Source organism: Salmo salar, chromosome 01, assembly GCF_965601325.2.
Source record: "Salmo salar chromosome 01, fSalSal1, whole genome shotgun sequence".
Classification (NCBI taxonomy): domain Eukaryota; kingdom Metazoa; phylum Chordata; class Actinopteri; order Salmoniformes; family Salmonidae; genus Salmo; species Salmo salar.
Genome location: NC_138291.1, coordinates 175,542,620 through 175,645,841, shown reverse-complemented (window position 1 = coordinate 175,645,841; position 103,222 = coordinate 175,542,620). Strand labels below are relative to the sequence as shown.

Genomic DNA, 103,222 nt, shown 5'->3' with positions numbered 1-103,222 from the left:
TTTGCTCATAAGTGTGGGGAGGTGTGTCCCTTTCTGTCTAATGAGATTTTTTCTGGACAATATTTCTGTCCATTTAAGGGGACCCCTTTTGGCCCAAGAGCACCCCTAAGCAAAACAATACTATTTTTAACCCTGGAAATCAGCTGACTAACATACAACTAACTATACAACCCTACCTTGAAATTAGAACATTCCATTTACATATACAGTAAATGAATAATTATGAATAAATTATTGCATTCTGAAGCAAACAAATATATCCCGTTTGAGAACTTGTTTTCTCACAGCAACCAGCCTAACTTGCATTTTGTCAAAAAGAGTTTATTGATTTCGGTCATATGGCCACAACTATAACAAAGTAAAGCATTGAAGACCATGTTGGCTCTGTCCCCAGTATCTTGGTCAAATCAAATAATCAAACCACATTTTATTAGTCACATGCTCTGAATACAGCAGGTGTAGACCGTACAGTGAAATGTTTACTTACGAGCCCCTAACCAACAATGCAGTACAAATAAGAATAAGAAATAAAAGTAACAAGTAATTAAAGAGCAGCAGTAAAATAACAATAGTGAGACTATTTACAGGAGGTACTGGTACAGTGTCAATGTGTGGGGGCACCGGTTAGTTGAGGTAATTTAGGTAATATGTACATGTAGGTAGAGTTATTAAAGTGACTAGACGATAACAACAGAGTAGCAGCGGTGTAAAAGAGGTGGGGGGGCAATGCAAATAGTCTGGGTAGCCATTTGACTAGATGTTCAGGAGTCTTATGGCTTGATGGGAGAAGCTGTTTAGAAGCCTCTTGGACCTAGACTTGGCACTCCGTTACCGCTTGCCGTGCGGTAGCAGAGAGAACAGTCTATGACTAGGGTGGCTGGAGTCTTTGAAAATGTTTTGGGCCTTCCACTGACACCGCCTGGTATAGAGGTCCTGGATGGCAGGAAGCTTTGCCCAGTGATGTACTGGGCCGTACACACTACTCTCTGTAGTGCCTTATGGTCGGAGGCCGAGCAGTTGCCATACCAGGCAGTGATGCAACCAGTCAGGATGCTCTCGATGGTGCAGCTGTAGAACCTTTTGAGGATCTGAGGACCCATCTGAGGACCCATGCCAAATCTTTTCAGTCTCCTCAATTACCATTTATAAGATAATGCCTGGGATGCAAGTCTACAGACACCTAATAATAACAATATTACTATCTCATTAAATCTGGGAAAGTAATCCAACCTCATCACAACAAAAACTACTATACAGTCGGCATGTCTACATTCCTTCACTGTTTGACTGGGGTACTACTGAAATACTTGTTTAAAGACTCCAGTCTCAGTCATTTCAATTATTGAAATACCACATCATTTTCATGAATAGCCTAGCTTAATCAGATTAATACAACTGTCTTTCTTAATCCATTATAAATATAAAACTAAGCCATAGGAGAACAATGGTGTCATGCACAGTCATGTTTTCTAATAGCCAAACTGCTTAATTTCATGGAATGTCATTCCTTGAGCACTGCATACAGGAACAAGGGCAGTTATCATCAGTGGCGGTTCTAGACCATTTCAACTGGGGGGGGCCAAGCTGGGGCCAGTTGTACTGTTAGAGGGGCCAGTTACATTAGACGTTATTGTTGTCATATTGTTTTTCTTCACTGCGTTGCAGGGATTAGCAGGCAAAAGACCATGTTCATAATCATTGAACAATTTATTTGCATTTTCTGTCTAATAACGGATGTAAAAAAAGAAAGATAGCAAAAATTAGTTATGTAAAAATGATTTCATAGTCCACATTTAGGGGGGCCACAATGGGGTCCAAAATTGTTGTCACAGGGGCACTGGCCCCCCTGGCCCCTCCTCAGAACCGCTAGTGATTACCATGTAAAGAGATACAGCACACTGCAGTGTTTACATTTTGTTGGTGGTTTCACTCTTTGATGGACAACCTGAGACCAATGCATCTTGAGTGCAGGTAACAATTCAAGTTGCTTTGTTTTTGTCCTATCTAATGCATGTTTGGGCAAAAATGCATTCGTGCCATAGCTCAGAATTTCACTGTAGTGTTATTACGGCCTCGAAGAAGATACACAGGTCAAAGTGATGGATTTCGATGGAGAGTTTTTTGTTTGTTTGTTTAAACAATTCTGGAGAGAGCATTACTGCATGGCTGTAGCGAGCAGAGGGAATCCTAGTCTGCGGCTTGTCACGTGGTCAACCCCACGTCACGCTCGGTTCAAAGTTGAAAGTCAAAACAACACTGCAGCACTACAGTATGGCGGTTCTTGTGGGTTGCCGAGTCCTTCTGCAAGCTATTCGACCCCAAACGGGTACCATCGAGGGAGTGCGCAGATTGCAGGAGCATACGAAGTCTTTGCACAATGTCCTCAACAACAAACTACAGTACATTCGTCCGACAAGCAATGGAGCGACCCGTCATTACAGCTCCGATATTAAGGATGACTTGAGCATTAGATATCTGGACGGAGAAGATTCAGGTAGCTAGCCATTGCCATTAGTGTATAAAACAATCCCAAATCGTGTTGTTGGTGTAAGACGACTTTGTTTCAGGAAGTGTTTGCCAAATCAAAACGCTATAACAACTCAACGCGACACACTTGAGTTGCCTGCAGATAAAAGCTGCTCTGTTAGCGTAGCGGCTATCTGTCTCTCAACGTCATAACTTTGTCAAAAACAATAGTGACTAATCCTTGAAAGAGAAACATTGTTTCTAAAAAAATATATATGTTACAATGTCCTATGCTAATTACCAAACGTTGAAAGAAAACTTCTAGAACGAATCCTATTTCACTAGTGTAGACTGCAACATGAATGGTTTGGTGAAACCACTAATCACATCACTGGGGCCAAGCTTCCTGACATCTAGGATCTATATACCAGGCGGTGTTAGAGGAAGGCCCCAAAAAATTGTCAAAGACTCCAGTTACCCGAGTCTTAGACTGTTCTCTCTGCTACCGGAGCGCCAAGTCTAGGACCGAAAGGCTCCTTAATAGTTTCTACCCCCAAGCCATAAAACAGCTGAACAAATAATCAAATGGCTATCCGCCTTTGTTTTTACACTGCTGTTACAAGCTGTTTGTTATCTCTGCAAAGTCACTTTACAAATGACCTCGACTAACTTGTACATTGACTCGGTACCGGTACCCCCTGTATATAGCCTCGTTATTGTTATGTCATTTTCTTGTTACTTTTTTATTTAATTTAATTATTTAACTTTAGTTTTTTTCTTGAACTGCATTGTTGCTTAAGGGCTTGTAAGTAAGCATTTCATGGTAAGGTCTACACCTGTTGTACATGACCTATTGCCTACATAGCGGATTTGAATGACTGACACATAACACGAAAGAAAGCTTAAATTGCCAATATTTTCTTTATTTTAGTATTTTTTGGGGGGGACTACTTTGGTTAAACGATCCCCAACTGATCCAATTGTAAAACTAGATAAATCATCTCCAAAAATATTTGTCACATTTTCTCTAGCTATGTCAGAGATAACTATCCAGAAGTCAAGTAAGTAGAAAAATCTTTAACTTTTTCAATGGAAACTGCGCACAACATCCATGTTCAAAGTGACTGCAAGGTGTTTGTCAGTGTCAATTACCTGACTCTTTGCAAAATCTCACCAATTCCCAACCTTGTGATCTTGTCCTAAGGGTGTCCCATATCAATATAAATGATGATGAGTTTGCTATTATCCCTTCAATCCCCAGTCCAGGACTTCCCAGTTAATGTCAAAAGTATTTTGCTCAATTCCTCGCCTGCTTCTCAAAATGTCAGAGAGTACTGCTTCCCTCTGACGTTTTCCATGAACCCCCTTCACCTTTTTTTCCGCTGCTGCTACTCGCTGTTTATTATCTATGCATAGTCACTTTACCCCCTACCTACATGTAAATATTACCTCAATTACTTAAACTATCCTGTACCCTGCACATTGACTCGGTACCGGTATATATATATATTTTTTTTTTTCATTATTATTTATTTAACCTTTAACTAGGCAAGTCAGTTAAGAACAAATTCTTATTTACAATGACGGCCTAGGAACAGTGGATTAACTGCCTTGTTCAGGGGCAGAACGACAGATTTTTACCTTGTCAGCTCGGGGATGATTCAATCCAGCAACCTTTCGGTTACTGGCCCAACACTCTAACGACTAGGCTATAGCCTCGTTATTGTTATTTTGTGTTCTTTAGTTTGTTTTTCTTAAAACTACATTGTTAAGGGCACATTTCACTGTAAGGTCTACCTACACCTGTTGTATTTGGCGCATGTGACATAACACTTGATTTGTTTTGATTGAAGAGGCAAGGAAAATCCTGGAGGAATCTAGAAAAACACTTTTGAAATTCACCCATGGCCATTGGCCTCTGTCTAGAGACATGGAACCAAGAATACATTCCCACGAGCCTCTGTGGGCACAGTGCCATAGTGTTATTGATAGTATTCAGTATGATCACAGACGTAGTAAGTAATGGTGATGTCTCATTATTCCATAGGAAACATTTACACAATAAGGGATCATATTGATTTACGGCGCACCAGATTATATCATTTCCATGTTATATCATAGGACTATGGGTGTACTATATTAAATCATAGTGCTATGGTACTGTACTATATTATATCAGTAATATGGTACTGTACTATATTAAATCATAGTGCTATGGTACTGTACTATATTATATCAGTAATATGATACTGTACTATATTCAATCACAGTGCAATGGTACTGTACTATATTCAATCATAGTGCTATGGTACTGTACTATATTATATCATAGTGCTATGGTACTATACTATATCATGCTACTATACTATATCATAGTACTATGGTACTGTACTATATTATATAGTACTATATTATATCGTAGTACTATGGTACTGTACTATAGTATAGTACTGTACTATATTATAGTATTATGGTACTCTGTCTGCTATTCATGGTCCCCTCTCTGTCTGCTATTCATGGTCCCCTCTCCGTCTGCTATTCATGGTCCCCTCTCTGTCTGCTATTCATGGTCCCCCTCTCTGTCTGCTATTCATGGTCCCCACTCTGTCTGCTATTCATGGTCCCCACTCTGTCTGCTATTCATGGTCCCCTCTCTGTCTGCTATTCATGGTCCCCTCTCTGTCTGCTATTCATGGTCCCCTCTCTGTCTGCTATTCATGGTCCCCTCTCTGTCTGCTATTCATGGTCCCCTCTCTGTCTGCTATTCATGGTCCCCTCTCTGTCTGCTATTCATGGTCCCCTCTCTGTCTGCTATTCATGGTCCCCTCTCTGTCTGCTATTCATGGTCCCCTCTCTGTCTGCTATTCATGGTCCCCTCTCTGTCTGCTATTCATGGTCCCCCTCTCTGTCTGCTATTCATGGTCCCCTCTCTGTCTGCTATTCATGGTCCCCCTCTCTGTCTGCTATTCATGGTCCTCTCTCTGTCTGCTATTCATGGTCCCCTCTCTGTCTGCTATTCATGGTCCCCCTCTCTGTCTGCTATTCATGGTCCCCTCTCTGTCTGCTATTCATGGTCCCCCACTCTGTCTGCTATTCATGGTCCCCACTCTGTCTGCTATTCATGGTCCCCACTCTGTCTGCTATTCATGGTCCCCCTCTCTGTCTGCTATTCATGGTCCCCACTCTGTCTGCTATTCATGGTCCCCTCTCTGTCTGCTATTCATGGTCCCCTCTCTGTCTGCTATTCATGGTCCCCTCTCTGTCTGCTATTCATGGTCCCCACTCTGTCTGCTATTCATGGTCCCCTCTCCGTCTGCTATTCATGGTCCCCCTCTCTGTCTGCTATTCATGGTCCCCTCTCTGTCTGCTATTCATGGTCCCCCTCTCTGTCTGCTATTCATGGTCCCCTCTCTGTCTGCTATTCATGGTCCCCTCTCTGTCTGCTATTCATGGTCCCCACTCTGTCTGCTATTCATGGTCCCCTCTCCGTCTGCTATTCATGGTCCCCACTCTGTCTGCTATTCATGGTCCCCACTCTGTCTGCTATTCATGGTCCCCTCTCTGTCTGCTATTCATGGTCCCCTCTCTGTCTGCTATTCATGGTCCCCTCTCCGTCTGCTATTCATGGTCCCCTCTCTGTCTGCTATTCATGGTCCCCTCTCTGTCTGCTATTCATGGTCCCCCTCTCTGTCTGCTATTCATGGTCCCCTCTCTGTCTGCTATTCATGGTCCCCCTCTCTGTCTGCTATTCATGGTCCTCTCTATGTCTGCTATTCATGGTCCCCTCTCTGTCTGCTATTCATGGTCCCCCTCTCTGTCTGCTATTCATGGTCCCCTCTCTGTCTGCTATTCATGGTCCCCTCTCTGTCTGCTATTCATGGTCCCCTCTCTGTCTGCTATTCATGGTCCCCTCTCTGTCTGCTATTCATGGTCCCCTCTCTGTCTGCTATTCATGGTCCCCACTCTGTCTGCTATTCATGGTCCCCTCTCTGTCTGCTATTCATGGTCCCCCTCTCTGTCTGCTATTCATGGTCCCCTCTCTGTCTGCTATTCATGGTCCCCTCTCTGTCTGCTATTCATGGTCCCCTCTCTGTCTGCTATTCAATGGTCCCCACTCTGTCTGCTATTCATGGTCCCCTCTCCGTCTGCTATTCATGGTCCCCTCTCTGTCTGCTATTCATGGTCCCCTCTCTGTCTGCTATTCATGGTCCCCTCTCTGTCTGCTATTCATGGTCCCCTCTCTGTCTGCTATTCATGGTCCCCTCTCTGTCTGCTATTCATGGTCCCCTCTCTGTCTGCTATTCATGGTCCCCTCTCTGTCTGCTATTCATGGTCCCCTCTCTGTCTGCTATTCATGGTCCCCTCTCCGTCTGCTATTCATGGTCCCCTCTCTGTCTGCTATTCATGGTCCCCTCTCCGTCTGCTATTCATGGTCCCCCTCTCCGTCTGCTATTCATGGTCCCCTCTCTGTCTGCTATTCATGGTCCCCCTCTCTGTCTGCTATTCATGGTCCCCACTCTGTCTGCTATTCATGGTCCCCACTCTGTCTGCTATTCATGGTCCTCTCTCTGTCTGCTATTCATGGTCCCCTCTCTGTCTGCTATTCATGGTCCCCACTCTGTCTGCTATTCATGGTCCCCTCTCTGTCTGCTATTCATGGTCCCCTCTCTGTCTGCTATTCATGGTCCCCTCTCTGTCTGCTATTCATGGTCCCCTCTCCGTCTGCTATTCATGGTCCCCTCTCCGTCTGCTATTCATGGTCCCCTCTCTGTCTGCTATTCATGGTCCCCCTCTCTGTCTGCTATTCATGGTCCCCCACTCTGTCTGCTATTCATGGTCCCCTCTCTGTCTGCTATTCATGGTCCCCTCTCTGTCTGCTATTCATGGTCCCCTCTCTGTCTGCTATTCATGGTCCCCCTCTCTGTCTGCTATTCATGGTCCCCTCTCCGTCTGCTATTCATGGTCCCCTCTCCGTCTGCTATTCATGGTCCCCTCTCCGTCTGCTATTCATGGTCCCCTCTCCGTCTGCTATTCATGGTCCCCCTCTCTGTCTGCTATTCATGGTCCCCTCTCTGTCTGCTATTCATGGTCCCCTCTCCGTCTGCTATTCATGGTCCCCCTCTCTGTCTGCTATTCATGGTCCCCACTCTGTCTGCTATTCATGGTCCTCTCTCTGTCTGCTATTCATGGTCCCCTCTCTGTCTGCTATTCATGGTCCCCTCTCTGTCTGCTATTCATGGTCCCCTCTCTGTCTGCTATTCATGGTCCCCTCTCTGTCTGCTATTCATGGTCCCCCTCTCTGTCTGCTATTCATGGTCCCCCTCTCTGTCTGCTATTCATGGTCCCCTCTCTGTCTGCTATTCATGGTCCCCTCTCTGTCTGCTATTCATGGTCCCCTCTCTGTCTGCTATTCATGGTCCCCTCTCTGTCTGCTATTCATGGTCCCCACTCTGTCTGCTATTCATGGTCCCCCTCTCTGTCTGCTATTCATGGTCCCCACTCTGTCTGCTATTCATGGTCCCCACTCTGTCTGCTATTCATGGTCCCCACTCTGTCTGCTATTCATGGTCCCCCTCTCTGTCTGCTATTCATGGTCCCCTCTCCGTAGTTCTAACATGTTATATGTCTTTTAGGGATTGTCGTCTTTGGGATCAATCGACCAAAGCAAAAAAATGCCATCAGCAAAAACCTTGTCATTCAGGTAGGTATGAACATCCGTGAGGTAGCCTACATTAAGAATGGATGTTATTAGCACCCATTTTGATTGTGTTCTCTGTTAGATGACTGAGGCTGTGGAGAGTGTAAAAAAGAACAGCAAAGTGCGGACTGTCATCATTTGTAGCATGGTGCCTGGGATATTCTGTGCAGGTACACAACAACTTTATATTTTGGGTGACAATGGGGTCGGACAGTTTGAACTATACCCATGATGCATTTACTGTGTAAGTGATAGTCTAAAAAAATTAAAAATAATCTATGGGTATGTCGTTAATTTAAAGACTGACATTTATTAGTGTACATTTGAATATTTCCTGCATGTATTTTTATAACTCGCGGGGGTGTGGAATCAGTTACCTCTAGCCATAATCTGTATACATTTTTGTTGCTTTTATGCTGTCTGTAACTCCTCACCAATTTATGTAACCGATGTTGTAGCGTAGATGCTGGCGGGAAAAGCTGGGGGGGGGGGGGGGGGGGGGGGAGGAGAAGGAGCACATTTTCATTCTATTACAAGATTTATTGGATGACATTGACATGTTGTTTTCTCTGTACAGGTGCGGACCTTAAAGAGAGGGCCAAAATGCACCAAAGTGAAGTTGGACCCTTTGTGTCCAAGGCAAGGGCACTAATCTCAGAACTTGGTGAGGGAATTGTTGACGACTTATTTAATAGGGCCGGAACGGTACCAGTATCGCAATATTTTTCTCCCAATACAAAAGAAATGAAAACATGAAGCAGACCAAACTCTTTGCTACTTTAAACAGACATATTTTTTGTATTATAGAAATTAGATTTCCACAGGGGCGTGGACATCGACTCTAAGGGGTTAAAAACCTGCTGTATGTAGTAAAATATTGTGTGCTATAGCTTGGAAAATCAGTAAATGTGACTCTGGATGACAACATCATGATGTTTTTCTTCTTGCAACATTAGGGACGTTTTCCTAAAGAAGTTAAATCCGCTTCGTGTTTTGTTTCCTTTTCACGATACTAACTAGTATTGTGACGGCCCTAGTATTTCACACAAATTAGTCTGGACATTATGTCCCAAATTGTTTCATGTTCACCCCATTGTCACCCATTTCATCATCCTCAAATCCTTTCGAGTCATTGATGATCATTTTTTCTTGCTCATTTCCTGTGGTTATAAATTCATGCCAGGTGGACTGGAATGAGATGACTCATTCCATTCCATTTTTAGAGTCTTGTTATTCACTAGGCTAGGGGTGTTCAACTCTTACCCCACGAGGTCCCGAGCCTGCTGGTTTTCTCCTCTACCTGATAATTAATTGCACCCACCTGGTGTCCCAGGTCTAAATCAGTCCCTGATTAGAAGGGAACAATGAAAACAAAAACTGTGGAACTGGCTTGGAGGTCCAGAGTTTAGTTTGAGGGCAGCTAGGCTATATGGGATAAACACTGAGCTGTCACACTGCACCTACAGTGCATTCGGAAAGTACTCAGACCCCTTGACTTTTCCCACATTTTCCCTTTTAAAATTGATTAAATTGTTTTTTTCCCCTCATCAACCTACACACTATACCCTTTAATGACAAAGCAGAACAGGCTTTTAAATAACAAAATGGAAATATTACATTTACATAAATATTCAGACGTAAGTATTCTTTACTCAGTACTTTGTTGAAGCACCTTTGGCAGAAATTATAGCCTTGAGTCTTCTTGGGTATGACGCTACAAGCTTGGCACACCTGTATTTGGGGAGATTCTCCCATTCTTCTCTGCAGAACCCGATGGTCACCTCCCTGACCAAGGCCCTTCTTCCCCAATTGCTCAGTTTGGCCAATCAGCCAGCTCTAGGAAGAGTCTTGGTGCTTCCAAACTTCTTCCATTGAAGAATGATGGAGGACACTGTTCTTGGGGACCTTCAATTGTGCAGAAATTTGTTGTGACAGAATCCTGTCTCAGAGCTCTACAGACAATTCCTTTGACCTCATGGCTTGGTTTTTATTCTGACATGCACTGTCAACTGTGGGACCTTATATAGACTGGTATGTGCCTTTCCAAATCATGTCCAATCAATTGAATTTACCACAGGTGGACTCCAAGTTGTAGAAACATCTCAAGGATGATCAATGGAAACAGGATGCACCTGAGCTCAATTTTGAGTCTCATAGCAAAGGGTCTGAATACTTATGTAAATAAGGTATTTCTGTTTTTTATTTCTTATACCTGTTTTTCTTTGTCATTATGGGGTATTGTGTGTAGATTTGATGAGGGGAAAAAAACTATTTAAATACATTTTAGAATAAGGCTGTAACGTAACAATATGTGGAAAAAGTTAAAGTGTCTGAATACTTTCCCGAATGCGCTGTATGTATTTACACATTGGTTTACACAAGGTTCAGTGCTTCAGGGAGATGTGTTCATATTGCCTGTACACATTTTACACTGTTGTGATTGAGGGCTAAGGACTCATTGCTAATTCGTAAAGTGGTTTATACATATTTCATTTTGTTATTGTTTTATGTTGTGGATGTGTGTGAGACATGACTGTCTTCAGAGAGATGATCGATGACATGTCTTCTTATCTTCTTTGTGTCTACTGGAGGAAAAATGTTTTCCATCATACTCCATTTTGACAAATATCCCGCGTTTCTGTGTAGGTAATCTGCCCATGCCAACGATCGCAGCTATCGATGGAGCCGCCCTTGGTGGTGGTCTGGAGATGGCTCTGTCCTGTGACATCAGAATTGCCTGTAAGTAACCCATTGTGCTAAAATGGGTGTGCCGGTGCTTGTATGTAAAACAGGTACATATAGGTAGCAGGTAGCCTAGCGGTTAAGAGTTTTGGGCCAGTAACCGAAAGGCCACTGGTTCGAATCCCAGAGCCGACTAGGTGAATAATCTGTCAATGTGCCCTTGAGCAAGGCTCTTAAACCCTAATTGCTCCTGCAAGTCGCTCTGGATAAGAGAGTCTGCTAAATGACTAATATATAGCGGTGTAGCATAGACATTACAGTACACACAGCTAGAATTTCTCTAGAGCCTCCAAAGATTCATACTAGTAAAACAAAGTGTTGACACAGTGTCTTTGTGCTGGGTCGATTATGAGACATGATAACATTCCTGTTCAACAGAGTTAATGTACATGTTGTTTTCAAATACTGTACTTCTCTAGTTGACAAATGATCACGAGCAAATATAAGCGAGTGTACATGCCCCCACATGCCCTGATGGATGAATGAATAGACTGTACAGAACAGATTTAGTAGAATTTACCTGACCTATATTTAGTTTCCCCACATTGAGAGATTAGACTATGGCAGTTGGTTGATTCATTCACTGATGAAATTAGTATAATTTGATTTAGCGTTATGATATTTGTAAGATGAATGCCAATCTAAAAACATCACTGTATTTGATCAAATTGTTGTTGAATGTACATGTTGTTGTCCTCGTCAAGCATGACAAGTCCCTTCTATTGAGATGCACACGGCTTCCATTTGCTGGAGCGAATCAACACTCCATCTTTAAAATTACCAAGGAACAGATGTCAGTGTGTGCAATGTTTTTCCTCAGCATCAGAATTAAATCTGTTCCTCGTTTCTAGCACGTCACTCCCCTTCCCCGTACGAGAGAGCTGCGATATTCCGTATGCTTTCACACATGTTCTCTGATGAGTTTATTAGCATCTATTTTAAGCATCAGATTGGATGGGGGGGGGTGTTCACAAATGAAAGTGGCTTTAAAGTTTCATGGCATCATAGCACCACAGATGGATGTGATCATGCATGCCAGACTTGAGTGACTGAAGAGTCCTCTCTGAATGAATCAACTGTCGACAGCCATAGAGGTTGTCATTGTTTTTAGTGAGGGATGAAACTAAAGTATTTTGTGAGGGCTGACTCAGTAGCTGTGTGGTTCTTGGTGCCTGGGTGGGTGCATAAAACATTTACAACCTAGAATGTATAAGTCCCTCCTTTATTTACATTAAAGATACCTGCAGCAGTTCTGTGGCCTGTAAGCCAAAAGGTAAACACAAAAATAAGGGTGCAACAACGGTATGGCAGATATGTTTTTAGACATTGCCGTCTGTTACCGATATCAATATATTGTGCATCCCTACTCATGCCACATATTACACCGTATGTAGGGATGGAGAGCAACTTACACAGTCTCTCTTGTTTCCCTTGTTTTTGCAACAAACAACTAGACTTACAGTCTTCCATATTTCCCTTGTTTTTAAACGACACCTGCAATGGTAAGAAAGCATACCCAAACACACTTCAGCCCAGCTTGAAACAAAAAGGGGAATCAGGTGCTCGACTCAGGGACTACGCTAAATATTCTTTACCCCAGGACACTTCAACTGGTGAAATAAAGAAAAAAGAGCACTTTGTTTCTGCATTATTCATCCAATATTTATTGTCAGGACATGAACAGGCTTACCTTCCTGCAATGGATTCACTGTATAAGTTACTGACTTTCCTAAACTGGGTGGTTCGAGCCCTGAATGCTGATTGGCAGACAGCCATGGTATATCAGACCATATACCACTGGTATGACAAAACATTTATTTTTACTGCTCTAATTATGTTAGTAACGAGTTTATAATAGCAATAAGGCACCTCAGGGGCTTGTGGTATATGGCCAATATACCACGCGTTGCGTAGCGCCGAAGAACAGCTCTTAGCCGTGGTATATTGGCCATATACCACACTCCCTCAGGCCTTATTGCTTAAGTATAAGTCACTCTAAATATACATATTCAAGCCAAGGAATGTGTGATTTGTTAGTTTGCCCTGAGCCGATGCCGGAATTCCCTTTCTATTGTAAGGAAATGGATCAAAGATGTTTGTCTAGAACTGATTGATTCCAGATATTCTAACTCTGTCACATTTCCCTTTTTTTTGTAGCTAACAATGCAAAGCTCGGCCTGACTGAAACCAAACTCGCCATCATTCCAGGAGCAGGTAAGGTTTCATTTCCTAGAGTGCTGTTGTGCCTTTGTGTGCTAAGACTACAATTCGTGAAATTGACAATCAAACCAAAAAATGCTTGCCTTTCAAATTTGACCACAAGCGATATGGTGAATGTACAACCTCTTTCTAAATTACACTGTTTTGTATTCCTAAGAAATGTCAATCTCAAGTGCATGTTGTTGTTTGAAATAAATTACGGCATTTGTCCAGGTGTGGCGACATTCTCTCTCTTGGCTGTTAACACGTCCTATGTCGATGGGCCACATGGCTTTTTCTTTCCCAGAATCCCCGAGAGTTCTTTATTTAGTATCCCTGGTGTACCAACTCTCAAATGTTGGCCAGATATGACTGTTGACTGGGTCAATTTGGATAAAATGGTGCACCGCATGAAAATGTACACAAAGATACAGTGAGGGGAAAAAAGTATTTGATCCCCTGCTGATTTTGTACGTTTGCCCACTGACAAAGAAATGATCAGTCTATAAATTTAATGGTAGGTTTATTTGAACAGTGAGAGACAGAATAACAACAAAAAAATCCAGAAAAACGCATGTCAAAAATGTTATAAAATGTTTTGCATTTTAATGAGGGAAATAAGTATTTGACCCCTCTGCAAAACATGACTTAGTACTTGGTGGCAAAACCCTTGTTGGCAATCACAGAGGTCAGACGTTTCTTGTAGTTGGCCACCAGGTTTGCACACATCTCAGGAGGGATTTTGTCCCACTCCTCTTTGCAGATCTTTTCCAAGTCATTAAGGTTTCGAGGCTGACGTTTAGCAACTCGAACCTTCAGCTCCCTCCACAGATTTTCTATGGGATGAAGGTCTGGAGACTGGCTAGGCCACTCCAGGACCTTAATGTGCTTCTTCTTGAGCCACTCCTTTGTTGCCTTGGCCTTGTGTTTTGGGTCATTGTCATGCTGGAATACCCATCCACGACCCATTTTCAATGCCCTGGCTGGGGAAGGAGGTTCTCACCCAAGATTTGACGGTACATGGCCCCGTCCATCGTCCCTTTGATGCAGTGAAGTTGTCCTGTCCCCTTAGCAGAAAAACACCCCCAAAGCATAATGTTTCCACCTCCATGTTTGACGGTGGGGACGGTGTTCTTGGGGTCATAGGCAGCATTCCTCCTCCTCCAAACACGGCAAGTTGAGTTGATGCCAAAGAGCTCCATTTTGGTCTCATCTGACCACAACACTTTCACCCAGTTGTCCTCTGAATCATTCAGATGTTCATTGGCAAACTTCAGACGGGCATGTATATGTGCTTTCTTGAGCAGGGGGACCTTGCGGGCGCTGCAGGATTTCAGTCCTTCACAGCGTAGTGTGTTACCAATTGTTTTCTTGGTGACTATGGTCCCAGCTGCCTTGAGATCATTGACAAGATCCTCCCGTGTAGTTCTGGGCTGATTCCTCACCGTTCTCCTGATCATTGCAACTCCACGAGGTGAGATCTTGCATGGAGCCCCAGGCCGAGGGAGATTGACAGTTCTTTTGTGTTTCTTCCATTTGCAAATAATTGCACCAACTGTTGTCACCTTCTCACCAAGCTGCTTGGCGATGGTCTTGTAGCCCATTCCAGCCTTGTGTAGGTCTACAATCTTGTCCCTGACATCCTTGGAGAGCTCTTTGGTCTTGGCCATGGTGGAGAGTTTGGAATCGGATTGATTGCTTCTGTGGACAGGTGTCTTTTATACAGGTAACAAGCTGAGATTAGGAGCACTCCCTTTAAGAGTGTGCTCCTAATCTCAGCTCGTTACCTGTATAAAAGACACCTGGGAGCCAGAAATCTTTCTGATTGAGAGGGGGTCAAATACTTATTTCCCTCATTAATGCAAACCAATTTATAACATTTTTGACATGCGTTTTTCTGGATTTTTTTGTTGTTATTCTGTATCTCACTGTTCAAATAAACCTACCATTAAAATGAGAGACTGATCATTTCTTTGTCAGTGGGCAAACGTACAAAATCAGCAGGGGATCAAATACTTTTTCCCCCTCACTGTATATTTTGGTTGCGGAATTGTTTAATGTGGCATGAAAAACAGAGCTTATGACAGTGTCTGTGTCTCTGTCTAACCTAAAAGAAAAGCTGCTCCGATATGTAAGCAAGGGAGAGAGATTTGTGTCCTAGAAATGTATGTGGTAAATGCCTGTTTGTTTCCTGTCTTTTATCATCAATTGTAACAAGGAAGGAACACACTTTGCATTTGTTCGCCTACAAATGTACACAACTCTGAACTGCTCTGGGTCAGCCTTTTATTAGGAGTAGCTTACACTGACTCATTCTAGCGCATATTCCTCAACAGTTTTTATTGCACATACAGTATGCTACCTAGACTCTTTGGACATCACTTAACCAATATAATTGTGGCATATTTGCAACATGAATTGATGAGTAGTTCTAAGGGAGGTCACAGTAGGGAACTAGGTCAGTCCATGTCTGATTGAGCTACGCTGGTGTTGAACCCCCTCCAAGGATTGTTTAATAAAACCAGCTTACATCTCCCCAGTCTAAGAGTAGAGAAGCATCAACATAGGTCTTGCGTCTGTTTATAGCTATTAGCTGCACAGCCACCCAAAGGGGAATGGAGAGAATTTTGAAGATGTGTAGACTGCTAAACCTGTCGACCATAACGAAACTTAGTTTACTATGGTAGACTGCATCTAACGGCTTTAAGGAAGTGACGGCTGCGTTCATATAGATGATGTCGCCATAGTCTAGGACCAGTAGGAAAGTCGACTGAATGATCCGCGTTCTACTATTAAGAGGCTTGACCTGTTTCTATCTTTCTTGTTTCTATAGAAGAAGTCCCTTTTTATTTTCAGATTAATACTTAACTCATCAATGTGTTTTTTAAAAGGCAACTTGTTGTCTATCCAGATACCCCCACCAATGTACCACCAATGACATTTCTCTCACTCAAATGTATGGAGCATCATGTTGGGCCTATCTGTCACAGAGATATACATATGTCTGTCTGCTGTCTGTTTGGATCTGACCTGTTTTCTACATTACATAGAGCATGTCAGTCATTTCTGAGGCACCACCAGCCCATTGCTGTACGATTCATCAGGGTTGATGTCAGAGCTTTGTCTGTCTCTGTTCAGTCTCATCCAGGGATTCAGGTGCCCTTTGTCTTCGTCTCTTGCAAGGCCTAAGGGATTTAGCTCTTGACATTTCGCTGGCTGCCTCTCTGAAATCAATTTCTCTCTGCTGATCTCTCCTCACACTTTATTTTTGTGGGATATTTGACAGCCACAGTTGTCACACGTTTCATAATTTTTTAAGTCAAATTTGACTATTGAGGATTGACCTAATGATCTGGCAATGGCCTAAAATGTATCATTGACGTTTTAGTAGTGATTTGTGTTCATTACAGTATCAATCGTGTCCACGGAAAAGCTCTTGCAGCACCAAAAGTTTCCCAAAATATCAGATTTGATGTAGATGGATTCAAACCCAAATGAACTTTAGGATGACAGCTGGTGATTGCATCACATGCAACTCATTGTTGCACTATTTACTTAAATCTCGTATAAATAAACTCTGCCTTCTCGCTGGGCATCGTTTAAAACTTTACATATCACTTCCCCTTAAAAAAAGGTTTTTGGGGGGATTTTTTTGTTGTGGGGGGGGTATAAAAGGTCCTCTAAATTAAGAGCAACAAAGAGCTCTTGAGGTTCTCCAGTATCCACAGATCCCTGACCACCACAGCTGAGAAACTGAAGGAAGTCAGTCCAAGCGTGTGTCCCAATAATATCTCCTTTCTCCTGAAGTGTGTACTTGCATTGGATTGGTGTAGCCATAGGCTAGTGGGAGTTTCCACCATATTTCTTACACCTGTCATTTCCTTTCAATTCAGCAAAGGGAACGGAACAAGTGCACACTTATGGAGGAAGGAGAGATAATTGGGACATTATTCAACACTATCCTCCCCTCCCACTCCATCAGGCTGAAGGAGCTTCTAGAGCCCTGTAAAAGCAGTCATTTTATTATTCACCCCAAACATTCTCACAAATGTAGTTTTTTCCATGTTGTTTTTCCAGGTTTCAGTTTTCAAAATGTTCAGGTTTTTGCATTCAAAATCACACTTTTTGAAATAGAAGAACAACAAAAATGTATGTTTTAAGTCCACAACATTGATTAACCCACATCAGTAGACCACTTTTTAGCTCTGGGAAAAATCTAAGAAATGTTGATTTTTTTTAAAAACATTTTAGTAATTTAGCAGACGCTCTTATGCATACATCCAGAGTGATTTACAATTAGTGCATTCATTTTAAGATTTCTAGGTGAGACAACAACACATCACAATCGTATCAAGTACATTTTCTCTGAATTTTGGGTGTAGTTACCTCTTTAATGCAAGTGCATACCATCCAGAGAGCATTGCTTTGGTGATGTTTCTTTAGTGCTCATGGGATTGCAGAGTTTGCAAAACAAATGGCCACTGGAATGATGCCAATAATCATAATTTAATTCTGCCAGGTAAGGCATAGGCTACTTTGTAGTTAACATTTAATTGAAAAGTTTTTTGGGAAAGCCTTTCCATCTACCAGCAGACAGTTATTGTTATCATTATTGCTAATGGCTACACAAAGTGTAGACTAGACATACCTGCGCCACACAACACACACAGACGGGAATTCCTGTGGCCTTTAAGAAAGTTGCAGGAAAATACAAATCACTGATGCAATTTTGTTAATGTTTTATGATTAACTTGGACAAATTAAATAATTGTCTAAGAAGTTCAATACATTTAGTTGAGTTCCTACTAAGTTCAATACATTTAGTTGATATCATACTAAGTTCAACACTTTTTTGAAAATTGTTGAATTCCATTTTAATGTCTGGAATCTGTGATTCTGTCTGCGTTTTCCACAACATAGATTTTATACAGGCCCAAAGCTTCACTACAACAGCTGAATAAACCTGTGGCCAAGCAGCGGATCAGAGAAGACTGCCTGTCTTCTAATGAGGTCTCACTAATGCACCCAAATGCCTTTTTTAAAATCTCTATTGAAATTTGAGAGTGAGATAAAGCATTCTTATCTAGGCCTCTATAATTTGGAGAGAGAGAGAGAGAGAGAGAGAGAGAGACTTTCTTTCCTCTGCCTATTGCTCTCCACCTGGTTGAAAATAGGTCACCAGATCCTTGGCACCCGTCCAAGTCTTTGGAGATTTATTCACCGCTGCCGCCACACTCCCTGGAAATGTGGGGGTGGGGAGAGATCAGCAGGATACATTTTTTGTCTGGCTGGCGTGCCATCCTGTACCCTCAAACACATTTACTCTCTGACCTGTTATTAAGCGGCATCTATCTGAAGGGCTGTTGCAGTTACCCATGGAAATGTCTGGCCACTCGCCCTCCAACCTGTCCATCTGTGTGTGCGCTGTCTGTCTTTCTGTCTCTCTCTTTGTGTGTGAGCTGTCCGTCCATCTTTCTGTCTGTGTGTTGTGTGAGGGTTTCCATGAGGAAAATGTGGGGGAAGATTTTAATTTACTGGCCGTTTGAGAAATGTACCGGTGCGTAACCCATTAGCATTCATCTTAACATACCATGCAACTCCTGTAATGAAACATCCAATAAAACATCATTTTCAAACGTTTGCCAAAATGCAGTTTTGCGAGAAAACACTGCACCTGATGTGAACGGTATATAATAGAGATGAAAATCTCCCTCAGAAACGTAGGAAGAGGGTGAATCTAAAGATGTAACAACTAGGACGGGTTGCTAAAATGACTAGGATTGGTTAGGGGAGTGTTTGGCGGGGGGGCGGGGGGGCTTTACTTGGCTCATCACGCTCTAGCGACTCGTTATGGCGGGCCGGGCGCCTGCAGGCTGACTTGGGTCTTCAGTTGAACCATGTTTCCTCCGACACATTGGTGCGGCTAGCTTCTGGGTTAAGCGGGCAGGTGTTAAGAAGCGCGGTTTGGCGGGTCATGTTTCGGATGACGCATGACTCGACCTTCGCCTCCCGAGCCCATTGGGGAGTTGCAGCGATGAGACGAGATTGTTATTGGATTGCAATTGTATATCACGAAATTGGGGAGAAAAATAAGGTAAAATTAATAATAAACTATCAAATATATATTTTTAAACATATAGATTCAAGATGTGGAGAGGTCTGTCCATAATAAAGAGATACTCTGCTTTTTTGACACCACATTAAAAGCAAGTTCTGCAGGCTCCAGGTTTGCGTTATCTTGATTATTGTCCAGTCGTGTGGTCGAGTGCTGCAAGGAAATAACTAGTTAAGCTGCAGCTGGCCCAGAACAGAGCGGCACGTCTTGCTCTACATTGTAATCTGAGGGCTAATATAAATACTATGCATGCCAGTCTCTCTTGGCTAAGAGTTGAGGAGAGACTGACTGCATCACTTTCTTTTTATAAGAAACATTGTGTTGAAAAATCTAAATTGATGCATAGTCAACTTACACACAGCTCTGACACACACTTACTCCAACAGACATGCCACCATGGGTCTTTTCACAGTCCTCAAATCCAGAAAAATTCAAGAAAGTGTACAGTGCTGGAGAGGAAGGCAGACGTTTTACGTGTCCCCTACCCAATTGTATTTTTTTTTGTTCGTTTATTTGCAACTTATTTTTTTACTTATTTTGTACATAATGTTGCCACTACCGTCTGTTATGACCGAAAATAACTTCTAGACATCAGGACTGCGATTACTCACCTCGGACTAGCAGAATCCTTTTTTTCCTTTCACGAGTCTGACGAGCCTGACGCGAAGGATACGCTGCTTTCTTGGGAACAGGCCCAGATCCCCATGATTTGCGTGAAGAGGCGGAGAAAAAGGGGCCGAAGGGTGGGCTGCCTTCTGAGAATTTGTAGGCGAACAAATAAACCCCCACTTCCTTCCATTCTGCTAGCAAACGTGCAATCTTTGGAGAATAAAATCGCTGACCTACGCGGAAGATTAAACTACCAATGGGACATTCAAAACTGTAATATCTTATGCTTCACGGAGTCGTGGCTGAACGACGACACTATCAACATACAGCTGGCTGGCTATACGCTGTACCGGCAGGATAGAACAGCGGCGTCTGGTAAGACAAGGGGCGGTGGACTATGTATTTTTGTAAATAACATCTGGTGCACGATATCTAAGGAAGTCTCGAGCTATTGCTTGCCTGAGGTAGAGTATCTCATGATAAGCTATAGACCACACTATCTACCTAGAGAGTTTTCATCTGTATTTTTCATAGCTGTTTACATACCACCACAGTCAGAGGCTGGCACTATGACAGCATTGAATGAGCTGTATTCCGCCATAAGCAAACAAGAAAACGCTCACCCAGAGGCGTCGCTGCTAGTACCCGGGGACTTTAATGCAGGGAAACTTAAATCCGTTTTACCAAATTTCTATCAGCATGTTAAATGTGCATCCAGAGGGAAAAAAACTCTACTCCACACATAGTGAAGCATACAAAGCTCTCCCTCGCCCTCCATTTGGCAAATCTTGCCATAATTCTAGCCGCCTGATTCCTGCTTACAAGCAAAAATGAAAGCAGGAAGTACCAGTGACTAGATCAATAAAAAGTGGTCAGATGAAGCAGATGCAAAACTACAAAACTGTTTAGCCAACACAGACTGGAATATGTTCCTGGGATTCCTCCGATGGAATTGAGGAGTACACCACGTAAGTCATTGGCTTCATCAATGAGTTTACATACACCTTAGCCAAATACATTTAAACTCAGTTTTTCACAATTCCTGACATTTAATCCTAGTAAAAATACCCTGTCTTTGGTCAGTTAGGATCACCACTTTATTTTAAGAATGTGAAATGTCAGAATAATAGTAGAGAGAATGATTTATTTCAGCTTTTATTTCTTTCATCACATTCCCAGTGTGTCAGAAGTTTACATACACTCAATTAGTATTTGGTAGCATTGCCTTTAAATTGTTTATCTTGGGTCAAACGTTTTGGGTAGCCTTCCACAAGCTTCCCACAATAAGTTGGGGGAATTTTGGCCCGTTCCTCCTGACAGAGCTGGTGTAACTGAGTCAGGTTTGTAGGCCTCCTTGCTCGCACACGCTTTTTCAGTTCTGCCCACATATTTTCTATTGGATTGAGGTCAGGGCTTTGTGATGGCCACTCCAATACCTTGACTTTGTTGTCCTTAAGCCATTTTGCCACAACTTTGGAAGTATGCTTGGGGTCATTGTCCATTTGGAAGACCCATTTGCGACCAAGCTTTAACTTCCTGACTGATGTCTTGAGATGTTGCTTCAATATATCCACATAATTTTCCTTCCTCATGACATTCATCTATTTTGTGAAGTGCACCAGTCCCTCCTGCAGCAAAGCACCCCCACAATATGATGCTGCCACCCCCGTGCTTCATGGTTGGGATGGTGTTCTTCGGCTTGCAAGCCTCCCCCCTTTTTCCTCCAAACATAACAATGGCCAAACAGTTCATTATGGCCAAACAATTCTATTTTTGTTTCGTCAGACCAAAGGGCATTTCTCCAAAAAGTATGATCTTTGTCTCCATGTGCAGTTGCAAACCGTAGTCTGGCTTTTTTATGGCGGTTTTGGAGCAGTGGCTTCTTCTTTGCTGAGCGGCCTTTCAGGTTATGTCAATATAGGACTCGTTTGACTGTGGATATAGATACTTTTGTATCTGTTTCCTCCAACTTTTCGCACCAAAGTACGTTCATCTCTAGGAGACATAACGTGTCTCCTTCCTGAGCGGTATGACGGCTGCGTGGTCCCACAGTGTTTATACTTGCGTACTATTGTTTGTACAGATGAACGTGGTATCTTCAGGCGTTTGGAAATTGCTCCCAAGAATGAACCATAAATGTGGAGGTCTACAATTTATTTTCTGAGGTCTTGGCTGATTTCTTTTGATTTTCCCATGATGTCAAGCAAAGAGGCACTGAGTTTGAAGGTAGGCCTTTAAATTAATCCACAGGTACACCTCCAATTGACTCAAATGATGTCAATTAGCCTATCAGCAGCTTCTAAAGCCATGACATCATTTTATTGAATTTTCCAAGCTCTTTAAAGGCACAGTCAACTTAGTGTATGTAAACTTCTGATCCACTTGAATTGTGATACAGTGAATTATTAGTGAAATAATCTGTCTGTAAACAATTGTTGTAAAAATGACTTGTGTCATGCACAAAGTAGACTTGCCAAAACTATAGTTTGTTAACAAGAAATTTGAGGAGTGGTTGAAAAACGAGTTTTAATGACTCCAACATAACCAACTGGCCAACTGGCAAGTGTCTTCATGACATTTTCAACCTCTCCCTGTCCGAGTCTGTAATAACAACATATTTTAAGCAGACCACCATAGTGTCTGTGCCCAAGAACACTAATGTATCCTAACAGATCCACAGATGATGCAATCTCTATTGCACTCCACACTGCCCTTTCCCACCTGGATAAAAGGAACACCTATGTGAGAATGCTATTCATTAACTACAGCTCAGCGTTCAACACCATAGTGCCCTCAAAACTCGTCAATAAGCTAAGGACCCTGGGACTAAACACCTCCCTCTGCAACTGGATCCTGGAATTCCTGACAGGCCGCCCCCAGGTGGTAAGGGTAGGTAACAACACATCTGCCACACTGATCCTCAACACGGGGGCCCCTCAGGGGTTCGTGCTCAGTCCCCTCATGTACTCCCTGTTCACTCATTACTACACGGCCAGGCACGACTCCAACACCATCATTAAATTTGCCAATGACACAACACAAGCCTGATCACCGACAACGACGAGACAGCCTATAGGGAGGAGGTCAGAGACCTGGCCATGTGGTGCCAGGACAACAACCTCTCCCTCAACGTGATCAAGTCAAAGGAGATGATTGTGGACCACAGGAAAAAGAGGACCAAGCACGCCCCCATTCTCATTGATGGGGCTGCAGTGGAGCAGGTTGAGAGCTTCAAGTTCCTTGGTGTCCACATCACCAACAAACTAGCATGGTCCAAGCACACCAAGGCAGTCGTGAAGATGGCACGACAAAACCTATTTCCCTTCAGGAGACTGAAAAGATTTGGCATGGGTCCTCAGATCCTCAAAAGGTTCTACAGCTGCACCATTGAGAGCATCCTGACTGGTTGCATCACTGCCTGGTACGGCAACTGCTCGGCCTCCGACCGCAAGGCACTACAGAGGGTAGTGCGTGCGTCCCAGTACATCACTGGGGCCAAGCTTCCTGCCATCTAGGATCTCTATACCAGGCGGTGTCAGAGGAAGGCCCAAAAAATTGTCAGACTCCAGCCACTCTAGTCATAGACTGTTCTCCCTGCTACCGCACGGCAAGCGGTACCGGACCGCCAATTCTAGGTCCAAGAGTCTTCTAAACAGCTTTTATCCCCATGCCATAAGACTCCTGAACATCTAATGGCAACCCAGACGATTTGCATTGCCCCCCCCCTTTTTCCCCGCTGCTACTCTCTGTTGTTATCATCTATGCATAGTCACTTTAATAACTCTACCTACATGTACATATTACCTCAACTAACCGGTGCCCCCGCACATTGACTCTACTGGTACCCCCTTGGTATATAGTCTCGCTATTGTTATTTTAATGCTGCTCTTAATTACTTGTTACTTTTATTTCTTATTCTTATCCATATTTTTGAAACTGCATTGTTGGTTAGGGGCTCGTAAGTAAGCATTTCACTGTAAGGTCTACTACACCTGTTCTATTCGGTGCATCTGACATAACATTTGATTTGATTTGAGTGTTACAGTACATAGAGTCATTATTCCATGGAACGCCCTTCCATCTAATATTGCTCAATGAACACAAACCTGTTTTAAAAAAACAGATAAAGCAACACCTCACGACACATCGCCTCTCCCCTATTTGACCTAGATAGTGTGTGTATGTATTGATATGTAGGCTACATGTGCCATTTTTAAATTGATTTAATTCTGTCCTTGAGCTGTTTTTTTTTAAAAATTAATGTTCTGTATTATGTCATGTTTTGTGTGGACCCCAGAAAGAGTAGCTGCTGCTTTCACAACAGCTAGTGGGGATCCTAAAAAAATACCAAAATAGTAAATGTACCGTAAATCCCCGTCATTTGGTTACATTCATTTCTGTTAATGCATTGTATTACTAATTAGACCTACAGTTATTTACCTTTCTCATTCTTGTTTGCAGAGTTCACTTTTTATTTATTTTTTATTTCATTTAACCTTAACCTTTAATGATTTCACAAAATATAGGAGATTTTAAATTGAACCTTTATTTAACTAGGCAAGTCAGTTAAGAACAAATTCTTATTTACAAAATGGCCTACCAAAAGGCAAAATGCCTCCTGCGTGGATAGGGGCTTCGATTTAAAAAATAAATTAAATCAAAATATGGGACAAAACGCACATCACGACAAGAGAGACAACACAACAGAGACCTAAAACCAGACCCACTTGTGGGAAACAAGTATTTATTTTTTATTACCATAATTTATGACTTTTTTTTATTGTATTTTGTTTGGAGTCCTTCATCAAATCAAATGTTATGTCACATGCACCGAATACAACAGGTGTAGTAGACCTTACAGTGAAATGCTTACTTACAAGCCCCTAACCAACAATGCAGTTTCAATTTTTTGGGGGATAAGAATAAGAGGTAAAAGTACCAAGCAAATTAAAGAGCAGCAGTAAATCAACGAGACTATATACAGGGGGGGTACCGATACAGAGTCAATGTGTGGGGGCACCGGTTAGTTGAGGTAGTATGTGCATGTAGGTAGAGTTAATTAAAGTGACTATGCATAGATGACAACAGAGAGTAGCAGTGGTGTAAAGAGGGTGGTGGGGGGCAATGCAAATAGTCTGGGTAGCCATTTGACTAGATGTTCAGGAGTCTTATGGCTTGTGTGCAATGATCATGGGTCTGGTTTCTCTGTTGAAGTTGAGGGTGTGTGCATGTATAGAAATAGCCTACATGACCTGCTGCTCATAAATGTAAGGAAGTGTCCATTGGGGGGGATGTCGGATTTCTGATTGTCTTAACTCACCTCGTCCACCACTAATAAGCTGTGCTTCTCAGTCATTTTATTTCTTCACCTCACACAGTAAGTCAACAAAGTGTATATATATATATATATATATATATTTATTTTTTTACATCTGTTGCGAGTTCCTCACAATAGTCCTATTTGAAAAATCTTTTCAACAATCTCCCCCTCGATTATCAACAAGCCTCATGTGAAAGAGCAAAATATGATCATCTGATGATTCCATATATCCAGTAGAAACATCTTAAAATACCTTTTCCCTTGCGCAAAAATAGCTGTCTGCCCCAAGCTCACTGGCAAGGATAACTCTGGAATAGACTAGTTTATACAATATTGCAAGTTCGCTAGAGACGGCTTTTGGCTGATTGATTTGATACAAGCTTCACTAGCAGTAGCTCAAGTCAAGACAGATAGAAGGGCAGACAGACAGGCTGTAGAGAGATTCATGTGATTGAATGAACCTGAATTTTAATCAGTATATTTTCTACTGTTTTTATTTGTCGGATTGATGTATTTTTACTTGGTTGGCAATGGAAGTTATAGGTCAACGGCTGCATTGGCCATCTCTGAGTTCCATGTGCTCATTTAGGCTATTTAGCCGCCAATGATCACGGTGTATCGCTGTGTCCATATGGCAGAGGCCAATGATCACGGTGTATCGCTGTGTCCATATGGCAGAGGCCAATGATCACGGTGAATCACTGTGTCCATATGGCAGAGGCCAATGATCACGGTGAATCACTGTGTCCATATGGCAGAGGCCAATGATCACGGTGTATCGCTGTGTCCATATGGCAGAGGCCAATGATCACGGTGTATCGCTGTGTCCATATGGCAGAGGCCAATGATCACGGTGTATCGCTGTGTCCATATGGCAGAGGCCAATGATCACGGTGAATCACTGTGTCCATATGGCAGAGGCCAATGATCACGGTGAATCACTGTGTCCATATGGCAGAGGCCAATGATCACGGTGAATCACTGTGTCCATATGGCAGAGGCCAATGATCACGGTGTATCACTGTGTCCATATGGTAGAGGCCAATGATCACGGTGTATCGCTGTGTCCATATGGCAGAGGCCAATGATCACGGTGAATCACTGTGTCCATATGGCAGAGGCCAATGATCACGGTGTATCACTGTGTCCATATGGTAGAGGCCAATGATCACGGTGTATCGCTGTGTCCATATGGCAGAGGCCAATGATCACGGTGAATCACTGTGTCCATATGCTGGTGCTCTCGAATTAGTTGAGTTTTTACTTTTATATTTGTATCGTTTTCATTAAGATTTGTACAGTATGATTAACCACGTGATTTTGAGAAACAAAAACATTATTATTGAAATGACACTGTTCCACGTGTGCATATGAAAATCATAACTGGCACGCAAATTGCTAGAAATGGTAGCTAGAATACATTATATGCTTCTCCAAACTTCAAATTCTCGCGCCTCCTATGAAGGAAGTTTTTATAAAAGAATTGCCTCCTTGTTTCTATGGTTGGATTTTCAAACAAAGTAAGACCTGAAGTAAAACATTCAGGTTTCAAACAAGTAAGTATGTTTTCAAAATGCATACTCCCTCCAGCTCGCATTGTAAAGTGGTGGGTGATGTGCTGATAGCCTGCCTACCTTTGTTTTATCTCCCAGTCAATTTGGCCTGCAACAATTTATTATTTATCAGTTTTTCAGATTTTTTGTTGTTGACAAAAGCCGGCGATTACCGGCTAACGGAAACCCTGGTGTGGGAGTGTGGGTGTGTGGGTGTGTGGGAGTGTGGGAGTGTGGGAGTGTGGGTGTGCGCTGTCTTTAAATAGTCATTAAGGATGTAACCATATTTTGTGATTTCATTTTTATCCCAGTCCGAGTATAGCTCCAGTCCGAGTGTAGCTCCAGTCCGAGTGTAGCTCCAGTCCGAGTGTAGCTCCAGTCCGAGTGTAGCTCTAGTTCGAGTGTAGCTCCAGTCCGAGTGTAGCTCTAGTTCGAGTGTAGTCACTTCCTCACTAAGGAAATGGTGCACACTTGAATGCGAGATGAGTTAGAGCTATTTTCATTGCTCTGTCAGTTTTGTGTGTTTTACTATAAAAATAATGTGTTGTAGTCTCTATTTATAATTAGCTGATGGATCTCAAGTCAAGCGGACTGTGAAGCTTAATTCCAGAAGAAGATATACACTGACACACAGATCTAGATTAGGAAATGAGAAAACACCGGCCCAGAGGCCACCACCAGTTAGAACCGCCAGTTAGAACCGCCAGTTAGAACCGCCAGTTAGAACCACCAGTTAGAACCACCAGTTAGAACCACCAGTTAGAACCGCCAGTTAGAACCGCCAGTTAGAACCGCCAGTTAGAACCACCAGTTAGAACCACCTGTTAGATAGCTAACTTTTGAATCCATTAGACTTTTGACTCCGTTGGCACCCAGCAAGCACATTCACTGCCGTCTTCTGAGGGCTTTGTATGTCTTAAAAACAAACAGACCTTTGACTGATGCAGCTCTCTCTTTCCTCAGCGAATGACGGAAGCCAAAAATCAACAGGCTAGGCCAGTGGTCACCAACCTTTTCTGAGTCAAGATCACTTTCTCAGTCAAAAAGCAAGCTGAGATCTACAGCTCTGATTTTTTTTAAACATGTAACATTAACCTAATAAAAATTATGTTTATGCAGTGGGCCTAGTACATTATCACAGCATAGTGGCTACATGCCTGGCCTGCCAATATTTTTCTTCTCAGGCGATATTATATTTTAAAACACTAGCTTTGATAACAAAATACATCAGTTGGTGTAGCACTTGTGAGGTACAGCTGAGCATTCATTGAAATAATTTGCAAATAATTATCTTTTCTATTTTACTGGACTGATGGTACCTGCATCTGATAGTCATGGTGCTTTCAAGACAACTGGGAATTCGGACAAAACAAGGTCAAATCATGACGTCAGTGATCTTCTGGTCAGAAAGTCAGAGCTCTAGAAAGATACCCAAGTTTCCGACTTGGAATTCCGAGTTGGATGACCATTCAAAACTATTTTTCCCAGTCAGATCTTTTTTTAAATTTTCTTCCAGTTCCAAGTTGTCTCGAATGCACTGAAGTCGGAAGTCAGAGATTTCCGAGTTCCCCGTTGTTTTGAACACGGCATTTGTCTCAGCGGAGGGAGGAAGCGAGCAGCAGAGGGTCTGCATCGCACGGTCATCGCACGGTCCCTGCTCTCTCCTTTCTTTCCTCCGGTGAGACTGACCAGAGAGAGGGGACACGGTCTTCCACGTGATGGCGAAACTCACCGCATCTGCCTCATGCACAAATTCATGTTGTTCCTATGACCAGAGAAAGTGAAATATTCCTCATTATTAAAATAGACACGATGAGCTGCTACACTTGGCTACTCATTTGTTACGGAGAAGTTTTGTAATAGTGTTGAAATAAAACAGTGCTGAATACAAACTTAGACATGAATTCACTTGTAAAAACAGCAGCTCTTTGCTGTATTCTTTGACAGTATCTCTCTCTGGTCAAGGTTTTAAGTTATGAATCTCACGTTTTAAAATTTTATTTGACCTTTATTTAACTAGGTAAGTCAGTTAAGAACAAATTGTTATTTTCAATGACGGCCTAGGAACAGTGGGTTAACTGCCTTGTTCAGGGGCAGAACGACAGATTTTTACCTTGTCAGCTCAGGGATTCGATCTTGCAACTTTTCGGTTACTAGTCCAACGCTCTAACCACTAGGCTACCTGCCGCCCACGTAGCCTAGTATCAAACTTTGCTGTGGCCGTGGAAACTGTATGCACAGTGATTTGAGCTATCTGATTGGCCAGAGCAGTACCACAGATCTCCCGGTCCACCCGGTAGGCGGAGTATGTCTCAATCAAGTGCACCTACCGCCAACATGAACACAAAAAAAGCAGTGCAAACCTTTATCGTTGGCTTTTCTACTGAAATGTTTGATCGCGATCGATTGGTTGGTGACCACTGGGCTATGTGCTTCTATTGAAAGAAAATACAGGTAGGCTATAACCCCATCTTCTCTAAAAATGTGCTCACGAAACAATAGTTACACATCAGTAGATCTGCATATCCCCACAAAACTAATTGTGATCAGACGGTTGGTATACGCAGATGCAGCTCACGTAAAACGTGAAGAAATATAATTCAGGATTGACAGTGATGATGGCACCTGAAGAAATGGCACTACACCACTGGTCCCTCCACGTTTTGGCCTGTTGGCTTCCATTTAGTTCCTATTGAAAACACCCCAGTCCTCTGAACTGTTGTTGTTTACAATAACCAAGGCTTGTCATTATCTCTCTATGCGATCCTAATGGGAATAGTGTTTCACTTAGTGCCTGACTGTTGTTCCCTATGTGAGGAGACACCCATTGTAGTATAACAAATGTGATATTTTACTATTAACAGCTACCGGTAACTACCAACATAAAGTGTCTTAATAGGGTGTTAGGCCACCACGAGCCAGAACTGCTTCTATGCGTCTTTACATAGATTCTACAAGTGTCTGGAACTCTATGGGAGGGATGTGACATCATTCTTCCACGAGAAATTCCATCATTTGGTGTTTTGGTGGTGGTGGTGGACAACTGTCTCAGGCGCCGCTCCAGAATCTGACATAAGTGTTCAAATGGGTTGAGATCTGGTGTCTGAGACATACATCCACACACACATACACACCCTTTAAACCCCCTATGGTCCTTGGAGACCCCTCTTTCAAAGTCTCAGATCTCTTCTAGCCGTGGTAGCCAAAATAATGGGCAAGTGGGCGTTTTTATACATGACCCTAAGCATGATGGGACGTTAATTGCTTAAATAAATCAGGAACAACACCTGTGTAGAAGCACCTGCTTTCAATATACTTTGTATCCTGCATTTACTCAAGTGTTTCCTTTATCTTGGCAGTACCTGTATATAAGCGTTCTAACACCTGTATTGCCAGAACATAGAACAAGAGTGGTTCTTTCACACGCTAACCTGTTTGGAAAGTAAGTGGTTAACCCATGAACTGAATTACTGTTGTATACAATGAAATAACAGCTAGAATGTCAAACCTCGCTATGTAGGCCATTGCTAGTGTAGAGAGTATTCCAAGCCGTTAATGCACTTCACTTTCAGTCATTTGCTAATCCGCTCACTCAGTTGTTATGAATGGGATATAATCAAAATAATGTTTTTCTCCAACTATAAACACGAAACAAAACCTTAAAAGGTCATGTGCATGCCATTCTCCCTCTGCCCGTCCAAAGTTCCCTCCGCTGAAACTCTTAGCTCCCTGGCAAACCCTTTGGCAGCCGACTGAGGCATTTTCAGTGATTCAGCATTCAACACCAAGGCCAGAGAGGGGTCTGTTCAGAGACAGTGTTTTCACACCCAGACCTGACCTATCAGGTGACAGCGTGTCTTAGAGGTTGATGATTGACGAATGCCTTGACATATGAGGTGCAGGCAGGAAGGGGTCAGGGAGCTCCAGACATCCCAGGGGGATCTTAAAGGTGATGTGTTATCCAAGCTCATGTGGATTACGCTGGGGTTAAAAGTCGAGGGCTTTCCAAGCTGTTTTGATTGAATAACGCTCCGGGAACAATATAGAAGCTGTATTCTTTCCACATTGTTGTATTGGAAATTTGTATTGTTGTAGTTTATAATGCCCCCATTTAAAGTATATTCCCCATGTATTTTTTTGTATTTGAGGGAATTTATAAGGAAGAAAGGGGTTTTAATACATTAAGCGCAACTGAGCACTCCATGGGTCTGTCTGTATATTGAAAGAATTTCACATATTGCTTGTTTTCTTTGTTGGAAATGGTTTATACTTTACTTTATTTTTAACGACGTCGATAATATAGATAAGATAATAAACGAGTAAAGGCTACCGCACTGGGAGCTGTTGTTATGGGGGGTTAACTGCCTTGCTACCACACTGGGAGCTGTTGTTATGGGGGGTTAACTGCCTTGCTACCAGACTGGGAGCTGTTGTTATGGGGGGTTAACTGCCTTGCTACCACACTGGGAGCTGTTGTTATGGGGGGTTAACTGCCTTGCTACCAGACTGGGAGCTGTTGTTATGGGGGGTTAACTGCCTTGCTACCAGACTGGGAGCTGTTGTTATGGGGGGTTAACTGCCTTGCTACCACACTGGGAGCTGTTGTTATGGGGGGTTAACTGCCTTGCTACCACACTGGGAGCTGTTGTTATGGGGGGTTAACTGCCTTGCTACCACACTGGGAGCTGTTGTTATGGGGGGTTAACTGCCTTGCTACCACACTGGGAGCTGTTGTTATGGGGGGTTAACTGCCTTGCTACCACACTGGGAGTTGTTGTTATGGGGGGTTAACAGCCTTGCTACCACACTGGGAGCTGTTGTTATGGGGGGTTAACTGCCTTGCTACCACACTGGGAGCTGTTGTTATGGGGGGTTAACTGCCTTGCTACCACACTGGGAGCTGTTGTTATGGGGGGTTAACTGCCTTGCTACCACACTGGGAGCTGTTGTTATGGGGGGTTAACTGCCTTGCTACCAGACTGGGAGTTGTTGTTATGGGGGGTTAACTGCCTTGCTACCACACTGGGAGCTGTTGTTATGGGGGTTAACTGCCTTGCTACCACACTGGGAGCTGTTGTTATGGGGGGTTAACTGCCTTGCTACCACACTGGGAGCTGTTGTTATGGGGGGTTAACTGCCTTGCTACCACACTGGGAGCTGTTGTTACGGGGGGTTAACTGCCTTGTTACCACACTGGGAGCTGTTGTTACGGGGGGTTAACTGCCTTGCTACCACACTGGGAGCTGTTGTTATGGGGGGTTAACAGCCTTACTACCACACTGGGAGCTGTTGTTATGGGGGGTTAACTGCCTTGCTACCACACTGGGAGCTGTTGTTATGGGGGGTTAACTGCCTTGTTACCACACTGGGAGCTGTTGTTATGGGGGGTTAACTGCCTTTCTACCACACTGGGAGCTGTTGTTATGGGGGGTTAACTGCCTTGCTACCAGACTGGGAGCTGTTGTTATGGGGGGTTAACTGCCTTGCTATCAGACTGGGAGCTGTTGTTATGGGGGGTTAACTGCCTTGCTACCACACTGGGAGCTGTTGTTATGGGGGGTTAACTGCCTTGCTATCAGACTGGGAGCTGTTGTTATGGGGGGTTAACAGCCTTGCTACCACACTGGGAGCTGTTGTTATGGGGGGTTAACTGCCTTGCTACCACACTGGGAGCTGTTGTTATGGGGGGTTAACTGCCTTGCTACCACACTGGGAGCTGTTGTTATGGGGGGTTAACTGCCTTGCTACCAGACTGGGAGCTGTTGTTATGGGGGGTTAACTGCCTTGCTATCAGACTGGGAGCTGTTGTTATGGGGGGTTAACTGCCTTGCTACCACACTGGGAGCTGTTGTTATGGGGGGTTAACTGCCTTGCTACCAGACTGGGAGCTGTTGTTATGGGGGGTTAACTGCCTTGCTACCACACTGGGAGCTGTTGTTATGGGGGGTTAACTGCCTTGCTACCGCACTGGGAGCTGTTGTTATGGGGGGTTAACTGCCTTGCTACCACACTGGGAGCTGTTGTTATGGGGGGTTAACTGCCTTGCTACCACACTGGGAGCTGTTGTTATGGGGGGTTAACTGCCTTGCTACCACACTGGGAGCTGTTGTTATGGGGGGTTAACTGCCTTGCTACCACACTGGGAGCTGTTGTTATGGGGGGTTAACTGCCTTGCTACCACACTGGGAGCTGTTGTTATGGGGGGTTAACTGCCTTGTTACCACACTGGGAGCTGTTGTTATGGGGGGTTAACTGCCTTGCTACCACACTGGGAGCTGTTGTTATGGGGGGTTAACTGCCTTGTTACCACACTGGGAGCTGTTGTTATGGGGGGTTAACTGCCTTGCTCAAGGGCAGAACGACCGATTTTTCACCTTGTTATGTTGAGGATTCAAATGGGCAACCTTTCGGTTATTGGCCCAACGCCCTAACCAGTAGGCCACCTGCCGACGTTGATAATATAGACGTTGATAATATAGACGTTGATAATATAGACCTTGATAATATAGACCTTGATAATATAGACGTTGATAATATAGACGTTGATAATATAGACGTTGATAATATAGACCTTGATAATATAGACCTTGATAATATAGACCTTGATAATATAGACCTTGATAATATAGACCTTGATAATATAGACCTTGATAATATAGATGTTGTTAATAAGACGTTGATAATATAGACATTGATAATGAGATAATAAAGACTTTGAGAATAAGACGATGTTAATATAGACGTTGTTAATATAGACGTTGTTAATATAGACGATGTTAATAAGACGATGTTAATATAGACATTGTTAATATAGACGATGTTAATATAGACGATGTTAATATAGACGTTGTTAATATAGACGTTGTTAATAAGACGATGTTAATATAGACGTTGTTAATATAGACGATGTTAATAAGACGATGTTAATATAGACGTTGTTAATAAGACGTTGTTAATATAGACATTGTTAATAAGACGTTGTTAATATAGCCTTTGTTAATATAGACGATGTTAATATAGACGATGTTAATATAGACGTTGTTAATAAGACGATGTTAATATAGACGTTGTTAATATAGACGTTGTTAATAAGACGTTGTTAATATAGACATTGTTAATAAGACGTTGTTAATATAGCCTTTGTTAATATAGACGATGTTAATATAGACGATGTTAATATAGACGTTGTTAATAAGACGATGTTAATATAGACGTTGTTAATATAGACGATGTTAATTAGACGATGTTAATTAGACGTTGTTAATTAGACGTTGTTAATATAGACGTTGTTAATAAGACGTTGTTAATATAGACGTTGTTAATATAGACGTTGTTAATATAGACGATGTTAATATAGACGATGTTAATATAGACGATGTTAATATAGACGATGTTAATATAGACGTTGTTAATATAGACGATGTTAATATAGACGATGTTAATATAGACGTTGTTAATATAGACGTTGTTAATATAGACGATGTTAATATAGACGATGTTAATATAGACGTTGTTAATATAGACGTTGTTAATATAGACGTTAATAAGACGATGTTAATATAGACGATGTTAATATAGACGTTGTTAATAAGACGATGTTAATATAGACGATGTTAACCTGTTGAGGACAGACGTTCCGCTAGGGGAACCCCGTTCCGCCAGCGGAACCCCTAGCCAACAGCCAATGGCATCGCACGGCGCGAAATACAAAACCAACTAAAATACCACAATTCAATTTTCTCAAACAATCAACTATTTTACACCATTTTAAAGATAAAGACTCTCGTTAATCTAACCACATTGTCCGATTTCAAAAAGGCTTTACAGCGAAAGCAAAACATTAGATTATGTTAGGAGAGTACATAGACACAATTAATCACACAGCCATTTTCCAAGCAAGCATATATGTCACATAAACCAAAACCACAGCTAAATGCAGCACTAACCTTTGATGATCTTCATCAGATGACACTCCTAGGACATTATGTTATACAATACATGCATGTTTTGTTCAATGAAGTTCATATTTATATCAAAAAACAGCTTTTTACATTAGCATGTGATGTTCAGAACTAGCATACCCACCGAAAACTTCCGGTGAATTTACTAAATGACTCATGATAAACGTTAACAAAATACATAACAATTATTTTAAGAATTATAGATACAGAACTCCTTTATGCAATCGATATGTCCGATTTTAAAATAGCTTTTCGGCGAAAGCACATTTTGCAATATTCTGAGTACATAGCTCGGCCATCACAGGCTAGCTATTTAGACATCCGCCAACTTCGGGGTCACCTAAATTCAGAATTACTATAAGAAAAATTTGATTACCTTTGCTGTTCTTCATCAGAATGCACTCCCAGGACTTCTACTTCAACAACAAATGTTGTTTTGGTTCCAAATAATCCATAGTTATATCCAAATACCTCCGTTTTGTTCATGCGTTCAGGTCACTATCCGAAGGGTAACGCGCGAGCGCATTTCGTGACAAAAAATGTCTAAATATTCCATTACCGTACTTAGAAGCATGTCAAACGCTGTTTAAAATCAAAATTTTTCTCGTAAAATAGTGATAATATTCCAACCGGGCGACGTTGTATTCATTCAAAGACTGAAAGAAAAACATGGCGAGTTCTCGTGACCGCTCATCTCCAGTCTCACTGTCCCCAGGCTGACCACTTACAAACTCTGCTGCTGTACTTTTCCCAGAGACAGCAGACACCCCATTCCACTTTCTGGCGGCTTTAGAGAGCCAATGGAAGCCTTAGAAAGTGTCACGTTACAGCACAGATGCTGTAATGTCGATAGAGATGCAACAGAAGGACAACAAATTGTCAGACAGGGCACTTCCTGTATGGAATCTTCTCAGGTTTTGGCCTGCCATATGAGTTCTGTTATACTCACAGACACCATTCAAACAGTTTTAGAAACTTTAGAGTGTTTTCTATCCAAATATACTAATTATATGCATATTCTAGTTTCTGGGCAGGAGTAGTAACCAGATTAAATCGGGTACGTTTTTTATCCGGCCGTGAAAATACTGCCCCCTATCCCAAAGAAGTTAATAAGACGATGTTAATATAGACGATGTTAATAAGACGTTGATAATATAGACATTGATAATGAGATAAAGACTTTGAGAATAAGACGATGTTAATATAGACAATGTTAATATAGACGATGTTAATATAGACGTTGTTAATAAGACGTTGTTAATATAGACGTTGTTAATAAAGACGATGTTAATATAGACGTTGTTAATATAGACGTTGTTAATAAGACGATGTTAATAAGACGATGTTAATATAGACGTTGTTAATATAGACGTTGTTAATATAGACGATGTTAATATAGACGATGTTAATATAGACGATGTTAATATAGACGATGTTAATATAGACATGGATAATAAGACGTTGTTAATAAAGACGTTGTTAATAAGACGTTGTTAATATAGACGTTGTTAATAAAGACGTTGTTAATATAGACGTTGTTAATATAGACGTTGTTAATATAGACGATGTTAATATAGACGTTGTTAATATAGACGATGTTAATATAGACGTTGTTAATATAGACGTTGTTAATAAGACGTTGTTAATATAGACGATGTTAATAAGACGTTGTTAATATAGACGTTGTTAATATAGACGTTGTTAATATAGACGTTGTTAATATAGACGTTGTTAATATAGACGTTGTTAATAAGACGTTGTTAATATAGACGATGTTAATATAGACGATGTTAATATAGACATGGATAATAAGACGTTGTTAATAAAGACATTGATAATGAGATAATACAGATATTGATAATGAGATAATACAGATATTGATATTAAGATAATAAGTGCCCTTGTCATCTGAGGGGATTTCCGAAACACTTAGGGAAGTGGGGTTCCTAGATGTAGGCTGTGCCCTATTTGGCACCCTTTTCCCTATATAGTGCACTACTTTTGACCAGAGCCCTAGTAGAGTAAAAGCCCTGGTCAACAGTAGTGCATTATGTTGGAAATATGGTGCCTTTTGGGATGCAGCCGTAGTTCCAGGCAAACTTTTACAAACTATTACACACCTAAATTCGAAAAATACAGTATCCTTACACAGAATCTTGGCATGTTCTTTAATGAGAAAACCAGTTGGGATTTACGGGAAAAGAAATGAAAGCTCATTTGTTTGGCATGGCCATGACTAGGGATTTTCCAAATTTGTTTGCCTCATAGTCTGCTGGTTTCCAAGTGAGCTCTACTTGGATCAATGCATACCGTGCTTTGACTAAAGTCTGGACTGCAATGCCATCATTTTATGATTTCAATTAGTTTACTGCATAGTAAACTAATTGACATTTTCGTTATGTGTCGGACCCCTGTAAGACTACCTGTCGCCATTGGCGTCGGCTAATGGGGATCCTGACAAATCTAATAACAAATAATAATAGAAAGTATTAATGCATTCTTATTGTTTGGTAAGTATGTTGTGTCATACATGAATTAGGCCTAATTCTGAAAGACTTTGATGTGTTATGAAGGTGTAACGAATCTTACTTAGTCCTTATGTTTATTTTGAAGGATTACCCAACTGTGAATGTTACAATCTTAATTTTATATCAACAGTGATTTCCTGTGATGATGGTTTTTGCATCAGCTCTGATTCTAAGAACTCAGGATGTCTTTACTCCTCTCAGGATGTAGTGGTTGCCATGATGCAAATTGGACAGAAAACATTCTACCTTCATTTCTTGTCATTGCCAAAGAAGCTTTTCTTTTCCTTAAAAAAAAAAGGCCATTCACCATTTCTGAGAAATCTGAATTTCCTCTGGTCTAATGACAACCTCATCCCCATTTAGTTTATTTTAGTAAGGGTGACCAAAAGGTTAGAGCGAGCAGCGAAAGATTGCTGCAGTGAAATATTTTAATACAGCTAGTTGTTCAAAGGGTTGTCTATTCAATTTGCCTTTCCCACAGTTCCAATTTCGCTTTTTGAAAGCATACTTAGTAATCTGGTTCAAGATTTTCTGTAGAGATTTTAAAAAAAGTGCACTTGGAAGTATTGTTCAAACCTGAGAATACTTCTTCCCTTTTTCGTTCCTTGTCATCTCGTACCTCTATGAAGACTGTGGCTGAATCCCAAATGGGTCCCTATATAGTGCACTGCTTTTGACCGGGGAATAGAGTGCCATTTGGGACTCGTATTTAATATATAAGTACCAGACACCAATAATGAGAACATGGTGTTATGACATGTTATGCTCCCCATCATAAAGTGTGCCAACAGGTACCACATGCTGTGAAGTGCAACATACTGTATCTGTGAAGTACAACATACTGTATGTGTGAAATACAACATACTGTATCTGTGAAGTACAACATACTGTATCTGTGAAGTACAACATACTGTATCTGTGAAGTACAACATACTGTATCTGTGAAGTACAATATACTGTATCTGTGAAGTACAACATACTGTATCTGTGCAGTAGTACATAGTGTATCTGTGAAGTAGTACATACTCTATCTGCATGACTCCACTGACCCAGTTCCAAGTCTCCTCATAACAGTCAGTGCTTGGCCCAGATCCTTTTAAAAGAGCCTCTTTGTCTCAGAAGTAGGCGTTTTTAATATCACAGGCCCATTATTAATGTCCAGCAACCCCATGGGGATAACAGACAGGACATTATATAAGCATATCTAAAAGCACTGTATCAGGTAACTCAGTAGCATAGTGGCATGGGGTTTGCTTTTTCCCCATTTTGACCTACGGTAAACAGAGAGACAGTGTAGGAATATAAGTATTTGTTTGGTGCAGGAAATACATTTTTTTTTAAATGTTTCTCTTGGTTGTGAGCTCCCTTCGGAACCATAGTTACGCATTTGCCACGGTCAGAGTTCAAAACTGGGCCAACTGAGGTAGAACTCAATTGATAAATTAGATAATGGCAAATGTTGTCAACAACAGTGTGAGCAGAAATGTTAACAAACCCAGGTTGAATGGAGTGCCTTGAAATAGGCTAGCACAGCAGAGCCCTGTTGCCTAGTGATGAGCAACGGTAACACAAGAAGTAGATCCCTGCCTGTAACTGTATATTTATATCCCTATTTTTCCCTGAACAAAGTTCCAAACATGCACCAAGGTACATGTTTGTTATATCACTGCCAAGTCTCTCGCAAAGCGTCCTGCTACAGTAAAGTTTTGTTTTAGTTCCACAGTTGCTGTCAACAGAAACATGGCTCCATGGCTCCAGAGCAACACTTTATGTAGGCCACAAAGGAGGAATTCAGAGGTGAAATGTAGCCTAGTTGTGTAAGTTTGTATTGCTCACTATGATATTATTATTTTATTTTTTTTACAGATTAAGCTCGTGAAAGTGATGGGTTATTGAAACAGATCAAAGCATTAATCAAATTTGTTGCCCTTAAGTTACCATGTGTTGTACCATGTTGTGTACAATTTGGAGTGTATTTTGTAGTTTATTTAGAATGGTTTGCTTTCCAAAGACATGCGGGTTTTGTTTTGTGTCTAATTAAATAGAGATTGCATTCTTTTCCAAGATTGCAATACAGCGATGTTTCACTCAAGGGTTTTTTTGGGGGGTCAAAGTGGGGCTTGGGTGGTGGGCGTAGGGGGGACTTGGCTGTGGGCGTGGCCACTGGTGTGGTCGCAGACCGAAACATTTTAGAGACCCTCCTTTTGGCCGCAGTGAAAAAGTGGTGGAGAGAACATTTAGAAGTTTTAAAGCTACAATTGAAAACATTCTACACATTTTGCCATGGCTTGTGCTATCTGAGTGACTGAAACATTCTAACAAAATCTCTGGGGGCCCCATGCCATGTCAAAAATACTTATTGTTAGTTTTCAAAGATCTTATTTAAAAATACATTAGGAACACTTCCTAATATTGAGTTGCACCCCCTTTTGCCCTCAGAACAACCTCAATTCGTTGTGGCATGGACTCTACAAGGTGTCAAGCTTTCCACAGGGATGCTGGCCCATGTTGACTCCAATGCTTCCCACAAGTTGGCTGGATGTCCTTTGGGTGGTGGACCATTGTTGATACACACGTGAAACTGTTAAGCGTGAAAAACCCAGCAGTGTTGCAGTTCTTGACACACTCAAACTGGAGCGCCTGGCACCTACTACCATACCCCGTTCAAAGCCACTTAAATATTTCATCTTGCCCATTCACCCTCTGAATGGCACACATACAGTGTATTCGGAAAGTATTCAGACCCCTTGACGTTTTCCACATTTTGTTACGTTACAGCCTTATTCTAAAATTGATTAAATATTTTTTTCCCTCATCAGTCTACACACAATACCCCATAATGACATCACAATACCCCATAACTGACATCACAATACCCCATAATGACATCACAATACCCCATACATGACATCACAATACCCCATAATGACAAAGTAAAAACAACAGGTTTACATTTTTTTATGTGAATGTATTGAAATCACTGAAATCACATTTACATAAGTATTCAGAACCTTTACTCAGTACTTTGTTGAAGCACCTTTGGCAGCGATTACAGCCTCGAGTCTTGTTGGGTATGATGCTACAAGTTTGGCACATCTGTATTTGGGGAGTTTCTCCCATTCTTCTCTGCAGATCCTCTCAAGCTCTGTCAGGTTGGATGGGAAGCATCACTGCACAGCTATTTTCAGGTCTCCAGAGATGTTCGATCGGGTTGAACGGAGCAACATACAGAGATGAAAACCTGCTCCAGACCACTGAAGACCTCAGACTGTGGCGAAGGTTCACCTTCCAACAGGACAACGACCCTCAGCACACAGCCAAGGCAGGAGTGGCTTCGGGACAATGTCCTTGAGTGGCCCAGCCAGAGCCCGGACTTGAACCCGATTGAACATCTCTGGAGAGATCTGAAAATAGATGTACAGCGACGCTCCCCATCCCAAATTATTTTCAATGTTTTCTTTTTTTACCGTTTGGACGTAGGCAGCTGAATAACACACTTTTCTATGCAGAAAACCCACTGCCCTTTGGAGTCTGTGTACAAGCGGTTGACATTTATCCATGTCATGCGAATATGGCTTTGTTATTTGGAGAGGCCCATCTTTTTATTTAACCAGGCAAGTCAGTTAAGAACAAATTCTTATTTACAATGACGGTCTACCCCGGGCCAAACCTATGATATTTGAGACTACTACACCATCTGCTACTGTAACTACCACTCCTGATTGATGGATTAACCTAGATATCTACTTTACATTTCTGTGCTGTTTTTATGGTAACTCTTTACATTAAGGTCATCTTTAATGAGGGTTGTAAAGGCATTGTAAGTAATTTATTAGACAGTTATATTTTAGTTAATAGTATCGGCTAGTATATAAATCATTAACAAACATTTACAGTCTTTGGTTCAAACTGTATGATTTTTGGTGCTTGCAAAATAAACTACTTATAAACCCTTTACAACCCCCTTAAAGGTTATCTTAATGCAAAATATGAATGTTTTTATTAGTTCATTAACCACTTTTGTTTTGTCAACCCTGTCACATGAACTGGATTTTCACTTTTTATTTAAAGTTTTTTTCATCAAACTGTCCCCTTTTTATTTTTATGGTCCAGCACCATCTCCAGTAACATTCCCCAGCATCAAACCGTCCAGCACCATCTCCAGTAACATTCCCCAGCATCAAACCGTCCAGCACCATCTCCAGTAACATTCCCCAGCATCAAACCGTCCAGCACCATCTCCAGTAACATTCCCCAGCATCAAACCGTCCAGCACCATCTCCAGTAACATTCCCCAGCATCAAACCGTCCAGCACCATCTCCAGTAACATTCCCCAGCATCAAACCGTCCAGCACCATCTCCAGTAACATTCCCCAGCATCAAACCGTCCAGCACCATCTCCAGTAACATTCCCCAGCATCAAACCGTCCAGCACCATCTCCAGTAACATTCCCCAGCATCAAACCGTCCAGCACCATCTCCAGTAACATTCCCCAGCATCAAACCGTCCAGCACCATCTCCAGTAACATTCCCCAGCATCAAACCGTCCAGCACCATCTCCAGTAACATTCCCCAGCATCAAACCGTCCAGCACCATCTCCAGTAACATTCCCCAGCATCAAACCGTCCAGCACCATCTCCAGTAACATTCCCCAGCATCAAACCGTCCAGCACCATTCTCAGATAATTTGCTTTAATTTTTGGTCTAATTCTCATTTCTGGAAAAGGCTGAAAACAACAATATTCCCGTCGCATTTGGATAAATGAATAAAATAAAATGACGTAAAACACTGTATTAACCTAATTGTGGTACCTTTTGTACCGCAGGGACATCTATCGTAACCCAGCTGTATTGTAATAGCCTTCCATACCACATACTGGTATCCTGAATGTATTCAAATCAAATCAAACTTTCTCACATGCGCCGAATACAAGTGTAGACATTACCGTGAAATGCTTACTTACAAGCCCTTAACCAACAGTGCAGTTCAAGAAGAAAATATTTACCAAGTAGACTAAAATAAAAAGTAACACAATAAGAATAACAATAACAAGGCTATATACAGGGGGTACCGGTGGTACAGGTTAGTAGAGGTAATCTGTACATGTAGGTGGGGGCGAAGTGACTATGCATAGATAACAAACAAACAGCGAGTAGCAGCAGTGTACAAAAGGGGGGGGGGGGGGGGGTCAATGTATATTGTCCGGTGGCGATTTTATGAATTGTTCAGCAGTCTTATGGCTTTGGGGTAGAAGCCGTTAAGGAGCCTTTTGGTCCTAGACTTGGCGCTCCGGTACCGCTTGCCGTGCGGTAGCAGAGAGAACAGTCTATGACTTGGGTGACTGGAGTCTCTGACAATTTTATGGTCTTTATTATACCTCATTGTACCTTTTGTAGTCTTGTTACACATACACACACTGCACTTGAAAGTTAATAATGTCCCACACACTGCTTGCCTGTGGGTTCCACGTGAGTGACAGCAGAGCATCCTGTAGTGACATCACTAGTACACCTCGCCCAGGTCGTTACTGTGCTGTGTGTGTGTGTGTGTGTGTGTGTGTGTGTGTGTGTGTGGGGGGGGGGGGGGGGGGGGGGGGGGGGGGAACTCAGCAAAAAAAGAAACGTCCCCTTTTCAGGACCCTGTCTTTCAAACAACTTCACAGATCTTCATTGTAAAGGGTTTAAACACTGTTTCCCATGCTTGTTCAATGAACCATAAACAATTAATGAACATGCACCTGTGGAACGGTCGTTGAGACACTAACAGCTTACAGATGGTAGGCAATTAAGGTCACAGTTATGAAAACTTAGGACACTAAAGAGGTCTTTCTACTGACTCTGAAAAACACCAAAAGAAAGACGCCCAGGGTCCCTGCTCATCTGTGTGAACGTGCCTTAGGCATGCTGCAAGGAGGCATGAGGACTGCAGATGTGGCCAGGGCAATAAATTGCATTGTCCGTACTGTGAGATGCCTAAGACAGCGCTACAGGGAGACAGGACGGACAGCTGATCGTCCTCGCAGTGACAGGCCACGTGTAACAACACCTGCACAGGATCGGTACATCTGAACATCACACCTCCGGGACAGGTACAGGATGGCAACAACAACTGCCCGAGTTACACCAGGAACGCACAGTCCCTCCATCAGTGCTCAGACTGTCCGCAATAGGCTGAGAGAGGCTGGACTGAGGGCTTGTAGGCCTTTTGTAAGGCTTGTAGGCCTGAAGAGCCCAGATCTCAATCCGTTTGAGCACGTCTGGGACCTGTTGGATCGGAGGGTGAGGGCTAGGGCCATTCTCCCCGGAAATGTCCGGGAACTTGCAGGTGCCTTGGTGGAAGAGTGGGGTAACATCTCACAACAAGAACTGGCAAATCTGGTGCAGTCCATGAGGAGGAGATGCACTGCAGTACTTAATGCAGCTGGTGGCCACACCAGATACTGACTGTTACTTTTGATTTTGACCCCCCCTTTGTTCAGGGACACATTATTCCATTTCTGTTAGTCACATGTCTGTGGAACTTGTTCAGTTTATGTCTCAGTTGTTGAATCTTGTTATGTTTATACAAATATTTACACATGTTAAATTTGCTGAAAATAAACGCAGTTGACAGTGAGAGGACATTTCTTCTTTTTTTTGCTGAGTTTAGATATATTACTTGTTGTTTCCCAGTGTGTCAGCCAGCCAACATCACTTCTGCCAGCTCCCCCAAACAGTCTCCTTAAAAGCTCTAGAATACCTAATAGCCTAGTTTCTGTCTAAGGCTGGCCTTATTTGGTATGCTGGGCATGTCTGTTTCCATAAGATACAACATTTTGATTCGGATTCATTTTTAGATAAGACTCTCGAGTGGCACGGTGGTCTAAGCCACTGCATCTCAGTGCTAGAGGCGTCACTACAGACCCTAGTTCGATCACAACCGGTCTTGATTGGGAGTCCATAGGGCGGCGCACAATTGGTCTGGGTTTGGCCGGGGTAGGCCGTCTTTGTATATAAGAATTTGTTCTTAACTGACTTGCCTAGTTAAATAAAGGTTAAATAAATAAAAACACATAATAAATCTCAATTTAATTTAGCTTTTAACAAAATCAGGTCTGTCCTATCAAGATTAAGCAGCCATTTGTTTAGATTGTTTTTATCATCTTTATTTAAAAAAAAGTACTTTTGATATAGATATTGAAAAATGTCTTCTGTTGAAATAGTATGTGATAAATCAGATCATGCCCACTGGGCACAAACTAGTTAAGGAATAGGATTAAGCCAGTAGCTCTGATGAAACTATCCGAGCACTTTTTTTTATTCAACCTCAAAGTGTGTAACTCATCCATGGCCACATTTGGAGGTTACTGTAACAACAAGTGTTTTATTATGTAATCATACAAAGTCTTCACAATGTTGATAATCTGTGTAGAATTTCACTTGCACAATGTACATTTAAAGTACTCTGAACTATAATCCAGGTCATTTGGTTCTGCTGTTAGATGAAGCACAGTGCCAACACATTATGTTTTATTTTAAAAACAAAATGGCAGACATTGTGTTTCCCATTTAATCTTTGTTGTGCTTTTAAATGGCTGAAAGTGCAGTGATAACACATTAAGATGACAACTAAACCAAAAGTCAGACATTGTTTTTTCTATTGGAATTTGGTTGTGCTTTTAGATGGTTGAAAGCATAGTGATAACACGTTGGGTATTCAACAAACTTTTTGTAATTCGGTACTCAGCAGAGCTCCAGCAAGATTTCAGTTATTCAGGCATTTCACCATGTTACACTTGACGAATTGTCTGGTCATTTCAATCCTGAATTGACCCCAACCGTCTGCGGTAAACAGCAACATTGTACTAGACATAAGTCTATACTGCTGGCTATTGGGAAGGGTTAATGTTGCGATTCTAGGAGCCTCATTTCTGCAGAAAGTGTCTGACTCCTCACAAAGCTGCCACGTGTCACGAGTCCTCTTCAGCACCGACCTTGAACTTTTCTTTGAAGCCAAAATGCATTTTCACTTCACTTCATTTGCTGTCCGGCTCACTGATTTCAAACACACGCCCCCAAAGGCAGGTCCTTGACAGGATAGCGCTGTGCAACACTATTTGCACTACATCATACTTTCTCAAGGCATGTCAAGACACTAACTGTAGCTTTTCCCCCATTGTGCAATGTTTACGGTTCAGGCAATGGTTAAGCAATGAGAAAATTGACCAACCGCCATGAGGAAAATGGCATTGTGACAACGATTTCTCAGAAGTCGTTGCACCATTTTTTTTTCTGGTGTATTAAAACTTAGTTACACAATGTTATGCAAGGCTATGAGGTCGAGCCACAGAAGTTACCAGAATTGTGTGGTTAATAATGTAAGTGATGGGTGACACAACGATTCCATGTAACATCTTATCTCTCATCTGCCTTTTTCTTCACTTATGTGTTTGTCAATGAAGTCTTGAATATATTGTCTGAGAATTTGCAGTGCACTATCTTGCGCTCTGTAGAATGGGTAAACAATAGCCACGTTTTTTGGCTAATCGAAAGTTTTTAGCCTTCAAAGTTCTGTCATTATGTTATGTTGCGTTATTTTAAGCTAACTGTTATAAGTTGATGAAGCAAGTAAGAAAAGAGGCAATCCAAAGCAAAGAGATGTAGACAGAGAGACAGTGAAAACAGTCCAAAGCAAAGAGATGTAGACAGTGAAAACAGTCCAAAGCAAAGGGAGGTAGACAGAGAGACAGTGAAAACAGTCCAAAGCAAAGGGAGGTAGACAGAGAGACAGTGAAAACAGTCCAAAGCAAAGGGAGGTAGACAGAGACAGCGAAAACAGTCCAAAGCAAAGGGAGGTAGACAGAGAGACAGTGAAAACAGTCCAAAGCAAAGGGAGGTAGACAGAGAGACAGTGAAAACAGTCCAAAGCAAAGGGAGGTAGACAGAGAGACAGTGAAAACAGTCCAAAGCAAAGGGAGGTAGACAGAGAGACAGTGAAAACAGTCCAAAGCAAAGGGAGGTAGACAGAGACAGCGAAAACAGTCCAAAGCAAAGGGAGGTAGACAGAGACAGTGAAAACAGTCCAAAGCAAAGGGAGGTAGACAGAGACAGCGAAAACAGTCCAAAGCAAAGGGAGGTAGACAGAGAGACAGAGAAAACAGTACAAAGCTAAGGGAGGTAGACAGAGAGACAGTGAAAACAGTCCAAAGCAAAGGGAGGTAGACAGAGACAGCGAAAACAGTCCAAAGCAAAGGGAGGTAGACAGACACAGTGAAAACAGTCCAAAGCAAAGGGAGGTAGACAGAGAGACAGTGAAAACAGTCCAAAGCAAAGGGAGGTAGACAGAGAGACAGTGAAAACAGTCCAAAGCAAAGGGAGGTAGACAGTGAAAACAGTCCAAAGCAAAGGGAGGTAGACAGAGACAGTGAAAACAGTCCAAAGCAAAGGGAGGTAGACAGTGAAAACAGTCCAAAGCAAAGGGAGGTAGACAGAGAGACAGTGAAAACAGTCCAAAGCAAAGGGAGGTAGACAGAGAGACAGTGAAAACAGTCCAAAGCAAAGGGAGGTAGACAGAGAGACAGTGAAAACAGTCCAAAGCAAAGGGAGGTAGACAGACACAGTGAAAACAGTCCAAAGCAAAGGGAGGTAGACAGACACAGTGAAAACAGTCCAAAGCAAAGGGAGGTAGACAGTGAAAACAGTCCAAAGCAAAGGGAGGTAGACAGAGAGACAGTGAAAACAGCAATTGGCAACAAATGAGTGTTTGTCATTGCGCCATCAGGGTTGTGTGATAACTCATGCAGGCTCCTCCAGGGTAAACACTTTCCCATCCAACTTCTTGTGTAAGAGTTGAGCAACAAGGACCAAACGCTTCAAACCAACTACTTTCATGACAACATAAACAGATGGCATTTATTTATATGCAAAAGTCTGGATCAGCGACATTCCACATTCTTCCTTGTGTATAGTTTACCTGTAATTCATACAAATATATATAATAATAATAATAATAATATGTAACTTTTTAGTGATGTCCCTTATTTTTCCGTGTTATCATTTTGTCTTAGTCGACACAACATGGGCTGTAGCAGCTGTCAGAATGAAAACACAACTGACTGAGAATACTGTCGTCACCACCACTCCTCTGTCCTGTTCTATCTGCTCAACCTGATCAATTCAGAATGACTGAATATGTGTGAACATCCTGTCTGGGAGGTGAGAATGTGTCTGTGATCACTGTAAACATACTGATAATACACGCTGCTAATTAAGTGACTGACCCATATTCACTCTAAGCCCTATTACCAAGGAATTACACTGCCATTTGTTTAAAATGTCTTGTTTTATTTTCCTCCGGACTATGTGCATTGCATTGTTTGTATGTAAATGTTTTATTTGCTGTAGAAATGCATCCGGACTGAGGTTATTACCTTGGTGAGCAGTGCCATGAGCAATATAACTGACATTCTAGTCTGATAAGGAAGTTAGTCATAGTAGTAGTGTTAACAAACCTTCAAACGAGCTTGCTTCAATGCCATACAACACTCCTTCCGTGGCCTCCAACTGCTCTTAAATGCTAGTAAAACTAAATGCATGCTCTTCAACCGATTATTGCCCCCACCTGCCTGCCTGGCCAGCATCACTACTCTGGACAGTTCTGACTTAGAATATGTGGACAACTACAAATACCTAGGTGACTGGTTAGACTGTAAACTCTCCTTCCAGACTCACATCAATCATCTCCAATCCAAAATTAAATCTAGAATCGGGTTCCTATATCGCAACAAAGCATCCTTCACTCATGCTGCCAAACATACCCTCGTAAAACTGACTATCCTACCGATCCTCGACTTCAGCGATGTCATTTACAAAATAGCCTCCAACACTCTACTCAGCAAACTGGATGTAGTCTATCACAGTGCCATCCGTTTTGTCACCAAAACCCCATACACTACCCACCACTGCAACCTGTATGCTCTCGTTGGCTGGTCCTCACTACATATTTGTCGCCAAACCCACTGGCTCCAGGTCATCTATAAGTCTTTGCTAGGTAAAGCCCCACCTTATCTCAGCTCACTGGTCACCATAGCAACACCCACATGTAGCACGCGCTCCAGCAGGTATATTTCACTGGTCATCCCCAAAGCCAAAACTTCCTTTGGCCACCTTTCCTTCTAGTTCTCTGCTGCCAATGACTTGAACGAATTGCAAAAATCACTGAAGTTGGAGTCTTATATCTCCCTCACTAACTTTAAGCATCAGCTGTCAGAGCAGCTTACCGATCACTGTACCTGTACACAGCCAATCTGTAAATAGCCCATCCAACTACCTCATCCCCATATTGTTATTTATCTTCTTGATCTTCTGCACCCCAGTATCTCTACTTTCACATCATCATCTGCACATCTATCACTCCAGTGTTAATGCTAAATTGTAATTATTTCGCCACAATGGCCTATTTATTGCCTTACCTCCCTACTCTTCTACATTTGCACACACTGTTCATAGCTTTTTCTATTGTGTTATTGACTGTACGTTTGTTTATGTGTAACTCTGTGGTGTTGTTTTTGTTGCACTGCTTTGCTTTATCTTGGCCAAGTCGCAGTTGTAAATGAGAACTTGTTCTCAACTGGCCTACCTGGTTAAATAAAGGTGAAATAAATACAAATAAAATGAATTACTTCAGCATTCTCCTTGTGGTTTCAGGAAAGCTATCTACTTTAGCATTTTTAAGAGAAGCCCAATTAAAAACACATTGCTGTTTATCTCAAATTTCTCCCCTTTTCTGTACCCCTCATTTAGTTCAGTGTTCACCTTCTAGATATTTGATGCATCTTGATCTAGGCTTGACATAACTGCTGCCAAGTGCATCACAGCTTCTGCAAGATAAGGTTACTGTATATTCAGGTGGTGAGAAGCCAAGGCCTTCTTTGTCTTTGTATTTCACCTCCCAGATATGTGACTTCCACAGACGGAGCGAGTCAATTTCTTGCACTGAATGAGAAAGGTCAGGATTTACAGTGTCCTTTCAACAAGGAAGAAATTGATTCACTACTGTACATGTTTTCCACCCCAAAAGATAGAGAAGTGGAGTGTTATAGAATGTTTAACCACGATCTACAGTCCAGTACATCACAGCCCAGGAGATCACAGCCCAGGAGACCACAGCCCAGGAAGAATGTGCCATGACCCACAGCCCAGGAGGATTGTGCCATGACCCACAGCCCAGGAGGTCACAGCCCAGGAGGATTGTGCCATGACCCACAGCCCAGGAGGAATGTGCTATGAACCATAGCCCAGGAGGTCACAGCCCAGGAGGAATGTGCCATGACCCACAGCCCAGGAGGTCACAGCCCAGGAGGTCACAGCCCAGGAGCAGTGTGCTATGACCCACAGCATTGTTCAAACACGGCTTTTCATCCTTATCTCATTTGTGGGGAATATTCCATGTCAAAAATCATCACAATAAACTCAACTGAAAACTTCAACAAAGATGCATTGTAGACCAGGGGTCTCCTCTCCAGCTCCAAAGGTCCTGGACAGCTTCACAGAGTGTGCAGGCTTTCATTCCATGATTGGTTAATGTTTTAAATCAGGTGTGTTAGTGTTGTAGACTGTCTTTGGGTGTTATAAACCATGAATAATCCAACATGTATGAATAAAAACGGGCAGCTCTCACAAATAGAATTATAGCTCATATTTTGTTCTGTTTCAGCAGGCTAGCCATATTTATTCATTAACATAATGTTACTCACTGTAGCACCCAATCTCTTCTCCACCACCTCTTCCTTTTCCTCCACCACCTTCTCTTCCTTCTCCTTCTCCTCCACCACCTCCTCTTCCTTCTCCTCCACCACCACCTCTTCCTTCTCCTCCTCCTCCACCTCTTCCTTCTCCTCCACCTCCTCTTCCTCCTCCTCCACCCCCTCTTCCTTCTCCCCCCCCCACCTCCTCTTCCTTCTCCTCCTCCTCCTCCTCCTCTTCCTTCTCCTCCACCTCCTCTTCCTCCACCTCCTCTTCCTTCTCCCCCTCCTCCACCTCCTCTTCCTTCTCCTCCACCTCCTCTACCCCCTCCTCCACCTCCTCTTCCTTCTCCCCCTCTTCCACCTCCTCTTCCTTCTCCTCCACCTCCTCTTCCTCCACCTCCTCTTCCTTCTCCCCCTCCTCCACCTCCTCTTCCTTCTCCTCCACCTCCTCCACCTCCTCTTCCACCTCCTCTTCCTTCTCCTCCTCTTCCTTCTCCTCCACCACCTCCTCTTCCTTCTCCTCCACCACCACCTCTTCCTTCTCCTCCTCCTCCACCTCTTCCTTCTCCTCCACCTCCTCTTCCTCCTCCTCCACCCCCTCTTCCTTCTCCCCCCCCCCACCTCCTCTTCCTTCTCCTCCTCCTCCTCCTCCACCTCCTCTTCCTTCTCCTCCACCTCCTCTTCCTCCACCTCCTCTTCCTTCTCCCCCTCCTCCACCTCCTCTTCCTTCTCCTCCACCTCCTCTACCCCCTCCTCCACCTCCTCTACCCCCCTCCTCCACCTCCTCTTCCTTCTCCTCCACCTCCTCTTCCTCCACCTCCTCTTCCTTCTCCCCCTCCTCCACCTCCTCTTCCTTCTCCTCCACCTCCTCTACCCCCTCCTCCACCTCCTCTTCCTTCTCCCCCTCTTCCACCTCCTCTTCCTTCTCCTCCTCCTCCTCCACCTCCTCTTCCTTCTCCACCTCCTCTTCCTCCTCCTCCACCTCCTCCACCTCCTCTTCCTCCTCCTTCTCCTCCACCTCCTCTTCCTCCTCCTCCACCTCCTCTTCCTTCTCCACCACCTCCTCTTCCTTCTCCACCACCTCTACTTCCTTCAACTCCACCACCTCCACTTCCTTCTCCTCCTCCACTCTCTCTTCTTCCTCCACTTCCTTCTCCTCCACCACCTCCTCTTCCTTCTCCTCCTCCTTCCCCTCTTCCTCCTCCACCTCCTCCTCCACCACCTCCTCTTCCTTCTTCTCCACCCTCTCTTCTTCCTCCACTTCCTTCTCCACCACCTCCTTCACCTCCTCCTCCATCCAGGTGGTACCCAGCGACTACCCAGGGCCATCGGGGTAGCCCTGGCTAAGGAGCTGATCTTTGCGGCGCGGGCGATTGACGGAACAGAGGCGAAGAGACTGGGCCTGGTCAGCCATGCCGTGGAGCAGAACAAGAGCGGAGATGCCGCCTACCTCAGAGCGCTGGACCTGGCCCGCGAGTTCAACCCGAATGTAAGTATATGATAAAGCATGTACAGTCGTGGCCAAAAGTTTTGAGAATGACACAAATATTAATTTTCACAAAGTCTGCTGCCTCAGTTTGTATGATAGCAATTTGCATATACTCCAGAATGTTATGAAGAGGGATCAGATGAATTGCAATTAATTGCAAAGTTCATCTTTGCCATGCAAATGAACTGTATTCCAAAAAAGCATTTCCACTGCATTTCAGCCCTGCCACAAAAGGACCAGCTGGCATCATGTCAGTGATTCTCTCATTAACACAGGTGTGAGTGTTGACGAGGACAAGGCTGGACATAACTCTGTCATGCTGATTGAGTTCGAATAACAGACTGGAAGCTTCAAAAGGAGGGTGGTGCATGGAATCATTGTTCTTCCTCTGTCAACCATGGTTACCTGCAAGGAAAAACGTGCTGTCATCATTGCTTTGCACAAAAAGGGCTTCACAGGCAAGGATATTGCTGCCAGTAAGATTGCATCTAAATCAACCATTTATCGGATCATCAACAACTTCAAGGAGAGCGGTTCAATTGTTGTGAAGAAGGCTTCAGGGCGCCCAAGAAAGTCCAGCAAGCGCCAGGACCGTTTCCTAAAGTTGATTCAGCTGCGGGATCGGGGCACCACCAGTACAGAGCTTGCTCAGGAATGGCAGCAGGCAGGTGTGAGTGCATCTGCACGCACAGTGAGGCAAAGACTTTTGGAGGATGGCCTGGTGTCAAGAAGGGCAGCAAAGAAGCTACTTCTCTCCAGGAAAAACATTAGGGACAGACTGATATTCTGCAAAAGGTACAGGGATTGGACTGCTGAGGACTAGGATAAAGTCATTTTCTCTGATGAATCCCCTTTCCGATTGTTTGGGGCATCTGGAAAAAAGCTTGTCCGGAGAAGACAAGGTGAGCGCTACCATCAGTCCTGTGTCATGCCAACAGTAAAGCATGCTGAGACCATTCATGTGTGGGGTTGCTTCTCAGCCAAGGGAGTGGGCTCACTCACAATTTTGCCAAAGAGCACAGCCATGAATAAAGAATGGTACCAACACATCCTCCAAGAGCAACTTCTCCCAACCATCCAGGAACAGTTTGGTGATGAACAATGCCTTTTCCAGCATGATGAAGCACCTTGCCATAAGGCAAAAGTGATAACTAAGTGGCTCGGGGAACAAAACATCAATATTTTGGATCCATGGCCAGGAAACTCCCCAGACCTTAATCCCATTGAGAACTTGTGGTCAATCCTCAAGAGGCGGGTGGACAAACAAAAACCCACAAACTCCAAGCATTGATTATGCAAGAATGGGCTGCCATCAGTCAGGATGTGGCCCAGAAGTTAATTGACAGCATGCCGGAGCGGATTGCAGAGGTCTTGAAAAAGAATGGTCAACACTGCAAATATTGACTCTTTGCATCAACTTCATGTAATTGTCAATAAAAGCCTTTGACACTTATGAAATGCTTGTAATTATACTTCAGTATTCCATAGTAACATCCGACAAAAATATCTAAAGACACTGAAGCAGCCAACTTTGTGGAAATTAATATTTGTGTCATTCTCAAAACTTTTGGCCACGACTGTATTCAGTGCATTCAGAAAGTATTCAGACCCCTTGACATTTTCCACATTTTGTTAACTTACAGCCTTATTCTAAAATTGATTAAATTGTTTTTTTTCTTCCTCATCAATCTACACACAATACCCCATAAAGACAAAGCAAAAACAGGGTTTTGTAAATGTTTGCAAATGTATTAAAAATACTACATTTAAATATCACGTTTACATAAGAATTCAGACCCTTTACTCAGTACTTTGTTGAAGCACCTTTAGCTTCTTGGGTATGACGCTACAAAATTGGCACACCTGTATTTGGGGAGTTTCTCCCATTCTTCTCTGCAGATCCTCTCAAGCTCTGTCAGGTTGGATGGGGAGCGTCGCTGCACAGCTATTTTCAGGTCTCCTCAGAGATGTTCAATCGGGTTCAATTCTAGCCTCTGGCTGGGCCACTCAAGGACATTCAGAGACTTGTCCCGAAGCCACTACTGTGTTGTCCTCACTGTGTACTTATGGTTGTTGTCCTGTTGGAAGGTGAACCTTCGCACCAGTCTAAGGTCCTGAGTGCTCATCAAGGATCTCTCTGTACTTTGCTCTGTTCATCTTTCCCTCGATCCTGAATAGTCTCCCAGTCCCTACCGCTGAAAAACATCCCCACAGCATGATGCTACCACCAACATGCTTCATTGTAGGGTTTCCTCCAGATGTTGCGCTTGGCATTCAGGCCATGGAGTTCAATCTTGCTTTCATCAGACCAGAGAATCTTGTTTCTCATGGTCTGAGAGTCTTTAGGTGCCATTTGGCAAACTCTAAGCGGGCTGTCATGTGCCTTTTACCGAGGAGTGGCTTCCGCCTGGCCACTCTACCATAAAGGCCTGATTGGTAGAGTGCTGCAGAGATGGTTGTCCTTCTGGAAGGTTCTCCCATCTCCACAGAGGAACTCTGGAGCTCTGTCAGAGTGACCATCGGGTTCTTGGTCACCTCCCTTGCCAAGGCTCTTCTCCCCCAATTGCTCCCCCGGTCGGCCAGCTCTAGGAAGAGTTGTGGTGGTTCCAAACTTCTTCCATTTAATAAGAATGATGAAGGCAACTGTGTTCCTGGGGACCTTCAATGCTGCAGAAATGTTTGGTACCCTTCCCTAGATCTGTGGCTCGACACAATCCTGTCTCAGAGCTCTACGGACAATTCCTTCAACCTCATGGCTTGGTTTTTGCTCTGACATGCACTGTCAACTGTGGGACCTTATATAGACAGGTGTGTGCCTTTCCAAATCATGTCCAATCAATTGAATTTACACAGGTGGACTCCAATCAAGTTGTAGAAACATCTCAAGGATGATCAATGGAAACAGGATGCACCTGAGCTCAATTTTTAGTCTCATAGCAAAGGGTCTGAATATTTATGTAAATATGGTATGAGTTTTTATTTTGTATAGATTTGCACCAAAAAATGTAAACCTGTTTTCACTTGGTCATTATGGGGTACTGTGTAGATTAATGAGGGGGGGAAAGTACAGTGCCTTGCGAAAGTATTCGGCCCCCTTGAACTTTTCGACCTTTTGCCAAATAATCAGACACCCATTTTTCAAGCTAGCATATAATGTCACATAAACCCAAACCACAGCTAAATGCAGCACTAACCTTTGGTGATCTTCATCAGATGACAACCCTAGGACATTATGTTATACAATACATGCATGTTTTGTTCAATCAAGTTCATATTTATATCAAAAACCAGCTTTTTACATTAGCATGTGACTAGCATTCCGACCGAACACTGCCGGTGAATTTACTAAATTACTCACGATAAACGTTCACAAAAAACATAACAATTATTTTAAGAATTATAGATACAGAACTCCTCTATGCACTCGATATGTCCGATTTTAAAATAGCTTTTCGGTGAAAGCACATTTTGCAATATTCTGAGTAGATAGCCCGGCATCACAGGGCTAGCTATTTAGACACCCAGCAAGTTTAGCACTCACCAAAGTCAGATTCACTATAAGAAAAATGTTATTACCTTTGCTGTTCTTCGTCAGAATGCACTCCCAGGACTTCTACTTCAATAACAAATGTTGGTTTGGTCCCAAATAATCCATTGTTATATCCAAATAGCGGCGTGACGAGCATGGCGCATTTCGTGACAAAAAAATTCTAAATATTCCATTACCGTACTTCGAAGCATGTCAACCGCTGTTTAAAATCAATTTTTATGCCATTTTTCTCGTAAAAAAGCGATAATATTCCGACCGGGAAATCATTTTTTATTACAAAGAGAGTGAAAGTAAAAGCATGCTATCCCCTCATGCACGAGCCTCAGTCTAATGGCCCTCGATAGAGCACTTGCCAAACGCGCTAATGTGTTTCAGCCTGGGGATGGAATTACATTGTTTAGCTTTTTCCCGCCTTCTGAGAGCCCATGGGAGCCATAGGAAGTGTAACGTCATGCCAGAGATCCCCTGTATTTGTTAGAGATGATCAAGGAGGGCAAGAAATCGTCAGACAGGCCACTTCCTGTAAGGAATCTTCTCAGGTTTTGGCCTGCCAAATGAGTTCTGTTATCACAGACACCATTCAAACAGTTTTAGAAACTTTAGGGTGTTTTCTATCCAAAGTCAATAATTATATGCATATTCTAGTTACTGGGCAGGAGTAGTAACCAGATTAAATCGGGTACGTTTTTTATCCGGCCGTGCAAATACTGCCCCCTAGCCCCAACAGGTTAGGTTAATACTTTGTAGCGCCACCTTTTGCTGCGATTACAGCTGTAAGTCGCTTGGGGTATGTCTCTATCAGTTTTGCACATCGAGAGACTGACATTTTTGCCCATTCCTCCTTGCAAAACAGCTCGAGCTCAGTGAGGTTGGATGGAGAGCGTTTGTGAACAGCAGTTTTCAGTTCTTTCCACAGATTCTCGATTGGATTCAGGTCTGGACTTTGACTTGGCCATTCTAACACCTGGATATGTTTATTTGTGAACCATTCCATTGTAGATTTTGCTTTATGTTTTGGATCATTGTCTTGTTGGAAGACAAATCTCCGTCCCAGTCTCAGGTCTTTTGCAGACTCCATCAGGTTTTCTTCCAGAATGGTCCTGTATTTGGCTCCATCCATCTTCCCATCAATTTGAACCATCTTCCCTGCCTCTGCTGAAGAAAAGCAGGCCCAAACCATGATGCTGCCACCACCATGTTTGACAGTGGGGATGGGGTGTTCAGGGTGATGAGCTGTGTTGCTTTTACGCCAAACATAACGTTTTGCATTGTTGCCAAAAAGTTCGATTTTGGTTTCATCTGACCAGAGCACCTTCTTCCACATGTTTGGTGTGTCTCCCAGGTGGCTAGTGGCAAACTTTAAACGACACTTTTTATGGATATCTTTAAGAAATTGCTTTTTTCTTGCCACTCTTCCATAAAGGCCAGATTTGTGCAGTATACGACTGATTGTTGTCCTATGGACAGAGTCTCCCACCTCAGCTGTAGATCTCTGCAGTTCATCCAGAGTGATCATGGGCCTCTTGGCTGCATCTCTGATCAGTCTTCTCCTTGTATGAGCTGAAAGTTTAGAGGGACGGCCGGGTCTTCGTAGATTTGCAGTGGTCTGATACTCCTTCCATTTCAATATTATCGCTTGCACAGTGCTCCTTGGGATGTTTAAAGCTTGGGAAATCTTTTTGTATCCAAATCCGGCTTTAAACTTCTCCACAACAGTATCTCAGACCTGCCTGGTGTGTTCCTTGTTCTTCATGATGCTCTCTGCGCTTTAAACGGACCTCGGAGACTATCACAGAGCAGGTGCATTTATACGGAGACTTGATTACACACAGGTGGATTCTATTTATCATCATTAGTCATTTAGGTCAACATTGGATCATTCAGAGATCCTCACTGAACTTCTGGAGAGAGTTTGCTACACTGAAAGTAAAGGGGCTGAATAATTTAGCACGCCCAATTTTTCAGTTTTTTATTTGTTAAAAAAGTTTGAAATATCCAATAAATTTCGTTCCACTTCATGATTGTGTCCCACTTGTTGTTGATTCTTCACCAAAAAATTACAGTTTTATATCTTTATGTTTGAAGCCTGAAATGTGGCAAAAGGTTGAAAAGTTCAAGGGGGCCGAATACTTTCGCAAGGCACTGTATTTGATCCATTTTAGAATAAGGCAGTAACATAACAAAATGGGAAAAGTCAAGGGGTCTGAATACTTGACGAAATGCACTGTACATTGTATCAAAACCAGAGTAATACCACCTTTAAGCAGGGATGAAATTACACATTGGCTGTGTCCGAAATCATGTCCCCTTACTTGATTATCAGTTGGGTCTAAAAATGTAATTTTCTTCCTCAATTCATGCGAATTCATACTAGATGAAAAACTGAAATTACTTTGGAAATTTCACATAATATAAAACGTTTTATTTTTTTGCATACCCAATCAGCATACTTTTTAGACGCGAGTACAGGTGTTCCGACATGGCCGTTGACTCTGTGGTTGCCCTGAAATCAAACCTATTCTCAGAATAGGCTGCTACACTGAATGATTTGGAGTGTCATGATGTATCAACTTCTTAGAAATAACACCTGAGCGAATGCAGATGTTGTACCTTTTATGTACGGATTAGATTTCTAGTTACCTGCAACATTATACCGGAGAACCATCTCTAATATAGACTCAGGGTAGACACAACAACCATTGTTATTTACATGTACTTTTGACCCTAAACAAACAATTTTTTTGCTTTGATATCCTCAGGGTCCCATTGCAATTAGGATGGCAAAGTTGGCCATCAACCAGGGCATAGAGGTAAGACTCATACATAACGGTACTTTTTCCATCTCTGTAATAAGTGATCAGATGTTTTCAGTCAACATACTGGCCTCAAGTACAGTATTTTATAATTTGACCAAATCTGGTCATATGTTTATTATTGAATGGTTAGGTTACCGGTTATGTCATTTTGATGTTCTAAGCAGACCTGGGTTCAAATCATATTTGAGATTGGCCCCTTAGGGATGACCTTTTAAGGATGACCTCTTGTGTCTAGCAATAGTATTTGGGAATGATCTCCTAGGTCTAGTAATAGTATTTGGCCTCTTGGGTCTTGCTGCATTTTGGAATCGGTGCCACAAAGCATGGTGGAGGATTGAAGTAAGCATCTGAGTAGTCAGTGAGTCAGCTCACTTGCCAAAGGGACCCATGTCACATCTGAAGGCCGTCAGAGAAACCTGAGAGAATCTGTTGAGTGACTTCGTTATCCCAGAGGCCAACGGTCACAACTGACAAATCAAGTGAAGATATCTCCAAACCGCACTTTCTGACAGGTGTTGTGTCGTTTGTAGACAGCCTGTTCTACCAAGTTAATGTATCATAGGCTACACAAACTGCCAATATCCATATTGGGGCCAAATCTGACAAATGGTCAAATCACAAGCAAGACCAGCCTGGTTTCATGTAGTTTTCTCAGGCTATATGGATACGGGTCATTAAAGCTTAACGTGTTCCTACCTACTTTGAACAGCAGCTGGCCCACTTGAAAGATGCACATTTTTAAACAGAGAGAAATTGTTCTCCACATTCCTTTTATAAAATTGCTCAACAATGATCTCTTTAAATGTAGGTTATTTTCTAAAGGAGAGTATGGCACAGGATATATTTCTGGTTCAGTTAAATGCCAAGGTAACCTATGAAAGTAGGTTTCTCCTCCCTCTGTGCTGTCAGGGAAAATAAATGCTGCCGCCTAATTCTGTATAATTCAACCTTTAAAGTGTGAATTTGGAATGGGTCTTGGATCTAGGTAGGTTTGTTAAAGTCGGTAAACATTTTACCAATGCACAGACATATGCTCAATACAGATATAGGATCGTAATTTGATCCAGTTTGCTACAGCTAGAAAAGAATCCTACAGCAACAGGAAATGTTAATTATTATGTGGATTATACACTGAACAAAAATATAAACACAACTTCAAAGATTTCACTGAGTTACAGTTCATAGAAGGAAATCAGTCAATTTAAATAAATTCATTAGGCCCTAATCTATAGATTTCACATGAATGAGAATACAGATATGCATCTGTATACAGATACCTTAAAAAAAAAAAAGTAGGGGCGTGGATAAAAAAAACATTCAGCACCTGGTGTGACAACCATTTGCCTCCTGCAGCGCGACACGTCTCCTTTGCATACAGTTGATCAGGCTGTTGATTGTGGCCTGTGGAATGTTGTCCCACTCCTCTTCAATGGCTGTGCAAAGTTACTGGATATTGCCGGGAACTGGTACACGCTGTCGTACATGTCGATCCAGAGCATCCCAAACATGCTCAATGGGTGACATGTCTGGTGAATATGCAGGCCATGGAAGAACTGGTACATTTTCAGCTTCCAGGAATTGTGTACAGATTCTTGCGACATGGGGCCGTGCATTATCATGCTGCAACATGAGGTGATGGCGGCGGATGAATGGCATGACAGTGGGCCTCACGGTGTCTCTGTGCATTCAAATTGCCAGCGATAAAATGCAATTGTGTTCGTTGTCCATAGCTTATGCCTGCCCCATACCATAACCCCACCGCCACCATGTGGCACTCTATTCACAACGTTGACATCAGCAGACCGCTCGCCCACACGACACCATACACGCGGTCTACCATCTGTGCGGTACAATTGAAACCTCCATTCATCCGTGTAGAGCACACTTCTCCAGTGTGCCAGTGGCCATCAAAGATGAGCATTTGGTGACGACGAGCTCGCAGATGAGTTTCCTTGACAATTTGTGCAGTAATTATTCGGTTGTGCAAACCCACAGTTTCATCAGCTGTCTGGGTGACTGGTCTGAGACGATTCCGCAGGTGAAGAAGCCGGATGTGGAGGTCCTAGGCTGGCATGGTTACACGTGGTCTGCGTTTGTGAGACTGGTTGGACGTACTGCCAAATGATCTAATACGACGTTGGAGGCGGCTTATGGTAGAGAAATTAACATTAAATTCTCTGGCAACAGCTCTGGTGGATATTCCTGCAGTCAGTGTGCCAATTGCACACTCCCTCAACTTCTGTGGCATTGTGTCGTTTGACAAAACCGCACATTTTAGAGTGGCCTTTTATTGTCCCCAGCACAAGGTGCACTTGTGTAGTGATCATGCTTTTTAATCAGCTTCTTGATATGCCACACCTGTCAGGTGGATGGATTATCTTGGCAAAGGGAAATGCTCACTAACAGGGATGTAAACAAATTTGAGAGAAATAAGCTTTTTCAGGGATCTTTTATTTCAGCTCATGAAACATATGACCAAGGCTTTACCGTTTGCGTTTATATTTTTGTTCAGTGTAATTAATGGACATTTTTGTAGGTGTTGATACATTTTTCATGAGGGAAAATCAAGTCTGACATTTCAAAGTGGAAATTACAAACGTGAGAAGCCTTTTTAAACCTCAAATACTACACTACAAGTTTTACATTTCCATTGCAGGAAAGTTCTTCTGCAACAGGGTGATCAAATTAAGACGCTACATCTGTAGTTTCGATCCTGTAGCAATGACAGGAAACAATGAAACAAGGAAACCACATAGCTGGTCAAGAATAAAGATGGTAGAAAATAGCTATTTTATACGGTTTATATTGCTGCATATGTTTGTTATTTTCTCTAATATCTTGATATTTTTCAGGTGGATTTAAATACGGGATTAGCAATTGAAGAAGCATGCTATGCCCAGGTACGTCTAGTCATGAACAACAACTTCAATTCCACAACCCTTCTGTTACATAGCCCATATTCTGTTAAATAGCCCATATGCTCTAGTTTTCTGATGCTTATTTTTTTGCTAGAACTATTTAAAATGTACACTTCTTTTTATATACAGTTCACATACAATGACGCCACGATTTTGTCAAGGTTAGATAGTGTCTATTGACATAGTGTACCTCTTCCACCTGCTGCATATCTATGCTCACTTTGGATGCCACTTTGAACAGTCTTCAGTTGTCCATCAAACAACTCACATAGTATGACTTCTAAACAACAACCACCAGCGCTCGCAGGATCACTAAAAATAGAACAGATATGTTGTTGTCTTTTGTTGACACATCTTTTGTGGTTTCCAAGGTGATTCCGACGAAAGACAGGCTGGAGGGACTGGTTGCATTCAAGGAGAAGAGGCCTCCTCGCTTCAAGGGAGAGTAAACGCCACCATGGGCCATTCAAGGTGGAGTAAACGTTCACCCTGGGCCAATCAAGGGAGAGTAAACGCCACCCTGGGCCTATCAAGGTGGAGTAAACGCCACCCTGGGCCAATCAAGAGCAATCACAAATGGCTACCTTCAGTTCTCCTCCTTTCACTGCTTCTGTCAGATTCCCATAAGACGGCAATATAGGCAGTACACTCCGCACTATAACTGGAGTGGGGTGTCCTAACCGAGAGGTGAGACGTCACATAAAAGTCCTGTATCCGAACAGAGATAGAAGTTAGGGAGAGAACAACTTTACAGCTGATTAATAACCAGAACCGCTAATCTGCATGATGACTTTATTTTTTTCAGTTTCAAATGTCATGAGTTGCCTTTCCTTGTTGTCGTGTCCAACATGTGGTCTGTCTGCTGTATGTTAACATCATCTAGTGTTTGTTCCCTCAGTGATTCAGAAGATCAGAATAATTAAGAATTTGCTACTATGATGAGATGAGATTAGATCCTTAGTATTACGCAGAAAAGAATCGTCCCCGAAATTCCCTATTTATTTGACGAGCTTGTGGTCGTCAGCGCATCCAATCCATTTTCTAATTACATTTCATGATATCAGGCAGGCTAACAGCAAATCACATGATAAAAGCGATGCACTTCCCAATGTTCACTGTGTTTTCTAATGTTTGAATGTTAGAGAAAGGATCTGTTCCTAGATCACAGAGGAAATCTTTGTAGAGCTATCACAATAAAGTTCTGTCTCAAACTCTGTCACCTGTCTATGCTTCTCGTCTCATGTTTTGAAGCTAGTTACACATGACATACTGTAGTGTAAAAAGACCTTCTGCCAACCTTGGATCTAAGCCCAGTTTCTTGACGACAAATTATTATCAATGTATTGATGGTTTATGACCTTTCACCCTAAGGGATACTCTCTCATGAAAACAAGTCAGCTAGTGTTTTTACAGTTTACAGTAGTTTTATGAAATGTACTGTTTAAATGCTTTAGGCCTTTGTTTTAATGTTTTCCATGAAAAATTATCGGAGAATGGCGTTTCATCCTCCTTCAAAAGCCCACTGGTCATTTATTTCACTCTGAATGCATTTCAAAGGAAGTGGCTAAGTGGTTAAACATTAGTAGACCTTTCCTGAGATTATTTTATTTTTCTTGTGGGAAGGTTAATCTCATACTTCTAACAGTCAGTTGCAAAAACATTAGCATTTGGGCTGAAGGTTAGCCACATTGTCTGCCTTCAAAAAGTATTCACACCCCTTGACCTTTTCCACATTTTGTTATTACAGCCTGAATTTAAAATGGATTCAATTGAGATTTTGAGTCACTGATCTACTCATAATACCCCATGTCAAATTTTTACTAGTATTCAACCCCTTCGTTAAGCCTAAATAACTTCAGGAGTAAAAATATGCTTAAAACGTCATATAATGAGTTGCATGGACTAGCTCTGTGTGCAATAATGGTGTTTAACATGATTTAAAAAGGTCCCTCAGGTGAGCAGTGAATTTCAAGCACAGATTCAATGACAAAGACAAGGGAGGTTTTCCAGTGCCTTGCAAAGAAGGGCACCTATTGGTATATGGGTAAAAAAAATACAGCAGACATTGAATATCCCTTTGAGCATGGTGAAGTTATTAATTACACTTTGGATGGTGTATCAATACATCCAGTCACTACAAAGATACAGGTGTCCTTCCTAAATCAGTAGATGGAAAGGAAGGAAACCGCTAAGGGATTTCACCCTGAGGCCAATGGTGATTTTTAAACCAGTTACAGAGTTTAATGGCTGTGATAGGAGAAAACTGAGAATGGATCAACAACATTGTAGTTACTCCACAATACTAACCTAAATGACAGAGTGAAATGAAGGAAGCCTGTACAGAATAAAAAATATTCCAAAACATGCATCCTGCTTGCAATAAGTTTGCAATACTACAACAAATGTCGCAAAGAAATTAACTTTTTGTCTTGAATACAAAGCGTTATGTTTGGGGCAAATCCAACACAACACATCACTGAGTACCACTTCATATTTTCAAGCATGGTGTTGGCTGCATCATGTTATGGGTATGCTTGTCATAGGCAAGGGACTAGGGAGTGTTAGACACTTTGTTGGCTTAAGGACACATAGTTTCCCTAAGGAATGTTCTTTTTATATTTTATTTAACTAGGCAAGTCAGTTAAGAACATATTCTTATTTACAATGACGGCCTACCAAAAGGCAAAAGGCCAGGATTAAATAAACATATAGGACAAAACACACATCACGACAAGAGAGACAACACTACATAAAGAGAGACCTAAGACAACAACATAGCACGGAAGCAACACATGACAACACAGCATGGTAGCAACACAACATGGTAGTAGCACAAAACAGGGTATAAACATTATTGGGCACAGGAAACAGCACAAAGGGTAAGAAGGTAGAGACAATACATCACACAAAGCAGCCACAACTGTCAGTAAGAGTGTTCCTCCTGTTACATATCTTGCACTCATCTCATATGTATATACTGTATTCTATACAATTCTACTATATCTTAGTCTGTGCCTCTCTAACATGGCTCGTCCATATGTATATATTCTTAATTCCATTCCTTTACTTGATTTGTGTGTATTGGGTATATGTGAAATTGTTAGATATTACTTGTTAGATAGTGCTGCACTGTCGAGAAGTAGAAGCACAAGCATTTCGCTACACCCGCAATAACATCTGCTAAACACGTGTATGTGACCAATACAATTTGATTTGAGGTACTGTTAATTAACTGAGCTGGAACTGTGCTCCAAGGGGTCATGGGGGGATGTTCACCTTTTACTGCGGCATTTTGGGAATGATTAGCCAACATGATGTAATGCTTATCTTAGAAACACAGAGGGAACAGGAAAATAATTTGCATTGTTTTTCCTCACGATCCACATTCGGCACATGAAGCTAATTTCTTCCATGTAAAACTAGCCGCTTATCAAGGAAATGAGTACAGAAGTTGTACAGACACAAGATGTATCTGTAAACGATCTGTTTAAAGGCTTTTTATTACACTTTTTTGCTCTTGTTTCAGCAGTTTGTATACATAGTTTTGTCTTTGACTTAACAATCATAAAAAAAGTTATAAAATAGTGATGGGAAGGGTTAGGCGGAAACTTTAAGCAAACATGCCCCATTACGGGGTGGCAGGTAAGCTGGTGGTTAGAGCGTTGGGCCAATAACCGAAAGGTTGCTAGATCAAATACCCGAGCTGACAAGGTAAAAATCTGTCGTTCTGCCTCAGAACAAGGCAGTTCCTATGCCGTCATTGTAAATAAGAATTTGTTCTTGACTAGATTGCCTAGTTAAATATTTATTTTACAAAAGAGCAATAAAACTTCAATAGGGTAGGAACTGTGTAGGCGTTTGAACAGGTTGGAGCCTGATATTCTCATGAAACCATGATGCAACAATAATACAGTTGAAGTCGGAAGTTTACATACACTTAGGTTGGAGTCATTAAAACTCGTTTTTCAACCACTCCACAAATTTCTGGTTAACAAACTATAGTTTTGGCAAGTCGGTTAGGACATCTACTTTCCATAACACAAGTAATTTTTCCAACAATTGTTTAGACAGATTATTTCACTTATAATTCACTGTATCACAATTCCAGTGGGTCAGAAGTTTACATACACTAAATTGACTGTTTCTTTAAACAGCTTGGAAAATTCCAGAAAATTATGTCATGGCTTTAGAAGCTTCTGATAGGCTAATTGACATCATTTGAGTCAATTGGATGTGTACCTGGGGATGTATTTCAAGGCCTACTTTCAAACTCACTGCCTCTTTGCTTGACATCATGGGAAAATCAAAAGAAATCAGCCAAGACCTCAGCAAAAAAGTTGTAGACCTCCACAAGTCTGGTTCATCCTTGGGAGCAATTTCCAAATGCCTGAAGGTACCACGTTCATCTGTACAAACAATAGTACGCAAGTATAAACACCATGGGACCACGCAGCCGTCATACCGCTCAGGAAGGAGACGCGTTCTGTCTCCTAGAGATTAACATACTTTGGTGCGAAAAGTGCAAATCAATCCCAGAACAACAGCAAAGGACCTTGTGAAGATGCTGGAGGAAACAGGTACAAAAGTGTCTATATCCACAGTAAAACGAGTCCTATAACGACATAACCTGAAGGCTGCTCAGCAAGGAAGAAGCCACTGCTCCAAAACCGCCATAAAAAAGCCAGACTACGGTTTGCAACTGCACATGGGAACAAATATAGTACTTTTTGGAGAAAGGTCCTCTGGTCTTATGAAACGAAAATAGAACTGTTTGGCCATAATGACCATAGTTATGTTTGGAGGAAAAAGGGGGGGCTTGCAAGCCGAAGAACACCATCCCAACCGCGAAGCACGGGGGTGGCAGCATCATGTTGTGGGGGTGCTTTGCTGCAGGAGGGACTGGTGCACTTCACAAAATAGATGGCATCATGAGGATGGAAAATTATGTGGATATATTGAAGCAACATCTCAAGACATCAGTCAGGAAGTTAAAGCTTGGTCGCAAATGGGTCTTCCAAATGGACAATGACCCCAAGCATACTTCCAAAGTTGTGGCAAAATGGCTTAAGGACAACAAAGTCAAGGTATTTTGAGTGGCCATCACAAAGCCCTGACCTCAATCCTATAGAACATTTGTGGGCAGAACTGTAAAAGCGTGTGTGGGAAGCTTGTGGAAGGCTACCCGAAACGTTTGACTCAAGTTAAACAATTTAAAGGCAATGCTACCAAATACTAATTGAGTGTATGTGAACTTCTGACCCACTGAGAATGTGATGAAAGAAATAAAAGCTGAAATAAATCATTCCCTCTACTGTTATTCTGACATTTCACATTCTTAAAATAAAGTGGTGATCCTAACTGACCTAAGACAGGGAATTTTACTAGGATTAGATGTCAGGAATTCAGAAAAACTGAGTTTAAATGTATTTGGCTAAGGTGTATGTAAACTTCTGACTTCAACTGTATGTATTCAACCAGCTATTTGCAGCATGGTTTTTATCCAACCACGCTAATCGACATACCTTTTTGGATTCTCACTGATGTTTTAGTGTTAACAGTCAACATCATGTTGCTACACGTTTCACAAGTGTTTGACGTATCCTTATTTTATTACAAGTACAGTAAGATTGTCCCTAAAGGGTACATTTATCGCTTTAAAGGAATGAGACAGAGTCTTGATTAATGTCATTCGACAGGAAAGAAAGACATTAAAGTACTTTCACACAAAAACATCCCTGCCTCTAGTCAGGCTACAGAGTACATTGTAATACAGGCCCCGTTTTTTCACTCTGTATAACAGTTAGCTGAATGCACAAAGACCCTGAGAAGTGCTTACTCTGCGTCTGTTGCCATTTCCTAAACGCTCTCTGATCAGGGTCAAATATCTCTGGGCTGAATGTAGATAACAAGCATATCTCAGGGCTGAATGTAGGTAAATCAAGAATTATATCCGAGGGCTGAATGTAGGTAAAGCATTATATCTCGGGGCAAATCTTCTTGTATGGGGCGTGTACTTTTAAAACCTGACAGATTTCAGAAGGACTACAGACCACGTGAAAAGGCCACTCGTCTTACTTGGTTCTATACTTAATCAAAACACTATTATAGGTACATTCAGCACTATGACATCACACTCAATGGGGTGACTTCCTGTTTACAGAAATCAACATGCCTCTATGTTAATCCCAGTGAGGAGCAAATAGTGACCATTTTAGAAGATTTGTTGTTATTTATGTCTTTAAGCAGGAAGCATATATATATATATTATTTTTTTTACCTTTATTTAACTAGGCAAGTCAGTTAAGAACTGATTCTTATTTACAATGACGGCCTAGGAACAGCAGGTTAACTGCCTTGTTCAGGGGTAGAACGACAGATTTTTACCTTGTCAGCTCAGAGATTCGATCTAGCAACCTTTCGGTTATTGGCCTAGTGCTCTAACCACTAGACTACCTGCCACTACCTGCCATTGTACTTGGTCTACCTTTAACTGTTTCTGGGCAAATGGCTATTTGCCGTTCTGCTAACACATGAGAATGCAGGGCATGTTTAATTTCATATCAAGTAAAGTTTCTTTGTTTGGGCCAACCGAGTGCCGCAGCGGTCTAAGGCACAACATTGGAGTGCTAGCTGCGTTACTACAGATCCTGGTTTGATACCGGGCTGTGTTGCAGCCGGCCACGACCGGAAAACCCATGAGGCGATGCACAATTGGCCCAGCGTCGTCTGGGTTAGGGGAGGGTTTGGCCGGCCCGGATGTCCTTGTCCCATCGCGCTCTAGCGACTCCTGTGGCGGGCCAGGTGCATGCACGCTGACACGGTCACCAGGTGTACGGTGTTTCCTCCGACACATTGGTGTGGCTGGCTTCCAGGTTAAGTGGGCATTGTGTCAAGAAGCAGTACGGCTTGGCTGGGTCGTGTTTCGGAGGACGCACGGCTCTCGACCTTCGCCTCTCCCGAGTCCGTACAGAAGTTGCAGCGTAGGGACAAGACTGTAACTACCAATTGGATATCACGAAAAGGGGTAAAAAAATCACCAAAAAATATCAGGTCAACCAATTCAAAGCCATTTCATCGCAGCACATGACGTGCTGTTTTGTCTGAAAGCTCTTAGAAACTCTTCTAAATGATAAGAGCCTCTATTATGGTTAGTGAGCCTGCAGGGAAAACAGTGACTGCACGAGCAAATCATGAACGTAACCCATTTCCCCCTGTCACAGTGAACAGAAACCCAGAGCATTGTTCTTATCACAAACAGAGCCTCTACCCTTATAGAACAATTCTCTCCCGACCCTTTTCCAGGCGTTGTCAGCCAACCTTGAGAGACATTACACCACGGTAGACCTCGGCAAACAATGATTTGAAACTGTCCCCTTTAGTCAGTGCGAGCATTGGCTCCCACAACTGTCTCCCTTAGTCAGTGAGAGCATTGGCTCCCCCAACTGTCCCCCTTAGTCAGTGAGAGCACTGGCTCCCCCAAGTGTCCCCCTTAGTCAGTGAGAGCATTGGCTCCCCCAACTGTCCCCCTTAGTCAGTGTAACAGCATTGGCTCCCCCAACTGTCCCCCTTAGTCAGTGTAACAGCACTGGCTCCCCCAACTGTCCCCCTTAGTCAGTGAGAGCACTGGCTCCCCCAACTGTCCCCCTTAGTCAGTGAGAGCACTGGCTCCCCCAACTGTCCCCCTTAGTCAGTGAGAGCATTGGCTCCCCCAACTGTCCCCCTTAGTCAGTGAGAGCACTGGCTCGCACAACTGTCCCTCTTAGTCAGTGTAACAGCACTGGCTCCCCCAACTGTCCCCCTTAGTCAGTGAAAGCACTGGCTCCCCCAACTGTCCCCCTTAGTCAGTGTAACAGCACTGGCTCCCCCAACTGCCCCCCTTAGTCAGTGAGAGCACTGGCTCCCCCAACTGTCCCCCTTAGTCAGTGAGAGCACTGGCTCCCCCAACTGTCCCCCTGAGTCAGTGAAAGCACTGGCTCCCCCAACTGTCCCCCTTAGTCAGTGTAACAGCACTGGCTCCCCCAACTGCCCCCCTTAGTCAGTGAGAGCACTGGCTCCCACAACTGTCCCCCTTAGTCAGTGAGAGCACTGGCTCCCCCAACTGCCCCCCTTAGTCAGTGAGAGCACTGGCTCCCCCAACTGTCCCCCTTAGTCAGTGAGAGCACTGGCTCCCCCAACTGCCCCCCTTAGTCAGTGAGAGCACTGGCTCCCACAACTGTCCCCCTTAGTCAGTGAGAGCACTGGCTCCCCCAACTGTCCCCCTTAGTCAGTGAGAGCACTGGCTCCCCCAACTGCCCCCCTTAGTCAGTGAGAGCACTGGCTCCCCCAACTGTCCCCCTTAGTCAGTGAGAGCACTGGCTCCCCCAACTGTCCCCCTTAGTCAGTGAGAGCACTGGCTCCCACAACTGCCCCCCTTAGTCAGTGAGAGCACTGGCTCCCCCAACTGTCCCCCTTAGTCAGTGAGAGCACTGGCTCCCACAACTGTCCCCCTTAGTCAGTGAGAGCACTGGCTCCCACAACTGTCCCCCTTAGTCAGTGAGAGCACTGGCTCCCCCAACACTCATATGTTCTCTAAAGTTAAACAATCGAGGGCGAGACACACACACACACACACACACACACACACACACACACACACACACACACACACACACACACACACACACACACACACACACACACACACACACACACACACACACACACACACACACACGAGGAAGCACAGTTTACCACCAAACGAAGAGACCCAGCTGCCAGCTCATAGCCTGTGTGTTTATAGGCCTTGGGGTCCAGGCCTACGTGTCTCTCCACCCTCTTCAGCTGTGCTGATGAAATACCTTGCATTCCTTCCTGGAATAGAGAGGCCACGGAAGCAGGCTGCCACAGCCCTGCAGGGCTTTGCCTGGTCGAAGGCAACGCAGTCATAATAGTCATCAGTGGAGACAGGGTTGACAGGCATGGCTTCATTTTACAAGCCTTACAATAGGATTTGTTTGTTTTAGAGCGATATACAGGTATATAGGTTGAGATCTGGTGACAGAAATAGCCATGGCATGTTTATCTAATTTTCATGCTCATCAAACCATTTAGTGCCCAGCTAGCAATGAGGAATCAGCCCAGAAGTGGCCCTCTTCCAGGGGGCCGGAACTGATTGAATCGGGCCGGAATCGGGTGTCGGACTCGCCCCGGAATCAAAATGAATGACTGCCCAGAATCGGCCCAAGTACATCGGGCCGTTTCCGTCTACCGGAATTCAGCCGACTTTGCTGGCATCTTACTAGAACCCCCCCAGAAGCGGCCCAATGCAAATTTAAATTAATGTATACAAATTACCCAATTTTAGTAATTTTAAATATTACTGTTACACATTTTATGCATACAAATTATACCCATCCACCCCAAAAAAATTATGTCGGAGGAATCACCGTACACCTGGTGACCGTGTGCATGTGCCTGGCCTGCCACAGGAGTTTCTACAGCGCGATTGGACAAAGATATCCCGGCCGGCCAAACCCTCCCCTAACTTGGACGATGCTGGGCCAATTGTGTGTCGCCTCATGGGTCTCCCGGTCGCGGCCCGGCATTGAACCAGCATCTGTAGCAACACAGTTTGCGCTGCGATGCAGTGTCTTAGACCACTGCGCCACTCGGGAGGCTCCATCCACAAAGTTTTTAATGCTTATCAATTGTCTTGCACAAAGTATCAAAATACTCAAATACAACTTAAACAGGACTCTTAAAGAATTTAATTTAAATGTTAATTGTATTTTTTGATCACAGAACAGAAACAAAAATATGGAAAAATAAATAAATAATGAAATGTTAATTATATAAAGCAGCCCGTGTAATCATCTGCCAGGGAGTATCCCCAATCGGCCCGAGACCCAAGTAATACATTTTGGCCAGATAACTCACACCAGAATCGGACCGCGCTCAATCGCCACATCCTAGCCTTAAGTAATACTGCCGAAGGCGGCCCAGTCTCGGCCCACATGATGTCGGCCGAGTCTGACTCTCAGCCGAGTGCCCCGACTCTCAGCCGGAATCAGCCCAGATCCACTGTGCTAGTTGGGTGACTAGTCGTACCCTGTGGATGAGGGCATTATCATCCAATGGGCACATAGCCATGGTAGCCAAAATAATGGCCTATCCAGCATTTTTATACAGTGCATTCTGAAAGTATTCAGACCCCTTGACTTTTTCCCAAAAAATTTTTACGTTACAGCCTTATTCTAAAATGGATTAAATTAAACTAATTGCTCAACAATCTACACTACTCAAAAAAATAAAGGGAACACTTAAACAACACAATGTAACTCCAAGTCAATCACACTTCTGTGAAATCAAACTGTCCACTTAGGAAGCAACGCTGATTGACAATACATTTCACATGCTGTTGTGCAAATGGAATAGACAACAGGTGGAAATTATAGGGGTGGTGCTAGAAATGATTAATTTGATATAGGGGTGGTGCTGCAGGTGATTAATTTGATATAGGGGTGGTGCTGGAACTAATTCATTTGATGTTGTGGTGGTGCTGCAGATTATTCATTTGATATAGGGGTGGTGCTGGAAATGATTCATTTGATGTTGTGGTGCTGCTGGATATGATTCATTTGATATAGGGGTGGTGCTGGATATGATTCATTTGATGTTGTGGTGGTGCTGGATATGATTCATTTGATATAGGGGTGGTGCTGGAGCGGATTCATTTGATATAGGGGTGGTGCTGGATATGATTCATTTGATGTTGTGGTGGTGCTGGATATGATTCATTTGATATAGGGGTGGTGCTGGAGCGGATTCATTTGATATAGGGGTGGTGCTGGATATGATTCATTTGATGTTGTGGTGGTGCTGGAGCGGATTCATTTGATATAGGGGTGGTGCTGGATATGATTAATTTGATGTTGTGGTGGTGCTGCATATGATTCATTTGATGTTGTGGTGGTGCTGGATATGATTCATTTGATATAGGGGTGGTGCTGGAGATGATTCATTTGATATAGGGGTGGTGCTGGACATGATTCATTTGATATAGGGGTGGTGCTGGAGATGATTCATTTGATATAGGGGTGGTGCTGGATATGATTCATTTGATATAGGGGTGGTGCTGGAGATGATTCATATGATATAGGGGTGGTGCTGGATATGATTCATTTGATATAGGGGTGGTGCTGGAGATGATTCATTTGATATAGGGGTGGTGCTGGATATGATTCATTTGATATAGGGGTGGTGCTGGAGATGATTCATTTGATATAGGGGTGGTGCTGGAGATGATCCATTTGATATAGGGGTGGTGCTGGAGCTGATTCATTTGATATGGAGTGGTGCTGGAAATGATTAATTTGATTTTGTGGTGGTGCTGGAACTAAGTCATTTGATTTTGTGGCGGTGCTGGAACTAATTCATTTGATGTTGTGGTGGTGCTGGAACTAATTCATTTGATGTTGTGGTGGTGCTGGAACTAAGTCATTTGATGTTGTGGTGGTGCTGAAACTAAGTCATTTGATGTTGTGGTGGTGCTGAAACTAAGTCATTTGATGTTGTGGTGGTGCTGGAACTAAGTCATTTGATGTTGTGGTGGTGCTGGAACTAAGTCATTTGATGTTGTGGTGGTGCTGAAACTAAGTCATTTGATGTTGTGGTGGTGCTGGAACTAAGTCATTTGATGTTGTGGTGGTGCTGAAACTAAGTCATTTGATGTTGTGTGTGGAGAACAGCTGTTTATGGTGGTAAAGTGCCTTTTATCTGCAAAGAATGGTGAGCACTTTCTCATTTTAGATCTGACGGAAAGTGATTTGGTTTTCCCAAGGAATAGATTATAGTCCTAGTAAGGAATAGATTATAGTCCTAGTAAGGAATAGATTATAGTCCTAGTAAGGAATAGATTATAGCTCTAGTAAGGAATAGATTATAGTCCTAGTAAGGAATAGATTATAGTCCTAGTAAGGAATAGATTATAGCTCTAGTAAGGAATAGATTATAGCTCTAGTAAGGAATAGATTATAGTCCTAGTAAGGAATAGATTATAGCTCTAGTAAGGAATAGATTATAGCTCTAGTAAGGAATAGATTATAGTCCTAGTAAGGAATAGATTATAGTCCTAGTAAGGAATAGATTATAGTCCTAGTAAGGAATAGATTATAGTCCTAGTAAGGAATAGATTATAGTCCTAGTAAGGAATAGATTATAGTCCTAGTAAGGAAAATATTATATTCCTAGTATAATCTCACTCCAATGATGTCGTCTTCCACAATGTAACACTACATTCTTCGTGTAACGTTAGCCACTTGACATGTCTTTGGTAGCTTTTATGTGTGTGAATGTACTGAATGTGTTGTGTGTGTGTGTATGTGTGTGCGTTTTCATGCGTGCGTGTATATCCATGTCAGCTCTAGTTTAATAATAATCCTCTCCATTGGTGTCAGTGTTTTTGAAACCCTAGCTGCTGTTAAGACTGGGTGGTGAAAGGCCATGAAAAGCCCCCATCAAAGAACAACATATCATGAAAAGCCCCCATCAAAGAACACCATATCATGAAAAGCCCCCATCAAAGAACACCATATCATGAAAAGCCCCCATCAAAGAACACCATATCATGAAAAGCCCCCATCAAAGAACAACACATCATGAAAAGCCCCCATCAAAGAACACCATATCATGAAAAGCCCCCATCAAAGAACATCATATCCCTTTATCAATGTCCCTCCTTCCTGCTGTCACATTCCTGTCTACGTCCCAAATGGCATCTTGTTTCCTATGGGCCCTGGTCAAATGTAGTGCACTACATAGGGTATAGGGCTCTGGTCAAATGTAGTGCACTACATAGGGAATGGGGAGCCATTTGGGGGCAGCCCTGCTGGGCTCCTAGTCCAGCTCTCCCTGCCAGGACAGCTGCTCTCTCTCTCTTCATATGTGTGCTATTCCGGGGGAAGACCTTTAAATAGACTCTCTGTTTCACAGTCTGGCCCCCCTTACCAACAAGTGCAGTCAGCACTTCAAGCCAAGGGCTTGGTGTGCTGCGAGTCAGCAACTGTCCCACTGTTTATCCCTCTCCCTCTCTCTCTCTCCCACTCCATATCTCCCTCTCTCTGTCTCTCGCTCTCTCCCACTCCATATCTCTCCCTCTCTCTCTCGCTCTCTCCCACTCCATATCTCCCTCTCTCTCTCCCTCTCTCTCTCTCCCACTCCATATCTCTTTCTCTCTCTCTCTCACTCCCTATCTCTTTCTCTCTCTCTCACTCCCTATCTCCCTCTCTCTCTCGCTCTTTCCCACTCCATATCTCTCTCTCTCTCTTTCTCTCGCTCTATCCCACTCCATGTCTTTCTCTCTTTCTTTTTCTCCCTCTCTCTCTTGCTCTCTCTCCCACTCCCTCTTTCTCCCTTTCTTTCTCTCTCTCTCGCTCTATCCCACTCCATGTCTTTCTCTCTTTCTTTTTCTCCCTCTCTCTCTTACTCTCTCCCACTCCATATCTCTCTCTCTCTCTTTCTCTCGCTCTATCCCACTCCATGTCTTTCTCTCTTTCTTTTTCTCCCTCTCTCTCTTGCTCTCTCTCCCACTCCCTCTCTCTCCCTTTCTTTCTCTCTCTCTCGCTCTCTCCCACTCCATATCTCTCTCTCTCTCCCTCTCTCTCTTTCTCTCGCTCTATCCCACTCCATGTCTTTCTCTCTTTCTTTTTCTCCCTCTCTCTCTTACTCTCTCCCACTCCCTATCTCCCTCTCTCTGTCTCACTCCCTCTCCCACTCCATATCTCTCTCTCTCCCTCTCTCTCTTTCTCTCGCTCTCTCCCACTCCATATCTTTCTCTCCCTCTTTCTCTCGCTCTCTCTCCCACTCCCTTTCTCTCTCTCTCTCTCTCTCCCTCTCTTTCTCTTTCTCTCTCTCTCCCTCTCTCCCAATCTCCCTCTCTCTCTCTCTCCCTCTCTCTTACTCTCTCACCCTCTGTCTTTCTCACCCCCTGTTGAGTAACTGACCTCCCATATGGTTTGCAAAGGCTCTATGATGCCCTCCTTTGAAATGAAACCATTTTCATAGATTGAGCCATCCAACTGTTGAATGAATCCAGCATGTTTGTTCTGTGTAACCATACTCTGAACCAAAGCACATGTACTTATGTTACCAGAGCTTAGGGTGGCTTCTTGTTATTGAACCTGGAATTACATCAAATGTGTGTCAAGTGGCCTATTTAATGGTCCCCAGGTCCCCATTTCAGAGTTTGGGGTCAATTCCTTTGCCATGCCTTATAGAAAACCAAAGGGCCCGTTTCAATTACAAAATTACATTTGAAATAATTTACACCTACCGACTTGAACCAGAAGTATTTTTATTTTATCCTCAACAGAAAGAAATGAATAAGAAGGGGATGAAACAAGCAGAGTGTCCTTGTCCTTTCATCCGTGTGTCCTTGTTTGTGTTCTACCCTCTATTCGGGGTCAGTCTCACCCTTGTCTTGTATCCCCATGCTCTAGATTTCCACATTTCCCTTTTCCCTTCTTCCGCAGACCCCTCTATGTTCAGTGTGTTACCTTACGTTCACGTGCTTCGAACATCGGAGATGAACTCCAGTTGCTCGGCAACCCAGCAAAGAGAAAAAGATCAGGGCAGGCCTAATAACTACGGTGAATGACGCAAACGACACTTATCATCATCTTTTAAGGGCTCTATTCAGTCTGTATCGCTGAAGTGTTACAGGTTGCGTGACAGAAATGTAAAAGTCGTTTTAGATTGAGCCGACATACGCAGCGTTTACCGTGAATGTGGGAACACTGCCTATATATTCCAATGGGGCTTCAGCTCTAAACTTCCGCGATACGGATTGAATAGAGCCCTAAGTCTTCCTTTAGTGGTCTAGCTAGATCTTCTTAACATTTAGCCCTGAAAATGCTTGTCAGTGCATCAGATCCAATGAACAACAGCCATACCGCCATATGAATAACAGCCATATCTCCATATGAATAACAGCCATACCTCCATATGAATAACAGCCATACCTCCATATGAATAACAGCCATACCTCCATATGAATAACAGCCATACCTCCATATGAATAACAGCCATACCGCCATATGAATAACAGCCATACCTCCATATGAATAACAGCCATACCTCCATATGAATAACAGCCATACCTCCATATGAATAACAGCCATACCTCCATATGAATAACAGCCATACCTCCATATGAATAACAGCCATACCTCCATATGAATAACAGCCATACCTCCATATGAATAACAGCCATACCTCCATATGAATAACAGCCATATCTCCATATGAATAACAGCCATATCTCCATATGAATAACAGCCATATCTCCATATGAATAACAGCCATACCTCCATATGAATAACAGCCATACCTCCATATGAATAACAGCCATACCGCCATATGAATAACAGCCATACCTCCATATGAATAACAGCCATACCTCCATATGAATAACAGCCATACCTCCATATGAATAACAGCCATACCTCCATATGAATAACAGCCATACCTCCATATGAATAACAGCCATACCTCCATATGAATAACAGCCATACCTCCATATGAATAACAGCCATACCTCCATATGAATAACAGCCATACCGCCATATGAATAACAGCCATACCTCCATATGAATAACAGCCATACCTCCATATGAATAACAGCCATACCTCCATATGAATAACAGCCATACCTCCATATGAATAACAGCCATACCTCCGGTGAAGGTATGACTCTGATTGGGTCTAGTGGGTCTTTATGTCGCCATGGAAACTACCACCTTGCTGAAAACCATTAATTAATTACAGTGATCTGTGTGCAGAGACTAGGCCTTGTCTGATTCATTTAGCCTGACATTTCCCTGTTGCCACGGTGAAAAGTTGTTGCTGTGGCGTAGCTCGTGCCGTTTTTAAAAAAAAAAACGTTGATTGCACAACGCTAATTTAAGTCATATGGCTCATCAGACTTCTTTGGTGTTGTTTTGATCCTGGCTATATCCGTCATACATAAAACTTTTCTATACTTTACTTCGGCCTCCATTTAATGAAAAGATACACTATAAAAATGTAATTTACTGTACAGAAATATGTACACACTCAGGGGCGCAACTTTGGTTTTAGAAGTAGGAGGGATATAAATTAGAAAACAATTATAATAATCCACACAGCCTACCCGTTGCCTCGTTTTGTATCACATTCCAATGATACAACTGGGGAGGACAAAAAATGCAATTTCAGAATGTAACACTCCACCCAGAGGGGACTACATTCACCACCCAGAGGGGACTACATTCACTACCCAGAGGGACTACATTCACCACCCAGAGGGGACTACATTCACTACCCAGAGGGACTACATTCACCACCCAGAGGGGACTACATTCACTACCCAGAGGGACTACATTCACCACCCAGAGGGGACTACATTCACCACCCAGAGGGGACTACATTCACCACCCAGAGGGGACTACATTCACCACCCAGAGGGGACTACATTTACTACCCAGAGGGGACTACATTCACCACCCAGAGGGGACTACATTCACCACCCAGAGGGGACTACATTTACCACCCAGAGGGGACTACATTCACCACCCAGAGGGGACTACATTTACCACCCAGAGGGGACTACATTCACCACCCAGAGGGACTACATTCACCACCCAGAGGGGACTACATTCACCATCCAGAGGGGACTACATTCACCACCCAGAGGGGACTACATTCACCACCCAGAGGGGACTACATTTACCACCCAGAGGGGACTACATTTACTACCCAGAGGGGACTACATTCACCACCCAGAGGAGACTACATTCACCACCCAGAGGGGACTACATTTACTACCCAGAGGAGACTACATTCACCACCCAGAGGGGACTACATTCACCACCCAGAGGGGACTACATTTACTACCCAGAGGGGACTACATTCACCACCCAGAGGGGACTACATTCACCACCCAGAGGGGACTACATTCACCACCCAGAGGGGACTACATTTACCACCCAGAGGGACTACATTCACCACCCAGAGGGGACTACATTTACCACCCAGAGGGGACTACATTCACCACCCAGAGGGGACTACATTCACCATCCAGAGGGGACTACATTCACCACCCAGAGGAGACTACATTCACCACCCAGAGGGGACTACATTCACCATCCAGAGGGGACTACATTCACCACCCAGAGGGGACTACATTCACCACCCAGAGGGGACTACATTCACCACCCAGAGGGGACTACATTCACCACCCAGAGGGACTACATTTACCACCCAGAGGGGACTACATTTACCACCCAGAGGGGACTACATTTACCACCCAGAGGGGACTACATTCACCACCCAGAGGGGACTACATTTACCACCCAGAGGGGACTACATTCACCACCCAGAGGGGACTACATTCACCACCCAGAGGGGACTATTATTTGAAAATAGAAACATAGACAGCAGCTGAATAAATGTCACCAAAGTCCCTTTCTCCTTGTTCTATTCAGATAGATAGTGCTTTCCATCCGCAAAGATGAGATCTCAGTTTTGTCGGTAACTTACCTTACGGTGGTGATTATGTTGCATTTATAAAGCCTTAAATGCATGACATAAGATAAGATAAGATATGACTTCTCCTCTTGAGTTCAGAGTAGGAAGCTGGGAAAGTGGAGGCATAGAACCAACAGATGAGACAAGCTATTGTAAGGGAGTGTGTATATTGCATACCTCGTTCTCTACAGTAAGCTCCTGTTTGCCACCCACAGCTGATTGTGGATCAGTGTGGAAGTGGATGTGTGGAATGTGACATGAGCCTGACATGGCGTAAGCACAGCTGTTGTTTCCCCCTGGACACAAACTGGACACAAACTGGACATAAACTGGACACAAACTGGACACAAACTGGACACCACACTGGACATAAACTGGACACCCCACTGGACACAAACTGGACACCCCACTGGACACAAACTGGATACCCCACTGGACACAAACTGGACACACCCTGGACACAAACTGGACACCCCACTGGACACATACTGGACACCCCACTGGACACAAACTGGACACAAACTGGACACCCCACTGGACACCACACTGGACACAAACTGGACACCACACTGGACATAAACTGGACACCACACTGGACATAAACTGGACACCAAACTGGACATAAACTGGACACCACACTGGACATAAACTGGACACCACACTGGACACAAACTGGACACCACACTGGACACCACACTGGACACAAACTGGACACCCCACTGGACATAAACTGGACACCCCACTGGACATAAACTGGACACAAACTGGACACCCCACTGGACACAAACTGGACACCACACTGGACACCACACTGGACACCACACTGGACACAAACTGGACACAAACTGGACACCACACTGGACACAAACTGGATACCACACTGGACACCACACTGGACACCACACTGGACACAAACTGGACACCACACTGGACACAAACTGGACACAAACTGGACACAAACTGGACACCACACTGGACACAAACTGGACACAAACTGGACACAAACTGGACACCCCACTGGACATAAACTGGACACCACACTGGACACAAACTGGACACCCCACTGGACATAAACTGGACACAAACTGGACACCCCACTGGACACCACACTGGACACAAACTGGACACCACACTGGACACCACACTGGACACAAACTGGACACAAACTGGATACCACACTGGACACAAACTGGACACAAATAAAACACCACACTGGACACCACACTGGACACAAACTGGACACCCCACAGGACACAAACTGGACACAAACTGGACACCCCACTGGACACCACACTGGACACCACACTGGACACCACACTGGACATAAACTGGAAACCACACTGGACACAAACTGGACACCACACTGGACACAAACTGGACACCACACTGGACATAAACTGGACACCACACTGGACATAAACTGGACACAAACGGGACACAAACAAAACACCAAACTGGACACCACACTGGACACCACACTGGACATAAACTGGACACAAACTGGACACCCCACTGGACATAAACTGGACACCACACTGGACACCACACTGGACACAAACTGGACACCACACTGGACACAAACTGGACACCACACTGGACACAAACTGGACACCACACTGGACACCACACTGGACACAAACTGGACACCACACTGGACACAAACTGGATACCACACTGGACACAAACTGGACACAAACTGGACATAAACTGGACACCACACTGGACATAAACTGGACACCACACTGGACATAAACTGGACACCACACTGGACACACACTGGACACCACACTGGACACAAACTGGACACCACGCTGGACACCACATTGGACACCACGCTGGACACCACGCTGGACATACATTGGACACCACACTGGAAACCACACTGGACACCACACTGGACACCACACTGGACACCACACTGGACATACATTGGACACCACACTGGAAACCAACATGGACATCACACTGGACACCACACTGGACACCACACTGGACACACATTGGACACCACACTGGACATAAACTGGACACAAACTGGACATAAACTGGACACAAACTGGACACCCCACTGGACACCACACTGGACACCACACTGGACACCACACTGGACATAAACTGGACACAAACTGGACACCCCACTGGACATAAACTGGACACCACACTGGACACCACACTGGACACAAACTGGACATAAACTGGACACCCCACTGGACATAAACTGGACACCCCACTGGACATAAACTGGACACCACACTGGACACAAACTGGACACCCCACTGGACATAAACTGGACACAAACTGGACACCCCACTGGACATAAACTGGACACCACACTGGACACAAACTGGACAACACACTGGACACCACACTGGACACAAACTGGACACCACACTGGACACCACACTGGACACCACACTGGACATAAACTGGACATAAACTGGACACAAACTGGACACCACACTGGACACAAACTGGACACAAACTGGACACCACGCTGGACACCACGCTGGACACCACGCTGGACACCACGCTGGACTCCACACTGGACACCACACTGGACACCACACTGGACATACATTGGACACCACACTGGAAACCACATTGGACACCACACTGGACACAAACTGGACATACATTGGACACCACACTGGAAACCAACATGGACATCACACTGGACACCACACTGGACACTGCACTGGACACAAACTGGACACAAACTGGACACCCCACTGGACATAAACTGGACACCACACTGGACACAAACTGGACACCCCACTGGACATAAACTGGACACAAACTGGACACCCCACTGGACATAAACTGGACACCACACTGGACACAAACTGGACACCACACTGGACACCACACTGGACACAAACTGGATACCACACTGGACACAAACTGGACACAAACTGGACATAAACTGGACACCACACTGGACATAAACTGGACACCACACTGGACATAAACTGGACACCACACTGGACACACACTGGACACCACACTGGACACAAACTGGACACCACATTGGACACCACGCTGGACACCACATTGGACACCACGCTGGACACCACGCTGGACATACATTGGACACCAAACTGGAAACCACACTGGACACCACACTGGACACCACACTGGACACCACACTGGACATACATTGGACACCACACTGGAAACCAACATGGACATCACACTGGACACCACACTGGACACCACACTGGACACACATTGGACACCACACTGGACACCACACTGGACACCACACTGGACATAAACTGGACACAAACTGGACACCCCACTGGACATAAACTGGACACCACACTGGACACCACACTGGACACAAACTGGACACCACACTGGACACAAACTGGACATAAACTGGACACCCCACTGGACATAAACTGGACACCACACTGGACACAAACTGGACACCCCACTGGACATAAACTGGACACAAACTGGACACCCCACTGGACATAAACTGGACACCACACTGGACACCACGCTGGACACCACGCTGGACACCACACTGGACATACATTGGACACCACACTGGAAACCACATTGGACACCACACTGGACACAAACTGGACATACATTGGACACCACACTGGAAACCAACATGGACATCACACTGGACACCACACTGGACACTGCACTGGACACCACACTGGACACACATTGGACACCACACTGGACACACATTGGACACACTGCCAACTGGCCTCTCGTCCATAAGGTTATGTAACCCGTCTGACCACTGTCTGGACTCACAAACACAGTATGTCTCCCTACATGGTGCACTACTTTGACCAGAAAAGCAAAGTGTAATTTGACCCACATCATCATCATGGTGACACTTTGCATCTTGAAAGTCCAATAACTTAAACACCTGACTGCTGACATGCAAAACATCAGTGGCCTATTGACAAAATACCAACAGATAGCTTTAGACAAAGAGAGATTTATTAAAACTATGTCCCCTCTGTCTAAAGCTATGTCCCCTCTGTCTAAGGCTATGTCCCCTCTGTCTAAGGCTATGTCCCCTCTGTCTAAGGCTATGTCCCCTCTGTCTAAGGCTATGTCCCCTCTGTCTAAGGCTATGTCCCCGCTGTCTAAGGCTATGTCCCCTCTGTCTAAAGCTATGTGCCCTCTGTCTAAGGCTATGTCCCCTCTGTCTAAAGCTATGTCCCCTCTGTCTAAAGCTATGTCCCCTCTGTCTAAGGCTATGTCCCCTCTGTCTAAGGCTATGTCCCTTCTGTCTAAAACTATGTCCCTTCTGTCTAAAGCTATGCCCCTTCTGTCTAAAGCTATGTCTCCTCTGCCTAGGGCTATGTCTCCTCTGCCTAAAGCTATGTCCCCTCTGCCAAAGGCTATGTCTCCTCTGCCTAAAGCTATGTCCCCTCTGACTAGAACTATGTCTCCTCTGCCTAGGGCTATGTCTCCTCTGCCTAAAGCTATGTCCCCTCTGCCAAAGGCTATGTCCCCTCTGCCTAAAGCTATGTCCCCGCTGCCCAGGGCTATGCCCCCTCTGCCTAAAGCTATGTCCTCTCTGCCTAAAGCTATGTCCTCTCTGCCTAGGGCTATGTCCCCTCTGCCTAGAGTTATGTCTCCTCTGCCTAGGGCTATGTCCCCTCTGCCTAGAGCTATGTCTCCTCTGCCTAAGGCTATGTCTCCTCTGCCTAGGGCTATGTCCCCTCTGCTTAGGGATATATCCCATCTGTCTAGATTTATGTCCCATCTGCCTAGAACTATGTCTCCTCTGCCTAAGGCTATGTCTCCTCTGCCTAAAGCTATGTCCCATCTGTCTAGATTTATGTCCCCTCTGCCTAGGGCTATGTCCCCTCTTCCTAGAGCTATGTCCCCTCTGACAAAGGCTATGTCTCCTCTGCCTAAACCTATGTCCACTCTGCCTAGGGCTATGTCCTTTCTGCTTAGGGCTATGTCCCCTCTGCCTAGGGTTATGTCCCCTCTGCCTAGGGTTATGTCCCTTCTGCCTAGAGCTATGTCTCCTCTGCCAAAGGCTATGTCCCCTCTGCCTAGAGCTATGTCTCCTCTGCCTAGGGCTATGTCTCCTCTGCCTAGGGCTATGTCTCCTCTGCCTAGGGCTATGTCTCCTCTGCCTAGGGTTATGTCCCCTCTGCCTAGGGTTATGTCCCCTCTGCCTAGAGCTATGTCTCCTCTGCCAAAGGCTATGTCCCCTCTGCCTAGAGCTATGTCCCCTCTGCCTAGAGCTATGTCTCCTCTGCCTAGGGCTATGTCTCCTCTGCCTAGGGCTATGTCCCCTCTGCCTAGAGCTATGTCTCCTCTGCCTAGGGCTATGTCCCCTCTGCCTAGAGCTATGTCTCCTCTGCCTAAGGCTATGTCCCCTCTGCCTAGGGCTATGACCCCTCTGCTTAGGGATATATCCCATCTGTCTAGATTTATGTCCCCTCTGCCTAGGGCTATGTCCCCTCTGCCTAGGGCTATGTCCCCTCTGCCTAAGGCTATGTCCCCTCTGACTAGTGCTATGTCTCCTCTGTCAAGAGCTATGTCTCCTCTGTCAAGAGCTATGTCCCCTCTGTCTAGAGCTATGTCCCCTCTGTCTAAGGCTATGTCCCCTCTGTCTAAGGCTATGTCCCCTCTGTCTAGAGCTATGTCCCCTCTGTCTAGAGCTATGTCCCCTCTGTCTAGAGCTATGTCCCCTCTGTCTAAGGCTATGTCCCCTCTGTCTAAGGCTATGTCCCCTCTGTCTAAGGCTATGTCCCCTCTGTCTAAGGCTATGTCCCCTCTGTCTAAGGCTATGTCCCCTCTGCCTATAGCTATGTCCCCTCTGTCTAAGGATATGTAATCTCTGCCTTGGGCTATGTCCCCTCTGCATAGAGCTATGTCCCCTCTGTCTAGAGCTATGTCCCCTCTGTCTAAGGCTATGTGATTCTTGCCTAGGGCTATGTCCCCTCTGTCTAGAGCTATGTCCCCTCTGTCTAGAGCTATGTCCCCTCTGTCTAAAGCTATGCCATTTTTGCATAGGGCTATGTCCCCTCTGTCTAAGGCAATGTTCTCTCTGTCTAGGGCTATGTTCCTTCTGCATAGGGCTATGTCCCCTCTGCATAGGGCTATGTCCCCTCTGCATAGGGCTATGTCCCCTCTGCATAGGGCTATGTCCCCTCTGCCTAGGGCTATGTCCTCTCTGCCTAGGGCTATGTCCCCTCTGCATAGTGCTATGTCCCCTCTGCCTAGGGCTATGTCTCCTTTGTCTAAGGCTATGTCCCCTCTGCATAAGGCTATGTCCTCTCGGTCTAGGGCTATGTCCCCTCTGCATAGTGCTATGTCCCCTCTGCCTAGGGCTATGTCTCCTTTGTCTAAGGCTATGTCCCCTCTGCATAGGGCTATGTCCTCTCTGACTAGTGCTATGTCTCCTCTGTCAAGAGCTATGTCCCCTCTGTCTAGAGCTATGTCCCCTCTGTCTAAGGCTATGTCATTTCTGCCTAGGGCTATGTCCCCTCTGTCTAGTGCTATGTCCCCTCTGCATAGGGCTATGTCCCCTCTGCATAGGGCTATGTCCCCTCTGACTAGTGCTATGTCTCCTCTGTCTAAGAGTATGTCCCCTCTGTCTAGGGCTATGTCCCCTCTGACTAGTGCTATGTCTCCTCTGTCTAAGACTATGTCCCCTCTGTCAGTAAATGATGTCAGTTATAAACAAAGTAATCAGTTCACTAGTACTCATTACCAACCGGCCTGAAACAGCCTTATCTCTGCTTCATTACCAACCGGCCTGAAACAGCCTTATCTCGGCTTCATTACCAACCGGCCTGAAACAGCCTTATCTCGGCTTCATTACCAACCGGCCTGAAACAGCCTTATCTCTGATTCATTACCAACTGGCCTGAAACAACCTTATCTCTGCTTCATTACCAACCGGCCTGAAACAGCCTTATCTCTGCTTCATTACCAACCGGCCTGAAACAGCCTTATCTCTGCTTCATTACCAACCGGCCTGAAACAGCCTTATCTCTGCTTCATTATCAACCGGCCTGAAACAGCCTTATCTCTGCTTCATTACCAACCGGCCTGAAACAGCCTTATCTCGGCTTCATTACCAACCGGCCTGAAACAGCCTTATCTCGGCTTCATTACCAACCGGCCTGAAACAGCCTTATCTCTGCTTCATTATCAACCGGCCTGAAACAGCCTTATCTCTGCTTCATTACCAACCGGCCTGAAACAGCCTTATCTCTGCTTCATTACCAACCGGCCTGTAACAGCCTTATCTCTGCTTCATTATCAACCGGCCTGAAACAGCCTTATCTCTGCTTCATTACCAACCGGCCTGAAACAGCCTTATCTCTGCTTCATTACCAACCGGCCTGAAACAATCTAGATTTACAGCAGCTGCTGTAGCCACAGCTGAAGAGCCCATCCCTTTTAGTTCATTTCTATTTCATTTTATATCTCTTTTGACTTTCTTCTAGACTACTGTTGAACAGTATTGTCTCTTGGTCTAAGTGTAGTATACGAGATGTATCTAAATTTAGTAGGTCTATATAGGCCTGCGCTTGCAATAGAGAGTTACAAATACACAGTTACTGAAGACACAAGCCAAACATGCTTTGAAGTCCAAAGTCCAGTTTGTTTTAGCCCCGGCACAGCTGCTTTTGTAGGCCAACAGCTGACCCAATTTTAGCTGCTTATCAGTGCCTATACTATGTATGCCGCAATTCTGATGTAAGGTTGGTCCACGATTATTAACTAGATCGATATGCTGAATGCAGCTGGAATGTTGACCGGTGAGCCATGCCCACTGCACTCATTCCAGAAGCCAAATGCTAGCTAGCCAGCGCTTGTGTATCGTCCCCCTCACGTGGCCCAGTCGGACAGGCATGTTTGCCTCCTGGGGGTCAACAAGTTCGGCCGTGGTGTACTATGAATAAGGGTGGGGGGAGGGGTCTGTTTGTGTGTGTGTGTCTGCATTTCTATGCGAATGTGTGTTTCTATGTGTTGTGTGTGTTTCCAAGCTGCAGGAAGTCACCCTATTTGAGTGTGATGATGTCATAGTGCTGAATGTACCTATAATAGCGGCTTTGATTAAGTATAGAACCAAGTAAGACGAGTGGCCTTTTCACGTGGTCTGTAGTCCCGCAAACAGCCCCACTGCCGTTCATACTTTCTGCAGGCTGGGGTGACCCCTCTATTAAACAGTTGAGTATATTGGTTCAGCTAGAGGTGAGATGTGCTGTATATTCTAACCATATTCTACATTTTAGTCGTTTAGCTGACGTTCTTATGCAGAGCAGTTAGGGTTGAGTGCCTTTATTTATTTATTTAATTTTTTTGTTATTTCACCTTTATTTAACCAGGTAGGCAAGTTGAGAACAAGTTATCATTTACAATTGCGACCTGGCCAAGATAAAGCAAAGCAGTTCGACACATACAACAACACAGAGTTACACATGGAATAAAACAAACATACAGTCAATAATATAGTAGAAAAATAAGACTATATACAATGTGAGCAAATGAGGTGAGATAAGGGAGGTAAAGGCAAAAAAGGCCATGGTGGCGAAGTACATACAATATAGCAAGTAAAACACTGGAATGGTAGATTTGTAGTGGAAGAAAGTGCAAAGTAGAAATAGAAATAATGGGGTGCAAAGGAGCAAAATAAATAAATAAATAAATACAGTAGGGGAAGAGGTAGTTGTTTGGGATAAATTATAGATGGGCTATGTACAGGTGCAGTGATCTGTGAGCTGCTCTGACAGCTGGTGCTTAAAGCTAGTGAGGGGGATAAGTGTTTCTCAAGGGCACATCGACATATTGTTCACCTAGTCGGCTCAGGGATTTGAACCTGTGACCTTACTGTTACCGGCCTAACCAAAGTTTCAGATATACAGTGCCTTCAGAAAGTATTCACACCCCTTGACTATTTCCACATTTTGTTGTGTTACAAAGTGGGATTAAAATGGCTTTGTCGTTTTGATTTTGTGTCACTGATCTACACATGATACCCCATAATGTCAAAGTGGAATTATGTTTTAAAAAATGTTTATAAATTAATAAAACACGAAAAGCTTGAAATGTCTTGAGTCAATAAGTATTCAACCCCTTTGTGATGCCAAGCCTGTCGCAGGGGTCGTGGAATGGAGACCAAGACGCAGCGTGGATAGTGCTCATTTTCAAACTTTTAATGAAGACACTTGACAAAATAACAAACGACCAACACAGTCCCGTCAGGTACACTTAGACTAGAACGGAAAACAACTACCCACAACCCCAAAGGAAAAACAGGCTGCCTAAGTATGGCTTCCAATCAGAGACAACGATTGGAAACCATACCCGGCCGAACATGAAAACCAACACATAGAAATAGACAACTAGAACAAACCCACATAGAAACAGAAAACCCAAAATACATACAAAACAAACCCCCCCTGCCACGCCCTGACCATACTACTATGGCAAATTACCTCTTTCACTGGTCAGGACGTGACAAAGCCTAAATAACTTCAGGAGTAAAACTGTACTTTAAAAGTCAAATAATAAGTTGCATGGACTCACTTTGTGTTAAATAATAGTGTTTTTGAATGACTACCTCATCTCTGTACCCCACACATACAACTATCTGTAAGGTCCCTCAGCCGAGCAGTGAATTTAAGCACAGATTCAACGACAAAGACCATGGAGGTTTTCCACTGCCTTGCAAAGGGCACCTATTTGTAGATGGGTAAAAAAGTAGACATTGAATATCTCTTTGAGCATGGTGAAGTTATTAATTACACTTTGGATGGTGTATCAATACACCTAGTCACTACAAAGATACAGGCGTCCTTCCTAACTCAGTTGATGGAGAGGAAGGAAACCGCCAATGGAATTTCACCATGAGGCCAATGGTGATTTTAAAACAGTTACAGAGTTTAATGGCTGTGATAGGAGAAAACTGAGAATGGATCAACAACATTGTAGTTACTCTACAATACTAACCTAAATGACAGAGTGAAAAGACGGAAGCCTGTACAAAACAAAAATGTTCCAAAACATGCATCCTGTTTGCAATAAGGCACTAAAGTAATACTGCAAAAAAATGTGTCAAAGAAATAAACCTTTTCTCCTAAATACAAGTGTTATTTTTCCGGCAAATTCAACACAACTGAGTACCATGCTTCATTATTTTCAAGCATGGTGGTGGCTGCATCATGTTATGGGTATGCTTGTCATCGGCAAGGACTGGGGAGTTTTTTAGGATAAAAAGAAAAGGAATAGAGCTAAGCACAGGCAAATTTCTAGAGGAAAACCTGGTCCAGTGTGCTTTCCCGACAGACAATTGTACCTTTCAGCAGTACAATAACCTAAAACGCAAGGCCAAATATACGCTGGAGTTACTTACCAAGACGACATTGAATGTTCCTGAGTGGTCTAGTTACAGTTTTGACTTAAATCAGATTGAAAATCTATGGCAAGACTTAAAAATGGCTGTCAACAACCAATTTGACAGAGCTTGAAGAATTGTTTTAAGAATAATGGGCAAATATTGTACAATTCATTAATATTATTGTTATCATATTTATTTCTCTTCCACTTTGACATTATAAAGTGCTTTGTGTAGATCGCTGACAAAAAAAATGACAAATCCATTTTAATCCCGCTTTGTAACACAACGAAATGGGGAAAAAGTCAGGTGGTGTGAATACTTTCTGAGGCCACTGCATCTATTCAAACTGAGTGGACCTATCCCTTTGTTTTCATCCTGAATGTAGACGAAAATAGTTGGTTTTGTATTACAATGTCTAGAAATAGGCTATATTAAATGTAACCATCAGCTCCTTTAGGAATGTAAGCACCCTCTCTGTAGACGGTTGGACTGTTCAAATTTGGCCTTGACTAAGACACCACCCACTGGGCAAAAGCTGGTTGAATCAACATTGTTTCCACATCATTTCAACCAAAAAAGAGAAATGTGATGACTTTGAATTAATGTGGAAAACTGATTAGATTTGAAGAAAGTAATCAAAGTAAGGAGAATTTCAGCTTGTTTTCACCCAAATTTTAACCTAAATCCAATGACATGGTGAAATGTTTTGTTCATTTCAGACTGAATACCCGGTAGTTGACAACTCAACCAAATGTATATCAATGCTTGAACTGTAAATAGAAACACTGCATAATGACAAATATAACAGTCAACTGGAAATGACCCAAATGAAGATGTAATTCTAGAAAGATTCTATCTACAGTTACTGTGATGGTTTTGTAATCTACTGTAGATAAATTACTCTGCTGTAAAAAAAAAGTATTCTACTGTAGTTAAAGCACTCTTCTGTAGTTAAAATACTTTACCGTAGATAAAATCACTCTTCTGTAGATAAAATACTTTACCGTAGATAAAATACTCTACTGTAGATAAAGCACTCTACTGTAGATAAAAGCACTCTACTGTAGATAAAAGCACTCTACTGTAGATTAAAGCACTCTACTGTAGATTAAAGCACTCTACTGTAGATAAGGTACTCTACTGTAGATAAGGTACTCTACTGTAGATAAGGTACTCTACTGTAGATACAATTCTTTACCTGTAGATAAAGCACTCTACTGTAGAAAAAGTACTCTACTGTAGATAAAGTACTCTACTGTAGATAAAGTACTCTACTGTAGATAAAAGCACTCTAGTGTAGATAAAATACTTTACTGTAGATAAAGTAGTATACTGAAGATAAAGAACACCATTGTAGATAAAAACACTCTACTGTAGATAAAGTACTCTACTGTAGATAAAGAACACTATTGTAGATAAAAGCACTATACTGTAGATAAAGTACTCTACTGTAGATAAAATACTCTACTGTACATAAAGTACTCTACTGTAGATGAAGTGCTTTACTGTAGATGAAATACTCTACTGTAGATAAAGTAGTATACTGAAGATAAAGAACACCATTGTAGATAAAAACACTCTACTGTAGATAAAGTACTCTACTGTAGATAAATTGCTCTACTGTAGATAAAATACTTTACTGTAGAAAAAAGCACTCTACTGTAGATAAAGTACTATACTGTAGATACAATACTTTACTGTAGATAAAGCACTCTACTGTAGAAAAAGTACTCTACTGTAGATAAAAGCACTCTACTGTAGAAAAAAGCACTCTTTGTCGATAAAGTACTCTACTGTAGATAAAGTACTATCCTGTAGGTAAAATACTTTACTGTAGATCAAAGCCCCCAACTGTAGATACAAGTGCTCTACTGTAGATACAAGTACTCTACTGTAGATAAAGTACTCTACTGTAGATAAAATACTTTACTGTAGATGAATTACTCTACTGTAGATAAAGTACTCTACTTTATCTACAGCAGAGAATTTTATCTGCAGTAGAGTACTTTATCTACAGTAAAGTAGTTTATCGACAGTAGAGTACTATATCTACAGTAGAGTACGTTATCTACAATAGAGTACTTTATCTACAGTAAAGGATTTTATCTGCAGTAGAGTACTTTATCTACAGCAGAGAATTTTATCTGCAGTACTCTACTGCAGATAAAATCCTTTACTGTAGATAAAGTACTCTATTGTGGATAATGTACTCTACTGTAGATATAGTACTCTACTGTCGATAAACTACTTTACTGTAGATAAAGAACTCTACTGTAGATAAAGTACTCTACTGTAGATAAATGACTCTACTGTAGATAAAATACTTTACTGTAAATATAAGCACTCTATTGTAGATAAAGTACTCTACTGTAGATATAATTCTCTGCTGTAGATAAAAGCACTCTACTGTAGATAAAGTACTCTACTGTAGATAAAATACTTTACTGTAAATATAAGCACTCTATTGTAGATAAAGTACTCTACTGTAGATGAAATACTCTACTGTAGATAAAGTACTCTACTGTAGATAAAGTACTCTACTGTAGATACAGTACTATACTGTTGATAAAGTACTATACTGTAGATACAGTACTATACTGTAGATAAAATACTTTATTGTAGATAAAGTACCCTACTGTAGATAAAAGCACTCTACTGTAGATAAACTACTCTACTGTAGATAAAGTACTATAGTGTAGATAAAAGCACTCTACTGTAGATAAACTACTCTACTGTAGATAAAGTACTATAGTGTAGATAAAAGCACTCTACTGTAGATAAAGTACTCTACTGTAGATAAAGTACTCTACTGTAGATAAAGTGCTCTACTGCAGATAAAAGCACTCTACTGTAGATAAAGTACTCTCCTGTAGATAAAGTACTCTACTGTAGATAAAGTACTCTACTGCAGATAAAGTTCTCTACTGTAGATAAAGTACTCTACATGAAAAAAACAGATCTGTAAAGAAAAACACAATAACAATGTTTAGTTCTTATGAACACACCTCTTCACCTGCTTGTGGTGTGGTTAATGCACCCACAGGGAACATGCCCATTCATGGCATTATGCAACAGGACCTTGATTACTGTGGAATGTTTGAGAGACAGGCACAAATACAAATCAGGCAAAACAGGCACTTTACTTCCTGTGACTGCTCCTATTGGCCTCTTGGCCGGGAGCATTAGGGAGGCTGCTTTTGCAAGATTGTTTTTGGTCCACATTCACAATTATTTCTTTTGATTTCCAGACCTTGTTGATTATTTGTTTAGACTTGTTTCTTCTCTACACATATAGAGTTGGTCTCACTTTGGAGGCTGTGATAAAACCAGCATCAAGGTAATTTATCTCATACTAGACTGAACACTTCATCAGCGCTGTTATTTCTAGCTCTCAAGCAGGAAGTAGTTGATGCCTCTGTTGAAATGTCTTGTAACACATTATTACCTGTCAGAAGCATGTATGAGCATTTACAATGTCTTATTACAAGGCTTTTAATGTATTATGTCTATCCATCTAGCAAATGTTCAACTGATTTAAAATGACTAACATATAAGACATTATAAGGAGGTCATACATGCTGATGTTACAGTGCGTTACAACCACATCATAATGCATTATAACTGTTGGCTGTAAGTAGTGTTACCAAATGTCCGTAAGTTGAGTAAATGGTAAAGGTATATCGCCATGAGTTTGTGACTGAGACTTATTTCCATTGAGTCAGTCTGTCCACTATGTCAGTGGATCACAACTGCATGCCTAGCATGCCTGACCGTGGGGCATTTTCAACTGGGTGTGGCTCTACCAAAACCTGATGTCACCACCAGCCAGTAGAAACAGAAGCCAAGAGGTAGTCCACTGTATTTGTTTAAGGTCCTTGCTATCCTTGTGGTCCTTGTGACGTCCCTACCCCATTGAAGTTGAAAAGTAAAATGGTTAATGGTACGGGTTAAGGTTAAGGTTAGACACCAAACCTGATCACCAAGGTACAGTGAGCAAATATGATCAACTTCAAGTTTTATCCTGTACCAAACACCTTAACTTCCAAATGAGACACTCTAAAGTCACAATAAAGGAAGTTAAATTTACATAAGCCCACAAATATTTTTCTTAAGTCAGGCCAAGCCGTGAATAGCCCTATTGCGTCTGCATGTCATAGTCCTAAATCACAAGCGTGGGTTGGACTATGTCAACATCCACTTCCTGTGGATGAAGGTATGAGGTCTTTGGCACAACATGTGTGAAACATGTGTACATGATGATATAACATGCAGAGGTTGTTATAGCTATTCAGTGGATCTCCCAATGACAATGTACAAAGAATAGAGCAGGGTTCTCCAACTGGCACCCCGCGGGTGATTTTAACACCCCCCAGGTTTAAAAAAAAGTATTATTATTTTTGGACGTAAAAGACTGCAACAACACCAGCAAATCAGCTCCAAGTGATTTTTTTTATTTATTATGGAAATTTGTTCCAAAGTATTCCGCACCCCTGACCAACTGCTCAAGAAAGAATCGTCCCACTGTTGAATAGTTGATGATCCCTGCTGTAGAGGATGCAATAGAGAAGCAGTTGTTGGGTGGGACCGCTTGTGACAGTGGTAAGACACGGCCCTGAGACGGTGGTAAGACACGGCCCTGAGACGGTGGTAAGACACGGCCCTGAGACGGTGGTAAGACACGGCCCTGAGACGGTGGTAAGACACGGCCCTGAGACGGTGGTAAGACACGGCCCTGAGACGGTGGTAAGACACGGCCCTGAGACGGTGGTAAGACACGGCCCTGAGACGGTGGTAAGACACTGCCCTGAGACGGTGGTAAGACACGGCCCTGAGACGGTGGTAAGACACGGCCCTGAGACGGTGGTAAGACACTGCCCTGAGACAGTCAGTCTTCCTCTGTGCACGGGCCCCCTCTAGTGGTTGATAAAGGGACTAAGCATGTTTTCAGTGACTCACTTGGTACGCTAGCTCTCACTGTACTCCAAATCCATTTTTAACATCCCTTTCTCATGTTTTATGTAGTGTCTATTCAACTTGTCGACTGTTCTGCAGCTGAACGATGATGATGATATTCAACTGGTCGACTAATTCAGGGGTTCCCAAACATTTTCAGTCGGGGCCCCCATTCCAGCATTGCCCCCCTTCCGGAATTGCCCCCCTTCCAGCATTGCTCCCCTTCCAGCATTGCTCCCCTTCCAGCATTGCCCCCCTTCCAGCATTGCCCCCCTTCCGGAATTGCCCCCCTTCCGGAATTGCCCCCCTTCCAGCATTGCTCCCCTTTCAGCATTGCTCCCCTTCCAGCATTGGGAAACATCCCGCGCACCCCCTATGCACCCCTGCACGTGCCACGTCTATTTATATGGGCACAAGCATTGTTCACGACACAAACACTTCACACCCATCTTGTTGCAGGTTTAAAGCATATTTCCTTCAATTCTACACATTTTGTCATGGGGTGCAGAGAACATTTTGCAGTTTTAAAGCTCCAATTCTATACATTTTGCCTAATGTGTGTAATGTGTATTCATGTGATATTTGAGTGATTAAATAAATACAACAATATCTATGAACCCCCCCCATCATATCGATGTAGATTATTGGACCAAAAACGCCTGTGTGCTAAAGGAACCTACAGGAGCCCACATGAACCTAAAGGAACCTACAAGAACCTACAGGAGCCCACAGATGAACCTACAGGAGCCCACAGGAACCTACAGGAGCCCACAGGAACATAAAGGAACCTACAAGAACCTACAGGAGCCCACAGGAACATAAAGGAACCTACAAGAACCTACAGGAGCCCACAGGAACATAAAGGAACCTACAAGAACCTACAGGAGCCCACAGGAACCTACAAGAACCTACAGGAGCCCACAGGAACCTACATGAACCTACAGGAGCCCACAGGAACCTAAAGGAACCTACAAGAACCTACAGGAGCCCACAGGAACATAAAGGAACCTACAAGAACCTACAGGAACCCACAGGAACATAAATGAACCTACATGATCCTACAGAAGCCCACAGGAACCTAAAGGAACCTACAAGAACCTACAGGAGCCCACAGGAACCTAAAGGAACCTAAGTTAAGTAAGAAGATTGCTTTAGATGTAAAACACAATTCTGGTCTTGGGGACACAAAGGGTGTGCAGGCATTTGTTCCAGCCCTGCACTAACACACCTGATTCCCCCAAAGCTTTATGATGATTTGATTAGTTTAGTTAGACTGTGGTTCCCCAGGATCAGGCTCAAAGATACCTGCTTTACAGACCAGAAAGGACAACCAAATATGATTCAAAGTAAGTTACATATTCTCTATACAAAGAAAACCCACAAAATATTGAACATTTTCAAAAATATATGTTTTTGATAGCAAAATACAAAAAAAATTGAATTGGTCAAGTTGATACATTTGGCAATTTCTGACTAAATATAACTTAATTTCAGATTTTTATACCTTTATACAATATGTTCCATCACACATCAATGCTTTTCATCCACTTTTATGTGATTTTTATAGAATTTCACAGTTTTCTTACCACAAAAGTTTCCAACCAATGAAGCCCAACGTAGCATTTTTGCACATTTCCTGAAGAAAAAATAAATAATTATAAACAGAGGCTTATTACAAGTATTTCTGAGGAGTAGTGAAAATGTTTCCTCATTTAGATCTATGCTTGGGTCTCTCAGGGTTGTTATGGATTCTACACATCTATCCTACTTTAGTCACAGGGTTGTTATGGATTCTACACATCTATCCTACTTTAGTCACAGGGTTGTTATGGATTCTACACATCTATCCTACTTTAGTCACAGGGTTGTTATGGATTCTACACATCTATCCTACTTTAGTCACAGGGTTGTTAAGGATTCTACACATCTATCCTACTTTAGTCACAGGGTTGTTATGGATTCTACACATCTATCCTACTTTAGTCACAGGGTTGTTAAGGATTCTACACATCTATCCTACTTTAGTCACAGGGTTGTTAAGGATTCTACACATCTATCCTACTTTAGTCACAGGGTTGTTAAGGATTCTACACATCTATCCTACTTTAGTCACAGGGTTGTTAAGGATTCTACACATCTATCCTACTTTAGTCACAGGGTTGTTAAGGATTCTACACATCTATCCTACTTTAGTCACAGGGTTGTTAAGGATTCTACACACCTCTCCAACTATAGCCAACCCAATCACCTATGGACAGTTCTGCTCGGTGTGTAGTCTGTTGATCTAGTAGTTGCTGTAGTTAGATAGCCTCTGGGCATTAGCTTAGCATTAGCTCCCAGCTAGTGGCTCTGCAATACAGTGACTGACAAAGGTCTACCGCAGGTCAACCACACAGGACCCAGGGAAGATTCAGTCTGACTGTATAGACTTCTAATGGATATCCGGTGGTTTGAAACTGGCAGGCGCTTCCACTGCACACAGCGTAATAAATTAAACTTCACACCACATAGGACCTTCATCACTGTCCCCTCATACAGGGGTTATTCAATACTGTAGTTGAGGACCTCATAATTACATGTCAGGATGAGGCTGCAAGTGACTGTTGGGATTAGAGATATTGTTAGTCGACTGTGATTATATTTGTTTAGTTCCCTCTTCGTTGACTTTAGAGAGGGCACAGTTTTATTGACACAATATGTACAGTGAGCTCCAAAAGTATTGGGACAGCGACACATTCTTTGTTGTTTTGGCTCTGTGATCCAACACCTTGGATTTGAAATGATACAAGGACTATGAGGTTAAAGTGGAGACTGTCAGTTTTCATTTGAGGGTACTTTCATCCATGTCGGGTGAACCGTTTAGAAATTACAGCACTTTTGTACATAGTCCCCCCCATTTTACTGTGTATTAAAGTAGTAAAAAGTTAAGTATTTGGTCCCATATTCTTAGCACTCAATGACTACATCAAGCTTGTGACTCTACAAATTTGTTGGATGCATTTGCTGTTCGTTTTGGTTGTGTTTCAGATAATTTTATGGCCAATAGAAAGAAATTAATGGTCAAATCAAAAGTGCTGGAGTACAGAGCCAAAACAACAACATAAAATGTACAATCCCAAAGCTTTTGGAGCTCACTGTAGGTGTAATACATATGTATTGTAGATGGAAGGGGTTAGAAGCACTGTCGCAGAAGTTCACAAATGCTGTGAATGAATGGATGTAGTCCTTTGACAATATACCAGCTATTTACTTTTTTACTACGCTAGTAGTTTGCAGATGGTTGACTTTCTAAGATATTTTTTGTTACTTGGTGTTAACCAGGACACAGACACTTGGCGATAATCAGAGAAGGCCAATTTTCAGTTGATGTAAACACTCATTTTCTTCCCTTGTGGCGAGGAAGAATGGATTTCAGTCCTGCTTTGCTCTTTGAATTTAACTAATTGCCTTGTTGTAAAATAATATAGAGTAGAAGAATATAAATCTGCACATTGTTATGCTGCTCCCAAAGTGTTTAAGAAGAAAAGTACAACTAGGTCTTTGTCAGGACCCGACATGATATTATTGTAGAATAATAACAGGTGAAAATGAACAGGTGAAAATGAACAGAGAGCATAGGGGTGAATTTAGCGGAGTTCTGCAAGTCCGCTTGCGTTTAGTATTGCAAACTGTGCCTTTAACTCAAATTGACAGTTGAACCGCTCCAAAGACTAAAATACCTCAGAACCAGGAGTAACAGGTGCCACTTTCCACTAGAACCCAGTCTACCACAAGCAGACACAATGCCTCTCAGAACTATTCTTAATTTTGTCAGAAATAATATCTGGTTTACCAGACCAGTGTTTCTCATGTCATTGTGTGTGTGTGTGTGTGTGTGTGTGTGTGTGTGTGTGTGTGTGTGTGTGTGTGTGTGTGTGTGTGTGTGTGTGTGTGTGTGTGTGTGTGTGTGTGTGTGTGTGTGTGTGTGTGTGTGTGTGTAGAAGTCTTCAGGGGGCCTCTGGCTATCTATCACACCCATGCAGACAGGCAGACAGACTGTTAGGGCCCTGACCAGAGCTGCTGTTTCAGGCCTGTGAAGCCTGAGACAAGGCTGCATGCACATCCCCACTGTGGCTGCCCTGTTTCCGGCAGATGCCCCAGCACTGAGCCGAGGGGGATCCCACCACAAAGTGAAGGTTGCGTAAAAAAAGAATAAAATATATATTTTTTTAAAAGAAGAGAGGCTCCCTCCTTCAACCTGACTCTTTCCGCTGGCCGGGCTCGTGGGAGACACCCTAGGTGCACTGTGGTCGACATCCACTCCGAGCAGATGTTCGAGAAAGTCAACCTTTTTTTGTTGAGTTGTCACCGCAGCCCAACCAGTGTAACGGATTTGTCTTCCTCCTCATTTCGAGTAACCGTTTCTCTTCTACTGTACGTCTAAACAAAGCTGGAGGCTGTGGTTCATCTGGAGCGTTCTTCAGCACCACACCATTTCAATATATATATTGTAGCATTAGCACATTCTTTAGGAGATAACAGTGTCTCAGTTGTTTATTCATAGTGTAAAACATGTACTCCACGTCAGAGTCATGTTGGTATTATATCAATAGACTGCATTAACTTATATGTACTGTATGTGCATGTGGAACGGCTGGTAGTGTGTCCTAGTTCTGTCAGACTCCTAGTTCTGTCAGACTCCCTGTTCTGTCAGACTCCCTGTTCTGTCAGACTCCCTGTTCTGTCAGACTCCCTGTTCTGTCAGACTCCTAGTTCTGTCAGACTCCCTGTTCTGTCAGACTCCCTGTTCTGTCAGACTCCCAGTTCTGTCAGACTCCCAGTTCTGTCAGACTCCCAGTTCTGTCAGACTCCCAGTTCTGTCAGACTCCCTGTTCTGTCAGACTCCCTGTTCTGTCAGACTCCCAGTTCTGTCAGACTCCCAGTTCTGTCAGACTCCCAGTTCTGTCAGACTCCCAGTTCTGTCAGACTCCTAGTTGTGTCAACTCAAGGGCCTGTATCAACTGAGGGTCAAGAGTTTGTCATTCACAAGCTCAGATGCCTGTAGTGCACAGTACACCACTTTCACTGTATTAATAAAATGCAACAATCTTATGTCATGTTAGGTTGACAGTTAATGCACGAGGTGAAACTGCGTCCGCCACTGGTCGCCCCAGGCGCATTTTGTTGTTGTTTGGTTTATGACATGGAGCAGAGGATCATTCTGCACCGTGGTAAAACCAAAATAATACTACATAGTCTGATCATTCTGCACCGTGGTAAAACCAAAATAATACTACATAGTCTGATCATTCTGCACCGTGGTAAAACCAAAATAATACTACATAGTCTGATCATTCTGCACCGTGGTAAAACCAAAATAATACTACATAGTCTGATTATTCTGCACCGTGGTAAAACCAAAATAATACTACATAGTCTGATTATTCTGCACCGTGGTAAAACCAAAATAATACTACATAGTCTGATGTTCTATCGCACTGGCAATTATGTCAGAGGGTATAAAACAGTATTTGTTGTTTCAATTAACGTCTTTGTTGTTGTAATATCGCAAACGGACGAGGCAGTTTCACCTTTACGGATTCCGGCTTTAAAGGAAAGCCAAACTTAACCGTTATGTTAATTAGCAACTGATTCTCATCTCCATGATTTTAAACAGTTAAAGCAGTGGAATATTAACCTGAAATTAAAAATCTATTAAAGACTACGCATATTCTTTAAAGGGCATGTAGTGTGGCAATACCAAATTTACAAATTACTGGAGTAGTTTGAGGTAGATGTGTACATGTAGGCAGGGATTAGGAGGAAGTGACTGGTAGCAGGATGAATAATTATAATAATAGTAAACAGTACGGCAGCAGCATACGTGGTATAAGATAATGAGAACATTTTAATTTCACTTAAAATATGGAAATTATTGTTATTATATGAGGAGTAATATATAATAAAATAAAATAATAAACATTATGGAACAGCAGAAACTGTGAAGAGACACACACATGATAACATACGCACTATACACACACACATGATAACATACGCACTATACACACACAAACACATTCGTTTTGTGTTATAGATATGTGGTGGTAGAGGAGTGGCATGAGAGAACACAGTGTTTTGAAATCTGTTGTGAAATGTTTTGTAATGTTTTAAAAACATGTATTTTGCTGGACCCCAGGAAGAGTAGCTGCTGCCTTGGCAGGAACTAATGGGGATCCTTAAGACCAGGCACCATAGGCTAACATGGATTTTTTTTCTTCTTCTTTACTCTCATCAGACTGAAACTTTACCAGTTGAAAGTATACATTACAAGTTTTATTTATTTATAAATTAAAATACGCAAATTAGGCAACCCATCCTTAAATATGCGCTAATTTGCATATTACAAGAATCTGTTTTTTAACACATTGCTTCAATGCAGAATGTATTTTTTTTTTTTATTGTGATAAGACACTCAATGGTCAGACTTTTACAGATCAGATCATCAAAATATTGTCATTTCATGGAATTATTCCACTATTCACATGTACGACGGATGCATATTTAGCATATATTTACACATAAAATGACACTTAAAATCAAAACGACACAAGATATTAAAAAAAGCCTCTGTAAAAGTCTGACTATAAGACCTAAAAACCTGTGTGTGGAATAAAGGGAATGTACAGTGAGGGAAAAAAGTATTTGATCCCTTGCTGATTTTGTACATTTGCCCACTGACAAAGAAATGATCAAAGGATCAGTCTATAATTGTAATGGTAGGTTTATTTGAACAGTGAGAGCCAGAATAACAACAAAAACATCCAGAAAAACGCATGTCAAAAATGTTATAAATTGATTTGCATTTTAATGAGGGAAATAAGTATTTGACCCCCTCTCAATCAGAAAGATTTCTGGCTCCCAGGTGTCTTTTATACAGGTAACGAGCTGAGATTAGGAGCACACTCTTAAAGGGAGTGCTCCTAATCTCAGCTTGTTACCTGTATAAAAGACACCTGTCCACAGAAGCGATCAATCAATCAGATTCCAAACTCTCCACCATGGCCAAGACCAAAGAGCTCTCCAAGGATGTCAGGGACAAGATTGTAGACCTACACAAGGCTGGAATGGGCTACAAGACCATCGCCAAGCAGCTTGGTGAGAAGGTGACAACAGTTGGTGCGATTATTCGCAAATGGAAGAAGCACAAAAGAACTGTCAATCTCCCTCGGCCTGGGGCTCCATGCAAGATCTCACCTCGGGGAGTTGCAATGATCATGAGAACGGTAAGGAATCAGCCCAGAACTACACGGGAGGATCTTGTCAATGATCTCAAGGCAGCTGGGACCATAGTCACCAAGAAAACAATTGGTAACACACTACGCCGTGAAGGACTGAAATCCTGCAGCGCCCGCAAGGTCCCCCTGCTCAAGAAAGCACATATACATGCCCGTCTGAAGTTTGCCAATGAACATCTGAATGATTCAGAGGACAACTGGGTGAAAGTGTTGTGGTCAGATGAGACCAAAATGGAGCTCTTTGGCATCAACTCAACTCGCCGTGTTTGGAGGAGGAGGAATGCTGCCTATGACCCCAAGAACACCATACCCACCGTCCAACATGGTGGAAACATTATGCTGTGGGGGTGTTTTACTGCTAAGGGGACAGGACAACTTCACCGCATCAAAGGGACGATGGACGGGGCCATGTACCGTCAAATCTTGGGTGAGAACCTCCTTCCCTCAGCCAGGGCATTGAAAATGGGTCGTGGATGGGTATTCCAGCATGACAATGACCCAAAACACATGGCCAAGGCAACAAAGGAGTGGCTCAAGAAGAAGCACATTAAGGTCCTGGAGTGGCCTAGCCAGTCTCCAGACCTTAATCCCATAGAAAATCTGTGGAGGGAGCTGAAGGTTCGAGTTGCCAAAAGTCAGCCTCGAAACCTTAATGACTTGGAGAAGATCTGCAAAGAGGAGTGGGACAAAATCCCTCCTGAGATGTGTGCAAACCTGGTGGCCAACTACAAGAAACGTCTGACCTCTGTGATTGCCAACAAGGGTTTTGCCACCAAGTACTAAGTCATGTTTTGCAGAGGGGTCAAATACTTATTTCCCTCATTAAAATGCAAATCAATTTATAACATTTTTGACATGTGTTTTTCTGGATTTTTTTGTTGTTATTCTGTCTCTCACTGTTCAAATAAACCTACCATTAAAATGATAGACTGATCATTTCTTTGTCAGTGGGCAAATGTACAAAATCAGCTGGGGATCAAATACTTTTCCCCCTCACTGTATGTCCTTTGAAGACTGAGAAAAATGAATTGGCGCACCGGGAACATGTCATTTTGAGAAAATGGGCAATAAAGATAGGCTAATGCAATTAAAATGTACTTTCCATAAATATGACAATTTATGTCACATTAATTAAACTCTTATTTATATATCACTTCTAAACTGACAAATAAACATCAAATATACCTTTTACATATGCATTAGCACGTTTAATAAAACATTTTCTAGCAATAGAGCATATGCTTTGAATACTGGTCTGTTGGGCAAATATGCAGTTTTGGGCAAATTCTCATATCACTTTGCTCAATTTGTCACATATAAGGATTTTGTATGGCTGTTGAAATGTGCAGAACATTAATCAGCTATGCCTGCCCCATATGTAAGGCCCTCTTTGAGTTGTTGCTGGTGACGCTTTACTTTCTTGACTGTTTCATGGGACCTGCGCCTACGCTTGGCACACTCCATTGAAGAAGCATCAACTCTCACAACTCCTCTCTGATTGCTCCAGTGTCACCAAAGTGCTGTCAAGCCATAATTTGTTCATCACATTTGTTATAGTAGTGTGGCTCAATTGGTAGAGCGTGGTGTTTGCAACACCAGGGTTGTGGGTTCAAATCCCACGGGGGCCAGTACAACAAAAAAAGTTTTATTAAATGTATGCATTTACTACATACTGTAAGTCGCTCTGGATAAGAGCGTCTGCTAAATGACTAAAATGTAAAAAATGTAGGTTCTCCCTCATTGAACGTGGCTACTGCCATACTGGCTGCTCCGTCAATGTGGCTTTTGCCCACGAAGACAGTTTTGTGGCATTGCGACTATATTACAGAGTTCAGACATTCATTTGCATTCTGGGTACCTCCGTGCTACATTCTTTGGAGGACGTTATCATTTGACATCCTATGATATACAGCTACCATTTTCTGTACAACCTCTCTATTAAAAATTTATGGCCTCCAAGGTTTTTGTGACAGACTGGATCTTCACCATTTTCTATGGCTCGCTGGTACCAGAACCAATGCACATACCTATTTCGTAGTTGGAAGTGAATCCTCTCTTGTGCCATCGAAGGATACATGAATGTCTATGATGTCATCCTCATCCTCCATCAGCATCTCTGCTATGTCTGGGTCTATATCTGCTCTTCTAATTATCTTTGCAGCACTCTCCACTGACTGTAGCCCTCTCTGAATCTCTGCAACTAAAGTGGGGGGGAAAAGTACTTATTACAGTGCCTTGCAAAAGTATTCATCCCCCTTGGTGTTTTTCCTATTTTGTTGCATTACAACCTGTAATTTAAGTAGATTTTTATTTGGATTTCATGTAACGGACATACACAGAATAGTCCAAATTGGTGAATGGAAATGAAAAAAATGACTTGTTTAAAAAAATTCAAAAAAATAAATAATGGA

The 103,222-nt window shown here is 42.9% G+C and overlaps 1 protein-coding gene across 1 annotated transcript; it reads left to right on the top strand.

Annotated features, from left to right (window-relative positions):
• The first annotated feature begins 2,207 nt into the window (after positions 1-2,207).
• auh (AU RNA binding methylglutaconyl-CoA hydratase) lies at positions 2,208-61,911 on the top strand. The gene is made up of 10 exons (XM_014145464.3): positions 2,208-2,494; positions 8,100-8,167; positions 8,247-8,334; positions 8,742-8,828; positions 10,811-10,903; positions 13,064-13,120; positions 51,221-51,408; positions 57,718-57,768; positions 60,627-60,674; positions 61,064-61,911. Exons 1-10 carry the CDS (start codon positions 2,272-2,274, stop codon positions 61,139-61,141), a joined length of 981 nt encoding a protein of 326 aa, XP_014000939.1. The 5' UTR covers positions 2,208-2,271; the 3' UTR covers positions 61,142-61,911.
• Positions 61,912-103,222: the final 41,311 nt, after the last annotated feature.

Coding starts and splice junctions, on each gene's coding strand:
- auh (XM_014145464.3), top strand. CDS start 2,272: ATGGCGGTTCTTGTGGGTTGCCGAGTCCTTCTGCAAGCTATTCGACCC. Junction 8,168..8,246: donor GCAAAAACCTTGTCATTCAG/GTAGGTATGAAC, acceptor GTTCTCTGTTAG/ATGACTGAGGCTGTGGAGAG. Junction 8,829..10,810: donor GGCACTAATCTCAGAACTTG/GTGAGGGAATTG, acceptor GTTTCTGTGTAG/GTAATCTGCCCATGCCAACG.